The sequence below is a fragment of the Muscardinus avellanarius genome (genome assembly GCF_963383645.1).
Source record: "Muscardinus avellanarius genome assembly, chromosome: 3".
Classification (NCBI taxonomy): domain Eukaryota; kingdom Metazoa; phylum Chordata; class Mammalia; order Rodentia; family Gliridae; genus Muscardinus; species Muscardinus avellanarius.
Window position 1 is genome coordinate 7,214,574 of NC_137788.1, and position 140,699 is coordinate 7,355,272.

The window sequence follows — 140,699 nt, forward strand, 5'->3', positions numbered from 1 at the left end:
CTGGCTTCGAACCTGCGTGATCCTCCTGTCTCAGCCTCCCAAGGCGCTGGGATTACAAGCGTGCGCCACCACGCCTGGCTAGACACAGCCACTTTTGAAATGGGGGATACTAAACAAGAACAAACGGAACTTGGTAGCTGAGCGTGGAGATGCATGCTTGTAATCCTAGTCGTTTTTTATTTGGAAACAGAGTCTCACTAAGTTGTGGAGGGCCTCACTAAGTAGCTGAGGCTGGCCACGAACCTACAATCCTCTTATCTCAATTTCCCAAGTACTATTGAACCTTCTTAATGTATGTATTTTTTTTTGGTACTGGGGGTTGAACCAAAGGCTTTCTACTTTCAGCCTATACCCCCAGCCCCTCTTTTATTTTTCTTGTTTTGAAATGGTTGCCGAGGGCCTCACTAGGGTGCTGAGGCTGGCCTTGAACCTGTGTTCCCCCATCTCAGCCCCTTAAGCCTCTCAAGGATTGCAGGTATGTAGCACCATGCCTGGCTACACATTTAAAACTCAATTAGAAGCAGGGCATGGTGGCACACACTTGTAATCCCAGTACTGGGGAGACTGAGACTGGAGGATCCATGTTCGAAGCCAGCCTCAGCAACCTAGTGAGATCCCATTTCAAAATAAAAAATAAGCCGGGTGTGGTGGCGCACACTTGTAATCCCAGCATCCCCAAGGCTGAGACCGGAGGATCACGGTTCTCGGACAGCCTCAGCTACTTAGTGAGGCCCTCTGCAACTCAGTGAGACCCGGTTTCAAAATAAAGAATAAAAATAAGCCGGGCGTGGTGGCGCACGCTTGTCATCCCCGCGCTTGGGAGGCGGAGACAGGAGGATCGCGCAGGTTCGAAGCCAGACGCGCGCGCTGGCTTAGGAGACCCTGTTTCCAAATTTTAAAAAGTATAAAATAGGTCTGGTAGTGTAGCCCGGAGGTAGAATGGCTTCCAGGAACCCCAGTACCACCAAAAATAAATAAATAAAAGAATAAAAAATAGGGCAGGAGGTGTAGCTCGGAGGTCAAATGTCCCTGGGTTCCATCCCCAGACCTGCAAAAATAAATAGGACTTGGCATGTGGATTGGAGGTAGAATGTCTCTAGGTTCAATTCCCAGTACCAAAAAAAAAAGGGAGAGTTTCTTTTCCTTCTCTCTCTCTCTCTCTCTCTCTCTCTCTCTCTCTGCGTGTTACTGGGGCTTTGACTCAAGGGCATTCTACCTCTGCACTACACACCCAGCCCTATTGTATGTATGTATGTATGTATGTTGCATGTATGTATGTATGTTGCATGTATGTGTGTATGTATGTATGTAGCAGTACTAGGGATTGAACCCAGGCACATTCTATCTACTTTGATCCTCCCGTCTCAGCCTCCCGAGCACTGGGATTCCAAGCGTGCGCCACCACAGCTGGCTTTTATTTTTATTTTGAAACAGGGTCTACCTGGGTTGACGAGAGTCTCACTGCTTGCCGAGGCTCTCCCGGAACCTGTGATCTCCTGGTCTCAACTTCCCAAGAATCAGGATTACAGTCGTGGGCCACCACGCCCAGCTATATGAAGTTTTAAGTATAGCCCACGTGAGGCTCTGAGTTTAGTCCCAGCAACACCAGGGAGTTACACATAAACAGAGTTGCCTGAAGAGCCTTAGAAATGAGCGGAAACTTGAAACGGAAGCCAAGAGTGGCTGCACTCCGGCTGCTGATGTCCTTTCTCCTGGGCCTCGGGTTACAGTTCAGAGGCGCCGCAGGTGAAACAGCAGGTGCGGGCGGTGAGGTGGAGGTTCCCGGGAGCCGGGGAAGCTGGGCGGAGCCAGGGACAGAGCCGGATGGGTGGTTCTGGGTTAAAGTTGAGCTCGCTTCCTATAAACACAGGTGGATAAATAGAGAAGTCATAGACCTGAACACAAACATATTTAGATACACAGCTATGCTACGTGTATTCTTTATATACATTTCCAGTTTTGTCCCCCATTAGGTTTAAGAGAAACAAACAGCAAGAAGCAACAAGGTCTCCCCACTAAAAGAAGGGGGTAGGGGCCGGCCGTAATCCCTGCGCTTGGGAGGCGGAGACAGGAGGATCGCGCAGGTTCGAAGCCAGACTCGCTGGCTTAAGAGACCCTGTATCCAAATAAAAATATCAAACAGGTCTGGGAGTGTAGCCCGGAGGTAGAAGGCCCCTGGGTTTCATCCCCAGTACCACAAAAAATAAAATAAAATAAAAATAAAAATAAGCTGGGCTGGGGGCGTAGCTCTAAGGTAGAATGCCCCAGAGTTCAATCCCCTATCTGGTACAGTCAGGAAATTAGAAAGTGCTCAAATAACAAAACAAGCCTGGTGCGGTGGTACACTCCTGTAACCCCAGTACTTGGGAGGCTGAAACAGGAGGCCCACAAGTTTGAGGCCAACACACAGTAACTTAGCAAGACCCTGTTTCAAAATAAAAAGAGAGACAGATAGACTTCCAGCCAAGATGGCCGTGGCCGCAGCAGCGAGGGTTGGCAGCAGCCGAATAGGACACGTCTTCCTCCGAGAAACCCTGGACGACAGATTTTGGTTTAATATCTGATTGGGACAACATACGGAGACATTTCCAGTCATGACTTCCTATCTAAAATATAAGAGAGAGTGGAAAATGGCGGAATTAGAGGCAAGATGGCAGCCTGGCGCCCGCCACCGCAAGAAACGTGATTCTTGTAAGAACATCCCAGAAGAGATCAGAAAAGAGACTCTCCTGCCGCACGTGCTCAGGAATTCGTAACAACGTACTCTGTAAGAAAAAGGTTCCGGTCCTGTTGGAGGGAGCCCAGCATGGCCAGGCCCAGATGCCCAGCTGTGTCCCAGGGGCCTCGGCGCTCCTGGCCGCTGCGCTGCGGGCCGTGGTGACTCGGAGCAGCAGATCCTTAGCTCTACCCCGGGTAAAGCTACGGGCCTCTGATCTTGGTGGGGAGATAAAACCCATTACAGCTAAGTACTCGGGCTCCCAGCTTCTGCAAAAGACATGTACTGTTTTCTTTTATCAAAACATAAAGTACTTGGGAGGCCGAGACAGGGTGATCATACTCTCGAGGACTGCCTTAGCAACTTAGCGAGACCTTGTTTCAAAATAAAAAATAAAGCCGGGCGTGGTGGCGCACGCTTGTGATCCCAGCATTCAGAAGGCTGAGTCCGGAGGATCGAGGTTCGCGGACAGCCTCAGCTACTCAGTGAGACCCTGTTTCAAAATAAAGAATAAAAAATAGGGCAGGGGGTGTAGCTCAGAGGTCGAATGCTCCTGGGTTCCAGCCCCAGATCCAAAACAATTAAATTAAATTAAATTTTAAAATAAGGCTGAGGTTTATCACCTAGAAGTAGAAGGCTTAAAAAGCCCCAGTAGCATAAAAAAGGAAAGAAAAAAGTATAGTTTAGTAAATACATAAATGGTAACGCAGTTGCTTATGATTTTTTTTTTTTTACAGTACTGGAGGTGGAACCCAGGGGCATTCTCCCTCTGAGCTACACCCCCAGCCCTATTTTTTATTCTTTATTTTGAAACCGGGTCTTGCTGAGTTGCGGAGGGCCTCACTTAGCAGCTGAGGCTGGCCGCGAACCGCCATCCTGTGGTCTCAGCCTTGGGGATGCTGGGATGACGAGCGTGCCCCCGCGCCCCGCTCCCTGAGACTCTTGATTGCATCAGGAGCTGACGCGACCCATCTAGGTTTGTGTAAACGCACTCTGGGGCGTTTGAACAACAGTGGAAATCGGCCGCGGACGCCTCTCTCAGAATGTGTTTCTGTGCTCAGCGATGACCATTTGGAGATTGGGCAGGTTAAAGGAGGTGATTTAGGTTAAGTGAGGTCATTCGGGTGGAGTTCGAATCTCAGCCCACGGAGACTTTTCTGCGCAGAGGAAGAGATACCGGGGGTTCCGCACAAACAGAGGAAAGGCATTTTAGGACACGGAGAGCCAGAGGGGGAGGGGGAGCCCGCAGACAGGAAGACAGTCCTCACCAGGCATCAGCCCTCCAGCCTCCACCACTCGGAGGCAGAAATGTCTAGGAAGGTCCGTTGTGCAAGCCTGCAGTCCGTGGGGCTTTGTTACCGCAGCCCCAGCCGACAAATACCTTGGGTATCCTGGCATTCCTGAGGATGGAGTTTGCTTCGGCCGGGCATGGTGATGCACGCCCGCGACCCGAGTATTTGGGAGACTGAGACGGGAGGATCGCGGGTTCAAGGCCAGCCTCGGCAACCTAGCAAGACCCTCACCCACTTGGCAAGACCTTGTTGCAAAATAAAAACTAAAGCCGGGTGTGGTGGTGCTTGCTTGTAATCCCAGTACTTGGGAGGCTGAGGCGGAAGGACCGCAGGTTTGAGGACAGCCTCGGCAAGTAGCGAGACTGTCATTAGCCTCGTGAGACTGTGTTTCAAAATAGAAATAAAATAGGGCTGACGGTGTAGACTGGAGGTAAAATGACCCTGCGTTCAACCCCCGCATGCGCAAAGATAAATCGATCAATAAATATAAATAATAAGTGTATTATAATAAATGAATGAATAACAAAAAGGGCTGAAGGTGTAGCTCCGAGTGAGAATGTCCCCGTGCTCAACCCCCAGGACCACCAAAAAGAAGTAAAAATAATATAAGGCCGAGGGTGTAGCATAAAGGTAGAATGCCCCTGGCTTCAATCCCCAACATCAAAAGGAAAAAAAAAAAAAATAGACCGGGCTTTTACATGGGGACCAGCGTGTTCCTCCGCTGAGCAAGCCCCGGGCTGTCCAGGAGGCTGTCACTCCACTCACTGAGTCCCATCACAGGGACACAACCGCCCCAGCTCTACCACGTCCCAGGGACTCACTACTTCTTTTTTGGGGGGGAGGATCTGGGGATGGAACCCAGGGGCACCCTACCTCTGAGCTATACCCCCAGCCCGATTTTCTATTCTTTATTTCTTTATTTTGAAACAGGGTCTCACTAAGTTTCGGAGGGCCTCACTAAGTAGCTGAGGCTGGCCACGACCCTGCGATCCTCCGGTCTCAGCCTCCCAAGTATTGGGATTGCAGGCGTGCGCCACCGCGCCCGGCTGGGACTAGCGATCTGAACGGAGACACCTGCTCCAGGCACTTTCCCAGCGACTCCTCATTCAGAACTTGGGACCTGATCCGTGGTCCAAGAACAAGATGCTCTTGAAGGGCTTTGGATAGAAATATGACCCATAATTGTTGGGGTGTCTGAAAGGACACAGATGGGGGGGCCAGGTCTCCTCTGTATCCCTGACAGCCAGAGTGGAAAGCGCCAGCTTGGATTCTCCGTTGAAGACGGGCTTGTCCCCGCGGTGCCTAAGAAGTGCGGGCTCCTCTGAGGGGGATTTGCTGAGCCCCATCCCCACGCCCCAGAGGGAAGCCGGGAGCAAGAGGCGACGGCTGCAAAAGGAGCCGTTTCCAGCCCTGTGCTAGTACAGCGAGTTCCCAAGGATGCTGGGCCCCTGCCAGGATGCGCCAGTCTCCCAGGGACCAACAAACAGGCAAGGAAAGGAAATAGAAAACAGTGGGTGCCCCAAACAGGGAGGCACACGTAAACACACACCAGCAGAGGCATCGTACACTATGCTGTACCCAGGCTGTGGCGCCTGGTCACCCCACCCCCGCCGTGCCGCCACACCGGGGTACGCAGGGCAATAAACGACTCCACCCCCTGGAGGTTTCTTCGTGGTTTTATTAAAAAAAAAAACAGTAGGGGAAGCCAAGTGTGGTAGTACGAACCTGTGATCCCATTACTGGGAAGACTGAGACAGGAGGATCGCAGGATTGAGGCCAGCCTCAGGAATTTAGACCCTCCGCAACTTAGTGATACTCTGTTTCAAATTAAAAAATAAAATAGGGCTGGGGGTATAGCTTGGCGTTGAGAATGCTCCTGGGTTCGATACCAAGAAAGGAAGAGAGAAAGGGAGGAAAGAAAGAGGGAAGGAAGGAAGGAAGGAAGGAGTGTAAGGACTCCCCAAAGAGTTAAACAGAATGAGCCCGTGATCCAGTAATTTCACTTTTGGTATAGACCCAAAAGGATTGAAAGCAGAGACCCAAACAGATAGTTGTACACCCGTACTCGCAGGAGAATTACTTTCAGTAGTTAGAACACGGAAGCCAGTCAAGCACCCATCAGCGGGTGGATGGATAAAGAGAAGAGGGTCTGCCTGCGATGGCCACCGTTCAGCCTCACAGAAGAAGACAGTCCTGGGGCTCCAGGCGCAGCTCAGAGAGAGAGCAAGTGCTTCAGCAGGTGAGAAGCCGTGGCTTCAGCACCTTGTTTTTTTTTTTGGGGGGGGGGAATGAGGATGGAACCCAGGGCCATTCTACCTCCCAGCCACACCCCCAGCCCTATTTTTTATTCTTTATCTTGAAAAGGGTCTCACTGAGCTGCAAAGGGCCTCACTAAGTAGCTGAGGCTGGCCTCGAACCGTAACCCTCCTGCCTCAGCCTCCCAAGTGCTGGGATCACGAGCACGCGCCACCCACCACCCCGGCCCCCTCGGCCGTCATTTGATGCCTCTGTCACTGATGCAATGGCCGTAGCTGGGGCAGGCAGAGCCCGGCCCCTCCTCCACGACCACTGCTGACAGGCTTATAGATCAGCACACAGGGAAGGGTTTCTGCAAAAGGCCCTGGCTCACAGGTGGCAGAGGCCGGGCGTCGGGGTGCACCTGCTGAGAGCCCCCCCCCCCCCGGTACAGCCCCAGAGGGGCACAGCCTGGAGCCAAGACACCCTGGCTCAAATCCTGCCTCCGTCTCCTCCTCCGTCGGCAGAGACGATAATAAAACAGCCTGCGCTTCCTGGTACTGCTGCGAGGACAGCATCAGGACGGCACATCCCAGAGCCAGCCCCGGACGGACGTCACCACATCACGCCGCTGCCTCTGCGGAGCTGCCCCTCGCCCTGCGGACGCCAGGTCTGCGCTGCAGCCAGCCCGCCTGGAAAGGACTGTGGATCCTTTCCAGGAGCTAATGAATTCTTCAAACCCCGGGCTCATGGGCCTTCTGAATGGTGTCCTGATTTTGCCTCACCCGGGCGACAGAGCCCCGAAAAAAATGTGCATCAAGTGACCGTCCCGCCCCGCCTCGGCTGTGACTTCTGGTAGCACAAGCGGGACCTCACCCTGCGGCGGCATTTGTCCCGAGCCGCTCCTTGGGTCCTCTGCTCTGTGGTCTTGCAGGAAACCAGACAGCACCCCCGTTTCTCAAAATGCTGTCTGGTTCAACTGGGAGCGCTGCCCAGAGAAAGAGCCCTCCCCACTGGGCATCCTCAGCCGTCCCCCTCTCTTTTGCCTGCGGGGAGAAGGCCAGGGCCAGGGCGGAGCAAAGGGGAGGACTGCGGCGCCGGTGGGCTCTGCAATTCAGAGATCCTCCTCGGTGCTGGCCCTAGGACGAGCACCTCGGCTCTAGGTCGGCTGGGTCAGCTCCAGGCTTTGAGACTGCCATCAGTCAGGCTCAGCCCAGAGAGCACAAGGTGAGGGCCAGCGTGTCCAGGGCCAGCGAGGAGCAGGCCTGGGCTCTACCCAGGTCACCAGCACAGGGAAGGCCCAAGTCAGAGGAGTCTGCGCCCCGACTCCTGACTGCCGGGCTCCACCCCACTCCCTGAGAAGTACCCTTTTTTTTTGGTACTGATTGAATTTATTTATTTATTTATTTATTTGTTTTTGTGGTACTGGGGATGGAACCCAGAGGCTTTCTACCTCCAGACTATACTCCCAGATCTATTTTATATTTTATTTGGAAACAGGGTCTCACTAAGTTGCTGTGAGCCTCACTAAGTAGCTGAGGCTGGCTTCGAACCTGCGCGATCCTCCTGTCTCAGCCTCCCAAGCGCTGGGATTACAAGCGTCACCACCAAGCCCAGCTGAGGATTGAATTTAGGGGGTTCTTTATGGGATTCTACCTTTGAGCTAAACCCCATCCCTATTTTATTTTCGTTTGGAAACAGAACTAGATTGCTGAAAGTGTCGCTATATTGCGGAGGCTGGCCCCGAACCTGCAATCCTTCTGTCTCAGCTTCTCAAGTACTGAGATTACAGTCACGAATAAATACCCCTACCTGGCTCTCTTTTTATTTGTTATTATTATTATTGTTGTTGTCGTTATTGCTTTTTTTGGTGGTACTGGGGTTCCTGGAAACCCTTCTACCTCCGGGCTACACTCCCAGACCTATTTTATTTTTTTATTTGGAAACAGGGTCTCTTAAACCAGCACGGCTGGCTTCGAACCTGCGCGATCCTCCTGTCTCCACGTCCCAAGCGCGGGGATTACAAATCGTGCGCCACCACGCCCGCCTATTTGTTATTGTTTTTATTAGTAGTATTGGGGTTGAACCCAGAGGCATTCTACCTCTGAGCTATACTCCCAGCCCACTCTTCTTTTTTCTTTTCTTTTTGTGGAACTGGGGTTGGACCCAGGGGCATTCTACCTCCAAGTTACACCCCCATCCTTATTTATTTATTTTTTTGTTGTTGTTGGTACTGGTGGTGGAACTCAGAGGCTTTCTACCTCCAGGCTATACTCCCAGACCTTTTTTATACTTTATTTGGAAACAGGGTCTCACTAAGTTGCTGAGAGCCTCACTAAGTAGCTGAGGCTGGCTTCGAACCTGCGCGATCCTCCTGTCTCAGCCTCCCAAGTACGGGGATTACAAGCGTGCGCCACCACGCCCAGCTCCCATCCTTATTTTTTATTCTTTATTTTGAAACAGGGTCTCACTAAGTTGCAGGGGGTCTCACTAAGTAGCTGAAGCTGGCCAAGAACCACATTTTTTTTAAAATTTTGACACAGTCTTGTTAGTTACTGAGGATCTCATGAAGTTGCTGAGGCTGGCCTTGAACCTGTGATCCTCCTGTTTCAGCCTCCCAGGTACTGGAATTACAAGCATGAGCCACCAGGCCTGGCTATCTGCACTCCCCACTCCCACCCCCGAACTGGGGCTTATGTCCAGGGGCATTCTACCTCGGAACTACACCTCCAGCTCTATTTTTATTCATTATTTTGAAACAGGGTCTCTCTCATTAAGTCACAGAGAGCCTCACTAAGTAGCTGAGACTGGCCTTGGACCTGCAATCCACCTGTCTCAGCCTCCCAAGTACTGGGATTACAAGCATGTGCCACCACGCCTGGCTGGCACACACTTATAACTTGGGAGGCTGAACAGGAGAGTTGCAGGTATGTGGCCAGCCTCAGCAATTTGTGAGGCCCTCCACAATTAGTAAGACCCTGTTTCAAAATAAAGAATTAAAACCAAAAATGGGCTGGCAGTGGAGCTTAGAGACAGAATGCCCCTGGCTTCAAGCCTCAGCACCATAAAAACAAACACATAAACAAACAAAACAAAACCAACAACCCCTAGTACAGAAACAAAGAAAAAATTCACCCACAATGGAAACCCAGTGCCAAGTGAGGATGGCAACAAAATCAGGGGCAAATCGGAATCCCTTCCTTGCACGCATGCGTGAGTGAGCGACGTCTGTCTTTTTTCTCCCCAGCTCTGCCCACCCCTCTAGGAATGGGAGCCGCTGAGTCCAGACACATTGTATCTGCCTGTCGGATGCCCATGATGATGCCCCTGGCCAGCACCCCTCCGGGCAGTCAGCACAGGTACCAAGTCCAGGAGAGCAGTACCCTGTGGAGGAGAACCCAGCACCCCAGCCCCTGTGTGAGGGTACTCAAGGTCTCTTGCCTTTCTACCAGCCAGTGTGGCACCAACCCACACTGAGGGCAGGAAGCCCAAACCAGAGCGATAATGGGGTTGATGTTAATTGGGTACTTTCTCTGGCCTAAGTGCAATCATCTTGCATAATCCTCTTCTCCATCCTGGGACTGAGTGCTGTTATTATCTGTCTTCTTTTAGAGCTGGGGAAACAGCCTCTCGGAGAGGCTCAGGGCACCCAGGGGCCTGGGATTTGAACACGCCTGGCCTGACCCGCCAGTGAGCTGCCAAACTTGCCACGCAAGCTCAGGGTCAAGCGCCCCAGTTCTGCAGGCTGGGTTCAAAACTGTGACTCCGGGCAGTTATTTAAACACTTTTTTTTTTTTTTTTTTTTTGCAGTACTGGGAATGAAACCCAGGGGCATTCTTACCTCCGAGCTACACTCCCTGCCCTATTTTTTAGTCTTTATTTTTGAAACAGGGTCTCACTGAGTTGCAGAGGGCCTCGCTAAGTGGCTGAGGCTGTCTGCGAACCGCGATCCTCCTGTCTCGGCCTCCCAAGTACTGGGATGACAAGCGTGCACCACCACGCCCAGCTTATTTAACCTCTCTCAAACTCACTTTGCCTGTCTGTGAAATGGGAATCATAAGAGGACACGGCTGGCCGGGAGGCTCAAGTGGGCCAAGGTACAGGAAGTGCTGGTTCAGTAGTCAAGGCTCAAGGACCAGCAGCTCTGGCGGGTGTCCCTGTCATCAGCTCTATGACCCCAGGCCAAGCACTGGATCTAACCCTTGTCCTTGAGAAAACTCAGGCCTCGAAGATTGTTGGAAGGAGGAAATAAAATACTGGTAGCACCCCTCAGCCACACCATAAAATCTAGAAGGCCGCGCCCCTGGCAGCAGAACCTGACCTGGTTCGACCCCATCCCGTGGCAACCCTGGCCTCACCTGACCCGGAGCCTGTTTCCGGGTGGTTTAAAATCCCTGCAGTGCGACCACTGGAAACTATTCTGTGCTTGGTGACGTATTTCTGTAAGAGCTCTGAGTCCTGAAACACACCCAGGGGTTTAGGTTAGAAGATTGTATTTAATGCACCCTTTACCCACGAGTAGCACACAACAGGTGCCCAGTAAATGGCAGTTCTCTCTTCTTTTAGGAGTGTGTGTGTGTGTGTGTGTGTGTGTGTGTGTGGCAGAACTGGGGATTGAACCCAGAGACATTCTACCTCTGAGCTATACCCCAAGTCCTATTTTTTATTCTTTATTTTGAAACAAGGTCTCAAGAAGTTGCAGAGGGCCTCACCAAGTAGCTGAAGCTGTCTACAAACTAAAGGCTTTGAACCTGCAATCCTCCTGCCTCAGCCTCCCAAGTACTGGATTTTAAGCATGCACCCCCACACCCGGCTCCCAGCGACATTCTACCTCCGAGCTACACTGTAGTCCCATTTTGTATTCTTTATTTTGAAACAGGGTTTCACTGAGTTGCAGAGAGCCTCATTAAGTAGGTGAGGCTGTCCGCGAACAGCGATCCTCCTGTCTCAGTCTCCCAAGTACTGAGATCGCAAGCGTGTGCCACTGCGCCGCGCCTTCTTTTAGGATTATGCATGTCCTTATCATCTTTTTCTCTAACTAAGTCCACTCTTTTGTGTTTGAAACAAGAGTCCTTATGATTTCACTGGAAACAAATACTAGTGAGAATCCTGGTACAACTGCTGCGTGTTTAGTGCTGATGACAGCCCTCGCAGCCCTTAATCGCCCTCAAAACCTGGCCTATGCCACCACGCTCAGCTAGAAGAATTATTAGAGCCCAAGCATGGTGGTGCAAGCTTGTAATCCTAGTACTTGGGAGACTGAGACGAGAGGATTGCAGGTTCAAAGCCAGCCTTGGCGACTTAGAGAAGCTCTCAGCACTTCCTGTTTCCAAATAAGAAATAAAATCGGAAGTCGGGCGTGGTGGCGCACGCTTGTAATCCCAGCATTCGGGAGGCTGAGACAGGGGGATCGCGGTTCGCGGACAGCCTCAGCTACTTAGTGAGGCCCTCTGCAACTCAGTGAGACCCTGTTTTAAAATAAAGAATAAAAAATAGGGCTGGGGATGTAGCTTGGAAATAGAATGTCCTTGGGCTCTATCCCCAGTACTGCAGAAAAAAAAAAAAAAAGAAAGAAAAAAGAAAAAAAGATGGCTGGGAAGCCCAAGTCCAGGCCTCGGTCTTGGACTTGACATGAGTCCAAAGGTGACATCCTTCTAAGAAATGATGGGGACACTCAAAGGCTGGAACAAAGAGCTCACAGAGAATCTGGTGAAACAGGTTCCAGCCTGGCGGGCTCAGAGATAGATTCGCAGGCTCCGGCTTTTCCTTGCAGGAGCCAGAACCATAGAGCCTTTTATTAAAGAGAAGGCATGGCTTGCAAAGTCTCTTTAGGGCTGTGGCTTAAAACCCGGCTCAGGCTGGATCTATCCTGGAGAAAGGAAATGAGAGAGCACAGAGGCCTACTGGGGGGCTGCCTCCAGACCACCCCAGCTGCCCCTGGGCAGAGGCAGCCTCCCCGCTTCCTCCCATTCCAAGCCCAAGAGAAGCCGGCTCCAACCCAGCCTTGGACTCTCTGCAACACCCAACCGCTCCTTACTATTCTCTGCAAAGAAATGAAAGGCCAGCCCGGCAAGGTGGCGCGTGGCGCGCGCGTGTCATCCCCGCGCTTGGGAGGCTGAGACTGGAGAACCACAGAGGTTCGAAGCCAGCCTCAGCTACTTAGGCTCTCTGCAACTTAGTGAGACCTTGTTTCAAAATAAAGAATAAAAAGTAGGGCTGGGGGTATAGCCTAGAGGTAGAAGGCCCCTGGATTCCATTTCCAATACTACAAAAATTAATTAATTAATAATTGACATGGTTACAAAAAACATAAACACTCTTCCCTGTTCCCACCCCACCAACTCGGGGACCTAGGGACCTAACTGGATCTAGTGTATGACTACCTAAGCATTTCACCTCTAAACTTGATATATGGTACACTTATTTAGATTTTTTTTTCGCGGTACTGAGGATGAAACCCAGGGGCATTCTACCTCTGAGCTATACCCCCAGCCCTATATTTTATTCTTTATTTTGAAACAGGGTCTCACTGAATTGCAACGGGCCTAAGTAGCTGAGGCTGGCCGTGAACCGCGATCCTCCTGTCTCAACCTCCCGAATGCTGGGATAACAAGCGTGCGCCATCACACCTGGCTTATTTAGATCTTTTTATGTGTGTATTCTAGGGATCAAACCAGGGCCTCTACCACTGAGCTACGCTCGCAGCCATATTTGTATATGTAGTCTGCCTTGCTTTTATTCTACCTTATAAGTATTTTTATATTTATGTATTTATTTATTTATTTGGATACTGGGGATTGAACTCAGGGGTGTTCTATATCCGAATTATAACCCCTCAGCCCTATTTTTATTCTTATTTATTTATTTATTTATTTATTGCAGTATTACGGATTGAACCCAGGGGCATTCTACCTCTGAGTTACGCCCCCAGCCTGATTTTTTATTCTTTTTTTTTTTTTTTACATTTTTTTTTTTTTTATTATTTGGAAACAGGGTCTCCTAAGCCAGCGCGCGCAGCTGGCTTCGAACCTGCACAATCCTCCTGTCTCTGCCTCCCAAGCGTGGGGATTACAAGCGTGCGCCACCACGCCCGGCTTATTCTTTATTTTGAAACAGAGTCCCACTGAATTGCAGAGGGCTCACTAAATAACTGAGGCTGGTCGCAAACCTGCGATCGTCCTGTCTCAGCCTCCCAAGTACTGGGATTATAAGCGTGCACCACCACACCCGGCCCTTATCAGCTTTTTTGAGGTATTATTAATTAATTTATTTATTTATTTGTTTATTTTTGTGGGTCTGGGGGTGAAACCTAGGGGCATTAGACCTCCGAGCTACACTCCCCGTCCTATTTTTTATTCTTTATTTTGAAACAGGGCCTCACTAAGTTGCAGAGGGCCTCACTAAGTAGCTGAGGCTGTCCAAGAACTGCGATCCCTCCCGAAGGCTGGGATCACAAGCATGCACCACCACGCCCGGCTTGAGGTATAATTTATGTACAATTAAATGCACCCATTTTCCTTATTGTAACGTTGAAATTGAGTTGTGGGTCATAAAGGAGGCAAACGCCAGCCAAGCTATTAAAGGCCTCTTTAATCAACCCTCGGGCGAGGTCTTCTGACCGTGGGAGATGGGACCGAGGACCAAGCGGCAGAGCCATGGTAGATCCGCAGAGTCACACAGCAGAGAGGAAGTGAGGGGAACTATGTAGCTGGGGTCTTGAGGTGGAGCTAGTGGTGCGACCTCTGGAGTCTGCCCCAGGACATCTGGAGTCTGTCTCGCGATGTCTGGAGTTTTGTGACATCAACACTTCCGGTTTCCAGGGTTCTGCCTGCCGTCCCCACTGCGGGGTCTCGTAGGGGAAGGGAGGGACCTGACCTATCATTCATCTTATGCATACACCCTGGTCAGGATACAGAACATTTTCATCACCCTAAGAAGTTTCCTTTAGCCTCTTTGCAGCCAGTTTCCTTCCCATCGCCTGCCCCAGGTGACCACTGATCTGTTCTCAGCTACTGTTTTTTTTTTTTTTTTTTTTGGTGGTCCTGGGAATGGAACCCTTCTACCTCCGGGCTACACTCCCAGAATATTTTATATTTTTTTTATTTGGAAACAGGGTCTCTTAAGCCAGCGAGTCTGGCTTTGAACCTGCTCCTGTCTCCAACTCCCAAGCACAGGGATTACAAGTGTGTGCCACCATGCCCGGCCGTTCTCAACTACTGTGATACTATGGTTATGTTTCTTTTCTGTGTGTGTGTGTGTGTGTGTGTGTGTGTGTGTGTGTGTGTTACTGAGGATAGAACTCAGGGGCATTCTACCTCCAAGCTACACCCCCAGCCCTATTTTATTGTTTGTTTGTTTTTATTTTGAAACAGGGTCTCACTAGGTTGATGAGAGTCTCACTACTTGCTGTGGCTGTCCTCGAACCTACGATCCTCCTGTCTCAGCCTCCCAAGTACTGGGATTACAGGCATACACCACTATGCCTGGCTATTTTCTTATTTTAACACTACCATAAATAGTGTTTTAAATTTTTCATATTTAAAGTGTTGTAGCTGCGGGGCGTGGTGCCACACGCTTGTAATCCCAGCATTTAGGAGACTGAAACCAGAGGACCGCAGTTCGTGGACGGCCTCAGCTACTTAGGGAGGCCCTCTGCAACTCAGTGAGACCCTGTCTCAAAACAAAGAATAAAAAATAGAGTGGGGGGTGTAGCTCGGAGGTCGAATGCCCCTGGGTTCCATCCTCAGACCCACAAAAAAAATTAAAAAAATTGTAGCTAGCAAAATAATTATTTCTTTTCGCATATTCAGTTTATTTCTTGTGACCTAAATTCACTAATTAGATCTAGCAGTTGTTTTACAACGTCCTTAGGATTTTCTAGTAAACAACGATATCATCTGTGCCTGAAGATGATTTTATTCTTTTCTGACTGTTACCAAACTCGGGCTCTGAAAAGTCAATATCCAAGAAATGAACATAGGGGAAAAGAAAGCAGGCTTTCCTGAAGATGCTGCGACCTCAGAGGAGGTAGCTTAACATCTCCAGACCTGCCTTCCACATCTTGGAGGAAGTAAGGGATATTTATACAAGGACCAAATTAGGGGCTACATGCAGAAATCAGTATTTTCCAGGAGCTTGAATCAGGCAGTCTGGTGTTTTGACGCCAACCACAGGTGATAATTTTCTAGCGACGGCCTGTTCTTAACTGGAGGGCAACATGACCCAGAATGCAGAGTGAAGATTATATCCTGGGAATGAAAAAGGGGACGGGAAGAAGGCAAGATGGAGTCACAGAGGGTAACAGCTGCCTGACTTCGTGCCTTTTATTTCTTTTTCTTGTTTGATTGCACTGACTGGGGCCTCTAATACAACAATTCAAAAGTGGTAAGAGGAAATATCTTTGTTTTTGATCGCTGTTAATCTTAGGGGACAGGCTAGTTGGGTGTGGTGGAGCGTGCCTGTAATCCTGGTACTTGGAAGGCTGAGTTGAGGTAGGAGCATTGCAGGTTCAAGGCCAGCCTCAGACACTTAGCTAAGCCCTCCACAATGTAGTGAGACCTTGCTTCAAAAATAAAAACCAAAATAGGGCTGGGGTGTAACTCATAGGTAGAATAGTCCTGGGTTTAATCCTCAGCACCACACACACACATAAAAAATAGGTTTAGGGGACAGGCTGTTTGCCATCAAGTATGACGTTACATATGGCACCGTGGCACATGCCTATAATACCAGTACTTGGGAGGCTGAGACAGGAAGGTCACAAGTTTTATAGAGGCCAGCCTCAGCAACTTAGAAAAATTCTGTTTAAAGATAAAAAATAAAAAGGGCAAGCCAGGCCAACTGGTGACACACACTTGTAATCCCAGAACTTGGTAGGCTGAGACAGGAGGATCACAGTTTCAAAACCAGTCTGGACAACTTAGCAAGGCCCTCTGTAACTTAGTGAGACCCTATTTCTTTCTCTTTTTTTTTTTTTTTTTTTGGTGGTACTAGGGATGGAACCCAGGGGCCTTCTACCTCCAAACTACACTCTCAGACCTATATTATATTTTATTTGGAAACAGGGTCTCTTAAGCCAGCTGAGGCTGGCTTCGAACCTGCGCAATCCTGCTGTCTCAGCCTCCCAAGCGCGGGGATTACAAGCGTGCGCCACCACACCCAGCAGAGACCCTGTTTCTAAGTAAGAAATAAAAGTGAGCTGGGGGTTTAGCTCAAAGGCAGAATGTCTCTGGGTTCAATACTCAGTGCCAAAAAAATAAATAAATAAAAATAAAAAATAAAAAGGGCTGGGGGTATACCTCAGAGGCAAAATATCCCCAAGGGTTCAATCCCTACTACTAAAGAAAAATGTGATATTAGCTGTAGGTTTGTTGTAGACCTGTTTTATCAGGTAGAAGAATAGAATGCCCTGTTCCCAGTTTACTGAGCGCCTTCATCACGAACGGCATGTAATTCTGTCAAATGCTTTTCTGCAATGATCATCTGCATTTTCTCCTTTGTTCTGCCAATATTTTATTTCTTTCCCCTTCTCTCCCTCCCTCCCTCCCTCCCTCCCTTTCTTTCTTTCTTTCTTTCTTTCTTTCTTTCTTTCTTTCTTTCTCTCTCTCTCTCTCCCATTTTTTCTTTCACTGGGTATCGAACCCAGGAGCATTCTACCTTTGTGCTACACCCCCAGCCCTACTTTATTTTTTATTTGGAAACAGAGTCTTGCTGCGTTGCTGGGAGCCTTGCTACGTTGCTAAAGCTATCCACGAACCTGCGATCTTCCTGTCTCAGCCTCCCAAGTACTAGCATTACGGGCATTGCCCCCATGCCCGGCTCTGATTTCCAAGTGTTAAGCCAGCCTTGTTCCTGAGTCTCGCCTCCTTTAGTCCCGATGTGCCACCCCCTTTCTGTGTCGCTGGATTTGGTTGTTCACAGTTTGTGTTGTGCCATACATCCTCTGTTCTAGAAAACGAGAAAAGGATTCGCAACATGAGATGGCAGGACCCAGCTCCCTGATGGACATCAGGATGGAGGCCCATCCTAACTTTTTAGGACCCAGAGTACGATGCTTCTCATCTGGGCTCTAATGGGGGCACTGACCACCCCATCAGTGAGTCAGGACCAACAGGTTCTCTCCAAGAAGCCAGTGTGGTGTCACACGCCTGTGATCTCGGGTTCAAGGCCAGCCTCAGCAATGTAGTGAATCCCTGTTTCAAAATAAATAATAAATAATAAAGCCGGGCGTGGTGGCACACACTTGTAATCCCAGCATTCGGGAGGCTGAGACAGGAGGATCGCAGTTTGCGGACAGCCTCAGCTACTTAATTAGGCCCTTTGCAACCCAGTGAGACCCTGTTTCAAAATAAAAATACAAAATAGTGTGACGGGGGGTAACTTGGAGGTCAAATGCCCCTGGGTTCCATCCCCAAACCAGCAAAAAAAAAAAAAAAAAAGAATATAAAATAGGGCTGGGGGTGTAACTCGAAGGTAGAATGCCCCTGGGTTCCATCCCCAGTACCTCAATAAAAACATAAATAGTAAATAAATAATAAAGCCCCTTGTGGTGGGTCATATAATCCTAGTATTCAGGAGGCTGAGACAGGAGGATTGCAAGTTCGAGGGCAGCCCCAGCAAGTAGGGAGACTCTCATCAACCTAGCAAGACCTTGTTTCAAAATAAAAATTAAAGCTGGGCATGATGGCCCTAACCTGTAATCCTAGCTCTTGGGAGGCCACGATAGGAGGATCACAGGTTCAAAGCTAGCTGCAGCAACTTAGCAAGGTCCTCAGCAAACTAGTGAGACCCTGTTTCCAAATAAGAAATAAAATATGACTAGGTGTGTAGCTCGAAGGTAGGATGCCTCTGGGTTCAATCCCCAGTACCACAAAAGTAATTAATTAATTGATTAAAATAGGGCCAAGGGGCCGGGCGTGGTGGCGCACGCTTGTAATCCCCGCGCTTGGGAGGCAGAGACAGGAGGATTGCGCTGGTTCGGAGCCAGCCGCACTGTCTTAAGAGACCCTGTTTCCAAATTTTAAAAAATATATAAAATAGGTCTTGGAGTGTAGCCCGGAGGTAGAAGGGCTTCCAGGAACCCCAGTACCACCAAAAAAAAAAAAAAAAAAATAGGGCCAAGGGTATAACTTGGTGGTAGATCCCCCTGGGTGTTCAGTCCCTACAACCTCAGCCTCAGCAACTTAGTGAGACCCTGTTTCAAAATAAAATATAAAATAGGGCTGAGGATGTAGCTTGGAAAAAAATAATAGCAACAATAATACAATAGGCTGGGGATATAGCTCAGAAGTTGAATGCCCCTGAGTTCAATCTGCAGTAACACACACACACGCACACACACACACAGTCTCTTCAAGAAGTTTAACTTAGCAGGACGCGCTGTGTCAGGGTGTGACTCTTGTCTCCATTGGTTGCTCATGTTTTGCTAAGGGTTTTTCTGCATCTGAATCTCTGCCTTTGTCCGGAGTCTCTAACGCCCCCATGAACAGAGTAAATGCTCAACGTGCAGAAAGAAAGAATAAATCCGATAGCTTCCTTGGTGTGGGACTGCTGGGTGAATGGATGTATGCATTTCCATATATATAATTTGTGTGTGTGTGTGTGTGTGGTACTGGGGATGGAACCCAGGGGCGTTCTACCTCTGAGCTACACCCCCAGTCCTATTTTTATTCTTTTTTCTTTTTTTTTTTTTGGTGGTACTGGGATTCCTGGAAGCCCTTCTACCTCCGGGCTACACTCCCAGACCTATTTTTTATATTTCTATTTGGAAACAGGGTCTCTTAAGCCAGCGCGGCTGACTTCGAACCTGCGCGATCCTCCTGTCTCCGCCTCCCAAGCGCGGGGATTACAAGCGTGCGCCACCATGCCCCGGCTTTATTCTTTATTTTGAAACAAGGTCTCACTGAGTTGCAAAGGGCCTCACTAGTAGTAGCTGAGGCTGGCCACGAACCTGGATCCTCCTGTCTCAGCCTCTCGAATGCTGAGATTACAAGCGTGCGCCATCAAGCCCAGCTTCATTTCTATATATATATATATATTTTTTTTTGGTGGTACTGGGGTTCCTGGAAGCCCTTCTACCTCCGGGCTACACTCCCAGACCTCTTTTTACATTTTATATTTGGAAACAGGGTCTCCTAAGCCAGCGAGCGCGGCTGGCTTCGAACCTGCGCGATCCTCCTGTCTCTGCCTCCCAAGCGCGGGGATTACAAGCGTGCGCCACCACGCCCGGCCATTTCTATATTTTGACAGAGGTTCCCAGACTTCTCTTTGAACATGTTGTCCCAGTCCTCGCTCCCATCAACATTCTACCAGGAAACGAGTCTGGTGCAGCCACCTGCCCCGCGGTCACCGTGACCATCCTTCCGTCTCTCGGGGAACCCAAGAGAGCAGCAGTGGATTTCCCAGAGGGAGCACAGGCAGGTTTTGCAGAAAAGCCAGCCCTGGAGCTGACTTGGCAGAACTGCAGTAAGGAGGGGCGGGGCTCCCCAGGGTCCAGCAGGAGTGTGGCCAGCAGAGGCAGGGTGCATCCCAGGCAACAGAAACAGCACTGTCAGAGGCACCGAGGATGCTCAGCCACCGACTAGGTGTGCGACCTCGGGCAAACCTATCCTGCTCGTGCACACAAGGGCTGCCGACATCGTGAGCATCCAAGGAGCTGATACTCATGGAGGACCTTGGAAAAACTAATGCGAGCCAGGTGTGATGGCGCACGCTTGCCATCCCAGTGCCAGGGAGGCTGAGACAGGCGGATCGCAGGTTCGCGGCCAGCCTCAGCTACTTAGTGAGGCCCTCTGCAAATTAATGAGACCCTGTTTCAAAATCAAGAATAAAAAAGTAGGGCTGGGGGTGTAGCGCAGAGGTAGAATGCTCCTGGGTTCCATCCCCAGTACCGCAAAACAAAACAAAACAAAAACCAAACAAAACCACTCTAACAATGGAAGCAGTGTTACTACTGAGAAGGAGGGAGAGCGGAGAGGGTGTGCGGAAGGCCGGTGCTACTTAGGAGTTAGGAGCCTGGGTCCCAGCCTCAAGCACCAGCCAAGCTCAAAGCTGTGCACCGAGGAGGGCATCTCCTCTGGTCAGGATTTGCCCAGAAGGGAGCCGTTTCCTCCCGGTTCACAGTCTGGCAGTAGTCCCTGGCTCCCCTGCTATCTCATAACAACAAAGACAAATGCTGGTGGCCCCAGAAACTTAAGCAAGGGCTTTAGTCGATCTAGGAAGCCTGAAAAAAATTCGTCTTTTCTTTTCTTTCCTCCCTTTCTCCTTTTTCTCTTCTCTTCAAGTACGCGGGGCACTAACATGGCTTCCCCTCTTTCTGGGCCTGGGAGGAATGGCTTTAATATAGAGCAATCACAGTGTTTGCATTTCGGATGACTGCGCCTAGGAGTTGTTTCTAGAGAGCCACCATAATCAAATACAGATAGGCTCCCCAGCTCCAGCTGCGTGCGGTCCCCCTTCTTCAGCGCTCTGTCCACACACAGCACATCTGGCGGCTTGTTCTGGGCAAGGTGCTGCTTTTAGCAGCTCTGGAGAGCGCGCACAAAGGATGACTGTGCCTATCTGGTGCCTCTGTGGAGTGGCGGTAGCTGACTACAGCGTAAAGGTGTGACCCGTGAAAGCAGGTGGAGACGCACACCTAAAATGCTTAGCAGCAGTGGAAGGGACGCAGAGAAAGGGAGGGATTCCGAGAATTGGGGGAGCTCGAATTTTTCCAGGTAAGGGATAAGGAAAGCTTCTGACATTGGTGTCCTATGCAGGCTCAGGAGTCACTGCCAGAGCAGGAAATAGGAGAGGCTGAATAGGGCTGGGGGAGGGGAAGACTGACCATTTCAATTTGGAACAATTATTCATTAATTCCTGGGGCATTGCAAGGCGCAGGTACTATGATTCAAATACAGAGAACAAAATGCAAGGTCCCTGCTGTCCCAAAGCTCACAGGGCTGGGGTGGGAAGGACACTTTTTCTCTCTCTCTTTTTTTTTGTGTGTGTTACTGGGGTGGAACCCAGGGGCTTTTCTACCTCTGTGCTATACTCCCAGACCTATTCTATACTTTATTTGGAAACAGGGTCTACTAAGTTGCTGAGAGCCTTGCTAAGTAGCTGAGGCTGGCTTTGAACCTGTGCGATGCTTCTGTCTTAGCCTCCCAGGCGCTGGGATTACAAGCGTGTGTCACCCCGCCCGGCTGGGAAGGACGCTTTCAATGATAATCAACCGAGTAACTGCCGAAGCCCACCGGAGGAGTCAAGCGCGGACTATGCGGCTAGGGTAACCAGGGAAGGCCCAGCCCAAGCCAGCACCTGACAATAAGATACCAGCTGAGCTTGACAGTGACCTAGAACAGACAAGTAGAGAAGCAGTTTGGATATCTCAGTTTGGGCTGGAGACGATCAGAAAAGACAGGTGAAGAAGCGCACTGCAAATACACACAGCATAGGCTATTATTTATAGAAAGATCAAAACTGCAGAAACGATGGGACATAGCACACTGGTAAAGCTCTCGGCTAGCATGCATAAGGCCCTGGGTCCCATCCCTAGCACCGCAACACACACACACACACACACACACACACACACACACTGCTCAATGACATGGGTTTTTGCCCTGTTTTTTTTGGCTCAGATCAGGTGGTTTTTTTTATTATTATTATTATTAAACTGGCTGGTTAAACAGAGCTATGAGTATACCATGTTATTTGTATATTCTTTGCATATTTAAATATCACAAGGTGAATTTTTTTTTTTTTAAAGGGCAAGGCCTAGGGCCTGGCTACGCTTTGCCACGGGCGAGTGGGGGCTAGGCAGCCCCGGCCAGTCCCCCCTCCATCCACGCCGCGGCCTAGGCCGGCGCAGCGCGGCAGCCGGCTGGCGGCTGACCCCGCCCCGGCGGCGCTCTCGCCCCGCCCACATCCACCCGCCGCCCAATGGGAGCGCGGGATCCGGCCCACACCCCCCGCCGCGCCCCGCCCGCCCCGGGCGCGCGCCGTGACGTCACGGCCCCGCCCCGCCACGTGACGGCCGCGCGCCGGCTCGGGCCGCCCGGCCCCGCGCGGAGGCGGTGAGGCGCCGGCGCGACGCCGCGGACGGAGCGGGCGCGGGCCGCGCGGATGGCGGCGCCGGCGGCCTGAGCGGGGCGAGCCCACCGCAGCGCGTGCGGGCGTCGAGGCGCGGCCATGGCGACCGGCGCTCAGCAGAAGGAGAACACGCTGCTTCACCTCTTCGCCGGCGGGTGAGCCTCCGCCGAGCCGGCCGCCGCCGCCGCCCCTCCGGCCACCCGCGGCCGCGCTCCCCCGCCGGGCCTGGCCGGGCCGGAGGGGCCGCCGCCCGCCGCCCGTCCCCGCCCGCGGCGGTTTCCCCTCTGGAACACACGAGCGCGTCCGTGGAGTCCCCGGCCTGCCCCGCCGCGCCCCGGCTCCTGCCCACCGCCCGGCCCCGGACGCGGCCATCGGGCCGGGCAGCCGCGCCGGGTCGGCCTCGGGGCTCCGGGCAGCGCGGGCGGGGACGCGTTGCGCCTGGGCAGTGCGGGGGAAGGACGAGGCCGGCCAGCGACGTGCGGGAGGGCGCGGTGCGGACCAGGACAGCGAGGCCGGGAGGACGTGCTGGGTGCCCAGCGCCCGGCACCTCACGGCCTTAAAAGGGGAGCGACGCGTGTCGGAGGTGATTGAATGGCAGGGGGTCAGGAAGGGGCACCCCCCCCAGGACGTGGGAGTCACGATGTCATTGCGGCCGGGCGGCGACACACGCCTGTACTCCCAGCAGTCGAGGGCGGATTAGATCGCAGGTCCGAGGATGGCCTCAGCAAATTTGGCGAGACCGGTTCAAAATTAAAAAAAAAAAAGGGGGGGGGCTGGGTGTCTTTGGCACGCACTTGTGATCCCCGTACTCGGGAGGCTGAGGAGGATTGCAGATTTGAGATCAGCTTCAGCAATTTAGCAAGCCTCTCGGCAACCTAGTGAAAGTGTTTCAAAAGCGAAAAATAAAGCCTGGCATCAACGCGCACGCCTGTAATCGCGGTCCTTGGGAGACGGAGGCAGGAGGATCACAGGTCAGAGAACGGCCTCAGCAAGTAGCGAAAGTCTCAGGAACCTAATGAGATCCTATTTCAAAACAATGAAATTGGGCTAGAGAGTATAGCTCAGAGGTAGAATGCCCCCGGGTCCAATCCCCAGTACCGAAAAATAAATAACAAATAAACAAATAAATATAAAAATAAAATAACGGGGTGTGGAGCTCATTAATAGAATGCCCCTGGGCTCAGTATACACACACACACACAGGCCCTGGCACAACAGCCTTTAAATGTAGGGTATTTTGCACAAAACAGAATTATCCTGGGCTATTATCTTGGTCTGAATATTTTGTTTGCAGCCAGGACTGCTACGTAGGTATATTCCTTATTATGCACAAATAACCGTTGAGAAACTTACCTGCAGGGATGGCCATGATGAATGTGTTTCTGAGTGTCTCTGAGCTTTTCTTTAATTGTAGACAGCAGCCTACCTTCTCCAGCCACAAAACTGCGAGGGTCTTCATAAGAACAATCTGTCGTTTGTTTCTTTTCTGATACTCCCTCTCAACCTTCCATCCCTGTCTCCATTGGTATTTCCCTTGAGAGTAACACTCAGACGAAGCATTCTTAAATTAAGATGCTTTATATAAATTTGTCATTCTTGGAAGTTTAAGCAGGCTGGGCATATTTTTAAAGTTTCACACATTTCTAAAGCCGAAGAGAATTTGCTTAATGAGTTTTGACTTACTGTGTTTAGTATGGTGGTCTTTTAGGCTTTTGTTTGTGTTCCAAACTGGAAGTTATTCGCCAGAGCAGGCTCACTGTAATTAATTGATGGTCCTGTCCTGATGGATCTCCTGGTGCGTCCTTCTCTCCGCCCTCTGGCTGCCCATTCTCCAGGAGCACCAGCCTTTTATCTTGTGATGGAAGAAAACTCAAGTGGGCAGCAGGGCTCGCCTGGACTGATTAGGTAGTTTATTAGGATAGTGCCTGAAGCCTTGGTATTTAACAAGCTTCAGTTCCTGCAGATGGATTCAAGAAAGAAAATAAACATTCTTTTTTTTTTTTTTTTTTTTTTTTAGTGGTACTGGGGTTCCTGGAAAACCCTTCTACCTCCGGGCTACACTCCCAGACCTATTTTTATTTATCTTAATTTGGAAACAGGGTCTTTTAAGCCAGCAAGGCTGGCTTCGAACCTGCGCAATCCTCCTGTCTCTGCCTCCCAAGCGCTGGGATTACAAGCCACCACGCCCGGCCTAAACATTCTTTAGGAAGGTTTATTTTCTTTCTTGAAAACCTTCCTAAAGAATGTTTTCAGTGTTACTAATTGGATTTTTGATTCATCTAGTAGCCAAAACTGTTTCACTTAGTTTGATTTAGGGTAGAATATGAAAGAAGCTAAGTATAGAATGGGTACAGTATGTAGTTAAAAATAGTCAACCCAAGCCAGACATGGTGGCACAGGCCTGTAATCCCAGTATTTGGGAGGCTGAGACAGGAAGATCTCAGGTTGGGGACAGCCTCCTCAAGTAGTGAGAGACTCATTCATCTAGTGAGACCTTGTTTCAAAAAAAAATAAATAGGGCTTTTTTTTTTGCCGGTCTGGGGATGGAACCCAGGAGTATTTGACTTCCAAGCCACGCCCCTGCCCTATTATTTATTCTTTATTTTGAAACCGGGTCTTACTGAGTTGCAGAGGACCTCACTAAGTAGCTCAGGCTGTCCTCGAACCGGGATCCTCCTGTCTGAATGCTGGGATTACAAGTGTGCGCCACCACGCCTGGCTTTCGTATTCATTTTTAAAACAGTTTTATGTTCTTTAAATTGCCTTTTTTTTTTTTTAGCATTTCAGTGGCAGTGTGGTCCTGTGTCTCTGAGTACAATTTGTGGACAGTTGGTCCTTATGTACCCACCATTCAGAGCCTGGTCTCAGAGCAGTAAAGAAGGCACGCTCAGTGTCTAAGCCCAGCGACTGGAGTTAGGTGAGGATGTCAGGGTAATCGATAGCAGGACTGCCCAACATATTCTCAGTGTGTTTCTTTCTAGTCTCCTATCATTGCTAATTTCTGTCATCTTAACTAAGCAGACATCCTAACATGCATATGGGTTGTTTGCTTGGGATAAAAGCAGAGGCACTCAGAGCGGCCTTGGCCCAGGAGCCCGTAGACTGGTGTCAGTGCAGGCTGCGTTCTTCCCTTGTCTGCATGGTATTGATGTCAAATGAAGGCTGCGTTCTTCCGTGTCTGCATGGTATTGATGTCAAATGAATTACTCAAACGCGTTTTATTATAACTATATAACAAAACCTGTCTTTTCTGCTGTTTAAAACCATTCATTAAACCGGTTCATAGCCGGGCGTGGTGGTGCACGCTTGTAATCCCCGCGCTTGGAAGGTGGAGACAGGATCGCGCAGGTTCGAAGCCAGCCGCGCTAGCTTAAGAGACCCTGTTTCCAAATAAAAAAATATAAAATAGGTCTGGGCATGTAGCCCGGAGGTAGAAGGGCTTCCAGGAACCCCAGTGCCACCAAAAAAACAAAAACTCATGCTGGGCGTGGTGGCACATGCTCGTAATCCCAGCATTCAGGAGGTTGAGACAGGAGGATCATGGTTTGTGGACAGCCTCAGTTACTGAGTGAGGCCCTTTGCAACTCAGTAAGACCCGGTTTCAAAATAAAGGAAAAAATACAGGGCTAGGGTGTAGCTTGGAGGTAGAATGTCCCTGGGTTCCATCCCCAGCACCACACACAAAAAAATTTTTTTCCTTAAGAAAAACACTGAAGCCAGGCGTGTTGGGCTACACTTGTAATCCTAGTACTTGGGAGGCTGAGAAAGGAATATCACAGGTTCGCGGCCAGCCTCAGCAACCTGTGAGGCCCTCTGCAACTTAGTGAGACCCTGTTTCATAATAAAGAATAAAAAATAGGCTGGGAGCATAGCTCAGAAGAGGAATGCCCCTGAGTTCAATCCCCAGGGCCACAGAAAAAAAGAAAAACACTGAAGCCGGGCATGATGGTGCATGTGTTGTAATCCCAGTACTTGGGAGGCTGAGACAGGAGGATCAGACAGTCTCAGCTACTCAGTGAAGCCTCGCACAACTTAGACCCTGTTTCAAAATAAAGAATAAACCATGCCAGGTGTGGTGACGCATGCTTGTAATCCCAGCATTCGGGAGACTGAGACCGGAGGATCGCGGTTCGCAGACAGCCTCAGCTACTTAGTGAGGCCCTCCGCAACTCAGTGAGACCCTGTTTCAAAATAAAGAATAAAAAATTGGGCAGGGGGTGTAGCTCAGAGGTCAAATGCCTCTGGGTTCCATCCTCAGACCCGCACAAAAAAAAAAAAAAAAAAAAAGAATAAACTAGGCATCAGGAGGATCATAGGTTCAAGACCAGCCTCAGCTACTTAGTGAGGCTCTCTTCCAGCATAAAAGAGAAAAAATAGAGCTGGGGGTATAGCTCGGAAGTAGAGGCCCCGAGTTCAATCTTCATTTTTGCAAAAGCAAAACACTGAGAAGCCAGGTGTGATGGCATGTGCCTGTAATCCCAGGAGGCTGGGATAGTAGGATCCCAGGCCCTGCTTCAACATAAAAAATAAAAGGGCTAGGAGAGCAGCCTGTTGGTAGACACCCCCGGGTTCAGTCCCCAGAATAAGAGAGAGAAGTGCACTGAAGGCCTGAGGGCCGGAGTCGCCGTCAGAGCTGGCAGGGGCTGGGGCTCTGGGTGCACTGGCCTCATGTGCCCGCCGAGCACCTGCCTTGCCCGTACCTGGCACCGGAAGACCTGGGGTCCTCCGCCCGCGGCGCCTGAGCTCTTGCCCTGCAGCGCGGTAGCAGGGTGGTGATTAGGAGGTCTGCTCAGCACCTGAAATAGCTGGACTAAGCTGTCCTGGACTTAGAGGTCCACGGCCTGGACTAGATGCTTTGGGTCTTATTTTTATAGCAAGATTTTTTCTGTCATCAAATACATAGCCTTTGAGCCGGGCGTGGTGGCGCACGCTTGTAATCCCTGCGCTTGGGAGGCTGAGACAGGAGGATCGCGCAGGTTCAGAGCCAGCCTCAGCTACTGAGTGAGGCTCTCAGCAACTTAGGGAGACCCTGTTTCCAAATGAAATGTAAAATAGGTCTGGGAGTATAGCCCAGAGGTAGAAAGCCTCAGGGTTCCACTCTCAGTACCACTAAAAAAAAAAAAAAAATACATAGCCTTTGAAACATTATTTTATTTTTTGGTAGTACTGGGGATTGGACCCAGGGGCATTTGACCTCTGAGCTACACCCCCAGCCCTATTTTATATTCTTGATTTGGAAACAGGGTGTCACTGAGTTGCTGAGGCCTCCATAGCGGAGGCTGGCTGAGAACCTGTGCTTCTCTTGTCTCAGCCTCCCAGGTACTGAAGTTACAAGTGTGAGCCGCCTCACCTGGCTTAAAACATGCTGTGATGGGATAGGACTGTCTTTAAGGTCTTAAAATGTATAATCTACAGATATTTTCAGAATTCAAGCTTACCCCCCATTAAGGGCCGCTGTGGCTAGGTAGACTTACTGGCACATTGCTTGACCTTAGAGATTCAGTGTTTATCAGCCAGTGGTTGCTTCTGAAGCCTTGGGAATACAGACGTGGTGTGAGTTGATCTATTTTCTAAGGGAACAAGGTAGAGAAGGTGCATGATTTACTTGAAACACTTAAAGAAATTTTGATAAAATGCATAATATATGCTGGGTGTGGTGGTGCACGCTTGCAATCCCAGCACTTGGGAAGCTGGGACAGGAGGATCGCAGGCTCAGAGCAGCCTTGGCAATATAACAAGGCTCTCAGGAACCTAGTGAGACCCCTTTTCCAAATAAATAAAATTGGGCAGGGGGTAAGGGGGCATGGCTTGTTGGTAGACTGCCTCTAGGTTTAAGTGTCGGTACAAAAAATACATAGTATATGTATAATAACGTATATACTGCTTGTCTAAAAGTTTATATGTACTGTGACTATAAATTGACTGATTTCATCCGGTGGTGGTGGTGTGGTGTGTGTGTGGTGTGTGTGTGTGTGTGTGTGTGTGTGTGTGTGTGTGTGTGTGTTTTACTAGGGATTTTACTCAGGGGCATTCTGTCTCTGAGCTACACCCTACCCCCCTATTTTTAGCTCTTTTTTGGAAACAGGGTTTCACTAAGTTGTAGAGGGCCTCACTAAGTAGTTGAGGCTGACTGTGAACCCACAATCCTCCTGTCTCAGCCTCCCAAGTATTGGGATTACAAGTGTGTGTTACCACCCAGCTACACGCACCTTTTTTTTTTTCTTTTTCTTTTGAGGGTGGAACCCAGGGGCATTCTACCTCTGAACTATACCCCCAGCCCTATATTTTATTCTTTTTTTTTTTTTTTTTTTTTTTTTTTGCTGGTCTGGGGATGGAACCCAGAGGCATTTGACCTCCGAGCTACACCACCTGCCCAATTTTTTATTCTTTATTTTGAAACAGGGTCTCACTGAGTTGCAGAGGACCCCACTAAGTAGCTGAGGCTGTCCTCGAACCATGAGCCTCAGGTCTCAGCCTCCCGAATGCTGGGATTACAAGCGTGCGCCACCACGCCCGGCTTTATTCTTTTTTTTTTTTTTTTTTTTTTTTTTTTTTGGTGGTACTGGGGTTCCTGGAAGCCCTTCTACCTCCGGGCTACACTCCCAGACCTATTTTTACATTTTTATTTGGAAACAGGGTCTCCTAAGCCAGCGCACGCGGCTGGCTTCGAACCTGCGCGATCCTCCTGTCTCTGCCTCCCAAGCGCGGGGATTACAAGCGTGCGCCACCATGCCCGGCCTATTCTTTATTTTGAAACAGGGTTTCACTGAGTTGCAAAGGGCCTCACTAAGTAGTAGCTGAGGCTGTCCATGAACCGTGATCCTACTGTCTCAGCCTCCCAAAAGGCTGGGATTACAAGTGTGTGCCACCATGCCCAGCTATACACACACCTTTTTAAAGTTTTGAAGTAATGTTCCAAAGTTTCTGAGGCTGGCCTCAAACATGTGATCCTCCTGCTTCAGCCTCCCAAGTACTAGGATTGCAGGCATGTGTCACTGCGCCCAGCTGGGGTGCTATTTTAAATTTTCTCTCTGAATGAATTGGAATACAGGAAGTAGCATCTGAAGGGTAATTAGCTACATCAAAAACTATTTTGCTTTAATTGAATGAATACAGAATTTTTGTAATCAAAATCTTGTAAGCCTTATCCCAGTTACTCAAACAAAATTTCCCAGAAAATCATAGTGTATACAGAAAAGTAACTGTCTTTCAAGTAGTGGCTGCAGAAGTAGCAAATGAAAAGGAGAAAGCACTGGAAGCAGTGAAGATTAGGAGGATGGGGGGGGTCCATATCATTGTTGACTGTGTGTGTGTGTGTGTGTGTGTGCGCGCGCGTGTGTGTGCGTGTGTGTGTGTGTGAGCTGTGAGTATAAAATCAGTGCATCTCCAGTTGGTATTGATTCTCAAAGGGCACACGGCCCTTGCCTTTGGTGCCAGATGTGAGCAAGTGTACGCACAAGAAGCAGGTTCTTGTTGAAAACATCTGGTTTCTAAAAAATTGTCCCAATAACTTAAAACTCAGAGGTAAAAGGTAAAAATCTGTGAGCATAATATAAAAATATTATGTAGCTCCATGTGCTCCTAAAGATAATAGTAAAGTCCAGTGTGTACACTGTCGTGGTAATACTTGGCTGTAACCTGGAGGAGAGATGCCTGACCCACAGGGGGAGGAATGAAAGAAATACTGTGTGTGTAAAAAGATAAAAGGTTAGCTGGGCGTGGTGGCGCACACTTGTAATCTCAGTACTTGGGAGGCTGAGACAGGAGGATTGTAGATTTGCAGCCAGCCTCAGCTACTTAGGTCCCGTGCAATACCAAAAAAATAAAGAATAAAAAATAGGGCTGGGGGTGTAGCTCGGAGGTAGAATGTCCCTGAGTTCCATCCCCAATACCAAAAAAATAAAGAATTAAAAAATAGGGCTGAGGATGTAGCTCAGAGGTAGAATATCCCCAGTACCCCCCCCCCACACACACGATTCCAAGAAAAAGAAAAGAAAAACAGTACAGAAAAAAATCTAGTTCATAGATTTTAAGCAAATTAGCCTTCAGATGAGGTGAACAGACTTTCCCGTGACTGCTCCAAGCCACGCCGCCCAGCCGTCTTCGCAGCCTGCCTGCGGCTCTGTTCATCCTTTGGTGTTTGCGCTGCGTGGACAGTCCCAGAGGCTTCGCTGGACTTTGGCATCAGTAACTAGAGTGGTATTACCTTGGAGCAAAATTAAATATATATCTTGAAAGTTTCCTCGTAGCTCTTAGAAACAGCTTACTACAAACAGGAGTCCTGGCAGCTCTTTGGGAGAGGATAACAGTAAGACTCCCAAGTGCTTTCTTGAGAAGTACAGGGACCCATTTTTCGACTCGGCTGGCTTGGGAGTTCAGTTGGAAGTCCATCCACGTCACACCGGCTTCATGATCGCTACATGCACTTGAATTCTGGAGGGAGAACAGGCTTTAGGAGAGGGCTCGTCCCGCTGGCCTGCATGGGCCTGACCTCTGCTGGCTGAGGTGAGGGGTCTGCACCACACGGAACGCCTCAGGCAGTTTCCCTCTCCCTGGGCCCCCTTGAACCCCCCCCCCACCCAGTGTCTAGGGCCGAATCACCTGCTCTTCTGTGAACTGTGGCCAAGTGGACGGTGTTATGTTGAAGGGCTTTTGTGAGTCAGAGCAAAAACCAGAAGTGAGCTGAGTGCCATTTACCCTGAAGGCAAGGGGAGGGCGGTGCTGGAGGCGGCAGCAGCAGTGCTCAGTCCCTCTGCCTTCGGGTGCAGCGTCCCATTGGTCTATTGGTCTGGGACAGTTTCTCGGTCTGGGTGGAGGAGCTGCTGGTACATTCCGGGTACTTAGCAGCCTCCCTGATCTGCCTGTACCCACCAGATAGCAGTCACAGCCCTCGCCCCCATTTCTGCCACTGACACGTCTTCCGCCATTGCCAATAGCATCCGGGACGGGGAAATTCCCAGGCTTGGAACCTGGTCTAGATTAGGGTCTTCAAATTCTAATCCCACAGCTCTATGATTAAAGTGTGCATAGCCCCATGGATAATATATTACCCCATTAACTTATACATATAAAGTATATGCTGGGTGTAGTGGTGCACACGTGCAATCGCAGTACTTGGGAGGGTAACGGGGAGCTCGGGTTTGTGGCCAGGCTCAGTAACTTGGAGAGCCGCCTGCAGCTCAGTGAGACCAGCTTCAAAGTAAAAGATAAGATAGGGCTGGGGAGGTAGTGCAGATGGAGACCACTCCTGGGCTCAGTCCCCATTATCACTAACTTAACTAACTAATTAAAATATACACACAAAATATAAATTAGTCAGGTGCAGTGGCACACACCTGTAATCCTAGTTCTTGGGAAGCTGAGTCAGGATTGCATATTTGAGACAACCTGTTTCAAAATTAAAAACAAAACAAGCTGGGCGTGGTGGCCGCTGCCTGTAATCTCAGTACTTGAGAGGCTGAGACAGGAGGATCACAGGTTCAAGGACAGCCTCACCAAGTAGTAAGACTCATCAACCTAGTGAGACCTTGTTTTAAAAATAAAAAATAACAGGGCTAGTGTGTAGCTCTGAGGTAGAACCACCCCTGGGTATAATTCCCGGTACCAAAAAAGAAAATGGTAGAGATAATTTTATTTCTTTTGTAATGTTGTTGTTGGTTTTTTTTTTTTTTTTTTTTTTTTTTTGGCGGGTCTGGGGATTGAACTCAGGGGCATTCGACTTCTGAGCTACACCCCCTGCCCTATTTTTTATTCTTTATTTTGAAACAGGGTCTCACTAAGTAGCTGAGGCTGTCTGCGAACTGCAATCCACCGGTCTCAGCCTCCCAAGTGCTGGGATTACAAGTGTGCGCCACCACGCCCAGCTATAACATTTTCTTTGTATACAGCACTGGGACTTTATGCACATCTCTTGGGTATGTACCTCACTCTGGAGATTAATGATCTAAAATATCGCCAACCAGTCGCATTAGTGAATCCCCAGCTGTGATGCTCACCGTGTGTCACTGTGTAAGTGGGTGTTGAATGTGACTTTTCCTATTGGCTGCTGGGACACTTGGTTGCGCCCAGGGGAGCTTCGTGTAAGACTTGGATGAGGGAGAATCTGTCCTCCTGCCTGCCCGCTCCACCCAAGACTGTGCAGCAGAGAGACTGTCACTGTCAGTGTTGGCTCCTGGGGCGTGCCACCAGGGTCAGACTGTCACTGTCCCCACTCGGTCCCCAGCCCCTGGTGGGCCTGGGCCGCAGATCGAGGGAGCTCGGAAAGCTGTGCGGCTGGAAGCTTCCCTGGGGCCAGCTGGCTGAGAAGGGCAGGGTGGTGACTTCTGCCCTCAAGCCAGTCCTATTTGTCCCAGGAGGGTGTGGGAAGAGACTGGTGGGCCCTGCAGGCTTTAGTGTCCAGGAGCTTGTGGACCAGAGAAAGGGAGGGTACCTGGTGCTGCAGGGTCCCGGGGCCACTAGGCAGAAATAAGGTGAGGGGCTGACAGGAGGGGGCCCAGTGTCTGCGGCTCAGGTTGAACACCGGCTACACCGAAGCTGGGGACAGTCACTGCAGCCACCGGTACAGGCGGCCACGGGGACCCACGATGATGCCACTGCTGTCCTCGGTCCTCCCGCCCTCAGAGCCCTGGCTGGACCAAGAAGCACGCAGCCAGGCCCCTCCAGCCACAGCCGCGGCCGGGAGGGGGGTTGCAGCGGGCTGCATTTGAAAGTGAAAGCGACCAGAAAGTTCTGGACTCTCTCTGCCCACGATGCCGCTGAAAGGGTAGAGATCCAGGGAGCGCCGCGGCCGCGCCTTCCCACCGAGGGCCGCCGCCTAGCGGAGCGCCCGAGCGGCTGGAGCAGATGTTGTTTGAATCAAAGAAATGACAAGTGTCAGGAAGGTTTCTTCCTACAGAGCGTAATGCGCTGTAATCCTCAGTGCTTTGCATGTAAATATTTTTAGAGAGGTACTTTGGATTCATTTTGTGTGTGCGCGCACCAACTCCCCACGTGCGAGGTGCTGCTGGGGAAGGAACCCGGGGCCTCGAGCACGCGCTCCGCCTTTGAGCTACAGCCGCAGCCTGTGGCGCTGTCCTGGAGACACCGGGAGCCAGTCTAGATAAGTCAGCGCTTCACGCTCTCACTCTTCTCAAGCTCCTGACCTTGCATGTGTTGGTTCATGAAGGATAAGAAGTTCAGCTGAAAAGTGCTTGAAAAATTCTACCAGGAAATGTTTTTTTATTTTATTTTATTTTTTTGTATGTGTGGTACTGGGAGTGGAACCCCGGGGCTTCCTACCTCCAGGCTCTACTTCCAGACCTATTTTGTGTTTTATTTGGAAACAGGGTCTCACTAAGTTGCTGAGAGCCTCACTAAGGAGCTGGGGCTGGCTTCGAACCTGTGCGATCCTCCTGTCTCAGCCTCCCAAGCGCGGGGATCACAAGCGTGCGCCACCACGCCCGGCTCAGGAAATGTTTTAAATTTGGAATTTAAATTCTTCTTTGGAAATTTTTGTTTAATATCAGAATGTGTTTTCTTCTAATTAAGAGTATTTTAGAGTTGCACGTGGTGGCGCACGCTGTAAGCCCATTGGGAGACTGAGACAGGAGGATCTCAGGTTCGCAGCGAGTCCCAGCTACTTAGTGAGGCCCTCTGCAACTCAGTGAGACCCTGTTTCAAAGTAAAGATTAATAATAATAAAAAAAAACTAGGCTCTCAGGCTGAGGGTGGAGCTCGGAGGTTGAACACTCCCATGTTCAGTCTCCAAGACTACCAAGAGGAGCGAGTCTGTACTTGGCACTTGGTGAGCGAGGCGTCCTGGGCAGCGCGTTGACGGGCGCTCCTTCCTGCTGGTCGCCTCGCATCAGTGGCGTAGATTTGTTTGAGAGTTGGCTAAAGTAATGAGTGCAGCTGACTCGGAGCCAGGTGAAGGCGGTTGACCTGTCTCCTTTGAGCTTGTTGACTTTCTGATGAAAGGATTCACCCAGTAACGGTTTTGGTGACGTGGAGTTATATTGTTGACCATAAATAGATTTTAAATTTTTTTTTTTGGGGTCTGGGAAAAAAAGGTCAGGGGCATCCTGCCTCCAAGCTATACCCCCAGCCCTATTTTTTATTTTTTTATTTATTTTATTCATTTATTTATTTTTTGGTGGTACTGGGGTTCCTGGAAGCCCTTCTACCTCCAGGCTACACTCCCAGACCTATTTTATATTTTTGAAACAGGGTCTCTTACGCCAGTGCGGCTGGCTTCGAACCTGCGTGATCCTCCTGTCTCCGCCTCCCAAGCGCGGGGATTACAAGCATGCGCCACCACACCCGGCTTATTCTTTATTTTGAAACAGGGTCTCACTAAGTAGCTGAGGCTATCCGTGATCCGCGATCCTCCTGTCTCAGCCTCCCTAATGCTGGGATTACAAGTGTGTGCCAACATGCACGACTTTAACCTGTTTTTTTAAAACATTCCCCATATATCCTATTTTCTTTCTTTCTTTCTTTCTTTCTTTCTTTTTTTTTTTTTTTTTTTTTTTTTTTTGGTAGGTCTGGAGATGGAACCCAGGGGCATTTGACCTCCGAGCTACACCCTCAGCCCTATTTTTTATTCTTTATTTTGAAACAGGGTCTCACTAAGTTGTAGAAGGCCTCACCTAGTAGCTGAGGCTGTCCGCGAACTGCGATCCTCCTGTCTCAGCCTCCAGAATGCTGGGATGACAAGCGTGCCAGGATTACAGGCAGGCACCACCATACCTGGCTGATCATGGTTTTTAAAGCAGATTTGCCTAAATGGCCAAAAATGGTTGTTTCCTGCCCTCCCCCATTCGCACATTTCTGTCTCCGTCTGAATTCAGAGTCCTTGTGGGCTAGCGGTTCCTGCCTCACAGTGTGGAGGGTTGATGCTCGTATGTGAGCACTTGGCTTCCGGCACTTGGCTAGGAGGATCTGCTTTCTCTGGAGCGGCGGCTCCTGATACGAATCCTGCAGGACCTCGTGGCTCTGTTCATCGCCGCAAGCGCCGCGCCGTGGCGCCGTGACAGGCGTGGGTTTGCTGCCAGATTCCCGGTACCAGCACCCGGTGGCATAGGGACCCGACGTACATACTGAGCATATGCTGGCGCCTGGATCTGAGTGCACCCCACCGTGTGCCAGGTGCCGCTCCGCAGCGGTGTGCAGGAACGCGGAGTGTCCTCACAGCCCCTGCCCAAGGAAGGCAAAGAGTACACGCCTTTGCCCAGCCGTGTGGTACACGACCTTCTCCATGGAACCTCACCAGGACCCCTCCGCTCTGAAGTGCTGTCTGTGAACTTGTGGGGCGTGTCGGGGGTGCAGAGATGAGCGAGACCCAGGCCCAGGGTCTGACCTTGAGGACCGTCCTGCCGCACAGTCAAGTGTCCGTGGAGGAGCCGTGTCCAGGGTGGTGAGGGCGACGGCTTCCCATGGTGCGCGACATTGTTCGTGCCAGCCACCCCATCGCCGTGATTCGTGGCCACTGCGGGGTAAGGGAAGATGGAAGTAGGTATTTTAGGATCAATAGGATTTCTTGAAGGAAAACATTTAAATAGTAATTCAGAGCCAGACAATGTGCTGCACACTCATAACCCCACACGGGGGCTGAGACAGGAGGACCACAGGTTCGAGGCCAGCCTCAGCCAGTAGTGAGACCCTGCTTCCAAATAAAAATAAAACAGGGCTGAGGGTGTAGCTTGGAGGTTGAATGCCCCTGGGTTCAATTCCCAGCACCGCACACGCACGCACGCACGCACGCACACACACACACACGCAACTAATTAACGGGTCCTTGCCAGCTACGAACACATTTGAAGGGTGATGCTGAGCCGAGTGACTTGGGGGCTGGCCCAGAGCGCAGCTGCGGGAGACCGGCGCTCGGACGCCGCGGGCTGAAGACGCAGGACTCATGGCTGGAAGTGCGGCCCAAAGTTTTCAGTGGAGAACAGATTAGTTGGAGTTTAAGAAAGGTCTGTGTTGGAGTAAACAGGGAGTTTTGAAACTGTGGCCTGACCTCAGTATTTGTTCGGGTGTGCAAAGCTGGAGTTTCCTAGAACATCCGCTGCACAAGCCTGACAGTGCAATTGAAAGGGCGCGAGTGTCAGCAGGAGACCGGGGAAGCGCTCTGCATTGGTGCAGAGGCACGGGACGGGACCGCCACGCGTGGTGACATGGCGCCGACACCAGAGGGAACCGGAGGGCTGGGACACGGCTTCCCGTAGCTCCAGGCTTTCAACTAAGTGGGTTTTTTTTTAACCTCCCTTGCATTCTAGTATGTATGTATGTATGTATGTATGTATGTATTTTGTTCAACTGTATTTTGTTGAACCCAGGAGCATTCTAATGCTGAGCTACACCCCAGCCCTATTTTTTATTGTTTATTTTGAAACGGCCTCACTAAAGTTGTGGAGGGCCTCGGATGTGTCTGAGGCTGGCTTTGAACCTGTGATCCTCCTGTCTCAGCCTCCCAAGTATTGAGATTACGAGCATGTGCCACCACGCCTGGCTTCTAGTTTTTACTGCAGTGTGCACACTGCCCTTTTGCTCAGAGAGAACCCTCCGTGTGGAGACCGTGCGGCGCTGAGACCGTGCGGCGCTGCTGACCCGGCCCTCTCTTCCAGGTGCGGGGGCACAGTGGGCGCTATTTTCACTTGTCCGCTCGAAGTCATCAAGACCAGGCTGCAGTCGTCGAGGCTCGCCCTCCGGACGGTCTATTATCCTCAGGTTCATCTGGGGACCATCAGTGGAGCTGGAGTGGTGAGACCAACGTCCTTGACGCCTGGACTCTTACAGGTTCTGAAGTAAGTCTGCCCAGCCATCTGCTCCGCCAGCACAGAATGGCCATCAGGCCCTGGGTTCTTGGTGACTCCGTTGAGCCCCGACCTGGGGACTGTCATCTAGGGACAGCTAAGTAAACCAGATGGCAGAGCAAACTTGAAATCCATCTTAATGTTGCTCAAGCCGGTTCGAAGCCAGCCTCAGCTACTTAGTGAGGCCCTGTTTCTGGTAAAATATAAAGTAGGTCTGGGAGTGTAGTCCAGAGGTAGAAAGCCCCTGGGTTCCACCCGGTACCACCAAGAGAAAAATTGTTGCTCGAATCTTTTGAGAGCCAACAGAGATAAGGAGTAATAGAGGAAAATTTTAAATTACAAAGCAAGGGCTGTGTTTGAAGAGAAAGTAACATGGAATGAGATGCTCTTTTCTTGTTTTATACCTAAGCCACCTGCAGGTTTTATTTTACTGCTGGAAAAATGCCTCATTCACTTACAAAGTAGCTAAATATTCATAAGTCGAATTTGGCTTATCATTCTCTAAGCTTAAGGCAAAATAAATTCACAAGCACACTTGACAGTACATGACTTTTTTCCTTTTTTTTGTGTGGTACTGAGGATGGAACCCAGGGGCATTCTACCTCTGAGCTATACCCTCAGCCCTATTTTTTATTATTCACATTTATTTATTTATTTATTTATTTATTTATTTTTGCGGGTCTGGGGATGGAACCAAGGGGCATTTGACCTCCGAGCTACACCCCCTGCCCATTTTTTATTCTTTATTTTGAAACAGGGTCTCACTTAAGTTGCAGAGGGTCTCAGTAGCTGAGGCTGTCCGCGAACCACGATCCTCCAGGTCTCAGCCTCCCGAATGCTGGGATGACAAGCGTGCGCCACCACGCCCGGCATGACTAGGAGTTTAGACTGAATGCATGTAACTGGGAAGCTCTTACCCCAAAGCTGTGGGTGTCAGCAGGGCGACACCTGTAAGATAAATGGGAACGCTTCTCTTTCAAGTTTTATAGGATGCATATTCCACATTGCCTGCATCTTTTGTCTGTTTTATCTCTAGGAAATGCCCCTCCCCCTGAAGTGTGCGTCTCCCCACTTAGGGCACTTTTAACATGTAGACCAAAGAGCAAGGACTACTTCATCTTTTAGAATACAGAACAACTCCCGCAGCCCCCCCCAATTTTCACTCTGGACCTGTAGCATCATGGGTTGAAGGAGCTACGAAGTAATGAGGCCTCACTGCCATACGAATACTTTCTTTCTTTTTCTCTTTTTTTTTGGTGGGTCTGAGGATGGAACCCAGGGGCATTTGACCTCTGAGCTACACCCCCTGCCTTATTTTTTATTCTTTATTTTGAAACCGGGTCTCACTGAGTTGCAGAGGGCCTCAAATGCTGGGATTACGCGTGCGCCACCACGCCCGGCTATTCGAATACTTTTTAATCACATAAATTACATACGCAGGCCCGGGTTGCAGGCCCGGGGTGCGTGGCTGTCATCCCAGTACTGGGGAAGCTGACACAGGAGAATCGCAGGTTTGCAGCCAACCTCAGCGACCTAGTGAGGCCCTGTGCCAAAGTGAAAAAAGGGCTGAGGTTGTAGCCCAGAGGTAGAAATGTCCCAAAGAATAAAAAAATTCACATCAAAACGCAAATTGTATAATCGATTTCTATAAAATTTTAATTATGCTGATGCCATATTAGAAAAGCAGCTACAAACTAATGACAGCTTCCCCTTGAGAGCCTTGTTCACGTCAGCCTGACCCCCACCCCGCCCCAGCAGGCTGCTTCCACGTAGCGCCTCACGCCTTGTGCCCTGTTCAGGGCCAGCCCTCAGGCCAGCTGTGTGCCCTCTCTCCTCGGCAAGGATGCGCAGCGGAGTCCGGCAGCGTGGGCGGGCCGTGCTGGGTGCATAGCCTTATAGCCTTCTCCTTCTTCTTCTTTTTTTTTTTTCCCTGTGGTGCTGGGGATTGAGCCCAAGGGCTTTCTACCTCCGAGCTACATCCCCAGCCCTTTTTATTTTATTATTTGGAAACAGGGTCTCACTAAGTTTCTGAGGCTGGCTTCAAACCTGTGATCCTTCCATCTCAGCCTCCCAAGGACTGGGATTATAAGCGTGCACCACCACACCTGGCCAGCCGTCTTACTTCTAAGGATTTGGAGCAGCTAAGAGTGAGGTTAAAACAACGTCAAAGCCTGCACCGGAGGCTGGGCTGCTGCTCCTGCAGGTCCTCCCACAGGCCCAGGCGCAGCGCTCTTGGCTCGGGCTCAGGACTGCAGCCTTGGCGGGCCTCCCTGGCTGCGGCTGTTCCCTGGCTGTTCCCTCGGCTGTGTCTGTCACCGTTCTGCCTCCTGCTGTGGGAGGGTGGGGCCCAGGGCCTGGCCAACTCCTGGTGCCAGCCCCTTCCCTGGTGATCACAGTTCATCTGGTGACTACCTGCCATCTGTGAGCGATGATGTTGCTCTCACACTTGCCATCCTGGCGCTAGTTCAGATGTTTACTGGCCACCCAGAGTGTAAAAGTGCAACCCCATCCACAGCCTCCTGTCCTGGGCAGGCAGCCCCTGCCCGCAGCCGTGCACACCTGGGGCTGCTCCGCAGCAAAGCCTGCCCACCTGCCTCCATGTGTGCATGCAGCGTCTGCCCGGTTTCCGTGTGTCCTGGCGCTGTCCTGCTGCAGGCCACCACTTTGTGCCTGGGTTGCTGCAGCCATTTCCATGCTGTGGCCCGTCCTTAGCTGCCCGCTGCCCTTGGTGTGTTCTCAGCCCGGCTGCAGAGCCCTCCACTCAGGCCTCCGGAGGGGGCCCTCTTACCGGCTGAGCCGTGGCTGGCCCAAGGCCTGCCGGGCCCTGCACAGGTGGCCCTCCCATGACTCCCCTCATAACACGCCTCTTTCCTTTCCTGGCTCCTCCAATCTCCTTGCTCCTTTAATTTTTAATTTTTTTTTTTAAGTTTTGGTACTGGGGATTGAAACCGGGGGCATTTAACCTCCGAACGACACCCCCAAGCCCCCACCGTCATCGTCGTCGTCGTCATCATTGTTTTGAAACAGGGTCTCCCTCCCTCAGTTGCTGAGGCTGGCTTCAAACCTTCCATCCTCCTGGCTCAGCCTCCCAATGCTGGCATTACAGGCAGGTGCCTCACGCCCGGCTCTCCTTGTTCCTTTAAGAGGCCAGGGACATTTTCTTCCACAGGATGCTGTGCTGGACATGCTCTCTGTGGCTTGGTCAGCTTTGCAGGAGGGCCTTAAGGTGACCGTGCTATTTAGAACTGACCCCCACACGCCCTTCTCTCCTTCCTGCTTCCCACCCACAGCACTTACCTCCTTCCAGCCTGTAGTTGGCTTATTTATATGCTCCTGCTCTCTCCTTACCGCACTTGGAACTTTCTTGGAGGTAGGGAGCCCTGTGGCTGCTGACTCTGCTTGAGTACTGAGAACCTGCCCCTGAAGGGCCGCGCCCGCACCGCAGGAGTGAAGGGAGCAGGTGCTCGGTGGGTCCTGTGCGTAAAGCCGCCAGCACCCTAGCCGTGGAACAGATGCTAGCCGCCATCCTGGGCAGCGGAACGAGCCCCAGAGAGCCTTCAGGAGGAGGCTGCGGCCAGCGAGGCTCTCCCACACCGCTGGGCCCAGCCCGGGCCTCTCACATGTCTAGAGGACACTGTTATTCCCAGGCCCAAACAAAGAGCATGGCCATTCACCTCGGCCTCAACCGATACACGGCACCGCATCGCACACTTGTAACCCCAGGTCTTGGGAGGCTGAGATAGGAGGATGGCAGGTCCATGGCCAGCCTCAGCCACTTGTGAGACCTGATTTCAAAGTGAAAGAAAAGCTGGGTGTGGTGGCACAGGCTTGTAATCTCAGTACTTGGGAGGCTAAGACCGAGGATTGCAGGTTCAAGGCCAGCCTCCACTACTTAGTGAGGCCCTCTGCAACTTAGGCCCTTTCAAAATAAAGAATAAGATAGAGCTCAGAGATAGAATGGAGTTCAGTCCTCAGTATCACAAAAAAGAAACCTCAGCTGTTTAGTACTGGTCTTCTGCTTTGGGCAGCACTGTTTTATAAGATTTTTCAGGCTGTACATGGTGGCTCCCACCTGCAATCCCAGTACTTGGAAGGCTGAGACAGGAGGATTACAGGTTTGAGGTCAGCCTCAGCAATTTAGTGAGACCCTGTCTCAATTTTTTAAAAACTTCTTTAAAAAAGGAGTGGTTGTGTAGCTTGGAGGTAGTACTAAATAATAAGTAAATAAATGACTTATCAGCGTTTGTTTATAGGAAGGTATTTTGCTAATTTATTCATTTATGGTACTGGGAGTAGAACTTAGGGGCATTCTGCTTCCAGGCTACCACCCCAGTCCCCTCCTTTTTTTTAACTTGGCCTCACTAAGTTGCTAAGGCTGACCTTGAACCTGCAATCCTCCTATCTCAGCCTCCCAAGTACTGAGATTACAAACTTGTACCTCCAAGCTTGGTTTAGGGACATTTACTTTTTAAACTATAAATAATTGTTTGATGGTGTCTCATGTTAAGCTGTTAAGAAAAAAAGCTTCTTTGGAGAATAGATAACTTTTATCCTTTGACTACAGTTCTAGAGTTATGTAAAGAGAAAAAAAAAGGCACGGTACTGGCAAAATTAGGCTCACACACCTAGATCTATCAGAGTAGTATTCATTTTAGGTATCTGCTTTTTTTTTTTTTTTTTTGGTGGTACTGGGGTTCCTGGAAACCCTTCTACCTCCGGGCTACACTCCCAGACCTATTTTTATATTTTTATTTTGAAACAGGGTCTCTGAAGCCAGCTAGGTTGGCTTTGAACCTTCTGCCTTTTTTAATGTTTGTGATACTGGGAATTGAACCCGGGGCATTCTCCCTCTGAGCTCCACCTCCAGCCCTATTTTATTTTTATTTTGAAACAGGGTCTTGCTAGGTTGATGAGGCTCACTGCTTTCTGAGGCCGTCCTCAAATCTGTGATCCTCCTGTATCGGTCTCCCAAGTCCTGGGATTACAGGCATTTTTAAAATTACCTTTTAAATCTGAAAAAACAATGTGTATATCAGTGAGCTCGACTGTATCTTCTGAGGGAATTCAGAGAAGATATTTGGCTTGGATTAGTCTCTGGTAGGCAGAGAGTGACCTAAAACTAGCGGAGGGTTGAAATGTTCCAAGCGAGACCCTGACTCTTCTGAGACTTGATCTTTCTCAAGTGAAAATCAGTGTGACTGTGGGAAGGGGTCTGGATCCTGTATGCCCTCTTTTAAAAGGGGAGTGGACCATTTATAGTAGGAACTTGATTGTTCCAGAGAAGTGCTGTAAACATTGAGACAGATTAGGCGTCTGGATTATATAACCGCTTTGACTCCGGGCCAGCTGTCGGTGCGAGTGGCTATGGAGACGCCGCCCGCCCTCCTCTGAAGCCCGAGTCACTTGAGGACGCGGCCTCTGCTGCCCTGGGATGAGAGGCTCGGCTTCCTGCAGCCAGAGACCTGGGTTGTGCTCCTGGAGTGGCGCGCGCATTGCTGGGGACCACAAATGGAACCCAAGCCTTGAAGAACTTCAGAGGAACTTGGCATTTTGGGAATCTTCGTGACTTACGACGTTGGAGGTGCATGTCGCTTCAAGGTGTTACTTGGGAAGTTTTGTTCAGAGAGCTCACCTTTTAAAAACAATCCTGCCTTGAGAAAGAGAATTGAATATTAATTCACTTCTCTTGTCTCCACTGAGTCAGGTGGGTCTATTTTTTTAGCCAGTGTGACTAATCACTGAAACCCTGTGAATTTCAGTGTATTGTTTTTATAGAACCCCAAGACTTGTGCTTGTCCTAACCCTTGCTTTTCATAAACTTGATGGCCTGTAATCAGGATCTCAGTATCTTTATAGCCTCGATTAAGCTATTTTAAAAATTTGGAGCTGGGTTGGGCGTGGTGGCGCACACTTGTAATCCCAGCATTCAGGAGTCTTAGGCCGGAGGATCGCAGGTTCACGACAGCCTCAGCTACTTAGGCCCTTTGCAACTCAGTGAGACCCTGTTTCAAAAACTGAAAAGACAAGGCCAGACGTGGTGGTGCACACTTGTAATCCCCGCTCTTGGGAGGCGGAGACAGGAGGATCGCACTGGTTCGAAGCCAGCATCTCTGGCTTAAGAGACCCTGGTTCCAGATTTTAAAATATATTTTAAAAATAGGTATGGGAGTGTAACCCGGAGGTAGAAAGGTTTCCAGGAACCCCCAGTACCACCCCCCCCCCAAAAAAAAAAAAGAGAAAAGAAAAGACAAAAAAAAAATAGGGCTGGGGGTGCGGCTCGGAGGTAGAATGCCCCTGGGTTCCAACCCCAGTACATTAAAAAAAAAAAATGGTGCTAGGAATCAAACCTAGGGCCTTGTGCATGCCAGGCAGTGTTCTACCACTGAGCTATATGCCCAGCCCAAGAAGTTTTATTTTGAAGTAATTTCAAACTTACAGTAAAGTTATATGAATGATACCAATAATTTGTTGAAGCCTTTTATAGATTCACCCAGTTTTCAGCATTTTGGCATGTTTACCTTTCATTTTGGCTCTATATCTGTGCATACATATTCTGAACATTCTAAAAAGGGGCACTCTTTATCCTTAATTCTGTAGTATTTATTTTCCAAGAACAGAAGAATTCTCTTAAAACCACAGTACAGTTTTTTTTGGTGGTACTGGGGTTCCTGGAAGCCCTTCTACCTCCGGGCGGCACTCCCAGACCTATTTTATACTTTTTATTTGGAAATAAAATGCTTGCAATCCAGCATTCGGGAGGCTGAGACTGGAGGATCGCGGTTCGCGGACAGCCTCAGCTACTTAGTGAGGCCTTACGCAACTCAGCGAGACCCTGTTTCAAAATAAAGAATAAAAAATAGGGCAGGGGGTGCAGCTCAGAGGTCGAATGCCCCGGGGTTCCGTCCCCAGACCCACAAAAAAAATTTAAAAAAATAAAAATACCTACCTATTTAAACATGGATAATTGGAGCCAGGTGTAGAAGGCCCCTGGGTTCCACCTCCAATACCCCCCACACTAAATAAATTAATTAATTAATTAATTAATGAACAGTAGCTGGGCACAGGCATGCACACTCCTAGTCCCAGTGCTGGGAGTGTGAGGCTGAGGCGGGAGGATCACTTGAGGCCTAGAGTTAAGGCCAGCCTAGAAAATAGCGAGAGCCTCTGTCTATTAGGAAGCGTGTAGGAGCAGTCGGTTCAACTGGTGCTGGTGTGCTGTTTGAGGGACCATTACAATTTAATTGAGAACATTTTCGTTCTCGCCTACGGAGGCCCCTTTTTCTATTTGCCTGTTTGCAGTCGCTCCCCTTCTCTTGTCCCCCGAACCCAGAGGCTTCCTCCCTCCGGGCTACACTCCCAGACCTATTTTATAATTTATTAGGAAACAGGGTCTCACTGAGGTGCTGAGAGCCTCACTCAGTAGCTGAGGCTGGCTTCCAACCTGCGCGATCCTCCTGTCTCAGCCTCCCGAGCGCGGGGATTCCAAGCGTGCGCCACCGCGCCCGGCCTGGTCTGTGCATTTTGCATGTGGGCCTTTCTGTGCCTAGCTTCTTTCACTTAGCCTGATATTTTCTTTTCTTTTTTTTTTTTTTTTTTTTTTTTTTTTTGCGGGTCTGGGGATGGAACCCAGGGGCATTCGACCTCCGAGCTACACCCCCTGCCCTATTTTTTATTCTTTATTTTGAAACAGGGTCACACTGAGTTGCAGAGGGCCTCACTAAGTAGCTGAGGCTGGCCGCGAACCGTGATCCTCCAGGTCTCAGCCTCCCGAGTGCTGGGATGACAAGTGTGCGCCACCGCGCCCGGCTTTGCTGTTTTCTTAAGGCTCATCCTGTTGTAGCACACTGTCAGGACTTGACTTCCTATTTATTGTTGAATAATATTTCATTGTACGGTCTTGTTTTTGGTACTGGGGATTGAGTCCAGGAGCATTCTACCTCTGAGCTCCACTCCCAACCCAGTTTGGGTTTTTATGTTGAAATGGAACCTGCTAGGTTGCCGAGGCTGAACCTGCCATCCCCGTCTTGGCCTCCCAAGGACTGGGCTGGTTAGCTCTTATTTTAAACTCACTGCTTTTGACGCTCTTCCCAGACCACGGGAAAAAGTTAAATATCCACTACACTTAGAGGGAGACGTGTTCCCTGGTTGTCTGGGTGTGACGGAGCTGAGTCCCTTTTTGTACCCAGGGTCAGTCTGGGCCACACAAACAAGTGTTGGGATCACTGAAAACTACCTGAGTTCCCACCTGCCAGTAAGGAACAGATTTTGTATTAGAAAATAATCCCAGCCGGCCTGGTGGCCACGCTTGTGATCCCCGCGCTTGGGAGGCGGAGACAGGAGGATCGCGCTGGTTCGAAGCCAGCCGCGCTGGCTTAGGAGACCCTGTTTCCAAAAATAAAAAAGTATAAAATAGGTCTGGGAGTGTAGCCGGAGGTAGAAGGGGTTCCAGGAATGCCAGTACCATAAAAAAAGAAAGAAAGAAAGAAAGAAAGAAAGAAAGAAAGAAAGAAAGAAAGAAAGAAAGAAAATAATCCCTAATTTCTTTCTTTTCTTTTCTTTTTTTTTTTTTTTTTTTTTTTTTTTTGGTGGTACTAGGGGTGGAACCCAGGGGCTTTTCTACCTCTAGGCTATACTCCCAGACCTATTTTATACTTTATTTGGAAACAGGGTCTCACTACGTTGCTGAGAGCCTCACTCAGTAGCTGAGGCTGGCTTCGAACCTGTGCGATCCTCCTGTCTCAGCCTCCCAAGCACGGGAATTACAAATGTGCGCCACCACTCCAGACAATCTTTAATTTCTTAAAGTAATATATGTAAATGAAACAAGGTCTTTCTTGTTTAGTACCTTTTAAAGTAATAGCTTTATTGAAATATTACTTATATGCCTTGAATTTAGCCTTTTTCTTTCTTTCTTTCTTTTTTTTGCGGGGTCTGTGGATGGAACCCAGGGGCATTTGATCTCCGAGCTACACCCCCTGCCCTATTTTTTATTCTTTTTTGAAACCGGGTCTCATTGAGTTGCAAAGGGCCTCACTAAGTAGCTGAGGCTGTCCGCGAACCGCGATCCTCTGGTCTCAGCCTCCAAAATGCTGGGATTATAAGTGTGCGCCACTATGCCCAGCTTGAATTTAGCCTTTTAAAGTATACCCTGGCTGGATGTGGTGGTGCACACTTAATAATTCCAGTACTTGGAAGGTTGAGACAGGAGGATTATAGGTTCATGGCCAGCCTCAGCAAATAGTGAGATTCATTAACTTAGTGAGAGCCTGTTTGAATATAAAAATAAAATTGGACTGGGAGTGTACCCCAAAGGTAGAATGCCCTGGCTTCCATCCCCAGTGCCACAATAAATAAGTAAATTTTTTTTTTTTTTTTTTTTTGGTGCTACTGGGGATGGAACCCTTCTACCTCCAGGCTACACCCCCAGACCTATTTTATCTTTTATTTGGAAACAGGGTCTCTTAAGCCAGCGCGGCTGGCTTTGAACCTGCCTGATCCTCTGTCTCCGCCTCCCAAGTGCGGGGATTACAAGCATGCGCCACCACGCCTGGCAATAAATATTTTTAAAAATAAAAGTATAGCTGGGCGTGGTGGCGCACGCTTGTAATCCCTGCACCTGGGAGGCTGAGACAGGAGGATTGCACAGGTTCGAAGCCAGCCTCAGCTACTTAGTAAGGCTCTCAGCAACTTAGTGGGACCCTGTTTCCAAATAAAGTATAAAATAGGTCTGGGAGTGTAGCCCGGAGGTAGAAAGCCACTGGGTTCCACCCCTAGTACCACCAAAAATAAATAAATAAAAATAAAAATAAAAGTATATCCCTCAGTATACACACCTATAATCCTAATACTTGGAAGGCTGGGACAGGAGGATTGCAAGTTTGAGGCCAGCCTCAACAATTTAGCAAGACTTTCAGCAACCTAGAGAGATTCTGTTTCAAAATAACAAGAAAAAATAAGTGCTGGGGGTGTAGCTTAGAGATAAAATGCCTCTGAGTTCCATCCCCCGTACCACAAAAAAATAAAGTACACACTCCAGTGGATTTTAGTGTGTTCAGATTTACCTGACCATCACCGTCTAACTCCAGAACATTTTCTAACTTGAGAATGTCTTCAGCACTGCAGAAGGAACGCGACTCCCTTACACCTTAGCTCTCCTCCCCCTCCTCCTCCCTCCGGCCCTGCAGCCGCTCATCTATTTCATGTCTGGGATAAGTCTCTTTTTCCTTTTGATGCTGTGGTAAGCGGGGTTGTGTTTTTGTTTTGAGACGGGACGTCACCCCGCTGCCCGCCGGGTGCAGGCGCCGCCGCGCGGGCTGGCCTTGCCCTGCGAGCAGACGGACACCTGATGCTTGTGTATTGAGTTTACGGGGCTCGTTCATTAACTACAGGGACGGTTTAGTGAAACTTGAATCCTGCTCTCTGTAAGTAGAGATAACTTTCCTTTTTCCTTTAAAATCTAGATAACTTTTCTTTCGTTTTCTTGACTTTTCGTAGCCTCTCCTACATTTTAGGAAAGCTCTTTAGGTATTTGTTTCACGCAGTTGGAATAGTTAATGAATATGCATGAATATAAAATATGCTCAGTAATAGAACCCCCCTGGGTTCAGTACTCAGTATTGGAAAGAGTTAAACTTGAGAAAACCATAATAAAAATAATATAAATTCTATTGGATGCTAATAGAAAATTGAGCCATTTTAAAAGAATAAATTTAATCAACTTAAAAAAATCACCATATTAGAATGAGGAACTATCTATCCCTGGAGAATGTTGAGAGCTGGGTGCGGGACACGCCTCTAATCCCAGGACTTGGGAGGGTGAGACAAGAGGATTGCCATTGGAGCAGCCGCAGCAATTTAGTAAGGCCCTCAGAAACTTAGCAAGACTGTTTCAGAATAAAAAGGGTAGGAGGTCTAGTTCAGGGGTAGAATGTCCCTGGGTTCAATCCTCAGTATCCCCCCAAAAAACAAATATTCTATACTCTCAGGTTAACATTTACTGGGTCACATTTTTTTTTTTTTGCAGTACTGGGTGGGGATGGAACCCAGGGCTATTCTACTTCTGAGCTACACCCCCAGCTCTACTTTTTATTCTTTATTTGGAAACAGGTTCTCACTAAGTTGCGGAGGCCTCGCTAGGTAGCTGAGGCTGGCCGCGAACCTCGGGTCTCAGCCTCTCGAGTACTGGAGTGACAAGCGTGCGCCACCACACCCGACTTCTGGATCACTTTTAACAGAAATCGTACTTAACATTTTTTTAGCTTGTTGGTAAGATTCTGGGAGAATTGGAATGTGTACCGGTGGCTGGAATGTGCAGTTGCAGCCCCAGGGGAAAGAGTATGGCAGTTCCTGAAAGGAGAGAAGAAATCAGAAGTGATCTGCCGTGTCTACCTTTCAGTGTCTGCCCAGAAGAAATAGAAGCGGAGACCTGGACAGACACTGCGCTCACACACTCGTGCTCATAACAGCGGAATGCGGGAGGGACTCAGATGTCTACTGACAGATGAGTGAGCAGATAAAATGTGGTTTGTACAGCCTTTAAAAAAGGCCGGGCATGGTGGCACACGCTTGTAATCCCAGCATTCAGGAGGCAGAGACCAGAGGATCGCGGTTCGCGGACAGCCTCGGCTACTTAGTGAGGCCTCCGCAACTCAGTGAGACCTGGTTTCAAAATAAAGAATAAATAGGTCTGAGGATGTAGCTCAGAGGTAGAATGCCCCTGGGTTCACTCCCTAGAGTGCTACAAGAAACAAAAAACAAAAAAGCTCAAGAGTTGGGCATGATGGCACACGCCTGTAATCCCAGAAACCCAGACGCAGAAAGTGCTGAAGTTTAAGGCCAGCGTGACCCTGGCTCAAAAAATAAAAAGAACTGTAAGTTGTGCGTATACTGTAAACCCGCTACTTGGGGAGCTGAGGCAGAGGACTGAAGATTTTGAGTCCAGCCTCAGCAACTTAGCAAGACCCTGTTTCAAAACAAAAAATAAAAAGAGCTGGGTTGTAGCTCAGTGATAGAGTGCCCCTATGTTCAAGCCCCAGTACCACACACACAAAAACCTCTACGAATGTAATAGTAATTTTTATTCCTAATGTCCAGTTTTAGGGCTCTAGAAGGTAGTATTGTTATACATAAGGACTAAATCCATAGCAAGGCCTCCAGACCTCCTCGAGCCCGTGTCGCGGTGACTCCTGTGGAGGCCGGAGTCTCCGTCCCTTCGCCAGAGGCTCGTCCCACCAAGAAGGCCGTGGGTGCGGCGCAGCTGAGCTCCGCGCACCTGCCGGGGCAGCTCCCTGCCGCGGCATCTCATGCTTCCCAGCCTTCCCGTGCGCTGCAGTGGGGCGGGCCAGAGTCCGGCCCCCTGACGTGTTACTCTCCTGGGAACCGTGTCAAGGTCGGCTTCTCAAGGTTGGCTTCTGGTTGGCATAGGCCTTGCCTCAGGACTTGTAAAGAAATGACTTTTCTTGCTTTTCAGGTCGATCTTGGAGAAGGAGGGACCAAAGTCGCTCTTCAGAGGCTTGGGTCCAAATTTGGTTGGAGTCGCACCGTCGAGGTAGGCATGGGCCTGTTACTAGGACGCAGTGCGCCGCCCCGGCCTTTCCTGCCAAGGGGACGCTGCTGATGGCTACTCGCCTTTGCTGTATTGGGTTTGCCTAAATAAATCTGACGTGGGGAAGTGGTGGTAATTCTATTAAGCAGGAAAGTTAATCCACTGATACCATCTGCCGTCTCTGAGTAAATCTTGCCACCCTAAGTATGTATGTGGTCACCCCGTGGCACTGTCCAGGAGCTGGCAAGAAATGTGTGATCACACACTCTCAGGGCACACCCCAGGCCGGTGTGGACACAGTCCCAGGGTGACTCCTGCAGGCGCTCACAAACCCCATCCGACATTGCCTTCCTCGGTCGCAGCCCCCCCAGCCACCTTTTGAGTACTCAGTACTCACATGGAGCTGATGGCTCTTACTGGGGAGCACAGACAGGACTTTATGTTTGCAGGAAATTCTATTAGACATCTTTGATAAGAGGGTAGCAGAACTGGGCATGGTGGTATATGCCTATAACCCCAGGATTTGGAATGCCGAGACAGAAGGATTGCAGATTTTTTTTTTTTTTTTTTTTTTTTTTTTTTTTTTTTGGTGGTACTGGGGTTCCTGGAAGCCCTTCTACCTCCGGGCTACGCTCCCATACCTATTTTTATACTTTTTTAAAATTTGGAAACAGGGTCTCTTAAGCCAGCATGGCTGGCTTTGAACCTGCGCCATCCTCCTGTCTCTGCCTCCCAAGCGCGGGGATTACAAGCGTGCGCCACCACGCCCAGCCTAGGATTGCAAATTTAAAACTAGCCTCAGCAATTTAGTGTAACTCTCAGCAAAAAAAAAAAAAAAAAAAAAAATTGAATGAATGAATGAATGAATGAATGAAGCTGTACATGGATATAAAAGTGAGTGTGTGTATTTGCAGATAACACGTTTTTAACAATTTAGTGTAAGGCTTTGACTTCATTTTTCAACTCTAGAATTGGACCGTTTTTATTCTATAAAATAAGTATCCAAGAAGAAGTTGGTTGTTATAGGCAGAGAGGCGCTGCAGAGAGCATAAACAGGGATCAGAAGGCTGAGCGGACATTTCAGAGGTTTTTTGTTTGTTTTTATTATTTATTTATTTATTTATTTATTTTTGCGGTACTGGGGATGGAACCCAGGGCCATTCTACCTCTGACCTACACCCCCAGCCCTGTTTTTTATCCTTTATTTTGATACAGGGTCTCACTGAGTTGCAAAGGCCTCACTAAGTAGGAGCTGAGGCTGTCTTTGAACCACAGTCCTCCTGCTTCAGCCTCCCAAATGCTGGGATTACAAGCGTGCGCCACCATGCCTGGTTCAGAGTTATGTAATAAATATGAAATAGCAAAAACAGGGAGTCAGAAACAATGAGAAATAATGGTTAGTATCAGCTTACTTTTTTATATACTTGAAGTAGAGGAAACTTGTGGTCATGCCAACAGAAATTGGCCATTTTGGAAGTTTGACTGTTCTGATTTCTTTTTCCTCCTTTTTTTTTTTTTTTTTTTTTTTTTTTTTTTTTTTGGTGAATCTGGGGATGGAACCCAGGGGCATTCTACCTCTGAGCTATACCCCCTGCCCTATTTTTTATTCTTTATTTTGAAACAGAGTCTCACTGAGTTGCAAAGGGCCTCACTAAGCAGTTGAGGCTGTCCGCGAACTGCAATCCTCCAGTCTCAGCCTCCCAAATGCTGGGATTACAAGTGTGCGCCACCACGCCTGGCTAGTTTTTATTTTGAAACAGGGTCTTGGAAAGTTACTGAGATTGGTCTCAAACCTTTTATCCTCCTGTCTCAGCCTCATAAATACTGGGATTACAGGTAGGCACCACCATACCCGGGTAAATATTACAAATTTTAAAAGGTTCAGTAAATCGGGTTTGGTGATGCGTGCTTGTAATCCCAGCATTTGGGAGGCTGAGACAGGAGGATTGCGGTCCACAGCCAGCCTCAGCTACTTAGTGAGGCCCTTTGCAACTCAGTGGGACTCTGTTTCAAAATAAAGAATAAAAAATATGCCTGGGGGTGGAGCTCAGCGGTAGAATGCTCCCCTCCCCCGTTCCATCCCCAGTATTAAAAAAAAAAAAATTAAAAGGTATAGTATATATAGGTACTTAAAGAATTAACATGTATCCAGAAGGAAAGGGACTTAGCAAGAAGGAAAAGGGTTTATTCAGAACCTATAAGGACTCTGTGTATATATTGCCAAAATCTCATTTTCTCCAGTTATTTCAGACATGTCTTAATTTGGAGGGCAAGCAAGGACTGCATACGGCAAGTTTTGGTCTTAGCACAAGGGAGGTCAAGCTTTCAGCTCCGTGTCAGCTTCTTTCCCATGTGCATTATCTCCTGCATGACTGTGTCCCCGGTACACGTACCGGTGCCGTCACGTGTGCTCACGGCGCTCTCTGTCCCACCAGGGCCGTGTACTTTGCGTGTTACTCCAAAGCCAAAGAGCAGCTGAGTGGCATCTTCGTTCCTAACAGCAATGCTGTGCACGTCTTCTCGGCTGGCTCCGCAGGTATGTGACCTTGTGAGCCGAGATGCCGGCGGCCCGCTGCCTACAGCACACATTGGTTTCCCCAGGAATTAGAGACGAGCTCCCGGCTCCGTTTTGCACCCAAAGTCTTTTTCCAAAAGCTTTCCATGATTGTAGGTGTTGGGGAGCAATTTGGAACCTGATTTCATCTTCTCTGATCACGCCCACTTTGTGTTGACTCTCAAGATGTGCACGTCCTGCTGTCACTGACCAGTGCTGAGGTTTCCTCTGAAGCATCCTTGGCACGTTTGCCCCGCTCAGCTCCTTTCTCAAATGCTTTCTTTGTGACTTCCCTGGTGTCTGAGAACGTCTGCCCCCAGACCCGGGGGTGGCGAGGCCAGGGCGGGTGGGGAGGCGCCTGGGAGGGCCAGGCAGAGAGCCCTGCTTTCCTTTGAGGAGGTATCCCACTCACCGTAGAACTCACACCGGACTGTTCCCAGGAGGTACACGGCAAGAAGCACGGACTCCAAGATTGCTAAAAGAAGACCCTGTCTCTTTATACACAGGTTGCAAAGTATTTTAGACTATTTAAAGGGAGAGCTTTAGAAACATTTCCAGCTTCTGCCGACCTGTATGGTGTACACTGGTTTCATCTGCCTCTGTTACTGCCAATAAACTTACTAGCAACCCATCTGAATTTCTAGACCCTAAATAGAAAGTAACGTTAAGCAAAGCTTTGAGGAGACCGTATCATTCCAGAGCTGGTCGCTGTCCCCTTCGTGTGGGCCAGTCGTGAGCGGCCATAAGCTAGACACTAGTAGTCAGTTTGAAACTTTTGCAAACTTGACTTAGGAGAACCCTGGCTGCCACAGCAGAGCTCAGGGGAGCTTTTTAAGTGGTGTCTTCCACTGCGGGGCCGTCTGCTCACCCGACCTCCGGGGCCTGCGGTACCAGAGGCTCGCCGCCGTGCCAATGCCCTGGCCCGACGTCAGCACCCTTCAGATGCAGGAGGCCCGCGGAAAGGCGAGGCCAGCCCGCACGTCGCCCTCGCAGCTTCGTTTCCTGAAGTGATTCGTTGGGTTTTTTAAATCCCCGAGTTTGCATTCAGGTGAATGGAGATTTAATTCTTTTACTCCATGTTAAATGTAGGCTAACCTTGGTAGCAACTTGTAAGCACAAATCACTTTGGGGTCTGAATTCTCATAGTGTGAGGCACACACGGGAGGCCCACAGCGCCGCCTAAGGGCTGGCTGTAGAATGCAACTCCTGCCGCGGGCTCCCTGGGCCGGGAGCTGGTTCAGAAGTCACCGAGTGGCGGGGACGGTTTCCTAAACACCGCGGGGATGACTTTTCTGGTGTTTTTCTTCCAGCTTTTGTCACAAATACCTTGATGAATCCTATATGGATGGTTAAAACCCGGATGCAGCTAGAGCGGAAGTGAGTTGTTAATTTCCCTCCTCATGTAAGCGCTTCCCCCACTTGGCCTTTGGAGTTAGAGTCCCTAGCCGACCCCTTCTGGTTCTCCCATAATCCAAGCATATTTCAACATTCCTTCTGTGCTGGGGTTTGTACTGTAAGCTTTGGGGGGAGGAGGGCCACGGAGATGACAGACAAGAGAAGATGCAGCCCTCTCATGGGGCTCACTCCCTTCCCAGACCGTCTCTCGGTGGCTGTTTGCAGACCCCAGCCCAGGTGAAGTGCCCTGGACCCTCCGGAGGCCACGCTGGGAGGGCGCCAGGGAGGGCGGCGCAGGCCCCAGGCCCTCGGGTACACTCCATCTCTGTCCTGGAGCTCGAGCCAGGAGTTCTGAGCACGGGCTGCAGTGTGGGCTCCTCTGGCATTCAGGGAAGCAATGGAAGCCAGTGACTCAAAGGCAGTTAGCACTGTTAAAGACTTCACGGTAGCCGGGCATGGCGGCGCACGCTTGTGCACGCTTGTGATCCCCGCGCTTGGGAGGCTGAGACAGGAGGATCGCACGGGTTCGAAGCCAGCCTCAGCTACTTAGTGAGGCTCTCAGCAACTTAGTGAGACCCTGTTTCCAAATAAAATATTAAAAAGGTCTGGGAGTGTAGCCCGGAGGTAGAAAGCCTCTGGGTTCCACCCCCAGTATCACCAAAAAAAAAAAGAAAAAAAAGACTTCACAGTATCCTTCTTAAATAACAAGGCTGAGCACAGTCCAGCATCTGTAATTTTAAACAAGTGCTGGTGCTGAACGTGGTTTTGGTTTTTGTTTTTGCCAAAGCTTAATTTTATTTTTATACTTTTTTTTTTTTTTTTTTTTTTTTTTTTGCTGTACTGGGGAATGGAGTCCGAGTACACCCCCAGCCCTGTTTTTTATTTATTTTGAAACAGGGTCTCATTGAGTTGCAGAGGGTCTCACTAAGTAGCTGAGGCTGGCTGCGAACCGGATCCTCTTGTCTCAGCCTCCCACATGCTGGGATTGCAAGCGTGCGCCACCACGCCCAGCTGAAAAATTAAGAGTTTTTAATCCTAATCTCTAACAGAAATGGGCATTCCTCAATTATCAGTGCAGAGAATGGGCACAGAGATTAATAGACCTGTGCACAGAAACATGTCCCTGTCACGCTGCTTTTTCACAGATGTAGAAAGCACGCTTAGCCAAGTGTAGTGGCACACACCTTTCACACCTTTGTAATCCCAGTACTTGGGAGGCTGAGATGGGAGGGTCGCGGGTTTGAGGCCAGCCTCAGCAACTTAGTTTTCAAAGTAAAATATAAAAAATAGAGTTGGGAGCTGGGCGTGGTGGTGCACACCTATAATCCCTATCCTTGGGGAGGCTGTAACAGGAGGATGCCAGGTTCAAGGACAGCTTTAGCAAGTAGTGACACTCATCAAACTAGCGAGACCCTGTTTCCAAAACAGGGTTTGTAATCCCAGCATTCGGGAGGCTGAAACCAGAGGATCGTGGTGAGACCGGAGAAGAGACAGGAGGTGAGACAGGAGGATCGTGGTTCAGACAGCCTCAGCTACTTAGTGAGGCCCTCTGCAACTCAGTGAGAGCCTTTTTCAAAATAGAAACTAAAAATATAGGGCTGGGGTATAGCTTGAAGGTAAAATGCCCCTGGGTTCCATCCCCAGTACTGCAAAAAAATTTTTTTTAATTTTCAGCCAGGCATGATGGCACACACTTTTTTTTTTTTTTTTTTTTTTTTTTTTTTTGTGTGTGTGGTACTGGGGTTGGAACCCAGGGGCTTTCTACCTCCGGGCTGTACTCCCAGACCTTTTTTATATTTTATTTGGAAACAGGGTCTCACTAAGTTGCGGAGGGCTCACTGAGTAGCTGAGGCTGGCTTCGAACCTGCGCGATCCTCCTGTCTCAGCCTCCCAAGCGCAGGGATTACAAGCATGCGCCACCACGCCCGGCCGGTGGCACACACTTGTAATCCCAGTACTTGGGAGGCCGAGACAGGAGGATCGCGCAGGTTCATGGCCAACCTCAGCTACTTAGTGAGGCCCTCCGCAACTTAGTGAGACCCTGTTTCAAATTAAAGAATAAACCGGGCGTGGTGGTGCAGGCTTATAATCCCCACACTTGGATTACCTAAAAATAGGTCTGGGAGTGTAGCCCAGAGGTAGAAGGGCTTCCAAGGAACCCCAGTACCACCAAAAAAAAAAAAATTAAAGAATAAAAAATAAGGCTGAGGGGGTGTAGCTTGGAGGGAGAATGCCCCTAAGTTCCATCCCTAGTTCTGAAAAAAAAATTTTTTTTTTAATTTTTCTCTCAGTCTAAGGTCAAGGAACTGCTTGGATTATAAGACCCTCTGTGCGACTGTTGCCTAGAAATGTGTCCTGGAAACTCAGCTGGCCTGGTCTCCCTTCCCACTACCTCGTAGGAAAGGAGGCGAGAGGGCAGGCACCCTAGAAGGGCTGGGAGAGGCCTGGTTCCTTGTCCTCTCAGCCACAGCTTCTGAACTGGCGGGGACTCCTGGTGCCCAGGCAGCTTGCCTGCAAGAGCCTTCCAGATGCTCCAGGCAGACCACAGTTGGAGAGCATCCCTCCATGGGAGTCGTTGCTCCAGGGTAAAAATCCCAACTCCTGACTGAGCATTTGGCAGTCCTTTGACGTTTTCCAAAGATGTCATGTGCCCTCTGCATCCATCCCCCTGAGCGCTGCCCCACCGGGAACGCGCCCTGCCCTCCCCTCCCCTCCCGGTGTGCTTCTGCCTCTGACCGGCCTCTGCTGCCAGCCTTGATGCCACTCCCGCTGCCAGGAGTTCACACTGTCCCAGAGCCACCTCTGTTCAGCAGCCGGTCACCGCACCCGTCGGCGAGAGCGCCGCTGCACTTTCTTTTAATCTGCCTAGCGGCGTGCTCGGCACCCGGTGCAGCTCTGGCTGGGTGGGCTCTGAACACCTGTTCCTCTGCAGTGAACATTTGGTGCTTGCACGAGTCACCAGGGAAGCGGCAGGGAAGACTCGCTGCTGCCTTCTGCCAACAGCGTTGTAGCAGTAGACAGAGACAGGGCTGAGGGCGTGGCTCAGAAACTGTACCCTGGATGCAACACCCAGCGAGCCACACAAAGCCGGAGTAGTGGACCGCCCTTGTGATCCCAGCCCTGGGAGGCTGAGACAGGAAGAGCACAGGTTTGAGGACAGCCTTAGAAAGTGGTGAGACTGTCACCAACCTAATGAGACCCTGTTTCAAAATAAAAATAAAGCCAGGCGTGGTGGCTCACGCTTGTAATCCCAGCATTTGGGAGGCTGAAGCAGGAGGGTCACGGTTTGCGGACAGCCACCACGCCCAGCTGGCTTTGCAATTCTAGAATCAGCAACACTTCATTCCATAAAATAGAATAAGTGTTCCAATGAGTCAGGCAGATGTAGTTTTGTAGTCAGAAGAGGGCTTTCTAAACTTCAAAAAATAGTTTGGGAAGCCGGGCGTGGTGGCGCACGCTTGTCATCCCCGCGCTTGGGAGGCTGAGACAGGAGGATCGCGCAGGTTGAAGCCAGCCTCAGCTACTGAGTGAGGCTCTCAGCAACTTAGTGAGACCCTGTTTCCAAATAAAGTATAAAATAGTATATAAATGTATAAAATAGCCTGGAGGAAGAAAAGCCCCAGGGTTCCACCCCCAGTACCAGACACACACAAGGTAGTTTGGGAATTTCAGAGTTAGCTTTCCTAATGAGGTGGGGCGGAAAGACAGAACAGGGGACAGACAACTGAGCGGTGGCTTACTCTGGCTTAGGGTATTTTTGTTTTTTGTTTGTTTTTTTGCGGTACCCAAGGGCATTTTACCTCCGAGCTACGCCTCCAGCCCTATTTTTTATCCTTTATTTTGAAACAGGGTCTCACTGAGTTGCAAAGGGCCTCCCTCGAATCGCGATTCTCCTGTTTCAGCCTCTCAAATGCTGGGGTTAGAAGCGTGCGCCACCACGCCTGGCTCTAAATGACTATTTTAACCTATGTGTACCAGAGTTTGCCTAACTGCTCCATCTCCAGGTGTTTGGATTATTTTGATGCAGTCATCTTCCTTCTGTGGTGAACCTCATCCTCCCTTGGCTCTTTCTAGAATTCGGTCAGAGGCTCTGCACACGCCTCTGGGCCACTCTGGGGCCCGCCAGGCGCCCCGGCCTACCGAGCTGTCCTCAGTGGCCAGGGGTCACTGGCCACAGGACGGGGAGCACAGGCGAAGCCTGTTTGGCAGACGCCTGTGAGACCTGGAGCGCGCGTTTCAGGGCCTGTCGCTGGTCTCCTTTGTGCAGGGTGAGGGGCTCCAAGCAGAGGAACACACTGCAGTGTGCGCGGTATGTCTACCAGACGGAAGGCGTCCGCGGCTTCTACAGAGGGCTGACCGCCTCCTACGCCGGCATCTCAGAAACCATCATCTGCTTCGCCATTTATGAGAGCTTAAAGAAGTATCTCAAAGAAGCGCCACTAGCCTCTCCTGCAAACGGAGCTGAGAAAGGCCCCGCGAGCTTCTTTGGACTCATGGCGGCCGCTGCTGTGTCTAAGGGGTGCGCCTCCTGCATCGCTTATCCGCATGGTGGGTAAACAGTGTCAGGTTTGTCATTTGTCCCTGTGGTGAAATCCCCACAGCACAACTGAAGAGCAAAGGCTTTGAGGATCTTGTGACCAGAAGTGTTTCAGATTTGAGAGATTTCCGGGTTTTGAAATACGGGCCCGGACTTTACCAGTGGAGCGTGCCTAACGCGGCCAGCCTGGTCCGCGGAGTCTGGGGATGAAGGACGCTCATCCGGACTGTGCTCGGGGCTGTGCGCGCCCTGGCCTTCACCGCATAGCGCAGGGATGTGAGCAGGCGGGCTCCGCCTCACTCAGCCTCAGCCGACTCAGCCAAAGCTGGCTGTGCAGAAACACAGGGCCATGGTACCGAGCTCTTCAAAGCCCAAATCGGGATTTTATTTAAAATTTCTTGATTCAGAAAAATTATAGAGCTGGGTGTGGTGGCACATGCTCATAATCCCAGTACGTGGGAAGCCGAGATGAGGATTTCAGGTTCGAGGACAGCCTCAGCAGCAGTGAGACTTTGATCAACCTAGCGAGACGCTATTTCAAAATAAAAAAGAAATAGGGCAGCCAGGGGCGGTGGGCACGCTGGTCATCCCAGCACTCGGGGGGCTGAGACCGGAGGATTGCGGTTCGCGGCCAGCCTCAGCTACTTAGTGAGGCCCTCTGCAACTCAGTGAGACCCGGGTTCAAAATAAAGAATAAAACATAGGGCAGGGGGTGTAGCTCGGAGGTCAAATGCCCCTGGGTTCCATCCCCAGACCTGCAAAAAAAAAAAAAAAAAACGGGCTGGGGGTTTAGCTCAGATGTAGAATGTCCCTGGGGTCACTCCCCAGTGCCACAAAAATTAAAAAATAAATAAATGAAGGCGCCAGGCGCAGTGGATGCACCTGTAATTCCAGCAACTCAGGAACCTGAGGCAAGAGGATCCCAAGTTCGAGGCCAGCCTGGGCACTTTAGCAAGACCTTCTCTCAAAACGCAAAACAGGGAGGGGCTGAAGTTGCAGCTGAGCAGTGGAGGACTCAGTCTCCAGGACCCAGAGGAAATCGTGTGAGTGTCAGACTTAAGTCACTCAGGCCAGGAGTGTGGCGCACACTTGTAACCCTCGTACTTGGGAGGCTGAGACGAGAGGATCGCAGGTTCACAGCCAGATTCTGTGCCTTAGCAAGGCCCTCTGCAGCTTAGTGAGACCTTGTTTCCAAAATAAAAATAAAAATAGGCCTGGAGGCATAGAATGTCCCTGGATTTAATCTTCAGGACTATACACACACAAAAATCAGCCTCTACTTCAAATAAAGTACTGAGTAAGTCTACTTCGGGTAAGTTTATTTTTTAGCAATTTTATTTGGGGCTGGGTATTGAACCTGGGTCTCTTGTACATGCTAAGCTCGTGTTCTACCACTGAGCTACATCCACAACAAAGTTTATTTATTTTATTTTATTTTTGTGGTACTGGGGATGGAACCCAGGGGCATTCTACCTCTGAGCTACACCCCCAACCCTATTTTTTATTCTTGATTTTGAAACAGGGTCTCACTCAGTTGCGGAGGGCCTCGCTAAGTAGCTGAGGCTGGCTGCAACCTATGATCCTACTGTCTCAGCCTCCAAGTACTGAGATTACAAGCGTGCGCCACCATGCCAGGTAAAAGTTTTTTTTTTTTTAAAGAATTACAGAAAGTCGGGCGTGGCGGTGCACGCCTGTAACCCCCACACTTGGGAGCCTGAGACAGGATCGCACGGGTTCGAAGCCAGCCTCAGCTATTTAGTGAGGCTCTCAGCAACTTAGTGAGACCCTGTTTCCAAATAAAATATAAAAAAGGTCTGGGAGTGTAGCCCGGAGGTAGAAAGTCTCTGGGTTCCACCCCCAGTACCACCAAAAAAATAAAAAATAAATAAAAAAAATAAAGAGTTACAGAATTACCGGGTGTGGTAGTGTACACCTAGAATTCCAGTACTTGGGAAGGCGATACAGGAGGATTGAAGGTTTGAGAACAGCTTCAGCAATTTTCTGTTTCAAAATAAAAAATAAAATAGGCGTGGGGTGTCACTTAGAGATAGACCGCTCTGGGTTCGATCCCTGGCACCACACACAAAGACAGAATTACTGAGTCACCGCGCTCCCGCGGGGTGGGGGTGGAGGTCGGCGGGGCACAGCTGAAGTCCCCGAGGCAGGGCATCACAGTATGAAGCCATCTTGGACAGCCTGGCAAGACCCTGTTTCAAAGGGCATAGCTCAGTGTAGTGAGCAAGGCCCCAGGTCAGTGCCCAGTACCTCAAAACAAAAGCTTAGTTTATTGTGCCATGAAAAACAGGCTGCACTTTTTGTTTTTGTCTTTTGGGGGGCTTTTCTACCTCCGGGCTATACACCAGACCTATTTTATACTTTATTTAGAAACAGGGACTCACTAAGTTGCCGAGAGCCTCACTAAGTAGCTGAGGCTGGCTTCGAACCTGCGCGATCCTCCTGTCTCAGCCTCCCAAGCACGGGATTACAAGCGTGCACCACTGAGCCCGGCGCGGGCTGCGTGTTCTTGCAAATGCACGTGGGCACCTCAGCCATGGCGCTGAGTCTGCTGTCTGCAGGGTGCCGCTTCGCTAAGCCTGAGGGGCGGAAGGAGAAGAGGTCGCCATGCCCCAGGGTCTGAGGCCAGCATGACAGGCCAGCGTCGGGCTGTGGCGCCTGTCCTAGAAAAGGACAAGAGATGGCCTCTCAGCCGGACAGAGCGGAGAAGGGGAAAGTTGGGGACCTAAAAAGGGCTCCCCTGACAGGTGAGTGGGGATGGCTGAACCTCCTCTCTGCCCATTTTGAGGTGCATAAAGAGGCGTTCTGTCTCCACAGAGGTCATCAGGACGCGGCTCCGGGAGGAGGGCAGCAAGTACCAGTCCTTCATCCAGACGGCTCGCCTGGTGTTCCGGGAGGAAGGCTACTTCGCTTTCTACAGGGGCCTGTCTGCCCAGCTCATCCGGCAGATCCCGAACACCGCCATTGTGCTGTCCACCTACGAGTTAATCGTGTACCTCCTGGAAGACCGTGCCCCGTAGCAGCCACACTGTGTGCTAGAAGAATAAAAGCGAGAAACCCGAGATCTCTTTTCCATTGGTGTTTAGAGTGCCCGAGACTGAAGCGGAGGGCCGTAGCGCCTCTGGCTCGTGTCGCCTGTTGGACATTTCCTTTTGGATTCGTGCGTTCTGGAAGGTTTAAATCATTAACGTTAATAGTTAATTATAACTTTTTTTTTTAACTTAAGAGGATTCAGGATTAAGCAGCAGCTAAATTAAATCATGCTATTTAACTTGAGCGTATGTTTGGCTTGCGTCCTCTTTCTGCTCATTGGACTGTCAACCGCAGTCAGGAGCTGGGTGTGGCAGTGGGACACCCTAGAAACGCGGGGCGAGGGGAGACGCGGCTCCTCCCTGATGGCCCCGCGCCCCGCTCCTGCAGACCGGTCGTTCAGGCTCGCAGGACTGAGGGGATGAGAACGGCAGCGCTCTCGGGGTTCTCCTGAGGTCCCCCCTCTCTGCCTGAAGCCAGGGCAGGAACTTAGAGAAGGAGCCTCGGCTGCCTGGCGTCCGGGGCTCTGCAGGAGCGCAGCCCAGCGAGCCGGGCAGCCTCCAGGCTGGCTGAGACGGGGCAGCGAGCGGCGCTGCCCTCCGGCCTCTGTCTGCCCGTGGGAGGCGCCCGCCCCGGCGAGGTCGCTCGGCTGGGGCAGGAGGTGCAGGCAGAAGCGGTTGGGGTGAGCGGGCTTCCCCTCCGCGCTCCCTGAGAGGCGTGTATTTACAGGAACGATATTTTCCATCCGAACGTCTAGAAAGCACTTGACCCTCATACCTGACACGCTGTGCCTCAGCCTGAAGTGTAGAAGCGGAAGGCATTTAGGGCCACTTCCAAGTCAAGGCTGCTCTCATCTTCATGGTTTTCTGGAGCTCCCTAATCTGCTTAACAACCATCGAGGTGTCAAAATGAGCAACTGTGAAGCTGAGCGTGGCACGCCCGCGATCCCAGGACCTGGGAGGCTGAGACTGGAGGATCGCAGGTTCAAGGCCAGCCTCAGCTACTTAGCGAGGCCCTCTGCAACTTCATGAGACCCGCTTTCAAAATAAAAGAATAAAAAGACGGGTCAGGAGGCTGAGCTTGGAGGCAGAGTGCCCCTGGGTTCCATCAGCACCAGTCCTGCGGAAAGGAAAGTGAGCGACCATGGCCGAGTTGGAGGCTTGTGAGGTATGTGACGGGGAAGTGACTTCCGCTCCAGAAGCTCCGCGTAGCTACTGGGTAGTGAGTGGCACTTAGCCACAGACTCCTATTTGCATGTTCATAGTAAAACCTGAATTTTTCCTTGAGATTTTATCTACGAAGAGGCTAAAAGTTAGATTGCCTACTTTTATGTATTCTTGAATGGATGCTGTTGGTACTAAGCTGGTCTAACAGTTCTCTGCTCCTCCTGCAGCGGGGCAGCCGCGTGGGAAGGGCGCGAGCGGGAGCCGGGCGCCCCCTCCACAAAGCAGCTGCCGGGCTGAGGGAGGGCGGCGCCGCAGCTGGAGCCGCAGGAGAGCCCCGCGCTTACTCCTCTCCTCTCCGCAAGCTCGGCCACTCACTGAGCTTTCAGCACTTTTAAATGGTCTCACATACGTACATGTAATAGGCGCACACACACATGCACACATACAGATACGTTTTTTATTTTGTGTGTGTGTGTGTGTGTGTGTGTGTGTGTGTGTGTGTGTGTGTGGTACTGGGGTTCCTGGAAGCCCTTCTGCCTCCGGGCTACACTCCCAGACCTATTTTATATTTTTATTTGGAAACAGGGTCTCTTAAGCCAGCGCAGCTGGCCTTGAACCTGCGCGATCCTCCTGTCTCCGCCTCCCAGGCGCGGGGATGACAAGGTGCGCCACCGCGCCCGGCCCTACATTTTTTACTTTAAAAGCCCTCACTGCGTACCCAGCATGCCAAGCGCCGTGTGAGATGTTAGCTCTTTCTCATTTAAGTGGGTCCTGGCAGCCTTGTCAGGCCCGTGGTAGCATCCTCGGCGGGCAGATGAGCAGCTCGGAGAGTGTCACGTGACTTCAGGCGAGGTTGGCATGGGTGGTGAGCTGACCCACAGTGGCTTCTTGTCCTGTTTGTTGGATAAATGAATAAAAGCAGCCCCTGGGGCCTTGAGGCCTAATGCTTAAGATAATTGTCTTAAAAAGAGAAAAGGAAGCTGGGCACTTAGAACATTACCTGTCATCCCAGTACTTGGGAGGCTGAGACCAGGAGGATTGCAGGTTTGAGGCCAGCCTCAGCAATTTAGTGAGACCCTCCGCAACTTAATACCCTATTTCAAAATAAAGCCAGAGCCAGGTGTGGTGGCGCACGCTTGTAATCCCCGCGCTTGGGAGGCTGAGACAGGAGGATCACATAGGTTCAAAGCTAGCTTCAGCTACTTAGTGAGGCTCTCAGCAACTTAGTGAGACCCTGTTTCCAAATAAAATATAAAATAGGTCTGGGAGTATAGCCCGGAGGTAGAAAGCCCCTGGGTTCTGCCCCCAGTACCACCAAAAAATAAAAATAAAACAATAAAGGCAGGCACAGTGGCACAGACTTGTAATCCCAGCACTTGGGAGGCTGAGACAAGGATCACAGGTTCAAAGCCAGCTTCAGCAGTTTAGTGAGGCTCTCAGCAACTTAGAACCTGTTTCCAAATAAAATATAAAAATGGGTCTGGGGGTATAGCCCAGAGGTAGAAAGCCCCTGGGTTCCACCCCCAGTACCAATAAATAAATAAATAGGGCTAGGAATGCAGCTCAGAAGTAGAACGCCTTAGATTCAATTCCCCCAAATAAGCAGATAAATAAAAGGCTGGGGGTAGAGCTCAGAGGTAGCGTGCCCCTGGATTCAATCCCTAATCCCACCAAAAAAGAGAATGGAGTCCGGGCGCGGTGGCGCACATTTATAATCCCCGCATTTGGGGGTCTGACAGGAAGAGCATGGCTCCTGGGCAGCCTCCGCTGCTGAGTGAGGCCCGTTTCAAATTGAAGAATGGAAACAGGGCTGATGGTGTCGCTGGAGGCGGGATACCCCTGCTTCCATCCCCAGGACCAAAAAAACAAACAAAAAATGCAGGGCCCGGAAGAGGAGGAGGAGGAGGAGGAGGAGGAGGAGGAGGAGGAGGGGAAGAGGAGGAGGAAGAGGAGGAGGAGGAGGAAGAGGAGGAGGAGGAAGAGGAGGAGGAAGAGGAGGAGGAGGAGGAGGAGGAGGAGGAGGAGGAAGAGTGGAAGAGGAGGAAGAGGGGAAGAGGAGGGAGAGGAGGAAGAGGAGGAAGAGGGGAAGAGGAGGAGGAAGAGGAGGAGGAGGAGGAAGAGTGGAAGAGGAGGAAGAGGGGAAGAGGAGGGAGAGGAGGAAGAGGAAGAGGAAGAGGAGGAAGAGGGGAAGATGAGGAGGAAGAGGAGGAAGAGGAGGAGGAGGAGGAAGAGGAGGAGGAGGAGGAAGAGGAGGAGGAGGAAGAGGGGAAGAGGAAGAGGAGGAGGCGGGGAAGAGGAGGAAGAGAGGAAGAGGAGGAAGAGGGGAAGAGGAGGAAGAGGGGAAGAGGAGGGAGAGGAGGAAGAGGAGGAAGAGGGGAAGAGGAAGAGGAAGAGGAGGAAGAGGGGAAGATGAGGAGGAAGAGGAGGAAGAGGAGGAGGAGGAAGAGGAGGAAGAGGAGGAGGAGGAGGAGGAGGAGGAAGAGGAGGAGGAGGAAGAGGGGAAGAGGAAGAGGAGGAGGCGGGGAAGAGGAGGAAGAGGAGGAAGAGAGGAAGAGGAGGAAGAGGGGAAGAGGAGGAAGAGGAGGAAGGGGGAAGAGGAGGAAGAGGGGAAGAGGAGGAAGAGGAGGAAGAGGAGGAGGGGAAGAGGAGGAAGAGGAGGAAGAGGGGAAGAGGAGGAAGAGGGGAAGAGAAGGAGGAGGGGAAAAGGAGGAAGAGGAGGAGGAAGAGGAGGAAGAGGGGAAGAGGAGGAAGAGGAAGAAGAGGAGGAGGGGAAGAAGAGGAGGAGGGGAAGAGGAAGAAGAGGAGGAAGAGGGGAAGAGGAGGAAGGGAAGAGGAGGAAGAGGGGAAGAGGAGGAATTGGAAGAGAAGGAGGAGGGGAAGAGGAGGAAGAGGAGGAAGGGAGGAAGAGGAAGAAGAAGGGAATAGGAGGAAGAGGGGAAGAGGAGGAAGAGGAGGACGAGGGGAAGAGGAGGAAGAGGAGGAAGAGGAGAAAGAGGGGAAGAGGAGGAGGAGGAGGAAGAGGAGGAAGAGGGGAAGAGGAGGAAGAGGGGAAGAGGAGGAAGAGGGGAAGAGGAGGAGGAGGAGGAAGAGGAGGAAGAGGGGAAGAGGAGGAGGAGGAGGAAGAGGGGAAGAGGAAGAAGAGGAGGAGGAGGAAGAGGAGGAAGAGGGGAAGAGGAGGAGGAGGAGGAAGAGGAGGAAGAGGGGAAGAGGAAGAAGAGGAGGAGGAGGAAGAGGAGGAAGAGGGGAAGAGGAGGGAGAGGAGGAGGAAGAGGAGGGAGAGGAGGGAGAGGCCAGGCGGAGCCCCCTCCCCTCCGAGCCCGCGGGTCCTGGGCCTGATGTAAGCCATGGCGGGACGTCGGGGTCCCCCACCTGGCGGGTCACTGGCCGAGGTTGCTGGCGGGCACGGCGGCCGGCGCAGGCCTGCCGATGGACACGGCAGGCGGAGGGCGCGGGGGCCTTTGTGACACCCACGTGGAGGGCAGCGCGGCCGCCCCGGGCTCACACTGGCCGCCCTGCTCGCCTGCCTCCTGTCCTCCCGGGGGCGCTCAGGCCGCGTGTGGACAGATGCCCGGCCGGCAAAGCCTCGTGACCCTCGGGTACAACGCGCGCTGACCGCGGACGCCGCCGGCGGGCTCACCACTGCTCGGATAGGACTTCCCACCAGCTTTCCTTTGCTTTTTGTTTGATGGCCTCCAATTTGCCATCCTCCTGCCTCAGCCTCCACAGGGATTACAGGCCGGTGCCACCATCCCAGGCTAGTATTAAATTTGACCAGTAACTTAGCACACATCAAGAGCGAAGCACGTGAGACGCCCTCTGCCCTCCCCCGCCTGCCAGCTGGTAACCAGCGCCTATTTCCCACGAACACACGGGGCTTTATCCAGACTCGGAGCCACCCGCCCGTGGCTCTGCAGGGCCGCCGGCTCGCCCTCCGTGCCGCGCTCTAGTCCGCAGCTCAGCCTCCCCCTCGCCGCACGGCTGGGTTTGTACAAGCTAATTTTGTTTTCTTTTTGCGGGTCTGGGGATGGAACCCAGGGGCATTCGACCTCCGACCTACACCCCCTACCCTATTTTTTATTCTTTATTTTGAAACCGGGTCTCACTGAGTTGCAGAGGGCCTAAGTAGCTGAGGCTGGCCTCGAACCGAGATCCTCCGGTCTCAGCCTCCCGAGGGCTGGGATGACGAGCGTGCGCCACCGCGCCCGGCTGTACAAGCTCATTTTTAATCTTGGCTTCAGAGGCTTCCCCGAGCGCGCAGGCGGGGCTTGGCCAGACGCGGGGAGACGCGGCGAGCGGGAGCGGGGGTGCTCCGCTCGCGGCCGGCGCCGCCTCCGCCTCCCGCCGCCGGGGGGCGCGCCCGAGCCCGCGCGCGCCGCCGCCGAGCCCCGCCCCCGAGCCCGCGCGCGCCGCCGCCGAGCCCCGCCCCCGAGCCCGCGCGCGCCGCCGCCGAGCCCCGCCCCCGAGCCCGCGCGCGCCGCCGCCGGAGCCCCGCCCCCCGAGCCCGCGCGCGCTGCCGCCGAGCCCCGCCCCCGAGCGCGCCGCCGCCGGAGCCCCGCCCCCCGGCCGCCGCGCGCCGCCGAGCCCCGCCCCCCGGCCGCCGCGCGCCGCCATTGGCTGTGCGGCGGGAGCGCGCCGAGTCAGGGGGCGGGCCCGCGCCGGCTACAAAGCGCCGAAGGTCACGGCGAGCAGGCGCGCCGCCGCCGCGCCCCGGCCCCGGCCCCGGCCCGCGCCATGGAGGGAGTGAGCGTGCTGCTGGCCCGCTGCCCCACGGCCGGCCTGGCCGGCGGCCTGGGGGTCACGGCGTGCGCCGCGGCCGGCGTGCTGCTCTACCGGATCGCGCGCAGGTGAGTGCGCCGCCCCACGCGGCCCGCCGGCCCGCGGGCTCCTCCGCCGAGCCCCGCCCCCTGGCGGCCTCCGGGCCGGCGCGGCGGGGAGGGGAGCGGCGCCCGCCCCGAGCACGCGGGCTCGGCCTTCAGGGGCACCCTGCGCCCCGAGACGCGGGAGCGACGGAGGCTCCGCGTTGGAGCCGGCATGCCGGCCCCAGCCCGCGCGGCTGGGGTCAGAGGTCACGCGGACCCCCACATTCGCGCCTGGCCCGGCCTGTCCACGTCCGTGGTTGGGCGTAGGATTGAGCAGGGCCTAAGGGGCGTCCACTGGTTGCCCACCTGCTCTGCCTTCGCCTGGCACAGGGTGTGAGATCTTCCAAGGGGTGCTGGAAGCTCAGATCCCGGGTGAAGGGGCAGGGGGACTGGCCAGTCCCTGCCCAGCAAGTGGCAGCGCCCCCTTCCACCCCTGCTTCTCTGAGGGGAGAGGGGTGAAAAGGAGCGGGGCTGGGTGAGTCACAGAGGCTCCTGGTGGAGGAGGAGGGTGCCCATGACTCAAGGGGCCCTCACCCCAAGTCCACATGGCCATTATTCCTGTCCAATTTCTGGAACATAGCGGGGGCTGCAGGCCCAGCTGGTCCTCGCCAGTGTTTTATACTCGGGGAGCTGAAGCGGTTTGCTCAGATTCCCAGAGCCTACTGGCCTCAGAGCGGGTCAGAGCCAGGTGCCCCTGGCTGGTAGTCTCCATGGCCCAGGATGGGGGTGTGGCAGAGCTAGCTCGGGCCCGCTGGGCTTTAGTGGCTGCGTGTGCCTGGGACTTACTCCCTGTGCTGTGCGCTCGTGGGTCTCCTGCCGACTGATCTCAGGTGTCCTGTCTCCCCTTCCTGGCCTGCCGGCCACAGCTTCACTGTGCTAGAGACAAGAGTCCAGCGTTTTGGTGACCAGCGGGCCGACTGCAGGGGGAGCCAGGAGGGAGGGTGCCCAGAAATCCGTTCATGGGGTTGCATTGTACTGTTGGGACCGTTGGCGTTAACTGGGCAGAGACGGACCGGACCTCAGGACGCTCCCTTTGGGCACTGGGTTTTACCTGGAGGTCAGAAGTTGGCCACTGTCACACTTTGGGAGCAAGACAAGTCCAGCAAGCAGCTGTGCCCTCCACGGAGGACGCCATGACAGTGAGGAAGTTTTGGCTCTGGCCACAGGAGTGGAGGCTGGAATGGTCCTGGGGAGGACAGGCCAGGAGAGTTGTTTTTGGAAGGCAACTTGGCGGGGTGGGTGTCTGCAGGCTCAGCACAGGGATGGCAGAGGCAGGAAGGTGGCCCGAGGAGAGCACCCTCCTGCCACTCTCCAGGCCAGCCTTCCCCAGGGCTTGAAGGCAGGCCACAGTGCCCAGGAGGCGGCCGCTTCCCTGACGTCCCCCTAGAGCCCAGTTGGGTCTGCCACGGCTGCCCCCACTGGGAGTCTTCTGGCTCTGAGTATTGGTAATGGTGTGAACCAGTGCCGCTCCCGTGGGGGGCGTCCTGCCTTTTTCTCTGTTTTAAGGAAGAGGATGCTCAGTCCTGGAGAGGCCCATTCTCCTGCCCTGCACCACCCAGCTGTAAGTGGCAGAGCCCTGCCTCACGCCCACATCGCAGCTGCCACCCTCCCCACGCGCCGGGAGCTCGCCGCGCACTCCGGCTGCTCCTCTGCCGAGTTACGCCTCCCCGGGCTTGCTCACCCTCTGTGCAGGCAGCCTCTATGGCCCGCGGCTCCCCAGCCCTGGCTCTGCTCTCTGGGGAGCCTCGTTGCTCTTCCCGTGCACCTGGGGCTTGGCCTCTGTAAGCACGTCTGCCCCCATCACGTTCCACTCGGGTCCCCAGCAGCATCCGTTGGTACGTATTTGGCCCATGTTTGGTGATGAAGAGGATGCAGGCCCCTCTCTTCCCACCACTGCCTGCCTGAGCCGAGCGGGTGCCGCGCCGAGTGCCCGCCCTCGTGTGTCCCCGTCCTCTGCCGTCGCCCTGCTCTGAACGCACCCACCCTTCGGGCAGCAGCAGATGCTCTGCATGTCGGCTGCTCTTGCGGCACGTGCTGCCAGCTGCCGGCGGAGTTGTGCCGGGGCCCAGGTGGAGCGTGGCGCTCCTCCGTGCATCTCTGCGTGCCTCGCGCGTTGCTTGGTGAACCGGGGAGCGGGGTGAGCCCGCCCCAGGCCAGGTCTCTCCAGCGTGTAGATGTGAGGTCTCTGTCCTGGTGCTGCCGATGTGGACTTCAGTGCGCTTTGCTTTGAGGCGGGAGCTGGATGCCTGGAGGCCTCTGGGGTCCTGGTAGTGCTGGGTTGCATTTGGTGCCAGGGTGGTTGAAGCCCAGGAGGCGCCGCCTGGGAAGCCATCCTCTTCCTGGGCCCCTGAAGGAAGTGAGTTTGGCCCTCTCAGACAGTCCTTGGGAAGTCCTTCCCCTTGGGAAGGCCGTGCTCTTCCCGGGGCTCGGAGCCCCCCAGGTCAGTGACTGGAGTCGCATTTGGTGTCTGCATGGTACGGCGCAGGGCGCACCCTCTCCTGATTCCGGATTCGAGTTTTGGACCCACTCGAGAGCAAGCCCCCATCTGCAGAGTGTCTGGGGAGCGCTCGGTTCTCAGCGCGCCGAGATCGGGGCTCACATAGCGATGCACGCCAGGGGCCCGTGTTCGGCTTTCTCCTGGGCAGAGGAGTGTGCTGAGCAAGTAGCTGCCCTTGCCTCCTCCAAGGGGCCGCCCACCCCAGCTTTCTCAGGCCCCCTGTTGTCCCCAGAGCTGGGCATCGAGGTGACAGGAGCTGGGAGAGTGGGGTCCAGACCCTCTCTCCATCCACTGTGAGGCCCCGAGTGACCTCCTGAAGCAGCCCGGCCCAAGACAGGCCACAGGCTGAGCTGTCCTCCCCCGGCGCCTTCCTCTCCTACCTGTTACAGAGCGTTCTTCACCTGAGACCTTGTCCACCCAGTGTGCTTGGTCCTGGAGCCAAGGCCAGAGGTTGATGCCTAGGGGAGGGATGTGAGCCAAGGGGCTTATGAGGGAAACTTGGGGAGAACTTCCCTGAGCAGCAGCCACGTGGGGCTGGTGTGGCCGCTGCCACCTTAGGCTGGGCAGTGGTAGACCGAGCCTGGGGCCTGGCGCACAGTAGGCGCTGTACGTTCAGCCTGTGCCTGACGCTTAAGCACTGTGGGAGGGACCTGAGGGTCCAGCCTGCTGCCCCGTGCCCCGCCCACACACCTGTCAGAGCTGGCCCGCAGATCCCACCTGGCCGGGGCAGGCACAGCTGCTCTGCCCCCAGCACACACGCACGTCCCTCCCTTGGAGATGAGCAGCTGCCTAGGAGGAGCAGCCCCCTGTCCTCTCTTCTGGAAGTGAGGAGCCACTTCCCTAGCCATGGAGCTGGAGACGCAGTGGAAACGCGGCTTCCTGGGGCGGGAGGGGCTTCCTCACAGGCACCCTGGCCGCAGCCACACCCATGTCATCGCTCCCCAGGGCAGGCGCAGGGGTTCACACAGGCCTGGGGGCCAGATGAGAGGTCATTCTGCCGGCCAGCAGCCCCCAGGACCTGCCCCCATACACAGAGGCCTAGGGCAGGTTAACAAATTACCAGAGTCAGGGCTTAAGTCCCCGGAGTACCAGGCCGACTGGGCTTCCACACCCCAGTGCTGGTGGCCTCTGGGCTGTCGTTCCCACCGCTGTGCCGGGTGCAGATCACCTTCCGGGATCAGGCTCCCCCGCATCCTCTCCTCCTGTCCCTGACAGCTCTCTGGGGCAGGGACTCAGCATCCTGTTTGACCAGTGCGGAGATGTAGTGGTGGTTCTGGAGGGAGGCCAACCCCCTCTGGAGGCTGTGGCCAGTGTCCAGGCCAGGCCACCCTGCCCAGTGTGCTGTCTCCTGGCTGTGCCTGCCGCCCTGTGCTGGTGACAAGACGTGGTTGTCCCTGTGGTCAGTGTGAGGGCTTTGCCCTGCACTGGGGCATGCTGGCCACCCTCTGTGTCAGTGGCCCTCGGCCAAGTGTGTCCTGAGAACAGGCCCGTGACAGAGAGGTTCAGGCCCCGGTGATAAGAGGACTCCCTTCATTTGCCCTTGGTTGACAGAGGCGGACCAGGCGGGGACAGAACTGGCCCCTAGTGTCACAGCGCTTGGTATCTTACAGCACTGCACCCTGGCCGCCTGGGGGAGCCCTGGGCACGCCCGGGCATCTCCACCCACCTCCTTTCCCAGGGTGATAAGGCCAGAGGGCTGTGCTGTCTGGACTGCAGGGCTGCTCTTTGTGGGGACCAGGCTAGGACCCCAGGGCTCAGCAGCCACCTCCCTGGATTCTGGGCCTGGGGGTTATTGTTTCAGTTGCTGTCCCCCCACCACATGGTTCCCCACAGCCAGCAAGGCAGATGGGGCCCAGAGCACAGATCCCCAGTGTCTGGACCTGGATTATCCTGCAGCCCCCACCTGTCGCCACATGTGTGGCCAGCGAGGCCACTGGGCCTGCCCTTGTCCCCTCACGAGGAGGCTGGCCTGGCCCAGCAGCTGTCACTCTCCCCGCCCCTTGGCCTCTGCTCTCACGCTCCGGGGACTTTTCTGGAAGTGCGGAGTCTCCCTTCGCTCTGGAACACCATTTCCGTAGCCTGGGAAGGAGAGTTCGTGGAGGAGGGCCATCCTGAGCAGGGTCCTTGGCCTGGCTGGCCTTGGGCCTACTGCTGCCATGTCTGAGCCTCAAGACTTTGGGGGCTGGGGGCCCTGGACCCCCGCATGGCTGCACTGGATCCTGCGGATCTGGTGAGTTCCTCCTGCCTCCTCCAGCTGCTGTCAGCTGGGCTCCTGGGCGGACCGCAGCACGGCCAGTGGCGCTCCTCCCGGGCCCCGGCTTCCTCCTCCAGGGCCTGGAATCCCGCTTTCTTCACCCTTGCCCAGAGGCCATGGTGGGGTTTGGTGGTCAGAGATCTCGCATCTTGAGATCTTCCCGGCTGACTCCACTGTCCTTGGTCCGCAGGGTGAAGCCGTCGCACACGATAGTCAACTGCTGGTTCTGCAACCAGGACACGCTGGTGCCCTACGGGAACCGCAACTGCTGGGACTGTCCCCACTGCGAGCAGTACAACGGCTTCCAGGAGGTGCGGGCCAGGGGCCGGTGGGCACGTCAGTGCTCCTCAGACGATGCCTACGTGTCTCGTCTGCTAACGCCTCCCTGTCGTCCTGGATTGAGGAGGAGCCAGGCTCGGGAGCCGGGGTGATATATATCTGACGTCTCCCACTACAGGTGGCGGCGTGGGGTGCGCGCTCAGCTCTGCAGCTCTGTGTCCGTGGCTCGCGTTGACGTGGCAGGCAGCATATAGACTGCTCAGCTGCCGGGCCGGCACAGTGTGTGAGCCTCGGTGGAGCTTCACAGGGCAGGCAGCCTGGGTTCTGAGAGCCACGGGCCCTGCCCTGCGGGAGGCAGCCCGGACCCTGCCCAGCCTGCGGGCTGTGGGGTTTGGCCCTCGGCACCTGCCCCCTCGGGCTTCTGTGTGTGACCAGGAGGCCCACCCTCTTCCCCCAGAATGGCGACTACAACAAGCCAATCCCTGCCCAGTACCTGGAGCACCTGAACCACGTGGTGAGCAGCGTGCCCAGCCCACGAGACCCCACGCAGCAGCAGCAGCAGCAGTGGGTGAGCAGCCAGGTCCTGCTGTGCCGGCGGTGCAACCACCACCAGACCACCAAGATCAAGCAGCTGGCCGCCTTCTCGCCGCGGGAGGAGGTGAGCCCCGCGGCGGACAGGGCGCCCTGCCGCGTGCTCCGGCCGCACGGCGTCTCCTAACCGGAGCTGGCTTTGTCCTCTCCCGTGTCCCGTGCTCACTGCTGTGTGTGCGCCAAGCCTAGGGGCACCGTGGAGACCCCGGGGACTGCTCTCGCAGGAGGACTAGGGCCTTGGACTCTAGCTCGGGCCCGGGCCCTGTGGGACTCATCCGTCTAGGTCCATCCTGCCCTGGGGGTGGGGGTGGAACCCAGAGCGGATTTCTCTATTCTAGCCTGGGTAGTTCTGAGAGCTGGCGGAGCAAGCTTCCGGCTCTGGGAAAGGAAGGAACTAGGTGTTGCTGAGAATCTTGGCATTAGGAGTCGGGCCGCACGGGGGCTTTGCTTCCCTGGTCCTCTGGGACCCAGGAGTCCTATTACCCAGCTCCCTGCCTGTCCGTCCACCCCAGACCACAGCTGGGGCTTCTGTGGCTTCAGGTGCAGATGCTCGCTGAGGCCCAGAGCACTGGCTCTCCTGGGCCAGCCCTGGGGGAGGGGGAGGAGAGCAGGGGCGGCGGCCAGGCAGGGGGCGGCGGCCAGGCAGGGGGCGGCGGCGGTCTGCAGACCAAGACAGGGGGGCCTGGCGCCAGCTGTTCTTTCTGTTTTACCCGGTCCCTGCTAGAAACCGGACTGCTAACCGCTCTGGCCAGGAGAGACTGACTCATTGGTGTACAGAGGTGTCTCTGGGGGTGCTAGGGCCGGGACTTGACCTGGATGGGTATCCCAGGAACTCAGAAAACCCTTTGGTTTCCACTAAGGCCCAGTACAGAGATGTCTCTGGGGGTGCTAGGACCGGGACTTGACCTGGATACCCAGAAACTCAGAAAACCCTTTGGTTTCCACTAAGGCCCAGTACAGAGATGTCTCTGAGGGTGCTAGGGCCGGGACTTGACCTGGACGGGTATCCCAGAAACTCAGAAAACCCTTTGGTTTCCACTAAGGCCCGGGCCAGGGAGCAACTTTCTGGTATCTTTGAGACCATCACGCTCGAGGGGAAGGAAGGCCCTGATCCTGGTTTCTCTCTGCCCAGGGCAGCAACAGCAGCAGCTCAGAGCTGAACTCTGCAGCGCCTCACCTTCGAGGGGCTCAAGCCAGGAAGCGGGTGGGAGGCAGGAAGCCTGTCCGAGCTCCTGGCCTGCGCTCACGCTCCTAGAGCCACAGAGCAGTCAGCACCGCCCCTCCTGGCCAGCCCCACGCGCCCTGTGCTGTCCCTCACTCATGGGAGCTGGCATCGCCACTCACAGTGGCAGAGGGCAGAGCCGTCCAGAATGTGGGACGTGCCCATAGTCGACCTTGTGAGAGGCAGGACCTGGACCTGAGCCCTGGTCCCACCCGGAAAGCCGACAGGGCGCTCGGGCACCCCCAGACTCCAGGCCTCTGCCCCCTGCAGGGCAGGTACGACGAGGAGATCGAGGCATACCGACACCACCTGGAGCAGATGTACAAGCTGTGCCGGCCGTGCCAGGCTGCCGTCGAGTGCTACATCAGGCTCCAGAACCGCCAGCTGCGCGCCCTGCTGCTGAGCCACCAGCTCAGGCGCCGGGAAGCCGAGCAGGCCCACGTGCAGGTCTGAGCCGAGCGTCCACGGGCTTCCGAGGTCGTGGCTTTGGGCGAGAAACTCCTTCCAGTGGGCTGGACCTCAGTTCTGGGCAAACTGTCCCGTGGGGCTGCGCTCCCACCCTGCCCCCAAGCCTCTCTCACCAGCTGGGTGGGCGTTCCTAAGATGAATAAGCAGGATGCGTTGTCTGTCTCCATGCCCAAGCATGGGTTCTGGGCTGCCCTGCTGCCCCTGAGCACCTTCCCAGCACCGTTGCATGTGGTCCTCCTGGCAGCCTGCCTTCTGTAGTCTTGGGCCGTGACTCAGGTTGGCTGAGAAACGAACCCAGGAATATTGCAAAAATGACTAATTTTTTCGGAGAGGGACTTTTATTTTCTAGCTAAACCCCCAGACCTATGTGACATTTTATTTGGAAACAGTCCAAGTTATAAAGGGTCTCAGTAAGTAGCTGAGGCCGGCCGTGAACCTGCGATCCTCCTGTCTCAGCCTCCCAATTATGTGCCTCCAAGCCCAACTAAAAACTACTCATTTTGAGCACCGTACTTAGTTAATAGGGTATCTTGGTTATTTAAGCAATCAGAGACTCGAGGTATAGCTCAGTGGTAGAGGCTTTTTTTTTTTTTTTTTGCCTAGCATGCAGAAGGTTTTCTGTTACATCCCCTGAATGGCAAAAAATAATAATAATAACAATTTAAAATCCTGTGTAGCAGCAAGCAGATCAAGTGTCTCGGTCAGCATTCTAACTGCAGTGGTCCAAAACAACTGACCACACGACTTTGAGGAAGGAAGATTTATTTGCTCACAAATTTTGGAGATTTTAGAGGTTCCAGCCAGGTGTGCAGAACTCAGGAGATGGCGGTTGGAAGAGAGAGAGGGAGAGCGGGAGGGGGGCCAGTAGTGATCCCAAGACCGCCCCGGGGCCTCCTTGGCAGTCCAGCCCGCCTCCAGCATGGCTGCCCCGTTTCCATGAGTGCCAGGGACATTCTAGATCCAAACTATTGCAGGAAGTGAACGCCGCTCACCCCCTGCTGTCCCGAGATGTGCCCGGTCCACGTGGCCGTGCCAGCGCTGTCCTGCGGGACCGCAGGTGCACTCTGTCCTCGGACCTTTGCTTCTTCTCGTCCCCTTGCTCCCACACTGAGCGGCTCCTGGCTGTCTTTAGTGTAGCTCTGTCAGGTATCTGCACATTCATCGCAGCCAGTTAAACGCACAGTAGGGATTCTTGGTGCGGATTTGACAACATGATTGGAAACTTGCTTGGAGGAGTAAGGCCACCTCGGTGTGGAAAAGGGTTCTTTAAAAGGAGAGTGAGGCTGGGTGCGGTGGCGCACGCTTGTCATCCCAGCACTCAGGAGGCTGAGACAGGAGGATTGAGGTTCGAGGCCAGCCTCAGCTACTTAGTGAGGCCCTTTGCAACTCAGTGAGACCCTGTTTCAAATAAAGAATAAAAAATAGGGCTGGGGGTGTAGCTCAGAGTTGACTGCCTCTGGGTTCCATCCCCAGCACCGCAAAAAAAAAAAAAAAAAGTGAGTGGCCCGGTGTGGTGGCACGCCTGTAATCCCAGTACTTGGGAGGCGGAGACAGGAGAGTTGCAGGTTCACAGTGAGCCTCAGCAACTTAGTGAAGCTCTTGGAAATTTAGCAAGACCCTGTTTCCAGATAAAAGATAAAATAGGGCTGAGAGTATAGTGGGAGGCAGGAGACCCCTGGGTCCTTTTCCCAGTGTCACACACACACGAAAGGTGAGTGTACCTCCCGGCACAGACCTTTGGGGCGAGGAGGCCGGAACCCAGGGGGTGGAGCAGGGCGCCTGTGCGATGCATCCAGCGGCGGGCTCTTCAGTGGGTCCCGTGGGCACGGGTGGCTGCGGCATCTTGCTGACCTCTCCTCCTCCCTCTCAGAGTTTCTCCTCCTCGGCGAAGGCCCCGGTCCAGGTCATCCTGCTCCGCACTCTGGCCTTCCTGGCCTGCGCCTTCCTGCTGACCACCGCGCTGTATGGCCCCAGCGAGCCCTTCACCCCCGGGGCCGCCCTGCCGCCAGCTCTGCCACCCGATGGCAATGGCTCGGCCCCACCAGACAGTGGTGCCGCCCCTGGGGCCGAGGGCTGGCGACAGCTGCTGGGGCCGCTGCCTGAGCACATAGCGGAGAAGCTGCTGGAGGCCTGGGCATTTGGGCAGAGCCACCAGATGGGCGTCGTGGCGCTGGGCCTGCTCACCTGCCTGCTGGCCATGCTGCTGGCCGGCCGCATCAGGTGTGTGTGGGATGGGGACGCGGGTGGGCGGGCGGGGGTCTGCACGTGGCATTGCTGCCTGGGGAGAGGAACCCAGAGGCCCTGTTGGCCCACAGCCCTGGGTGGACGGGTGGAGCTCCACCTGTGGCTGGACGGGACTCAGCCCCTGCTCTCCAGGGACCAAGGGGGCAGCCCCACCGTGCACCCACGGAGCTGGGCGCAGCCCCTTCTCCGCCTCACACCCGTCCGCAGAGTCGGCCGATTATCGCCACCTGTGTGCTGTGAGGCTCAGGTGAGGTGCCGTGGCCTCTCCCGTCCCTGAGCAGTGCAGGCTCGAGGGAGCGCTGTGCCTGCACACACACCCCAGGGCGGCTGAAGGAAGCCCCGGGGGCCGCTGCACAGGCCTGCTCAGCCGGCGAGGGCGGAGGTGGCCGGTCCTGCCCCAAGCTCATGGCTCCGCTGTTCCCGCAGGCTCCGAAGGATCGACGCCTTTTCCGCCTGCCTGTGGGCCCTGCTGCTGGGGCTGCACCTGGCCGAGCAGTACCTGCAGGCCGCCTCGCCCGGCTGGCTGGACACCCTCAAGTTCAGCACCACGTCCCTGTGCTGCCTGGTCGGCTTCACGGCAGCCGTGGCCACGAGGAAAGCAACCGGCCCGCGGAGGTTCCGGCCCCGAAGGTCAGAGAAGCAGCCGTGACTGCGGGGGGAGGACAGACAGGCCTGGGGCTCGGCCCGCCTGGAGCAGGCCCCGCTTGGTCTTGTCTATCTCACTGCCGCACTTGCACCCCCAGCCTGGAGCCCCCAGTGCTGGTCCAGCACCCCGCTGACACGCTCTTCCCCCCGGCCCCAGCACAGCTAAGGCCCTGTCACAGCCCGGCAACCCGCGCATCTTCCTGCTGGCTGCAGGCCCCGCTTAGCCACAGCCTTTGCCCACCGGCTCCACGGGGCGCGGGTGTGGATTGAGGCCCTGGCACAGGCCCGAGACCGAGGCTGTGTGCTGAGCCTGCTCAGCAGGGTGAGTGGGGCCAGAGGCGCCACCACCTTGTCCCTACAGACCCCTCGCTTGGGCTGCCCCGTCCTGCTGAGCTGGGCTGCCTCTCAGGCGGGCCACCCACCCAAGGCCACAGAATCCCACTGCCTCCTTCCCCAGGAGAGGCCGGTGCGGTTGTTTGGGCCTAATCTGGCCTTGACCGTGATTTGTGAGGCAAGTGCCTTCCCAGGACAGGCGGGAGGAAATCCATGGCTCTGGTGCTTAATCAGCTCCCTTCTGACAGACGGTGGGGCTGCCGGTGTGGCGGCGCTAGGCAGCCTGCTTTCCTCGCAGCTGGTCACAGGGCATTCTTGTGGGCCCAGTAGAAGGGCTCCCCTGCGCCCCTGGGCCTCTCTTTCCCCCACCCATGCAGCTGGCCTGGAGCTTGCTGGCCAGAGAGGGCAGGACCCGAGTGCGCCATGGCCCGGCTTCCGTGTGCCCTGGAAAGCTCAGATAGGCATACACAGTCAGGCCCGGCATACACAGGCTGCAGTGACAGCTCATGCAGGGCTGAGCCTCCGCCGGCTGCTCGGGTGAGAGGTGCGCGGGACCTCCGCCTTCTCCCTCTGTGATGCAGGGCTACTGCCCAAAGAGCCCCCCCCCCCCGCCCCCCAAGGGGCTGCTCGTTCTTAACATGCTGGGTCCTGACTGGGCCTTGCCAGCCTTGGTGCCTGAGGACTGCTGTCCAGGTTTACAGGAAGATCTCAGCCTCAGGTCTAGGTCCAAGGCTGTGCCCCACCCGGCAGTGGCCTCTGGGGACCCCCAGTAGGCCACACACACCCTCCAGGCCAGGATAAGACCCTCTGATGTGGCCTTTGTCCCTCCTCTGTGTCAGCCCCGAGGGAGAAGTGGATTGCACGTGCCTGGGGTCACAGCCCGCCCAGGGCCACCTCCCGCCCAGCCCGAGGGGGCAGATAGCAGGATGCCAGGCAGAGGTGGCTGGTCCGCTGCTCCGCGGCACTCCGTGGGCAGCTCAGGAGAGGTGCCAGGCCTCACCGTTGTGCCTGCTGTGTTTGAGGTCCCGAGGGGCCACCCATTCGCCCATTCTCTAGCCTCCATGATAGGTGTCAGCCTGCTCAGCCCAGGTGGCGCGGGAGGCCTTGTGGCCTGGCGAGCCCTGTGGCTTCAGCGGGGCCCGTGCTCAGCGTCCTCCTCCGTGTGCTGGGTGACATGAAAAGCCCCTCTGAAAAGACGTGGGGGGCGGTAACCCCCCCGCCCAGCGGCCCATCCGCCCCTCACCCTGAAGAGCAGCCCAGGAAGGAAGCGGCGGCGGCAGGGGGCTGGGTCGGCCGCGGGCGCTCGTGTGCCGCTGAGCCGCTGCTTTGAGGAAGCTGACAGTGTGGTGCTCACTTCTGCATTCTTGGCATAGGGTAGGAGCAGGACATCTGTGTGTGTGTGTATTTAAATTAAATTATTTATAATAACCCAAGCCAGCTCTGGGGCCAGGATTCTGCTTGCAGACGTCTTCCTGCCCTCTGGTGGTATGGAAAGACAGTCAGGGTAAGGATTTCTGACCTTTCTAGAGCTTTGTGTGATTTTTTTAATTTAACTGTCCTTAATCTTTGTTACCTGGGGAAGGTGCCAGCACCTTGTGGTGTTCTTGGCAACAGCTGAGGAAGCGCAGGCGCCCAGGATTGTGGGTGGTTGCCTGGGGTCCACCGTCAGACCATCCCAAGTCGGAGTGACCTTCCCTGAGACGCAGGGGAGGTAGACGCGGCCAGCTCCACTCTCATCTGCAGCCCCCAGCTGGGGCCGAGCAGACTCCCGGTCACACTTGCCCTGCACCGCCAGGACCACCCTCCATGATCCCTCAGCCGGCCCTGCCTGCCCCGCCCTTCCCTGCCCAGCAGGGGCCGTTTCCTCTCAGTCTGCGCTGGTGCCGGGTCTTGCCTGTCTTGTGTAGTAGAACCGTGGATGACTGTCTAGCGACCCCCGATCACTGTAACTCACTCTGGCCATGGATGTGACGCTTCGATTGCTATGTTTCCAATAAATGCCTCCCGGGCCCTGCTATTTCCGGCTGGCGCCAGGTGCCATGTCTTTTTTCTTTTTTCTTTCACGCTCCTTCAGAAGGGCCTGTGTGCAGGGCTGGGGCGGCGGGGCGGGCCGTGTTTGGGGCGCAGACCTATCACCAGAAGTCTGGGCGGGAGCCGTGCTGGAAACTTGGCGATGGCACCAGGTGGCTCCTCGCTCACAGCATCGGACTTTCCCCATCCCAATAAACCACTTAAACCAGTCTCCTGCGCCTGCTGGGCTGGCCAGAGAAGACCAGGCGGCGCCCTCGGTGTCAGACGTGAGCGCAGCCTTGGGCCCTCCCCAGCAACCAGCTGCGGGGACGCACGGACTGGATCCCGGGCTCTGTCTGGGGGGCGTGAGCCTTGGAGCCCTTGCAGCTCTGACAGCGCCGGGGCTCAGACGGGAGGGTGCTCCTCGGGGACCCTGGTCCAGAGCCAGGCCCAACTGGGGCCTCACCTGGTGCTCTCCTGGCTCCACTTGTCCAGTGGCGTTACCTCTTATCCCAGCAGAGGAGAGCAGACCTCACGGCACCTACCTCTTCAAAACGCTGCACCAAAATCAGCAGCAGACCAGGGCTGAAGTGGGGATTCTCCGCCTTAACCAGGGGGTGGCCCCAAGTCAAGGAAGGCCAGGGAGTGGGTATGTACCGGCCCTTGAGCCAGGAACCTGATCCCGACTGGCCACCCCAGAGCCCTCTGCCGCATCCCCACTCCACGCCGCGCCCAAGGGCTGCTAACTCTAGTTGCCCTGGGCTCCTGGTGCCACCTGCTGGAGGATCCTGGGCCACACCCTGCCGCTGCCTGGCCGCCCCAGGACTCCCCGCAGGGCCCATAACCTGCTCTTCCCACCCGCTCGCATGACAGAGCAAGTGCCCGTGGGCTGCACACCCTGCCCCCGCGCTGCCTGTCAAATGGTGTTATGATCCTAAGCTGAGAACACAAAACCTTTTTCTTTTCTATTTTTTCCCTCCTTTTTGATACCAGGACTCCCGCATGCTGAGCCCTGAGCTACACCCCCAGCCCGTGAATCTTGTCTGTTAAGCGACAGAGCCCTCCCTGGAGTGGCGGGGCAAGGAGGTGGGCATCAGTCGGCCCGCAGCGGAGCCAGGGCGCCTCCCACCCCCCGCAGGGCCCTCCTGGGGCCCAGTCGATTTCCCTGTCGCCCAAACCTGGGCCCCACCGGTGGCTGTGAAGGTGCAGGTGGCCTCCTGAGTCTTTGCTAGAGATCAGGAGGTCACATGATTCTCTAGGACGCTGAGAGCTGGCTCTGTGCTTAAAAACTTCTCAAAGGGCCAGAGGGGGTGGAAACATTTCTGGGCAGAGGGGTGGTGCAGAGTGGGGCTAGCAAGGCCCCCAAGCGCTCGGTTGCGACGGCACGGTGCGTTAGCCAGCCCCAGCTCGCCACGGGCCCACGCTGGCCTGTCCATCCACATGGTCCACTGGGCCCTTTTGTCCCTTGGCACTGAGGTAAGGCTGGATGCTCAGAGCTCCGTCCAGATGGCAGACTAATGTATTAATTGCCTCTGTCCCTCTCTCTTTGTAATCGGGGGCCTTAATTGGAAGCATGGTTGACCTTCTGGCCTGGGGCCACGGGTCTTGTGTGATTTGTACCGTTCTCAGGTTAAAGAGACACTGTCCCCTGTCATTCAGGCAGTCTTGCAGCCACGTATGGGTCTTGGCTAAGCTCGGGTTTGGTGTGCACCCCAGAAGGGCCTCGTTTGGGGATACAAGGTCTGGCTGCCTTCCCCTCTGCCACCAGGGGCCTGAGAGCAGTCCAGTGTCTGCAGAGCCGGAGAGCAGGGGCAGGACCCGAGACAGGGCACAGGGGGACTTGCAGGTCCGTGCCCACCAAGACAGCCACCCAGGGCATCTCTGCTTGGCTGCCGCATTAGGAGTCTTTGGACACAGAACAGGGAGGCCCGGGCCACGAGCCCCATCCCGCAGCACAGGGCCGGCCCGGCATCTCTGTTTCGGGGCGAGGGCCCGGCATGAAGCGGGCGAGGGCGACAGTGTCACTTTAAGGCCGAGACTCGTAGTAGAGTTAGTTTGCTGTGAGCCGAGGGGTCGGAGGGAGCATGTGGGGCGGGTGGGTCGAGCCGGCACCTCCCAGCCACCAGCTCCTAACAGCGCGGATGGACGACTCCTCTGCTTCCACTAACGCACGCTTCCTCAAGGACCCCCACTCGGGCCCACCTCGCACCTGGGGAAGGGCACGGCCCCGCTGTGCAGAGGCTGCCGAACCTCCCGGGCTCACTCTCTCCCTCTCTCTGTGCCCAACGGGCCCTTGCAGGTCCTTCCCAGGAGACTCGGCTGGCCTTTTCCCCTCCAGCCCCAGCCTGACCATGCCCTGCCCCGGCGTCACGGGCTCCTCGCCGGCCCTGTTCATTCCCACCCCGCCTGGCTTCCTGCCGCTCACCAGCCAGCAGCTGTTCCGGTCGCCCCGCCAGGCCTCGCCCTCCTCGCTGCCTGGCCGTCTCAGCCGGGCCCTCTCACTGGGAACCATCCCGTCTCTGACCCGGGCAGGTAAGCCGCATGGGCAGGAGCGGGCCGGGACAGCAGGGATGGGGTCTGGCCAGGACGAGGCGAGGCCGTGCTGCAGAGTGGTTAGAGCTGGGCTCAGGCCCGGTGAGCCAAGGGACAGGGCCACGCTCAGCCTCTCTTTCGGCCCCGACACTGGGCTGGGAGTGGTATGCACCTGTGAGGGTTAGATGACGTCCTTAAGGTGCTCAGGAGGGCGGCAGACACCCGATCTCAGGAAATGCGAGTGCCCGCTGGGTGTCCTTCTGCTCTTACCACCGCTGTTCTGAGTCCTTGGGGATGGGACCACGAGCCCCAAGGGGATCCACCGAGGTCCACCCATGGAGCCAAGGCCTGTCCCTGTGTCGAGGGACGCTCCCAGCCATATCGTGTAGGAGTCGGCCGTCCGCTGATCAGGTTGACACGCTCAGGAGCCCCGGTGTCTGATGACCCTGCTCGCCTTGGGAAGCCATCTGGGTTGGCCTGGCTCTCTGAGTGCTGGGGGAGCCTTGCGGCGGAACGCGGGTCCGTTGTGGCTAACCCGGGTGCTCGTTAATGAGTTTTATCGCCAGGCTGGGTAATGTGCAGTCAGGGTGTCACTTAAGTCCCTCGACAACTCCGCCAGGCAGGGACTGCCCCGCCTCTGCGCCCCAGTTTCCTCGGGTGATACGATGTTTTTTTTTTTCTTGCGGTACTGGGGATGGAACCCAGGCACATTCTATCTTTGCGCTACACCCCCAGCCCTATTTTTTTTTATTTATTTATTATTTTGAAACAGGGTCTCCCTGAGTTGCAAAGGGCCTCACTAAGTAGCTGAGGCTGGCTACGAACCGGATTGTCCTGTCTCAGCCTCCCAAATGCTAGGATTATAAGTGTGCGCCACCACGCCCGGCTCTTAATCTTTATTTTGAAACAGGGTCTCACTGAGTTGCAAGGGGCCTCACTAAGTAGCTGAGGCTCCTGTCTCAGCCTCCCAAATGCTAAGATTACAAGCTTGTGCCACTACACCTGGCTGATAGATGTTTTAGATACAGGGTATCCCCCTAGAAAAGCGCGTTCTTTGACAGTGCAGAAACATTGGGGGTCAGAGCCACTTGTAATCCAGCACTCGGGAAGCTGAGACCGGAGAATCACGGTTCTCAGACAGCCTCAGCTACTTAGCGAGGCCTACTGCAACTCAGTGAGACCCTGTTTCAAAATAAAGAATAAAAAAAAAACAGAGAGCTGGGGGTGTAGCATGGAAGTAGAATGCCCCTGGGTTCCATCCCCAGTACTGCAAAAAGAGGAAAAAGAAAAAAAATACCCAAGGTGAGATCCTTGAATCATGGTTCCAAAGTCACCCGGGGCTGACCCACGCATGGGCTGATGATCTGGGTGGTAACTGGAGGCAGGCCGCTGAGGTCGTGACCGGGGGGCTCCCTGTCCCTGGTCTCCTCCTCACTCGCTCTCTCTGCTCCCTGGTTGCTGCGAGCCGAGTAGCTTTTCCCCACCACACCTTGGAGGCGGCCGGCTGTGGGCTGAGCCTCTGGAACCGAGGCCCGCTCAGCCTTTCCTCCCCTAAGGCCTTGTTGGGTACTTTGGTCACAGCAACCAAAAAGCTGCTTAACAAGGCGACTTGCCCAAGGCCCACCGCTGCTAGAGCCGCATTTGGGGCCGCCCTGCCGCGGGGACAGGCCCTTGGTGGGGACAGCCTTTGAGCCGAGTGGGAAACTTGGTTCAAGACCTTCAGGGAAGCAGTGTGGTTGCTGTTAGCGCAGATACCTGGGCCCCAGATACTCCCATGGAACTAAATGTGGGCCAGACACCTGGGGGGGAGAGCCTGCCCACCGCGGCTGTTCCTGGGCTGTGCTGGGTGTCAGGCTTGCACAAGGCTGGGGACGTAGAGGCAGGCAGTGCTCACGCAGCAAGGGTGCGGCACAGCCCTGGGTCCTGGCGGGCCCTCTGCGGGCTCTTGGTGAAGAATGTCCCAGCATGGGGACCTGGGCCCAGTAGCTGGGACTGTTTTCTGGAGCTCCCTGAGGAGCTGGGACCTGGTGAGGGGCTCACTGTGGGGGTGGGCCAAAGGTCAGGAGAGAGGCCGTGGGCTCCCAGGCCAGACCTTGTCAGAGCCTTTGATGGCCATCTTGTAGGAGAGGGGTGCCGACTGTAGGAAAAGCCGCCTCTTGATTGGTTCTTCAAAAAATAAAAGATGAAGCCGGGCGTGGTGATGCACGCTTGTCATCCCAGCATTCGGGAGGCTGAGACAGGAGGACCACAGGTTCACGTCCAGCCTCAGCTACTTAGCGAGGCCCTCTGCAACTCAGTGAGACCCTGATTCAAAATAAAGAATAAGATATAGGGCAGGGAGTTTAGCTCAGAGGTAGAATGCTCCTGGTTCCATCCCCAGTACTGAAAAAAAAAAAAAAATGTGCCAGGTGTGGTGGCTCACACCTGTAACCTCAGTACCTGGGACAATGAGACTGGAGGATTGCGGGTTTAGGACCAACATTAACAACTAAGGTAGATCCTCAGTGACTTAAATAAGTCTGGGGGTGTAGCTCAGAGATAGAATGCCCATGGGTTCAATCCCTAGTACATAAATTAATGAATTAATTAACTAAGTAAAATGTGCCGGACTCGTGGTGCACACCCGCAATCCCAGTACTTAGGAGGCTGACACAGGAGGATTGCAGGCTCGAGGCCAGCCTCAACAACTTAACAAGATCCTCACAACTTAGCAAGAACTTGTTGCAAAAGAAAAAATAAAAAGGGCTGGAGGTGTAGCCTGTAGGTAGAACGTGCTAGTGTTCAACCCTCGGTACCAAAAACAAAGGAAAGGAATGTCAAATAAAATGGGGTATTGTGCCTCTGGGCCGTGGTTGGATGAAGGGAGAACGGCCAGCCCGCCAGGCACCTAAACCAGGCTGCTCAGCAGAAGTGGCTGCTGGTGTTTTGGGGGACGGGGGCCCCCCATAACAGCAGAGGCCTCTCCTGCTGCGCGGTTAGCGCACAGCCCTTCCCTGGTGCCTGAAGCCCACAGGAAGGCCTGTTCTTCCCTGCCCAGCAGTGTCTCTCTGTCCCCGGGCAGTCTCTAGGGTCAGAGAGCGGACTGTGCCGGGGGTGCTGGAGCGAGGGGCTTCCGCCTCGAGCCCTGGGGAGGCTCCCACCCGCGAGCACAGCCAGCGTCCCCCGGCGAGGGCTCAGCGCCGTCCCGCCGTGTCAGCGGAGTTCTGGCCCAAGTGTGTGGTGCTGGGTGGGATTCCAGGGTCTCCGGCGCCAGGGGTCTTTGGCCCCAGCACCTGGAGCCTGCAGGCCCAGAGCTCAGGCGCCTGGCCTCCATCACCCGCTCTCGGCTCCTCTGCGCTCTGCTGCACCTCTCAACCCTGTGTCCTTGTTCAGCACCCCAACCCGGTTCTGGGGGACGCTGATTGGCACGCTTGAGACCTGTGCCCACCCCTCCCCAGGCACACGGGCTGATCTGGAGGGGGCCTGCGGTGCACTGTGACCTCTGCACTCTGACCCTGCAGAGTTCCGAGGCATTTTCTGGGTCTTTCCACATTCAGTTCTCCCATGGGTCCTCGGGAGAAGACGAGGCACCGGCCGTGGGCCCCACCCCAGGTGCGCCTGCTTTAGGAAGAGGCAGGGCTCAGCGCCCCGGGGCAGGCCGGGACAGGAGAGTGGGGCCGTGGGGTTCACGGGGGTCCCGGGGGCTTGACAGCAGCCTCATCTGGACAGAAGGAGACGAGGTGGATGTGCCCGGGGCCCGGGCCTAGTGGGGGTCGTGAGCGTGTGTGGTGAATGGAAGGCCGCGTTCCGGCCGAACACGGGCCGGGAGAAGCCGTGGCCCGCAGGCCGGCGCTCTCAGCGCTGCTCTCTCTCTCCAGACTCGGGGTACCTGTTCAGTGGGAGCCGCCCGCCATCCCGCGGGTCTCGACCTGGGGAGGGTCCTCTCTCAGGTAAGGAGAAAGAGACCCAAGAACGGGGCCAGACGCTGCTCCTGGCAGGTGGGGCCGGGGCCCAAGAGCAGCGTGGTCGAGCCCTGGGGCCCGGCTGTCCTGAGCGAGACTGAACACCGCGCCTCGGTTTCCTTCGGGGGAAGCGGGGGCGATGACTGTCGGGATGGGAGCCAGTCAGGCCCGCGTTTGTTCTTCCTAGACTGCACTCAGCTGAGCGAGGGCAGGGGCATGGCCGAGGCTCCCCGCCCTCCCCGGCTCTGCCGTCTCCTGGGTTAAGAAGGAGAAGCACCAGGACCAAGTGGTGCGTGGCGGCCGGGGCGGCGCCTGGAGGCTCCCTGTCACCCTCCCTCCGCAGGTTACTTCTCTCTGCTGGCCCGGAGCTGCCCCTCGTCACCAGCGCCCTCCGTGGCCGGCTCGGTGGCCTCGGGCTGCAGCTCCCTGCGCCACCGCAGGCCCCTCATCAGCCCCGCCCGGCTCAACCTGAAGGGGCAGAAGCTGCTGCTGTTCCCGTCGCCCCCCGGGGGCACCCCCAGCACCCCCAGCGGCTCGGAAGAGCACTCCCCGCACAACGGCAGCCTCTTCAACATGGAGGCTCCCCAGCCTCCCCAGAGGCAGCCCGTGGGGGACGCGAAGCACACTGCAGGTACGCAGCGCTCTGGGCGGAGACCGGGACCACCTGCGCCCAGCGGCCCAGAGGCCATCTCCGGCCATCGGTGCTGCGGCTTCGGGCACGGCCTCGGCCCCAGACCCCTCCAGGCTCTGGTGACCTTGAGCCCCGCAGCAGTGCCCTGTACTGCTTGGTTTGACTTTTGTTTTGTGGTTGACTCCAGGGTCTGCCGTTCTCTGGGACCCATCAGGCCTGACCCACTGTCAGGCTGTCTCTGGACACCGATGTTTTTGTTTTGCTTAAATGGTCTCGTGTAGCTCAGTGGTACAACACTCGCTTAGCACGCAAAAGCCCTAGGTTCCATCGCCAGCACCACTGAAAAAGAATAATAATAAGCCGGGCGTGGTGGCGCATGCTTATAATCCCAGCACTTGGGAGGCTGAGACAGGAGGATCGCAGGTTTGAGGACAGCCTCAGCAGGTAGTGAAACTCTCAGCAACCTAGCGAGACTCTGTTTCAAAATAAAAATAAAATAGGGTTGGGGGAGCCGCGTATGGTGGCGCACGCTTGTAATCCCAGCATTCAGGAGGCGGAGACCAGAGGATCACGGTTGGCGGACAGCTGTTTAGTGAGATCCTTCACAACCCAGTGAGGCCCTGTTTCAAAAAATAAACTAGGGCTGGGCGTGGTGGCGCACGCTTGCAATCCCAGCGTTTTGGAGGCTGAGACAGGAGGATCGCACAGGTTCGAAGCCAGCCTCAGCTACTTAGGCTCTCAGCAACTTAATGAAACCATGTTTCCAAATAAAGTATAAAATATGTCTGGGAATATAGCCCGGAGATAGATAACCCCTGGGTTCCACCCCCAGTACCATAGACAGACAGACAGACTAAAAAGAAAAATAGGGCTGGGGGTGTAGCTCGGAAGTAGAATGCCCCTGGGTTCTATCTCCAGTACCACACACACAAAATGTATATATATAAGCCGGCGTGGTGGCGCACACTTGTAATCCCTGCACTTGGGAGGCAGGGACAGGAGGATCGCGCAGGTTCGAAGCCAGCCGCGCTGGTTTAAGAGACCCTGTTTCCAAATAAAAATATAAAATAGGTCTGGGAGTATATAGCCCGGAGGTAGAAGGGTTTCATCCCCAGTACCACACACACACACCAAAAAAAAAAAAAAAAAATATATATATATATATATATATATACACACACACACATATATATATATGTATATATTTATACACACACACACACACACACACACACACACACACACGGTTGGGGTGTAGCTCAGAGGTAGAATGCCCCTGGGTTCAATCTCTAGTACCAAAAAATATATATAATTATATGTATAATAATATCCATATAATTATGTTTACATAATTATATGTAATTGTATTTATATAATTATATTAAAGAATAAAAATAGGGCTGGGTGTAGCTATATATATATAATTATATATAGCATAACATAGAATTATGTAATATATTAATAATAAAAATAAAAGCTACCACATGCTTTCACACGGGCCTGTAATCCCGTACTTGGGAGGCTGAGACAGTCGTGACCGGCCCTGAAAACTTTGATAAAAGTTAAAGGGGCTCGGGGTCCCGTGCGGGAGTAGAATACTTCTTAGTGTGTACAAGCCCCTGGATTTGATCCCCAGCACCACAAAAAGAAAAAAATTTTTTTTAATTTGGGATCCTTTTAAATCTAAAACTTTGGTAGGCGTGACAGTGCATACCTGTAGTACCAGCACTAGTGAGGCTGAGACAGGAGGGTCTCAGGTTTAAGGCCAGTCTCAGCAACCTAGCAAGACCCTGTTTCAGAGCTGGGAGAAGAGCTAGGCATGGTGGGCACGCTTGTAATGCCAGCCTTTGGGAGGCTGAGACAGGAGGATTGCAGTTTGCAGACAGCCTCAGCTACTTCATGAGGCCCTCTGCAACTCGGTGAGACCCTGTTTCCAAATAAAGAATAAAGCCGGGCGTGGTGGCGCACGCTTGTCTTCCAGCGCTTGGGAGGCTGAGACAGGAGGCTTGCACAGGTTCGAAGCCAGCCTCAGCTACTTAGTGAGGCTCTCAGCAACTTAGTGAGACCCTGTTTCCAAATAAAAATACAAAATAGGTTTGGGAGTATACCCCAGAGGTGGAAAGCCCCTGGGTTCCACCCCCAGTACCACACACACACACAAAAAAAAAAAATAATAATAATGAATAAAACTAGGGCAGGGGGTGGAGCTGGGAGGTAGAATGCCCCTGGGTTAACAATGGCATATCTGACTGAAGCTGACTAGGCCGAGGTCCCCGGCGCTGGGCTGCGCTGGGGCCTGTCGGCATGTATTCACTGCTCTCGCTCAAAGCCAGCGACCTCCACCTCAGCTGCACAGCCAGGGGCTCAGCAGGCTGCAGCCGAGGACCCCTCGCACTGGCCGGAGAGGAGCAGGGTCGCTCCCGAGGACCACGCCACCTCTGGGGCGGGCTGCGCGCCCACTGAGACGCATGCCCTTCTCTCTGCAGAGATGCCGGACAGAGGCAGTGCCTGCAGCAGCCGCTCCATCAAGAGAGAGGATGACTCATCACAGTCGTCCACCTGCGTGGTGGACACCACCACCAGAGGCTACTCGGAGGAGGCCGCCGCCTGGAAAGGTCTGCACCCCGGGAGGGAGGGGGACGGCCAGGCACAGAGGTGCGCTGATGGGTAGGGAGAGCAGGCCTGGCACAGGTGTGGAGGCGCACGCCTGTGACCCAGCACTCACGAGACAGTGGCAGGGTCCCGGGTTCGAGGCCAGCCATACCTGGGCCTCAGCCCCAGCCCTGTTTCCTTGTCTGTGAAATGGCTAGCCAGGCATGGTGGCACATGCCTGTAATCCCAGTACTTGGGAGGCTGAGGTAGGAGGATCACAGGTTCAAAACCAGCCTCAGCTATTTAGTGAGCCTCTCAGCAACCTAGTGAGACCTTGTTTTAAAAACATAAAAAGGGCCAGGGGTACAGCTCAGAGGTAGAATGCCCTGGGTTCATTTCCCAGTAATACACACACACACACGTGGCCTGGTTACCCCCACAGGCTGAGAGGTCTCTCATGCTGGGGCAGCCTTTGGTGAAGGGAGACTATGTGGGCCCAGCCAACCCTCGGGGATTCCCTGGAGGCCCCATAAACTGCCCCCTCTGGAGAGTTGGGGTGCTGTTCCCTACAGGATGACCCACCCACACCATTATTATTATTATTATTTTTTTTTGCAGTACTAGGGGTTGAACCCAGGGATATTCTACCTCCAAGCTACACCCCAGACCTATTTTTTTTATCCTTTATTTATATTTCTTTATTTTGTGGGTCTGGGGATGGAACTCAAGCATTCTTCCTCTGAGCTACACCCCAGCCTTTTTTTTTTTTTTTTTTTTTTTTTTTTTGTGGTACTGGGGTTCCTGGAAGCCCTTCTACCTCCGGGCTACACTCCCAGACCTATTTTTACTTTTTTTTTGGAAACAGGGTCTCCTAAGCCAGCGCGCGCGGCTGGCTTCGAACCTGCGCGATCCTCCTGTCTCTGCCTCCCAAGCGCGGGCATTACAAGCACACGCCACCACACCCGGCTTATCTTTTATTTTGAAACCTGGTCTCACTAAGTTGCAGAGGGCCTCACTAAGTAGTTGAGGCTGTCCACAAACCGCAATCTTCCTGTCTCAGCCTCTCCCAAGTACTGGAATTATGTGCCACCATGGCTGGTTTATACGTGTGTGTGTGTGTGTGTGTGTGTGTGTGTGTGTGTGTGTGTGTGTGTGTGCGTGCGCGCGTTGCGTTGCTAGGAATTTATTCCAGGGGCCTTCTACTTTTGAGCTACACCCCAGGCCAGTTTTACTTTTTATTTGGAAACGAGGTCTCACTAATTGTGACAACCTAAGTTGCTGGGACTGGTTTTGAGCCTCCGATCCTCCTGTCTCAGCCTCCCAAGTACTGGGACTCTAAGCGTGCACCACCACGCCCGGCTTCACCCACACCGCTGTGTCTGGTGTGCTCCCGCAGGGCGCTTCAGCCCCTCCCTGGTACGGGGCCTTCTAGCTGTGAGCTTGGCCGCCAACGCCCTCTTCACCTCGGCCTACCTGTACCAGAGCCTGCGCTGACTGCCGGGCCTCCACCACCACTGGCCTCAGCCTCCCGACCTCCAGATTGTGAGTTCCTGTCCAGGGGACACTGCTTGCCTCACCTGCCACCACCCTGGCTAACGTCGGTGGTGTTTGGTGCTGACGCTCTGACCACGAAGCCACAGGTTCCTGGCCGGTGCCCGAGCCTCAGATCCGCTCCCTGCCCGGCGGGAGCACCAGGACTACTGTAACTGCAGCGGGAGCCGGCGCCTGCCCACCGCCAGCTAGTCACGTCGCCTACTGTAGTCCTGAGGCAGGCCCCTGGAGTGGGGGGGTCTGGGATCCCCTGGAGAGACGGCCCTGGGCTGCCCCAAGGGAGGGCGGGTGGCTCCGGGGCTCTCAGCGGCCCCTCCCCTCAGCCTCTCCTCCCCTGCGCAGCCCTGTTCTGGGGCCTCTGGCGACCTCCAGGAGCAGCCCCGTCAGGCTGAGAGCACCAGGGCCCTTCACCCACTTTCCCAGGCCCGCCCTGCGGGGCCCCACTGTCCCCACCCGGATTCCACGCGGCCTCTTGTCTCTCAGGCCACCTCCGCCGGCCTTCTGGCCCCACTGCCGTTGGTCCCCACCTCCGCTGTCTGCCAGGCCCATGCCATGGCTGCACCACCCCTCTGGGGAGATGAGGACCTCGCCCTGCGGGGCCGCGCGAGTTGGGGTTGGGGTTGAGGCCCCCCACCCCTGGCCTCGCGTTTGTCGCGTGGGGAGGCCTCTGAATTCAGGGCTCGCGGGGGGTGGGCATGGGGGAGGAGGAGGGTCTTTGCTCTCATTCAGGGATAAAGTTTAGTTTTATTTTGTACCTGTTTTGCAGGCGCCTTGGGGCTCCCACCAGGCGTGTTTTCTTAAACTCTGGGTGCTTCATGGGACTTTTTTTAACATGTGGTAAGGAGGCCTGCTCCGGCCTCAGCCGCCCTCCTGTCTCCTGGTCCTGGGAGCTCCTGGTGCTGCGACCCGGACTGCCCCCACGCAGGGCCAGGACGGTGTCAGGACTGCATCCAGCTGCCAGAGGGGGCTCGAACCCGGGTGGTGGCAGCCCTTGGTCCCCCTTTGTATAGTGGGTATGTCGAGTTTTTACATTGGTTTCTTGCCTAACAAAACCAAACTCCGTTCCCCGAGGCCTCGGTCTCTGGCCCTGAGGAAGCTCCACACGGGACTCGCAGCCCGGGGCCGGGGACAGGCTTTTACTTATGTTTTGTTTCAAACAGAAAACACAACCTTATTTTTCTTTACAAAAGCAAAAAAAAAAAAAAAAAACCACCAACCTCTGAACTGTGCCTCCCTGTCTCGTCTTTCTTTTTGCTGGCGTGAAAAGGCCCCTCCCTCCCGCACTGCAGAGCTGTGGGCCCATGTGCAGCCCACAGGGGCGCGTGGCGTCCCTGACGGGCACCAGGCAGGAGACCAGAGCCGGGCTGGGGCTTGTGGAGCAGAGGGAGGAGGGAGGGCCCCGCAGACAGCAGCCGGAGCCGGGGCTCAGGTGAGAGCCCGCGGGTCCTCCACGAAGCCTGGGGCTGGTTAAGTACGCATGGCGCGTAGCCACTGGGCACAGCAGCAAGTAGCTGCTCCGAGAAAGGAGAGGGAGCCGGAACCGGCCGCATTCACATTCTGTGGGCCGGCCAAACCTTGCTCCTAATCCCGCTGCCCCCACTGGGGCCTTGGGCAACACCGCTCAGCTTCACACTCCTGTCAGAGTCAGGAGGCTGAGCGGGAGGATCACAAGTTCCAGGCCAGCCTGGACGACTTAGCAAGACCGGCCTCATAAAGTAAAAGGGGCCAGGGAGGGGCACTGGGCACGGTGACACATGCCTATAATCCCAGGAATCGGGAGGCTGAGCCCGGAGGATCACAAGTTTGAGGGCAGCCTCAGCAAGTAGAGAGGCTCATCACCCTGCAGCGAGGCCCTGTTTCAAAACAAAAGCCTGGGGGTGTGGCTGGGAGGAAGAGTGGCCCTGGGCTCCGCCCTCAGCACAACACACTGTTCACACCCTGAACGCTCACTCCTTACTCCTCCAGAGGATGGCTGGTGATGGCGCACCTCCACAGTGTTGAGGTGCTTAGGCTTAGTTAAAGTGGGCAGAGTCCTCGCTGTGGGCTTAGCTGGCGGAAGAGGAGCTGCAGGAAGTCCTAGGCTGGGAACGAGGCCCCGACACCCCACCAGACACCTCCATGTATGCGCGTGTGGGTGGCGCTGGGGTGGAGCCCGGGGCAGGCTACCTCCAAGACACCCCCGCCCTGCTTTTTATTCTTTATTTGAAACAGGGCCTCACTGAGTTGCAGAGACCTCACTAAGTAGCTGAGGCTGGCCGCCAACCTCCATCCTCCAGTCTCAGCCTCCCGAGAGCGGGGATTACAAGCGTGCGCCACCACGCCCGGCTCCCCAAACCTGTTACTTATTTTGCAGGATCTCACTAAACTGTTGAGTCGCAGAAGCTGCTGAGGCAGGCTGTGAACCTGTGGTCCTCCTGTCTCTGCCTCGTGAGGACTGAGATTACAAGCATGGTCCACCATGGCTTAGTTTTGAATTGGTCTTGCTACATTGCAGACGTTCTCCCCAGATTGCTGAGGCTGGCCTCAAACCTGTGAACCTCCTGCCTCAGCCTCTCAAGGTGGAGAGTGGGTCACAGTGGTGGATGGGGGCCTCTCAAGTACTTGGAGGGGCTCAGCACCAGGCAGGGGGCCTGGGAAGCCGCAGGGCAGCGGCAGGGAGAGCTGAGCCGGGAGCAGGGGTGCGGGGAGGCGGGGAGGGCGCAGAGGCCGCTCGGATTATCTGTGGGGGGGCATCAGTCAGCAAACCGAGCCTCTGTCCAACACCTGCAGCGGCCACCTGCAGCCATGCCCAGCCGCACCGGTTTCGCTCTGGCGCCATCCCTGTTGAAAATCCAAGAGGAGGAGAAAGTCAATCTCCGTTCGTGTGTCTCCTTAGCCCACCGGCTGAGTGGCGGCTTGGCGGCAGCTCCCCGCGTCACCACCAGGGGGCGCCCGCGCTCCGGCCGCGGCAGTGCAGGCGTCCCCTTGGGCCGGGCCATCTCGGCCTGCCCGCCCCAGCCCAGTGCCCCAGCCCAGTGCCCCAGCCCAGTGCCCCAGCCCAGTGCCCCAGCCCAGTGCCCCAGCCCAGTGCCCACTGTGCGAGCTACGCAGATGCCCTGCGATGGGGCGGTGCAGTGTGCGGACATCTCCTCTGGACCCCCAGGCCAGAGGAGACCAGATCTTTGCAGCCCATGACCGGAGGCTGAATCCCCAAGAAGACCGGCCCTCCCTTATTTAACTTTTTAACTTTGGTACCAGGATGGAACCCAGGGGCATTCTACCTCTGAGCTACACCCCCGGCACTTTTTTATTTTTTATTTTGAAGCGGTCTCACTGAAATGCGGAAGGCCTCATTAAGTAGCTGAGGCTGGCAGAACCCACGATCCTCCAGTCTCAGCCTCTCAGGTACTGGGATCGCAGGGGTGTCCCGCCGCACCCGGCTTACTTTTTAATTTGAAACAGGCTTGGTTAAGTTGTCGAGGTTCCCACTGAGTGGCTGAGGCTAGCTGAGAACCTCACCCTGTCTCAGCCTCCCAAGTACCAGGGTTACAGGAGTGCGCCGCCATGTCCAGCCTCCTTTGACTGGACTGTGTGCGTGTGTGCGCGTGAGAGAGGGAGAGAGAGAGTGAGTTGAGAGACAGACTTGGGATGGAACCAAATTCAGTCTACCACTGATCTACACTCCCAGCCCTATTTTTATTTATTTATTTATTTATTTATTTATTTATTTATTTATTTATTTATTGGTGCTGGGGTTCCTGGAAACCCTTCTACCTCCGGGCTACACTCCCGGAGTGTATACTATATTACATTTTATTTGGAAACAGGGTCTCTTAGGCCAGCGCGGCTGGCTTCAAACCTGCGCCATCCTCCTGTCTCCGCCTCCCGAGCGCGGGGATTACAAGCGGGCGCCACCACGCCCGGTGTTTATTCTTTTATTTTGAAACAGGGTCTCGCTAAATTGCCGAGGCTCTCACTAAGTTGCTGAGACTGACCTCAAACCTGTGGTCTACCGTCTGAGCCTCCCAAGTACCGGGATTAGAGGTGTGTACCAACTGTCGCTCCCGGCCTCCCGTGTGTGTGTGTGTGTGTGTGTGTGTGTGTGTGTGTGTGTGTGAGAGTGTGATACTGGGAATGGAACCCAGGGGCATTCTACCTCCATGCTACACCCCCAGCCCTATTTTTTTATTCTTTTTTTTTTTTTTTTTACAGGTCTGGAGATGGAACCCAGAGGCATTTGACCTCTGAGCTACCCCTGCCCTATTTTTTGTTTTTTTGAAACAGGGTCTCACTAAGTTGCAGAGAGCCTAAGTAGCTGAGGCTGTCCGCGAACCCCGATCCTCTGGTTTCAGCCTCCTGAATGCTGGGATTACAAGCGTGCGCCACCACGCCCAGCTTTTTTTTTTTTTTTTTTTTTTTTTCAGTACTGAGGATGAGACCCAGGGCATTGTACCTCTGAGCTACACCCTCAGCCATACTTTTTATTTAGCTTTTAATTTTTAAAACAGGGTGTCAGCCAGGCGTGGTGGCACGCCTGTAATCCCAGCGCTTGGGAGGCTGAGACAGGAGGATCGCACAGGTTCGAAGCCAGCCTCCGCTACTTAGTGAGGCTCTCAGCAACTTAGACCCTGTTTCCAAATAAAATATATATATTAAAAAAAAGGTCTGGGAGTATAGCCCAGAGGTTGAAAGCCTCTGAGTTCCACCCCCAATACTGCCAAAATAAATAAATAAGTAAATAAAACAGGGTCTCACTGGGCTACAAAGGGTCTTGCTAAGTAGCTGAGGCTGTCTGAGAACCACGATCCTCCAGTGTCGACCTGCCAAATGCTGGGATTACCAGCGTGCACCACCACGCCCAACCTATTCTTTATTTTGAAACAGGGTCGCTCTTAGTTGCAAAGGGCCTTGCTAAGTAGCTGAAGCTGTCCAAGAACCACCATCCTCCTGTCTCCGCTTCCCGAATGCTGAGATTACAAGCGTGCGCCACCACGCCCAGCTCCAGGCCTCGGGTATAACGTCCACCATGGGAACAGAGGGAGACTGCTACCCGAAGAAGCAGAGGGAGGGGCGCCTGTGACAGGGCGCCAGCTGCTCTGTTACAGCTTGGGCCGCAGCCCCGGGGAGGAAGCGAGTTGCCGCGGTGGGTCAGGGCTGCCAGGAACCGGGGTGGGGGGTGGGGGTGGCTCTCCCACCCCAGAGGCTTCTGGGAAGGCACCCGCCCTGGATGGAGATGGGACCAGTGGTGTGTGGGAAGAGGGATGTTCTCCGATGGGGACAGAGGGGCAGTGGCACCTTCCCAGAAACAGGCAGCGATGGAGGCGGCCAGGAACCGGCCGGGGAGTCCAGGATTGAGTTTGAGGGCTCTGAGGAGTGTTGGGGGGACGCCTGGAGGTGACAGTATGCAGCAGCAGGTCAAGGCCTGGGTTTGCCAACCTGCCCAGGCCACAGGTCTCCAGCACCTAGCAGCGCCCGTGGGAGGGTCCCCAGAAGCCCAGCTGTGTCTGGAACAGGGAAAGGGGTGAGCAGGCTTCATGGTCCGAGGGCCTGGGCCTGGGCCTGGGCGGGGAGCAGCGGCCCCAAACTCTGCAGTCGGGCCATCTGAGTCCCTTAGGGTCATTAGGGTCATTAGGGTCTCATTCAGGGCCATGAAGGAGGGGCTGAGCTCTCTAGAAGCCCTGGCTCTTCGGTCTCTCAGCCGCTGGGTCCTAAATGGCTGAGTTGTTTGTGGACTCGCCCAGTGGTGTCCCCTCTTTCCCACAGCGACCAGGACACCTGGCTCTCCGGGGCGCCCAGGCCGGCCCTCCAGGCCTCAATGCCACTTCTGACTCTCAAGGAGCCAGGAACAGCCCCCTGCCCTGCCCCCACCCGCTGCGCTGCGCACTCAGGCCCAGAACAAAAACAGACCACAAATAGAAATCAAAGTCTGAGAAAGAAGCCAGGAGCCGTGACCCAGCCGTGGGAAAGGCTGTGTGGCCGTGGCCCAATCGCTCAGCGTCTCTGCTCATCTGGAGAGCAGAGCGATTCCTTCAGCCCAGGAGTCCTGAGACGCTGAGATAAGCCATAAGAGGGGCGCAGGTGTGATGCTTGGGCCCTAAGAAAAGCCCCTCCTGGCAGGGGTCCTCGGGCCACCACACCCCGCAGTCGGCTGGGGCCGCCCCAGCGCTTTCCCATAAGGCGGGGGCGCAGGCCGCAGCCTGGGAAGCTTCTGCAACCTGCTCGGCCCCACTTCCTGTTTTTCTCCCCAACGAGTTTGCCGACTCTTTGAGCAGGCAGGGCTGGGGGTGGGAGGCCAAGACGGCCCTGGAGGAAGACAGCAGGCTCTGCTGAGCGGCCGCCGCACGGCTGGCCAGAGGGTACGCTTCAACCTCTGGTCTCCAGTGTGGCCCGCGGGACAGGGGGGCTGGGAGGGGCAGAGGGCCCTCCTCTCCCATCCTGACTCAAAGCAGCACTTTCCCTAGACCTCAAAGGTCCAGAGGCCAGGGAGGTGGCGCGTACTTGGAAGAGCGCAGGTTCGCAGCCAGCCTCAGCAACTTAGTGAGACTCTCTGCGACTTAGACCCTGCTGCAAAATACAACAATAGCCGGGCGTGGTGGCGCACGCTTGTCATCCCCGCGCTTGGGAGGCTGAGACGGGAGGATCGCGCGGGTTCGAAGCCAGCCTCAGCTACTTAGTGAGGCTCTCAGCAACTTAGACTATTTCCAAATAAATTATATTTAAAAAACAGGGCTAAGGATATAGCCTGGATGGAGGTAGAAAGCCCCTGGGTTCCACCCCCCAGTACCACACAAACAAAAAAATAGTTGCTGTGGTGGCGCACGCTTGTCATCCCCGCGCTTGGGAGGCTGAGACAGGAGAATCGCACGGGTTCGAAGCCAGCCTCAGCTACTTAGTGAGGCTCTCAGCAACTTAGTGAGACCCTGTTTCCAAATAAAATATAAAAAAGGTCTGGAGTATAGCCCGGAGGTAGAAAGCCTCTGGGTTCCACCCCCAGTACCACCAAAAAAAAAAAATAGTTGCAAAATATAACAATAAAAATGTGGGGGTAGCACAGAGGTCGGACGCTCTGGGTTCAATCTGAATACCAAGAAAAAGCCAATCACAAATCCATCTCCCACTGTCGACTGAGGGCTTACCCTGGGGGTGTCAACTGCATGTAGGGCTCCGTCCCGACATTGTCGCCTGTTATTTATCCACCTCGAAATCTGCCGGGTCTTCTAAGATGGCTCCCCAGGACCCCCTCAACTGATGAACCCAACAAGTAGTTTTACCTCCTTCCTTCCTTCCTTTTTCTTTTTTTTTCTTTCTTTTTTTATTTTTTATTTTTCTATACTGAGGATGGAACCCAGGGGCATTCTACCTCCGAGCTATATCCCCAGCCCTGTTTTTTATTCTTTATTTTGAAACAGGGTCTCACTAAGTCGCTGAGAGCCTCACAAGTAGCTGAGGCTGGCCTCGAACCCTCATCCTCCTATCTCAGCCTCCCGAATGCTGGGATTACAAGCGTGCGCCACTATGCCTGGCTTCTTTCCATATTGATCTCTGGCACAAAAGTGTCCAAGCAGGCCAGGCGTGGTGACACACACCTGCAATCTTAGTACTTGGCCAGCTGAGACAGGAGGATTACAGGTTCACAGCCAGCCCCAACAACTTAGTGACACCCTCAGCAACTTCATAAGACCCTGTTTCCAAAAAAAGGGGGGGCCCAGGTGAGCCAGGTGTGGCAGGTGTGGTGCTGCACACCCGGAATCCTAGTACTTGGATGGCTGAGACAGGAGGATCACAGACTCAAGGCCAGCCTCAACAATGTAACGAGACCCTCAACAACCTAGCAAGACCTGATTCAAAGTAACAATCAGAACAGGGCTGTCTGCGGCTGTAGCTCAGAGGGAGAATGCCCCTGGGTCAATCCACGATACTACAGAAATAAATAAATAAAAATGGTTGGGTTGTAACTCAGAAGAGTCCCCCTGGATTCAATCCCCCAGTAAGAAGAAAGAAGAAAAGAAAGAAAGAAAGAAAGAAAGAAAGAAAGAAAGAAAGAAAGAAAGAAAGAAAGAAAGAGAAAAGGAAGGAAAGAAGGGAGGGGCTACATACAAAGCACCCACCATGGCCGTGTGTGTGTGTGTATGTATGTGTGTATGTGTGTGTATGTGTGTGTATGTGTGTGTATGTGTGTATGTGTGCGTGTGTGTGTATGTGTGAGTGTGTGTGTATGTGTGTATGTGTGTATGTGTATATGTGTGTGTATGTGTGAATGTGTGTATGTGTGTATGTATGTGTGTATGTGTGTGTATGTGTGTGTATGTATATGTGTGTGTATGTGTGAGTGAGTGTGTGTGTGTGTGTGTGTATGTGTGTGTATGTGTGTATGTGTATATGTGTGAGTGTGTGTGTATGTGTGAGTGTGTGTATGTGTGTATGTGTGTGTGTGTATATGTGTGTGTATGTGTGTGTGTGTGTGTGTGTGTGTGTGTGTGTGTGTGTGTGTGTGTTGGGGGGCACTGGAATTAAACCCAGGGCATTTTGCTCCTGAGCTCCATCCCCAGCCCATGTTTTAAATTTTGAACCGGCCGCCCAGATCAGTGTCCCCACATGGCTGAGGGCCGCGCCGCGGGTCCTGTCGGGCGCCGTCGGCTCGGGAGCTCAGGGTGTGCGGGCTCCTCGGCTAACGTGACGGGGAAGGATTTCAGCGCCAGTCAGAGACACGGATAGAGGTTTGTTTGGGGGAAAGGGGAGGAAATACACATCGGGAGAGAATCGGGCCACCTCGATGAGGAGGGCATTTGGGGCGTCGAGGGCTGTCTTCTCACGGGGTCTCCCGTGAGGGAGGGCAGAGAGGCCCGGGGACGCGCTCAGTCCAGTCGGCCCAGGCGCCTCCTGGGGGTCGGCGGCCTTAGGGCCCTCAGGCCGATTGGGGTCCTCATTAGCTGATTGACGATAAGCTGGAATATCCTAAATTATAGGTTTCTCCGAAACGCTGTGTCTGTCTTGTTGTCAATGCACGGGGCAATTATAGTTTCTTCTGGTTAACTCTACGATCTACAAGTTTTCCAGGATTTGGGGAGAGAACTGCTTTGTGGACTAGAGGCTGAAGCTCTTCGGCTCAGGTTCTTATATTAAAGTTACATACATAGACACATGTATCTCCTCCTCCTCCTCCTCCTCCTCCTCCTCCTCCTCCTCCTCCTCTTGCTCCTTCTCTTCCTCCTCCTCCTTCTCTTCCTTCTCCTCTTCTTCCTCTTCCTCCTCCTCCTATTTCTACCCCCTCTCCTCCTCCTTCTCCTCCTCCTCCTCCTTCTCTTCTTCCTCCTCCTCCTCCTCCTCGTTTTTCTTTTGTACTGGGGTTGGAACCCAGGAGTGTTCTACCTCTAAGCCACACCCCTGTTCCTTTATATTTTTTATTTTGAAACAAGGCCTTGCCAAATTGCTGAGAGGCTCATTACGTTGCTGAGGCTGGCCTCAAAGCTGCAGTCCTCCTTTCTTAGCCTCCCATCTGTAGCACCAGGCATACGATGTGTGCCGCCGTGCCCGCTTTCTAGTGTCTTAGTATTTCAGCCGTGAAGTCCCAGAAGACCCCGAAAGCCGCTGAACTGACCCCTTACCTTGGTAACACGAACGGCCCATTTCACATTTTCTTTGAAAAACTATTTCTGCAAAACCCACTTCTGATGCCGATATCTATAATAATCGGGATTTTTGTGTGTGTGAGCGGGTCTGGGGATGGAACCCAGGGGCATTCCACCTCCCAGCTACACCCCTGTCCTATTTTTTACTCTTTATTTTGAAACAGGGTCTCACTGAGTTGCAGAGGGCCTCACTGAGTAGCTGAGGCTGGCTGCGAACCGCGATCCTCCTGTCTCAGCCTCCCGAATGCTGGGATGACGAGGGTACGCCACCGCGCCCAGTGTAATCGGGATTTTTTTTATTCAAATAATTGTATGCAATGCGAGAGACTTTGTATTGGTTTGAATATTATTCTACCACCCCCCAAAAAATTAGTGCTCACTCAGAGCCTCAGAGGGACCTTAATTGGAAATAAGGTCATTGTGGATGTAATTAGTTGAGATCGGACTAGAAGCCAGGTTTGTAATCCCAGTACTTGGGAGTCTAAGGCAGGAGGGTCGCACAGGTTCACAGCCAGCCTCGGATGCTTAGTGAGCCCCCCGCAACTCAGGGAGACCCTGTCCAAATAGTGAGCCCTCCGCAACTCAGGGAGGCCCCGTCCAAAGTAAAGACTCAGAGCTGGGCTCACGGTTGGAGCCCCAGCACTCAGGAGGCTGAGACCAGAGAATCGCGGTTCACCGGCAGCCTCAGCTACTGAGGCCTTCCTAACTCAGTGAGGCCCTGTTTAAAATAAAGAATAAAAAATAGGGCAGGGGGTGTAGTTTGGAGGTTGAATGCCCCTGGGTTCCATCTCCAGACCCGCAAATAAATAAATAAAAGAACGAAAGGAAAGAAAGAGAAATAGGAAGGAAGGAAGAAAGAAAGAAAGAAAGAAAGAAAGAAAGAAAGAAAGAAAGAAAGAAAGAAAGAAAGAGAAAGAAGAAAGAAAGGAAAGGGCTGGAGGCGGAGCGCGGAGGTAGGATGCCCCTGGGCTCTATCCCCGGTATGTGAAAGGAAGAAGAAAGGGGAGGGAGCTGGGCTCATCAGAACGACCCGGGTTCAATTCCTAGTACAGCCCTCAAAAGTTACTTGGAATTCTCTCGTATAGGAGACTTTTCTATTGTCCCCCATTTATTGATTTTTCTTTTTTTTTTTTTTTTTTTTTTTTTTTTTTGCAGGTCTGGGGATGGAACCCAGGGACATTTGACCTCCGAGCTATGCTCCTATTTTTTATTCTTTATTTTGAAACAGGGTCTCACTAAGTTGCAGAGCCTCACTAAGTAGCTGAGGCTGGCCTTGAACCTGTGATCCTCCTGTCTCGGCCTCCCAAGCACAACACCTACCTGGTTTTGTTTTTGTTTGGTTGTTGTTTCTTCTTTTTCATATATATACTTGGGGATTGAGCCAAGGAGCTTTCTAACTGCGGGCTCACCCCCAGCCCTCTTTTATTGTTTACTTGGAAACAGCATCTCACTAAGTTGCGGAGGGCCTCACTACTCACTGGAAATTGCTGAGGACGGCCTCAAACCTGCCGTCCTCCTGTCTCAGCCTCCCCAGTACTGGGATGACAGGCTGGTACCACCACGCCTGGCTCACTGCCCACCATGCATCAGTACCATGTTATAGTTATTTGTCTTGTTTGCATAACTGGGGATTGAACCCAGGGCGTTCCACTGAGCTACACCCTGTTTTTTAGTTTTATTTTGAAACAGGGTCTCTCTAGGTTGATGAGAGTCTCACTGCTTGCTGAGGCTGTCCTTGAACCTGCGATCCTCCTGTCTCAGTCTCCCGCATACTGGTATTACAGGCTTGCACCACCACGTCTGTCTGTGCTATAGTTCTAACACCTGTCAGAGCAGTAGGTGTACAAACACCAGGAACATGTCACACGGAGACGTCACTAGGCAACAGGACTTTCCCAGCCCCACTGTAGTGCCCTTTGTAGCCATGGTCTATCTCCATCAGTATGTCCTCATGTACGGGCGCAGCGACGCACACCTGTCATCCCAGCAACTCGGGAGGCTGCGGCAGGAGGATTGCAAGTTCAAGGCTAACCTCGGCAATTTAGTGAAACCCTGCCTCAAAATTAATTAAATAAAATAAATAAATAAATAATAAATAGGCTAGGGTGCAGCTTGGAGGCAGAATGCCCCCAGGTTCAACCCCAGAGCCACAAGTCTGCTGACCTCAGAGAGGCCTCCGGACTCTCCCCCGCCTCTCCTGTGTTTCTTTGCAGCCCTGGCTACTTCAGGACACTGTATCTTATTTTTTTCTTCAGAGTTTCTCTTCCCCCCTGGAGTATAAACTCCCTGGAGGGTGGCGGCTGACAGCACAGCCCTGGGGCCCAGCTGTAACAAGCGGGGCTGGAAACAACACGGCCGAATCAGTGTTGCCAAGTCCAGCCAAGCCCAGGTCACGGTGGAGTGGGGCGGCGGCAGGGGAGCCCAGCCTCCCACCCAGCTCTGTGCTCGTCCTCCGAGAGTCCCCCAAACCCTACACTAGGAAGATGACTACAGGATTTTATTTTTGTTTTTTTTGGGGGGGCTGTACTAGGGATGGAACCCAGGGGTATTCTACCTCTGAGCTACACAACCAGCCCTATGTTATTTTTTAATTGGAAACAGGGCCTCACTAGTTGCTGAGGCTGATCTTGAACCTGTGATCCTCCTGTCTCGGCCTCCCAAGAACCGGGATTGCTGGCACGCACCACCATGCCCAGCTTGCTTGCTTGCGTTTTGTTTTTGAAACAAGGTCTCCCTATGTTGCTGAATCTGTCCTGAAACCTGTGATCCTCCTGTCTCGGCCTCCCAAGTACTGAGATTACAGGCATGCACCACCGAGCCCAGTTCATTAGAGGATTATTATTATTATTATTATTATTATTATTTATTATTATTATTTTGGTGGTACTCGGGTTCCTGGTAGCCCTTCTACCTCCGGGCCACTCTCCCAGACCTATTTTTTATACTTTTTTATTTGGAAACAGGGTCTCCTAAGCCAGCCCGAGTGCTAGCTTTGAACCTGCGCGATCCTCCTGTCTCCGCCTCCCAAGCGCGGGGATTACAAGCGTGCCCACCACACCCGGCTAGAGGATTATTTTTAAAAAGCCAACTACCATTGTATTGTTTGGACCTGGTGCCAGGAGCAAAGCCAGCTATTTATCTAATTCCCATCCAGCCGGGCGTGGTGGCGCACGCTTGTAATCCCTGCGCTTGGGAGGCAGAGACAGGAGGATCGCGCAGGTTCAAAGCCAGCCGTGCTGGCGTAAGAGACCCTGTTTCAAAAATATAAAATAGGTCTGGGAGTGTAGCCCGGAGGAAGGAAGGCTTCCAGAAACCCCAGTACCACCAAAAAGATAAATAAATAAATAAAAATAATTCCCATCCAGCTCAGGAGCAGGAAGAATATTTCCTCCTGTGTCAGATGGGGAAACTGAGGCTGGACTGACTCCCCCAGGGTAGCACAGGTTATAAGAGGAGGGAATGTTGTACTAGGGATTGAACCCAGGGCCTCACACATGCTAAACACGATGTACTCTACCGCTGGGCCACAGTCCCAGCCCTTTTTATTTTGAGACAGGGTCTCACTAAGTTGACCAGGCTGAATTTGTGAATTTGTGGTCCTCCTGCCTCAGCTTTCTGGGATCTGTGTGTGTGTGTGTGTGTGTGTGTGTGTGTGTGTGTACTTCTGGTACTTGGGATCAAATCCAGAGGCATTCTACCTCCAAGCTACACCCTCATCCATATATATATATATATATATATATATTTTTTTTTTTTTTTTTTTTTTTTAAACAGGGTCTCGCTAGGTTGATGAGAGTCTCACTACTTGATGAGGCTGGCCACGAACCTGTGATCCTGCTGTCTCAGCCTCCCAAGTCCTGGGATTATGGGATTACAAGCGTGTACCACCACGCCCGGCTTTCAGTGTGTGTTTTATAGACTGTATAACTCAGTTTCTCTCTGGAACCCCATTCAGCTGGACCCAGAACACAAGCCTGTCAGTCAGCCCTGGCCCCAGAGCCCTGCTTCACCTGGGCCTCCAGCAGCCTGGGTCATTCTGAACCCTCTGTGCAGTCCTGGCCTGGGGTCCCCTCCAGCATGGAACCCCACAGGCCGTTCTCCCGAGTCCGTCACAGTTCAGCAGGCAGAGCCTGGCATCGAGCCCTCCAGCACCCTGGTCCCTTTTCTCAGGTGACCCTCTGAGCCTGAGTTCTTCCAAACCATACTTTGCTGGAATCAAATCTTTTTTTTTTTTTTTTTTTTTTTACTGGAGACTGAATTCAGGGGCATTCGACCTCTTTTATTTTGTTTTGTTTTGTTTTTTGGTGGTACTGGGGTTCTTGGAAGCCCTTCTACCTCCGGGCTACACTCCCAGACCTATTTTTTATATTTTTATTTGGAAACAGGGTCTCCTAAAGCCAGCGAGGCTGGCTTCGAACCTGTGCGATCCTCCTGTCTCCGCCTCCCAAGCGCAAGGATTACAAGTGTGCGCCACCACGCCCAGCTCTTTTTTATTTTATTTTATTTTATTTATTTATTTATTTTTTGGTGGTGGTACTGGGGTTCCTGGAAGCCCTTCTACCTCCGGGTTACACTCCCAGACCTATTTTATGTTTTTGAAACAGGGTCTCTTAAACCAGTGTAGCTGGCTACGAACCGGCGCGATCCTCCTGTCTCCGCCTCCCAAGCGCGGGGATTACAAACCTGCGCCACCACGCCCGGCTCTTTTTTATTTTAATTTAAATTATCCCAGTACTTGGGAAGCTTCTCCCTGCCCTTGTTCAATGTAGATGTGTGTGCGTGTGTGTAAAACTGGGGACAGAACCCAGAAGCATTCTACCTCCGAGACACACCCCCAGTCCTATTATTTATTCTTTATTTCGAAACAGGGTCTCACTGAGTTGCAAGGGCCTCACTAAGTAGCCGAGGCTGGCCAGAACCGCGATCCTCCTGTCTCGGCCTCTGGAATGACAAGCGTGCGCCACCACGCCCGGCTGCATCATCCTTTCTGATGGGTATAGATTGAACGTTGTATTTCTGTCTCAGCTATTTGGAGAGAGGGGAAGATAGAATCTCCCTGGGAATGTGGGGAGGTGCTTTGAAATGCCTTTTACGGCTCTTGCTTCCGTCAGAAGTCATAGAGACTGCCCTTCAGTGACGGCCCCAAAGGGGAAGAGGTCCACCAGCTGCTTCCGCCTCTGTGAGTTGATGAGCTCTTGCCTGCAGACCTGGGTTTTCTTTCTTTCCTTTTTTTTTTTTTTTTTAGGACTGGGGATGGAACCACCCAAGGGCATTTTACTTCCAAGCTATACCCCCAGGCCTATTTTTTATTCTTAGGTCTCACTAGGTTGCAGAGGACCTCACTAAGTAGCTGAGGCTGACCACGAGCCTGTGATCCTCCTGTCTCGGCCTCCCGAATGCTGGGATGACAAGCGTGTGCCACCACGCCCGGCTTTGGAGACCCTGTTTCTAAATAACACGGAGCCAGGCATGGTGGTGCACACCTGTGATCCTTTCCACTGGAAAGCGGGACCAGGAGGATCACAGGTTCAAGACAGCCTCAGAACTTTAGTGAGACCCTCAACAACTTAGCAAGACCGGGTTTCAAAAATAAATAAATTAAATAAAATAGCCGGGCGTGGTGGCACCTTACGGAAGCACTCCGTAACTTAGTGAGACCCTGTTTCAAAATAAATAATAAAAAAAAAATAGGGCAGGGGGTGTAGCTCAGAGGTCGAATACCCCTGGGTTCCATCCCCAGGCTCACAAAATAAATAAATAAATAAATAAATAAATAAATAAATAATAAAATGGGCTGGAGTTGTAGCTCAGACCAGGTGAACCAGGCACGGTGGTGCATGTTGGTCGCAGTGACGACTCTTACACGATCTTCCTCAAGCAGTTTTATTACCCCAGTTTCTTGTACAGTTCCCGTAGATCTTCTTCTTCTTCTCCCCCTCTTTGTCCCCTTCTTCGTTCCCGGGTTTCGGCACCACTTGTCGCGTCCCTAGGGCTCTGACCAGCAGAGCCCAGGGAAGAAACACACGAACGCCGACTCTGTTGATGAAGCTCCTTCCTCTTTAATGCTCTCTCAACGCCCTCTCAGGTAAAAACAACATCAGTCTTCTATCTCCTCCCTCATCACTCCACCAACCCTCCTCCGTAACACTCTACGTCTCTGCTGCAGCACACACCGGTCACAGTGGTGGCTTTGTGAACATGTCCGTCCCAGCTCGGAGCCCGGAGCAGTCCGCCAAGGAACTGCTCTTCCTGTCCACCAACCCTCTTAGCTCTCCCGCTAGGGCATGCGCGCTTTTTAACCTTCTCCTGGGCGGGCAGGTGGTAGCACGAGGCGCTGCGTCACTAATCATCCGTAAGGCGCCTGATAGGGCTCACTGCGCAGGCTCAGGGCACCGCCAGCCTCGTGAGCCTCGTGACTTGGCTGCAAGCCCAGGCGCCATCTTGAGTCCACGCTGGCAACAAGCCTGGGTGCCACCTCGGTCCTGCCGAGTGGGCCCCAACAGGTGCACACTTGCAATCCCAGTACTTAAAGAGGCTGAGACAGGAGGATCACAGGTTCTCGGCCAGCCTCAGCTGCTTAGAGGCCCTCTGCAGTTTAGCAAGACTCTGTTACAAAATAAAAAATAAAATCGGGCTGGGAATGTAGCTCAGAGGTAGAATGTGCCCAAGTTCAATCCTTAGTACTGTAAATTTTTTCTAAAAATTAAAAAACAAAAGAATTCCGCCAGGTGTGGTGGCTTGTGCCTGGGATTCCAGTATATGGGAGGCTGAGACAGGAAGAGGGAGAGAGGGAGACTGTCCTAGAGCAGAAACACTCAATCACATAAAGCCCAAAGACGGTCCTGGAATAGCTAAAATAATAACCCCAGAAACTCATATTCCCCGGAGGTCTCACTCTGCACCCGGCACGGTCATAAGCACTGTATTAAGTCATTCGATCACAGCAAGAGGTCTGTAAAGTTGGGCGCCGTTATTCGGCTCGCCACGGAGCACAGAGGGTTAGTGCACTTGTCTGCAGTCACACAGCTCCTCAGTGGCTGTGCCGGGCGGCCCTGTTCCAGGGAAGACGCTGGCTCTTCACGCTACACTTGGCCGCACTTTTTTGGCCAAAGCAAAAGGGTAAGAACTCGTCGGGCGTGGTGGCGCACGCTTGTGATCCCCGCGCTTGGGAGGCTGAGACAGGAGGATCGCACGGGTTCAAAGCCAGCCTCAGCTACTTAGTGAGGCTCTCAGCAACTTAGTGAGACCCTGTTTCCAAATAAAATATAAAAAAGGTCTGGGAGTATAGCCTGAAGGTAGATAGCCTCTGGGATCCACCCCCAGTACCACAAAAAAAAAAAAGGTAAGAACTCGAACTGGGTTGCTTGTGCGCTGCTGAAAGGAAAGGACCCACAGCAAAGTGGGCTTCCTACAGAGCCCGGGTGGAGGGGCCGAGGAAGGGGGCTTTGCACCCTCGTTCCCTCTGAGCCCGCGCTCAGCGTAGTTGCCCTGAGATAGCCCCACCTGCGGGCGCACGTGGGCGTCCATGGCAAAGCCGCTTAAAGTCGGTCAGAGCAGAGATGTCGCATCCGGCGGCTGGGGAGGGGAGGCTCCGAGGGGGCTGGGGGCCCAGGCCGGCTAGAGGCCTACCAGAGAGCGGCTCTCCTCCACTGACGGCCCTGCAGCAACCAAGGCCTCCTTTCTCTTCCACGAGATGGGCCCAGTTTCTCCCAATCAGGACCAAGTTCTAAAGAAAGGGGTTCATGTGCGTGTGCGGCGCCGACTTTCCTCCCCGTTCACTTTATTTACAGTTCAAAGGGAACTTGGGGTGGCTTCCTCCAAAACACACATGACGGCTAAAAATAGAGAGATCAGAAACCAGAGAGAGGAAGGCGACAGCCGCTCTCGGCGGAGCCTGCGCTCCTTGAGTATTGACTCTGTCCGAGTTTCCTAGCAGCCCACGCAAAAAGGGAAGGGCACAAGTCCCTCCAGCCGGGGTCTCAGCAAGGAAGCGCGACAGGTTTGCAGGAAAGCGAAACTTCTTAGGAGACGGCAAACAGCCAGAGGAAGCTGGACAGTTACTGACTACCGCCTCAAAGGATCCAGCCCTCTGAGCCTCGGCCTCCTTATCCATAAACTGGGATAATGAGATTTAATAAGCTCTATTGCTGGGCGTGATGGTGTATGCTTGTAATCTTAGAACTCGGGAGGCTGAGATAGGAGGATTGAAAGTTCGAGGCCAGCCCCAGGGGCTTAGCAAGGCTCTCAGCAACTTTGTGAGACCCTGTTTCAAAATAAAAGGGGCTGGGGTATAGTTCAGAGGTAGAATGCCTCTGGGTTTAATCCCCAGTACAAGAAAAAGGAAGAGGAGGAGGTGATGGAGGAGGAAGAAGAGGAGGGGGAGGAGAAAAGAGAAGAAAGCTCAAGGCCAGCCGGTCAACTTAGTGAGACACTGTCTCCAAACAAAAATATAAAAAGGGCTGAGGATGTAGCTTAGTGGTAAAGCGCCCCTAAATCCAGCCCCAGTACTGGATAAAAGTAAAGATTTGGTGGATCTAAGCACAGGCTTGTAATCCCAGTACTTGGGAAGCTGAGACAGGAGAATTCCAGGTTCAAGGACAGCCTCAGCAAGTAATGAGACGCTCCTCAACCTAGTGAGTCTAGAAACACACACACACACACACACACACACACACACACACACACACACACACACACGGTGGGCTGCTGTGGGACCCAGGGGGACTCTGGGAAGCGCATCTGTGCCCAGCACACTTCTGCCCCCTGCCCCGCCCCGGACCTCTCCCACAGCGAAAATCACATGCTTGGACTTGTCAGCAAATATAGCTTGGATGAAGAGTTCTTTCGGAAGTTACACAAGTTTTCCTCATCTGGCTGTTTCTTACCAGGAACTCTGAAAACCAGGGAGCTGTGTTTAAACCGCAGTTAGCCAAAGCAGGGCTGGGGACAGGTGCGGGACGTCTCGGGGCCGCTGTTGGCGCAGCTATCATCTGCTCTCCCCCACCCGTCCTTTTCTCTTCTGGCCTTGGCTGGGGTCTCCTTGGCATGGGCTGGAGACCCCTGCTGGGACCCAGTCACCCCATCCTGGGGTAGGAGTGAGGCTGCAATCCGTGGGAGGCCCAGCAGGGAGGCAGGTGCATCTTAGGTCAGACCTAACTCCCTCCAGCGAAACCTGTGGCTCCTCTGCAAGCCTCGGCGGAGGGTCTGCAGCCTGTCTGAGAAAGTCAGGACCACGGAGCACCTGCTCAGATTTGCCCGACCCCCTCCCCTCCCGCCAGGAGGCCCAGCCTCTGAAGCAGGCGCCCCCAGCAGGAGCTAGCCCTGGATCTGGCCCCGGTCCAGGCTTCTCTGGAGGAAGGGAGTCCCTCTCCATCCCTGGGATCCCCCACCTGTCTCCTGGAACCAGGTGGCTGCAACCTCACTTGCCCGGAGGGATTGAAGAGGGCGGTGGGGATGCACGCTTGTAATCCCCGCGCTTGGGAGGCTGAGACAGGAGGATCGCACAGGTTCGAAGCCAGCCTCAGCTACTTAGTGAGGCTCTCAGCAACTTAGTGAGACCCTGTTTCCAAATAAAATAGAAAACAGGTCTGGGAGTATAGCCCGGAGGTAGAAGGCCCCTGGGTTCCACCCCCAGTAACACACACACACCTAGAAGGATATGAAGCTACTGAGGGAATTTGGGGGTGCGCTGGCCCTGAGCCCACCCCTAAGGGCCTTCGAGCCCAGGCGTCCCCCTCCCGCGTTGGTACCCAGTGTGCTTGCAGCGCGGCGGGTACCTAGGCTGCAGTTTGGCCCCCACCGCCCTCTCCAGAGGTCTCCACCGCCACTGAACCTCCAGCCTGCGAACGTGCAGGTGCCACGGCCTCGCCGGGCCTTTATTTGGTGGTTTTGCTTGGTGTAAAACGAAAACTTGTTTGCAGCAGGGGCGCCCGCGATGCCGCCCCGGGGCGCGGGCGGGAGGCGGGGCGCGGAGCGGGGGCCTGCTGCTTTTCCTGTTCCCCGCGAAGGGAAGCCGAGTGGGAGGTGGGCGCTGGCCTGTCCGCGCGGGCTCCCGGCCGCCGCCTGCCCGACGGTAAGCGCCTCGGCTGCCTGGGAGGCGGGAGAGGGCCGGGCTCGGGCGGCGGCGCAGCACCCCTGGGCCAAGGCCGGGCGCCTCCCGTCCAGCCCGCCGGGCAGTGGGAGCCCGGCCAGCGCGGGGGCCAAGGGCCGGGGCTGCACCGGCGCCGGCGTGCCCGGGGCAGAGGGGCGCGCGGCTCCCGAGCCGCCCGTGCCATGGGGACACGGTGGGGGCCAGGCTGAGCTCCAGGCGCGGGGCAGGGCCGCCTCCTCCCCGCCCGTGCGCCCTGCCAGGGCCGCGCTGGAGAGGGGCCGCCTTCCCGGGTCCTCCCGGGCCCAGGGCGTGCGCCTCGGTCCCGGCCGTGCGCCTCGGTCCCGGCCGTGCGCCCCTCGGTCCCTGGCCTGTTGTGTGTCCCTCGGTCCCTGGCCGTGCACCCTCGGTTCCTGGCCTGTTGTGTGTCCCTTGGTCCCTGGCCGTGCACCCCTCCGTCCCAGCCATGCGCCCCTCGGTCCCTGGCCTGTTGTGTGTCCCTTGGTCCCTGGCCGTGCACCCCGCGGTCCCTGGCCGTGCACCCCTCCGTCCCTGGCCGTGCACCCCGCGGTCCCTGGCCGTGCACCCCTCGGTCCCTGGCCTGTCGTGTGTCCCTTGGTCCCTGGCCGTGCGCCCCTCAGTCCCTGGCCTGTCGTGTGTCCCTTGGTCCCTGGCCGTGCACCCCTCCGTCCCTGGCCGTGCGCCCCTCGGTCCCTGGCCTGTTGTGTGTCCCTCGGTCCCTGGCCGTGCACCCCTCCGTCCCTGGCCGTGCGCCCCTCGGTCCCTGGCCTGTTGTGTGTCCCTTGGTCCCTGGCCGTGCGCCCCTCGGTCCCTGGCCTGTCGTGTGTCCCTTGGTCCCTGGCCGTGCGCCCCTCCATCCCTGGCCCCGCGTCACGTCCCCAGCCACAGCGAGGCGATCAGATCTGCGGCTGAGCCTGGGTCGAGGCGGCAAAACCGCCCCAGCTTGCATTTCCGGGCTCTTTTTCTTTTAATACTCTTACCCGTAATTCGGGCTGAATGAGGCTTTTTTTCTTAATGTAGTTTCCTGTTTTTATTTAGGGTTCCTCCTCTGCATCTCGTGTCTGAGACCGAGGAGAGGCCACTGGGCGGCCTTTCCTGGGCTGGGGGATGGGGTCGCTGCAGCGGTGCGCTCTGCCCAGGCCTGGAGAGGGGTCCAGAGGGCCAGAGAAGGGCTGGGGGTGGGGGTCACCTGGGACCGCGCCCACGGGAGGCTGGGCTTGCTGGGGTCGGGTGGGGAGCCCTGGGGTCCACTCACCGGGTGGTCATCGTGCGGTCCCCTGGGGATCTGCCCAGTTTGCTAATGGAGCCCTGGTGGATTGGGCGCTCACCTGGTGCAGGTGCCCCAGGAGGAAGGAATCCGGGCTTTGAGCCTTACCAAGATCTACCAGGCAGGGCCGTCGACAGGCAGAGAGCCCCAGAGGCGGCGCCCTTGCACTTGGGCACCTGCACGTGTGCGCCGCGGTGGCCTACGTATGCAGAGGGGAGTTTTCCTCCCTCAGGCTTCTCCCAGGGGAAGGTTCGTAGCCTCAAAGGGACTTGGAGCCCCAGGACTGGGCCCTGTCCTCTGCCAGGACAGCTGGGTGCCCGACTGTGCCCGGGTGCCCTTGTTCATCGACTGTCACCACGGGGACTTTCTGTCCCCAAAGGCTCGGCGTTAGGCGTGCGCAGTTAGCCAGTGTTGTCTTCATTCCGCAGCTGAGAGCACTGAGGGTCAAGGAGGCGAAGCAAATGGCAGAGTGGGGACAGCTGGAGCTGTAGCCGGGAGGGGCGGCTGCTGCCGGCAGACAGCCTTCCTGTAGTCCTCGAGGTGTGGGGCTGGGGTTCCCGGGGGTCCCTCCACAGGCCTCTACGGGCCTCCTGAGGCCCCTGTGAACCCCACCTGCTTTGGTCAATGCTTAATCCAGGAGCAAGATCCTTCTGATTTATCTATTTATTTATTCTTTTTTTGTTTTTTTGCGGGTCTGGGGATGGAGCCCAGGGGCATTCGACCTCCGAGCTATACCCCCTGCCCTATTTTTTATTCTTTATTTTGAAACAGGGTCTCACTGAGTTGCAGAGGGCCTCACTAAGTAGCTGAGGCTGTCCGTGAACCGCGATCCTCCAGTCTCAGCCTCCCAAACGCTGGGATTACAAGCGTGCGCCACCATGCCCGGCTTGGTCCTTCTTATTTATAAGGCTGATTTTATAAGCCCAGAGGCAGGAGGATAGAAAAAAAGCCCTTTAGTCTCCTTCGAAAGCCCAGCATCAATGTCTCATTTTCAAGGCACTCCACTACATCCTTCTGATGTAGTGCTAATAATTCTGTCCCTTCTTTCTACCTTTACAATAATAAAAATTGCTAAAAATAATTAAATACGGCCCAGTGTCAACCCCTTCGCATTTTCATTGGCCTGGGGTTGGAGCTCTCAAATCAGGGTTGTGTGGGCCTTGTCTGGGGCGAGGACTGCTTCTGATGTGTCCTGGGCCACTTCTCTGGGGCCGCTTTCACAAGCTCCTCCAAATAAGAGAAGACACCGGAGTGCAGAAGGGACCGCTCGTAAAAGCCCTTCGCCAGCCAGCATGGTGGCACACGCTTATTGTAATTCCAGTAGTTGGAAGGCTGAGACCGGAAGATCACAATTTGCGGGCAGCCTCAGCTATTTAGTGAGGCCTTCTGCACCCTAGTGAGACCCTGTTTCAAAAATAAAGAATAAAAAATAGGGCTGGGCCAGACGTGGTGGTGCATGCTTGTAATCCCAGCATTCGAGAGGCTGAAACGGGAGGATCGCCATTTGTGGCCATCCTCAGCTACATAGACCCTTTGCAACTCAGTGAGACCCTGTTTCAAAATAAAGAGTAAAAAAAAAATAGGGTTGGGGTGTAGCTTGGAAGTAGAATGCCCCTGGGTTCCATCCTTAGTACCACAAAAAGGGGGGGGGGGGTGGCTAGAGGTATAGGTTGAAGGTAGAATGTCCCTGGGTTCCAGCCCTAGTACTTAAAAAAAAAAAAAAAAAAAAAAAAAAAGCCCATTGCCTGCCCTACTGCCCTGGGGACCACCAAGCCTCGTTCCTTCTGAGCGCCACTTGCCCCATCTCTACTGCCTGTGTCCAGAGGCAGAGTGCTGGCCACACTGCAAACGTGGCTGTCTCCAGAACTCAGGGGTGAGCCCCAGAGGCGCTCCTGTCCACGCTGATCTCCCCCTTCTGCAGCCTGGTCCTAAGCCACAGAAGGGACCAGAGCTGTCTGGAGCCCGATGGGTTGGTGCACGCCTCTAATCCCAGTACTTGGGAGGCTGAGACTAGAGCGTCCCAAATTCGCGGCAGCCTCAGCTACTCAGCGAGCCCCTCCACAACTTAATGAGACCCCGATTCAAAATGAAAAATGTTTAAAAAATAAATAAAAGGACTAGGGGTGTGGCTGGGAGGTAGGATGCCCCTGGCTTCAATCCCCGGCTCCACAACAAGGCATGTCTGGGTGCCGCGCTGTGGGCTTTGCTTTTCCTACTCTTTCGCTCCACAGCGCTTAGGAACTGTTCACTGCGACCCCCCTGGGCCCAGGCCCTGTGCTCAGAATGAGGTGGGCCCAGGGAGGGTACTGCCCCTGGGGGCTCGCGGGACACACCGACGCACAGCTGGAGATGGGGCTTGGCGCCCTGCACCTGCGCAGAGGGGGTGGGGGCAGTTCCTTCTTCCCCTTGTTTTCCTTCAATTGCAGTTACAGGGAGAAGTAAACGCGCAACTCGTGAAGCAATTCCCCTCTGGCTGCCCGGTTGTTTCAAACCCATTTTTTTTAGGGAGCGGTTCGCTCCCTCCCCGAGGCCAGCTGCCTCTGCGTTCCTGGCAGTGAGGCTCTGGGCCCCAGCAAATGGTGGCGCAGCTTGTAATCCCAGGACTTGGGAGGCTGAGACAGGAGGATCCGCAGGTTCGGAGCCAGCCTCAGCAGCTTAGTGAGGCTCTCGGCAATTTAGTGAGACCCTGTTTCCAAATAAAATAGAAAATAGGTCTGGGAGTACAGCCCAGAGGAAGAAAACCCCTGGGTTCCACCCCCCAGTACCACGAAAGAAAGAAAGAAAGAAAGAAAGAAAGAAAGAGAGAAAGAAAGTAAGAAAGGTTTCTTTACTGAGGGGCCTTAGGAAAGCTCTGTCAGAGCTGGCCAGACTGGTGGCGCACACTGTAATCCCAGTACTTGGGAGGCTGAGACAGGAGGGTCTCAGGTTTTCGGCCAGCTTCAGCTACTTAGTGAGACCCTCCGCAACTTAGTGAGACCCTATTTCAAAAAATAAATAAATAATAGGGCTGGGGGATGTAGATCAGAGGTAGATGCCCCAGGGCTAATCCCCAGTACCACAGAAAGAAAGAAAGAAAGAAAGAAAGAAAGAAAGAAAGAAAGAAAGAAAGAAAGAAAGAGGAAGAAAGGGAAAAGCTCGGTCAGCCAGGAGGGACTCTTGAGCAGGTGACAAACATCTCCGGCAGGGCTGGTGGAGGGGTGGCCCCGATGGCAAGCGCTCCCAGAGGACGGTGCGGTGCGGAGAGCCCTGGCGCGGTGCGTGCTGGGTGACTGACCTGACCACCAGCCTTTAGGATGGCTGCAGCCCCCGGGCTGGCCGAGCAGAGAGAAAAACACAGCCTCTGTGTCCGTAATAGCGACTCACAAATAGCGCAGGCTGCAAGCCCCCAGCTTTCCCCGGCAGCTGACACCAAAACCGAATGATCATTGATGCGGCCGGTGGAGATCCCAGCGCTCATTACCAGAAATGCTGCAAGTTTCAAGGTAGAAAAAAAAAACCCAAGCCCGGGAACCTCCCTCCTCTTTCTTTGCAGCCAAAACACTGTGCTTTCGGGTGTATTCATTTCGAGTCACCTCCCCCATGCCATTTTGGCATGGGGCTATATTTCTGTTTTCTGTATTTCTATCTTTTTAATAAACTTCTTTAAATCTTCAAAAAAAACCTACACACAACACTGTGCTTTCTGCAGGGGCACGCCAACGTCAGGTCTCCTCTGCCCTCCCCTAGGCCGGCCAAAGGCCCCCTCCCGCAGGCACTGGCTGTGTGCTCTGGAGAACCGCCCTTCCTCCTGCGCAGTGCCAGTCTCGCCCTCAGCGAGGGGCAGGCTGCTGGGAAGTGGGTGCTTTCCGGGGCTGCCTGCTTTTTGAGGGCGACCAGAGCCATAGTGGCGTTTCAATTGGATTGAGCCACCCGCCTGGGTCGGAGGTCCTTGAACCATGCTGTATGGGTTTTCTGTGGCTGCTGTAACAAAATGCCCACACATTTGTGGCTTAAAACAACAGAGAGGAAGCCGGGAGCGGCGGCACACACTTGTAATCTCAGGACTTGGGAGGCTGAGACAGGAAGGTGGCAGGTTCAAAGCCAGCCTCAGCAGTTTAGTGAGGCTCTCCACAATTTAGTGAGACCCTGTTTCAAAATAAAAGAATAAAATAGGGCTGGGGGTGTAGGTCAGAGAGAGAATGTCCTTGGGTTCAATCCCCTGTACACAAAAAGGGGGACATATCTTTTCCAGCCCGCCCACTGCAGATGGGAGGGATTGTTTCTGTATTTTCTGGGTTCAGAGCTGAGCACCCTCTCCTCCTCTGTCCCGTCCTGCTGCTCCCCCTGGGTGACCATAGGCTGGAATTTCAAGCCCCACTGGTCTCTGCTGAACTTTTTTTTTTCTTTCCAGTCCTGGGGATGGAACCCAGGGGCATTCTACCTCTGAGCAATATCCCCAGCCCTAGTTTTTAATTCTTTATTTTGAAACAGGGTCTCACTGAGGTGCAAAGGGCCTCACTAAGTAGCTGAGCCTGTCTCGGCCTCCCAAATGCTGGGATTACAAGCCTGCACCACCACGCCCAGCTTTGGGATTTGGATTTTTGTAGGGGGATGATGATTTCTGCGTGGCGGTGGAGGACCCAGGGGGGAGTGGGCAGGCTCTCTGTGCAGGCGCACTGTGACCCGACTGCTGGCTGGATTCGGGTGGGAATGTCCCCGAGGCGAGCAGATGAGCCCGTGTTGGGGTGATGTGTCTCTGAGATATACCAGTGAAGAGGGGCTGCCAGGAGTGGTGGCGCATACTTGTGATCCCGGTACATGGGAGGCTGAGACAGGAGGATCGCAGGTTCAAAGCCAGCCTCAGCAACATAGAGAGGTTTTCAGCAGGTTAGTGAGACTCTGTTTCTAAATAAAAACAAGTCTGGAGTATAGCCTAGAGGTAGGAGACGTATGGGTTCCATCCCAAATACTACAAAATAAATAAATAATAAATGAATAAATAATAGAGCTGGACGTGGTGGCGCACACTTGTAATCCCAGCATTTGGGAGGCTAAGACAGGAGGATAACAGTTTGAGGCTAGCCTCAGCTACTTAGTGAGGCTCTCTGCAACTCAGCGAGACCTTGTTTCAAAATAGAGAATAAAAAATAGGGCAGGGGGTGTAGCTCAGAGGTCGAATGCCCCTGGGTTACATTCCCAATACAGCAATAAATAAATATAAAAATAAAGAAAGAGTGGGTGCCACAGGCCCTGATAGGGACACCTCTCCCTGGTTGTCCATCCCGCAGTCTTTCGGGATGGACACGGGCATAGTTTACTAAAGCTGCTTTCCAAATCGAGAGTTTATCTGAGGGAAGAGTCTCCCGTCTATATACAACTACATCCTTCCTGCAGTTTGGGAAACTGAGGCAGGCTGTGGATGCCCCCAGGTGTTTCAAGGGCCCTGACCAGGGCTTTGGCCCCAGTTTAGGTGCAGCCGGTCTTCTGTGCCCCGGACGTCCTTGAGAGTTAAGTGGCCTCTGCTTTCACCTCAAGTGGCCCTGGAGTGGGGGTGAGTGGCCTGTGTGTGGAGCACAGGCCTTTCCCTTCTCACCGCCGGCCCGGGTGAGAAGGAAGTTCATAATCTTTTTTTTTTTGGCCAGAATCCTGGTGCACACCTATAATCTCAGTAGTTGGGAGGCTGAGACAGGAGGATCGCAGGTTTGAGGCCAGCCTCAGTAACTTAGTGAGTCCCTGTTTGAAAATAAAAAATAATAAGTGAGACATGGTGGCACACGCTTGTAATCCCAGTACTTGGGAGATTGGGACAGGAGGATCGCAGGTTCGAAGCCAGCCTCAGCTACTTAGCGAGGCCCTCTGCAACGCAGTGAGACCCTGTTTCCAAATAAAAGAGTTAAATCGGGCTGGTGGTATATCTCAGAGGCAGAATGCCCCCTGGGTTTAATTCCCAGTACCAAAAATTTTAAAAATAGCCAAATAAATTAGGGTCGTATTCACAGGTAGACTACTCTGTGGGAAATTTCTTTTAGGGGGAAAAACACCAAAATCCGCAGGTTTTCTGCTTACCTGTTGATCTCAGGAAAGTCCATCAGAGACGTTTCTCGTGTTCAGAGCCAAAGGAGGAGCGCGCTCTGGGGCTGCGCGTCCTCTTTCTGACGGCGGCGCGCCAGGAGCCGAGTCCTTTTTCCCTATTGCGCGACACGACGACCGAGCGGATAATACGACTCGTCTGCTGTCGTTTAGAAGCCAGTGATGAAGCGTGGCTGAGTTTTCAGGTGCAGCAAGCGGGCATGCTGGCACACGCCTGTGATCCCAGTACTCGGGAGGCTGAGACAGGAGGATCGCAGGTTTGTAGCCAGCCTCCGCAATTTATTATTTTTATTTTTATTTTTTGTAGTACTTGGAATGGAACCCCGAGGCTTTTCTACCTCCAGGATATACTCTGGACCTATTTTATATTTTATTTGGAAACAGGGTCTCACTGAGTTGCTGAGAGGCTCACTAAGTAGCTGAGGCTGGCTTCGAACCTGCGCGATCCTCCTGTCTCAGCCTCCCAAGCGCGGGGATGACAAGCGTGTGCGCCACCACGCCCGGCTCCAACTTCAGCAATTTAGTGAGGCCCTCTGATATACAGTGAGACCCTGTTTTAAAATAAAAAATAAAATAGGGCTGGGGGTGTAGCACAGAGGTAGAATGCTCCTGGGTTCCATCCCCAGTAACATGCACACGCGCACATGCACGCACACACTGGATGCAGCAGATCTGGCATGTGGCGGTTGCCTAAGATGTGCATGTTTTCAGACTCCCAGCGGTGCTGTTTGGAGAAAATGAGTGGAAAGGTGGATTAATGTTAATATCAAAAGCAAGAAGCCGGGCGTGGTGGCGCACGCTTGTAATCCCAGCATTCGGGAGGCTGAGACTGAAGGATCATAGTTCGAGGCCAGCCTCAGCTACTTAGTGAGGCCCTCCACAACTTAGTGAGATCCTATCTCAAAATAAAAGTATAAAAAATAGGGCAGGGGGTGTAGCTCGGAGATCGAATGCCCCTGGGTTCCATCCCCAGTCCCGCAAAAAACAAACAAACAAAAACCAAAAAACAGCAAGAGCTTTGGAGCTAGGCCGGTACATGCCTATAATCCCGGTACCTGGGAGTCTAAGACAGAAGGATCGCAGGTCGGATGGAGGCCAGAGCAGGGAAACTTAGTGAAAGCCTGTTATCGAAATAAAAATGAGTCAAGAAATAAGAGTGGTGGTGCACGCTTGTAATCCCAGTACTTGGGAGGCTGGGACAGGAGGATCGCAGGTTCGAGGACAGCCTCAGTAAGTTAGCAAGACTCTCAGAAATCCAACAAGACCCTGTTACAAAATGAAAAAATGAAATTTTAAAAAAGGGTTAGGGGTATAAGCTCAGAAAGAGAATGCCACAACGCCGGGCGTGGCGGCGCACGCTTGTCATCCCCGCGCTTGGGAGGCGGAGACAGGAGGATCGCGCGGGTTCGAAGCCAGCCTCAGCTACTTAGTGAGGCTCTCGGCAACTTAGTGAGACCCTGTTTCCAAATAAATATAAAATAAATTGGTCTGGGAGTGTAGCCTGGAGGTAGAAAACCCCTGGGTTCCATCCCTAGTACAAGAAAGAAAGAAAGAAAGAAGGAAGAAAGGAGAAAGAGCCACTGTGTTCAGCCCTCAATACTACTAAATAAATAAATAATAAATAAATAAGGCTAGGGGTGCAGCTCAGAGGGAGAGTGCCCCTGAGTTCAATCCCCAATGTTGAAGAAAAAAAAAAGAAAGAGCTTTCGGATGAGACAGACGGTTTCTATCTTGCTTTTGACACAGCACCTGTGACCTTGATGAGTTGCTTAAACCAACGGGTTCTCATCTGAGATTAGGATCGTGTATCTCTTTTACTAGATTGTCATGACGATTTGAAATAATAAAAAATCTGGAGCAGGTTAGGCCACTGGAAAAGCTACAGTGTTGCCATTGGATGATGAATCTTCCAGGCCCACACCGTGGGAGAGAATGGGATTTTAAATGACAGATACTTGTATCATGAATTGTTGAAGGGTGCATGGCATATGGTATGTTAGTCAACTTTCCATTGCTGTAGCAAAATACCCGAGATAAGTAACGTAAAGAGAGGAAAGGTTCTGTCGGCTCACAGTTTGGGAGGCTTCAGTGATGGTGGGATGGCCCCTTGTTTCGGGGGCCGGGTGTGCAGCACGGGGTGGACCAGCTGCTCACCCAGCGTGGTGGGGATTCCCTCTGTCCCCTTGCAGGGCACGCCCCTAGTCTCCTAAGACCTCCCGCCTCGTGAAGGCTCCGCCATCTCGCCATCACGCCACACCGAGGACCGAGCTTCACCCGTGAACTTTCGGGGTACATTCCAGATGCAGCCCGGAGCAGGCGGGAGGGCTTTTTCAGTCGTCGTTTTATTTGATCCTTCCCTGAGTGACTCGTACAGAGGCCCAGCGTAAGTCAATGAAGACTAAGTTAGTTGTTTGCTTTTGTGTTTTCCTAGCCCTTCCACGTCTGAAGGGCCGCTTTGGTCAGAGCAGATGGCGTCCAGGCTGTCCTCGAACTTGCACTCCTCCCGTCTCAGCCTCCCGAGTGCTGGGATTACAGATGTGCCGACCACGCCCAGCTAGCTGGCAGCTGGCTGGGTGGACCCTTCTTCTCCGATTTTCCCGCCCCTTCCTCTGGCCGGAGGGGATGGATGTGTGACCCCGTCTGCAGCATCCTGCCCCCCATGACCTTGCTTTGAAGCTTCAGGGTCTGTTTTGAATCCCAACGTTAATTTGACATTCTAGTCCGTGTTACATGCCTGTTTGTTATATGGAATACTTTCCTTTAGCTCTTGAGTCCCGGGGCTGGGATGCTCCGGGAAGATGTTCACGTCTGTTTCCTGTGGCTTCCGCTACTTCCACCGCAGTCACTTCGGCGTCCCTTTGGAGATTATGGAGTAGGGAAAAGAGTCTAATGAATGCGTACACGGAATTGTGACAAGAAATGCTCAATGTTAGCCGGGCGCGGTGGGCGCGCTCGTCATCCCAGCATCCGGGAGGCTGAGACGGGAGGTCCGGGGTTCGAGGGCAGCCTCAGCTACTTAGCGAGGCCCTCTGCAACTGTTTCAAAGTAAAGAATAAAAAATAGGGCAGGGGGTGTAGCTCGGAGGTAGAATGCCCCTGGGTTCCATCCCTAGTACCACAAAAAAAAAAAAAAGGAAGAAAGAAAGAAAGAAAAAGAAAAGAAAGAAATGTATAGTACAATAATAACTGAAACTTTGGTTTAGGTAGAGAATCATTAAAAGGCTAAATCTAAAGTCGGGTGTGATGGTGCACACCTGTAAACCCAGTCCTTAGGAGGCTGAGACAGGAAGTTTCACAGCTTAGAGGCTGGCTAGTGTGTGTGTGGTACTGACGATAGAACCCAGGGGCTTTTCTACCTCTAGGCTACACTCCCAGACCTATTTTATACTTTATTTGGAAACAGGGTCTCACTAAGTTGCTGAGAGCCTCACTAAGTAGCTGAGGCTGTATTCGCACCTGCGCGATCCTCCTGTCTCAGCCTCCCAAGCGTGGGGATTACAAGTGTGCGCCACCACGCCCGGCTTATATGCCATAAGTTTGATAAATACCTTTATCTGTATATGCTATATATATATTTTTTTTTTATTAAACAGAATCAATACAAGTTGGTCATGGAAAAATTTTGGAAAATACAAATAAAAAAATAGAAAATAAAAATTGATATAGATTGTCTAGCATGTCTAGAAGTCCTAGGTGTGAGGCCCTGGCTTTGATTCTCTGCATCACAAAAAATAAACAAATAAAGAAATATAAAAAGAAAAATAGAAGTAAGCTGGGCACAGAGGTGTGAGCGTGTAGTTGAGTTACTCAGGAGGCAGAGGCAGGAAGATCAAGAGTTTGAGGCCCGTTCAGGCAACGTATGTAGTGAGTCCTGTCTCAATAATTAACTAATTCCTGGTGTTCTCTTGCACAACAGGGTAACTTTAGATAACAATAAGGTACCGTGGTCTCTCTTTTCTCATTCTTTATTTTTTTGTTTCTCTCCTTCATTTTCCTGGTACTAGGCCTTGAACCCAGGGGTGTTCCACCTCCGAGCTGCACCCCTACCTCTATTTTATTTTTTATTTCAAATTTGCAATCTTTCTTTCTCAGTCTCCCAAGTACTGGGATTATCATGCCCAGCTTTCCCTTTTCTTTTATTTTGAAATAGAGTCTCACTAAGTGGTGGAGGGCTTCGCTAAATTGCTAAAGCTGACCTCAAAACTGTGATCCTCCTGTCTCAGCCTCATCAAATACTGGGATTACAAGTTTTGTACCACACACTTGGCTCACCCCAGCCTTTTGAGTGTGTGTGTGTGTGTGTGTGTGTGTGTGTGTGTGTGTGTTACTGGGAATTGAACCCAGGGGCATTTTACCTCCGAGCTACACCCCCAGTCCTATTTTTTATTCCTTATTTTGAAACAGGATCTCACTAAGTTGCAGAGGGCCTCACTAAATAGCTGAGGTTGGCTGTGAACATGTGATCCTCCTGTCTCAGCCTCCCAAGTACTGGGATTACAAGTGTGCGCCACCGTACCCGGCTTCCTTCTTTCTTTCTTTCTTTCTTTCTTTCTTTCTTTCTTTCTTTCTTTCTTTCTTTCTTTCTTCTTTCTTTTGTGTTTCGGTTTGAACTTAGGGCCTCACCCATGCTAAGTACATGCTGTACCACTAAGCTACACACTCAACTCCTGTATGTTTCAAAACAACTATAAGAAAGAATGTTGAAAAAAATTTTTTTTTGCGGTCCTGTGGATGGAACCCAGAGACATTCCACCTCCAAGCTACACCACCACCCCTAATTTTTTTATTCTTTATTTTGAAACCGGGTCTCACTGAGTTGCAAAGGGCCTCGCTAAGTAGCTGAGGCTGTCTGCAAACCGCGATCCTCTGGTCTCAGCCTCCCGAATGCTGGGATTGCAAGCGTGCGCCACCATAGCTCATGTTGAAAGTTTTTTTTTGTTTGTTTGTTTTTGTTTTTTGTGGTACTAGGGTTCCTGGAAACCCTTCTACCTCCGGGTTACACTCCCAGACCTATTTTTATATTTTTTTTGTTTGGAAACAGGGTCTCTTAAGCCAGCGCGACTGGCTTCAAACCTGCGCGATCCTCCTGTCTCCGCCTCCCAAGCGCGGGGATGACAAGCGTGCGCCACCACGCTCGCAGGTTGAAAGTTTTAACCACAAAAAATGATATATAGATAAGCCGGGCGTGGTGGCGCACGCTTGCAATCCCGGCATTTGGGAGACGGAGACAGGAGGATTGCACAGGTTTGAAGCCAGCCTCAGCTACTTAGTGAGGCCTTTTGCAACTCAGTGAGACCCTGTTTCAAAATAAAGAATAAAAAATAGGGCTGGGGTGTAGCTCAGAGGTCAAATGCCCCTGGGCTCCATCCCCAGACCCGCAAAACAAAACAATCACAAGTACTCATAGAACCACGCAGCCGGGGCAGGTGCCGCCACCCAGCAAGAACACAGCTGGCAGGCTGTGTAGCAGATGGCCGGGGAGGCGGCCGCCTGAGCAGCCGGCGCCCCTGACCTCTCAGACCTCTGGGTTCCCGCAATCGGGAGTTCCAGGGCCCCTTGGCTGCTCAGGGCCTGGCCCAGGCCTCCCGGGAGCTTGGAGCCGCGGGTGTCTGGGGCTGGAGAGGCCGGCCGAGGGGCTGCTGCGAGCGTCTCCCAACGTGGCTGTCGGCTTGTCCAGAGCAAGCGCTGAGCAGAGCGTGGGAGCCGCCCAGCCGAAGCCCCCTGGTCCTTCCCAATCTCCCTTGAGGCTGACACTTCATGGCTCTGCCATGTTCTTTGGGCCACACAAACCAACCATGCTACCGTGTGAGCGGGTGACACACGGGTGTGAGCCCCAGGGAGCCGGGTGCAGCTTCCACAGAGGGGGCCTCAGGGCAGCCGGGGCCTCCTTGCGGCTCTGAGCTCTGTCTTCCTTCCCTCAGTGGAGCCTCCGGGCCTTCCCCTTCTGTATTCACACTCAGGAGGCTTAGTAGGGCGACATTACCGCCTCGCACCTGGCTGCGCAGTGCGCCCTTTCTTCAGGGTGGTTTCCGCAGGCGACTTCTCCCAGTGTCTGTGGATTTCATATGCACTTCTAAAGAACGGTAGAGCCAGTTTGGGGATTTTCTTTCTTTTATCGAGAACAACGTTGTGCCAGGCGTGATGGGGCAGGCCTGCGATTCTAGAACTTGGGAGGTAGAGACAGGAGGATCACAGATTCGAGGCCAGCCTCAGCTACTTAGCAAGATCCCGTTTTCCAAGTAGAAAAAAATTAAATTGAAATAGGGCTAAGAGTGTCGCTTAGAGATAGAGCGCTCCTAGGTTCAGGTACAGGAGCCGCCGGGCCTCCTTTCATACCTTGTGACGTCCAGGTCTGCTTTGCTTTTTTCTGTTGTCTCTTTTTGCAGTATTGAGATTTAAAACCAGGAGTGCTCTTTAAGCTACACTCCCAGTCCTTTTTTTTTTTTTTTGGTGGTACTGGGGTTCCTGGAAACCCTTCTACCTCTGGGCTACACTCCCAGACCTATTTTTATTTTTTTTATTTGGAAACAGGGTTTCCTAAGCCAGCAAAGCTGGCTTAGAACCTGCGCGATCCTCCTGTCTCTGCCTCCCAAGCACGGGGATTACAAGCATGCGCCACCATGCCCGGCCCAGTCCTTTTTTATTATTTTAGTTTTAGTTTTAGTTTGGGGACTGGGGATAGAACCCAGGGGCCTCTACCTCTGGAATACACTCCCAGATATATCATTTATTTATTTATTTATTTTGCAGTAATATAGATGGAGCCCAGGGGCATTCTACTCCGAGCTACACCCCATCCCTATTTCTTATTCTTTATTTTGAAACAGGGTCTCACTGAGTTGCAGAGAGCCTCACTAAGTAGCTGAGGCCGCCCGCGAACCGCGATCCTCCCGTCTCAGCCTCCCGAATGCTGGGAGGACAAGTGTGCGCCACCACGCCCGGCCCTATTTTTTATTCTTCATTTTGAAACACAGTCTCACTGAGTTCAAAGGGCCTCACCAAGTAGCTGAGGCTGGCCATTAACCTGAGATCCTCCTGTCTCGGCCTCCCAAGTACTGGGATTACAAGTGTGTGGCACCACGCCCGGCTCAATTTTTAAATTTCAAAATGGGCTCTCACTGAGGCTAGCCTTGAACTTGCCGTCCGCCTGGCTCTTCTCTACCCATCATTTTATCTGGCGTTCATCAGAATGCACTGTGATGGCCTTAATAATAAATCAGTAAACAGAAGTGAGCGCTTCAGAGAGCTGACCTAGCAAATTAGTGGAATTCGAGGAGGGGGTCCTGGGAACCCAATCTATAGCACAGGTGGAACAAGGCGGCTTTGCGCCGGCCCGAGAAGCAGGACGCTCTTGCGCTACTGGCCCTTCACCTGCGGGCTCTGGCGCCATTTCCAGATAGATGGTGTCCCGACTGAGTCCGAGGCCCCCAGCTGGTGTCCCCCGCAGAACTGGTGGGTGGCTTAGTGCGCGGAGGAAAAGACGCTGAGCATGCGGTGGGTGTCAGAGGTGTGTTGGTGACAGTGGGACAGACCGAGTCGCCCCATGACGGTCACACTGTCAAACAGAGGTCACCAGAGCGTCCCCTCTCCTGGGCAGTCGAAGAGGCCGTCTTGGGGGCAGAATCGGGCCTCAGCACCATGGTCCCGCGCCCTGCACTGACACCCCCGCCTGGGCGGCGGGCAAGGAGGGCGCTGCGCCCTGCTCTGCCCCCGGCTGGGTGGCGTTGGCTGAGTTGACAGCCTCAGTTTCCTGTCTGTCTTGAAGATGGAAAGCAATGTCCCCTCTACTGTGCTTGTGAGTCCGTGGCCCAGGACCCCACGGCGCAGCTCAGTGGTGTCTGGTAGTCCTTGGGCGGACCCTCAAGCTTGATGGTAATTTGAACACCAGGAGCTAGAATCCTGGGAGTTTCTTTACTCTTGTGTGGGACCTCGGTGGGGGGATGAAAGGTTGGGCTCTGGTGAGACCATTGTCATGCGTGCGTCCCCTCATGACCTAGGTGTTAGGACAGACAGGCCTCTCTCTCTCTCTCTCTCTCTCTCTCTCTCTCTCTCTCTCTCTCTGGTACTGGGGATGGAACCCAGGGGCATTCTACCTCTGAGCTACACCCCCAGCCCTATTTATTATTATTATTATTATTTTTTTTTTTTTTTGCGGGTTTGGGGATGGAACCCAGAGGCATTTGACCTCCGAGCTACACCCCCTGCCCGATTTTTTATTCTTTATTTTGAAACAGGGTCTCAGAGTTACAGAGGGCCTCACTAAGGGTCCTCACCGGAGGACCGCGATCCTCCGGTCTCAGCCTCCCGAATGCTGGGATTACAGGCGTGCGCCACCACGCCCGGCTTTATTTAGTTTGAAACAAGGTCTCACTGAGTTGAGGAGGGCCTCACTAAGTAGCTGAGGCTGGCGGGGAAGCAGATCCTCCCTGTCTCTGCCTCCCGAATGCTGGGATTACAGCGCAGGCCCCCACGGCCGGCAGCCAGGGTCCCTTTCTACCCACAGGAAACAGTGTGGCCGCCTGGGCGGCTCCTCCAAAGCCAGGTCTGACTCCGGGGTTGCGCGCCCGCAGCCACGAGTGCTTTTTATTGACAGGAGGAAGAACCAGTCACTTCTGTGTTTACAGCGTGAAGACAACCTGCATTTTTTTTTAATTTTTACTAATACCTCCCCATTCGGAAGAAAGGAAGGATTTGACTTTAATTAACTTTGCTTTTTAATTACAGTTGAGCCACTTCTTGAGATCATTTTCAGAGTAATGAAAATGTGGGTGGATGGCAGGAGGGCCTCCTGTAAGTAGGCTCTTGGTCCTCTGGCCTTGGGAATAAAAATACCAAGGGAACAGCTGAGCACCGAGGCACACACTTCCAGTCCCCACGGCTGGGGAGGCCAAGGCAGGAGGAACACCTGGGCCCAGAAGTAGAGGCCAGGCGGGGCACGATAGCAGGACTGTCTGTCTCCAATCCTCCCACCAATAACAACCTAGGCACAGTCAAAACATATCATGGCCTCGGCTACTTAGCGAAGCCCTCTGCAACTCAGTGAGACCTGGTTCAAAGTAAAGACTAAAAATAGGGCAGGGAGTGTAGCTCAGAGGTAGAATGCCCCTGGGTTCCATCCCAGTACTGCAAAAAAAAAAAAAGAATATATATATATATACATATATGTGTGTGTGTGTGTGTGTGTGTGTGTGTGTGTATCTGGCATTATGGGATGGTAGATTATGTAAATAAATATGAATGCCTCTTCTTTTTTTCTTTTTGCAGTATTGGGGATTGAACCTGGGGCATTCTACCTCCAAGCTACACTCCTAGGAGTCATATAAACAGGGTCTTGCTAAGTTGCTGAAGGTCTCACTAGTAGTGAACCTTCGATCCCCCTGTCTCAGCCTCCCAAGTACTGAGATCACAAACGTGCACCACCATGCCTGGCTTATTTTTATTTTATTTTATTTTTTCAGTACTGGGGATGGAACCCAGAGGCATTCTACCTCCAAGCTACACCCCCAGCCCTATTTCTTAGTCTTTATTTTGAAACAGGGTCCCATTGAGTTGCAAAGGGCCTCACTAAGTAGTAGCTGAGGCTGTCCATCAACCACAATCCTTCTGTCTCAGCCTCCCAAATACTAGGATTACAAGCGTGTGCCACCACACCCGGCTTATTTTTACTTTAAAAAAGGGTCGCACTAGCTTGCTGAGAGCTCACTACTTGCTGAGGCTGTCCTTGAACCTGTTATCCTCCTGTGTCAGCCTCCCAAGTACTGGGATTACAAGTGTGCGTTACCATGCCCAGCTTTTTTTTTTTTTTAATAGGGTCTTTCTTAATTGCTGAGGCTGGCTTCTAACTTGTGATCCTCTGGCCTCAGCCTCCCAAATACTGGAATTACATGTATGGACCACTGTGCCCATTTTTTTTCTCTTTCTTTCTTTCTTTCTTTCTTTTTCTTTCTTTCTTTCTTCCTTTCTTTCTTTCTCTCTTTCTTTCTGTACTAGGGATGGAACTCAGGGGCATTCTACCTCTGAGCTACACCCCAGCCCTATTTTTTATTCTTTATTTTAAAACAGGGTCTTAATAAATCGCAAAGGGCCTCGCTAAGTAGCTGAGGGTGGCCAAGAACCTGTGATCTTTCTGTCCCAGGCTCCCAAATGCTGAGATGACAAGAGCCATGCCTGGCTAACCCTAAACTTTCACTTGGACCCAGGCAGACAAAAAAGGGAAGTCTCTCAGAGACTCGCCGTTGAGAGCCTGGGCCCCTGGGGAGGAGGCTCCTTGCAAAGGGCCTCAGTAAGTCACTGAGGCTGTTCCGAACCGTGATCCCCCTGTCTCGGCCTCCCAAATGCTGGGATTTCAAGCGTGCGCCACCAGCCTGGCTGGGTTGGGGGCTTTTAAGGGCACCACCCCTCTGCACCCAGGTAGCTGTCGGAGAACTCCGCCTGTCGTGGGGAGGGAAGTCCCAGGCTTATTTCTCCTATTAGGAAACCCTTGCCTTTGAGGGTCCGGGGAGACCTGCAGGGGACCCACACTCTGGCTAAGTTAGGGGGTCTGAGCTGCCATCGGCGCCTCTAGCCGCTGGGCCAGGCTGGGAGCGGAGGCCTGGATGGTCCCCCCACCAGCCCCGGCTCGCCTCCCCCGACGGCGCCCAGGAGTTGGTGAGGCGGGGCCTGCAGCGCGGTGGGGTCTGGGGTCTGTTTATGCTGTCGTGCCTGTGGGGATCTTTTGGGGTGTCTGTGTGTGACCTCTAGAGACAGCACGGGGATGTTCCTCTCCTCTCTGTCGCCTAGCCTTCTGGCACCCTGACGCTTGGCAAGGCTGGGTGCTGGGGGGACGCATGGTTGCCGAGGACCGCAGGGAGCGTCTGACGTGGGTTGTGCCCCCGGGGCTGGAGTCTCTCCGTATCTTCCTGCCTTGGAGAGGGGGTGTTGGGGATTGAACTCTGGGACATTCTATCTCAAAGCTCTACCTCCAGCTCTACTTTCTTTATTTTTTTTATTTTGGAACACAGTCTCACTAGGTTGCTGAGAGCCTACAGCTGGCCTCAAACCTGTGGTCCTCCTGTCTCAGCCTCCAGGTTAGTGCCACCATGCCTGGCCTTTGATCTCAGTCTTTGAAACTCTCGGAGCTTCAGGCTGACCTGTCTCTTAGTCTTTTTTACTTCTTCTCTCTGGCACTGGAGGGGTCAGGGCGGCCAGGGAGCATTTCTCAAACCCTGGCCCTCCAAACAGGGCTTGCAATCCAAATACCTGGGAGTCTGAGACAGGAGGATCGGGGTTCGCGGCCAGCCTCCGCTGCAACTTAGTGAGACCCTGTTTCAAAATAAAAGGGGCTGAAGCTGGGCGTGGTGGCGCACGCTTGTAATCCCTGTGCTTGGGAGGCTGAGACAGGAGGATCGCGCAGGTTCGAAGCCAGCCTCAGCTACAGAGTGAGGCTCTCAGCAACTTAGTGAGACCCTGTTTCCAAATAAAATATTAAAAAAAAAGGTCTGGGAGTATAGCTCGGAGGTAGAAAGCCTCTGGGTTCTATCCCCAGTACCACCAAAAAAATAAAAAAATAAAAATAAAAAAAATGGGGCTGGGGGTGGAGCTTGGAGGTAGACTGCCCCTGGGTTCCATCCCCAGTACCACAAAAAAAAAAAAGAAGAAGAAGAAAATACATCCTCTGGAGTGCTTGTGCCCCTCAAACCCCTTCCTCCTCTGAGCTCCTCTGCACAAAGGCTTAAATCTAGTGCTGAGGGCCCGAAAAAACTTTCTAAGGCGACTTGCAGTGCATGGGTCTGGTATCAAACCGAGCTGGTTTCCATCCTAGGTCTGTGGCCAGGGGCCGTGCGAGCGCCCAGGGGCTGGGTGTGAACACGGGCCCAGGAGGCCTCTTGGGCCTGGGCTTCCTCCTTCACCGCAGGAGGGAGAAGCGTGCCCAACTGCGGGTCACACGCAGATCTGCACGCACACACTCGGCGCGCTGTCAGGAATAGACTGCGAGCGGAAGTCTTGGTTAAACCCACTTGTGTTCAAAATCCGACAGTGTAGAGGAACCCCGACGAACAGGCCCCGGGCTGCAGGCACCCTGCATTTGAGCCTTGGACCGGGCTGGGGTCGCGGCGGTGACCCTGCTCACTGGCTGTAATATGGGGACCAGTCCCGCCCTCCCCGGGGATGCCCAGGGAGCAGAAAAGGGCTTGGCAGACTAACTTTGCAAATGGCCTCTTCTTGTTTATTTGTTTTGGTAATGAGCATTGAACCCAGTGGCGGTCTACCTCTAAGCCACACACACCCCCAGCCCTTTTTATTTTTTGCGGTACTGGGAATGGAACCCAGGGGCATTCTACCTCCGAGCTACACCCCCAGCCCTATTTTTTTATTCTTTATTTTGAAACAGGGTCTCACTGAGTCGCAGAGGGCCTCGCTAAGTAGCTGAGGCTGGCCGCGAACCGTGGTCTTCCGTCTCAGCCTCCCACGCCCGGCTCCCTCTTTATTTTGAAACAGGGTCTCAGTAGGTGCCGAGAGTCTCTCTAGGTGGCTGAGGCCGGCCTGGAACCTGCGACCCTCCTGTCTCGGCCAGCCATGCCCGATGCCTGGCGTGGCCGGCACGCCCGGGGCTGGAGGAGAGCCCGAGCACGGGTCCGGCCCGCGGCTGCTCGTAGGCTGGGGGAGGACCCGAGGGTCCCGGGCCCGGCGTGGGCTCCCGGGTGGAGGGGGATCCGCAGGGCCCCTCCCTCGGGCGCTCGCTGGGCGCTCCGCCTGGCCGGGCCGAGCCTTTGCGCACTGCGCGGCCCCAGCACCAGGCCCCGCCCCCTGGAGTCAGGCCCCGCCCCTCCCAGACGCCCCGCCCCGCTCGCCCGGCCGCGCTCCTCTCGCTCGCCCCGCCCCCGCTCGCCGGACGCCCCGCCCCGGCCACGCCCCCTGCGGCTCGCCCCGCCCCCGGGCGCCCGGCCGCGCCCCCGGCCGCCCCGCCCCGGCCGCGCCCCTCCGCCGCCGGCCCGCACCTCGCCGGCCTGCCCTCCGGCCACAGGCCGCCGCCGCCGAGCCCGGCGCCCTCTGGTACCCCGGGACCCTCCCGCCGCGTCCCCCGGGCAACCGTCTCCAGGGAGACCGAGCCCGCACCCCTGGCACCAGCACCCGGTACGAAGCCCACCTGTGGGGGCGACTGCGGGGTCCCAGGGCGCCCGCTGCCCGCGCCAAAGGTCCCGCCCCGCCCAGCGCCCGCTCTGGCCGGGGAGGGGTGGGGGCCGCAGCCTGGGGCTGGGGGCGGGCGCGGCCCCGGCCCGACCCCCATGGGTGGTGCCCAGGCAGGGCGCGCGCCCGCGGGGTGGTCCTCGGAGCCTGCGATGCGCTCTCCGCGCCCACCGCATCCTTTTGTGCCGGCCTCGGCTGCGCCCTGGATGGGCGCCCTGCTTACCGGGCGGGGACGGAGCAGCCCCCATTCGGACGAGTCCCGGGGGTCCCTGCCCAGCCTCCCGGGCTTTGCCCTTGACCCCCAGGGGCCTGCTCCCGGGCCTTTTAATGCCCTGAATTCCTGAGGACCAATTCCGTCCCGACCTTCGCTCCTGCGCCCAGCTTTGTCTGGCCTGTTTTGAAAGCGCTTTCTCCGGGATACCCCTGGCTTCCCTGGGAGTTGTTCTACTTCGCCTTGGACGCCGGCCTCCATTTCTCCACTGGGAAAGTCCTGGCCGGCCGTCCTCCCTGGATGCTGAGGGAACGGACGGTCCACACCCACCTCCTGCGGCAGGGTCCCCAGAGCATCCTTCCAGGAACTGGGCTGGCGGCCCGGAGGACTCCAGCTCACGCCTGGGAAGTGTTTTCCCATAATACATACCTTTCCCAACGGGTTCCTAGGGGTCTGCCTTTTTGTCTCAGTGAGAAGCCAGTGGCCTTTTCTTTTTCTTTTCTTATTTATCTTTTCTTCATACTTGGAATCAGGAACATTCTACCTCCAAGCTATGCCCCTGGCCCTTTTTTAAAAATTGTTTTTTGTTTAGAAACAGGGTCTTAGATTGCTGAGAGTTTTGGTATGTTGCTGATGCTTGCTGATGCTGGCCTTGAACCTGAGTTCTTCCTGTCTCAGCCTCCCCGAGCACTGGGGAGTACAAGTGTGCGCCACCATAGCCGCTAGGTCCCCCCTCAGCTAAACTAGGTTCCAGTCAGAGTCCTCCTCCGCACAGACAGACAGACAGACAGACAGACACACACACACACACACACACACACACACACACACACACAGTGGAGGTAGCGTTTCCGGGCCAGGATTAGGAAAATCAACAGATATACTTTTGGAATTCACCCAGCTGGGCTGGAGCTGTGGCGTCTCTTTCCCCTCTTTGGGGCAATCGATGATTGCTAGGAGTGGCCAAGGTGGAGGAAGAAGCAGGGCAGATGCGGTGGGCAGGCCCTCCTGCCATTTCAAGTCCAGCCCCACAGGGATGGATTGGCCTTTCGACTTGGCCTTTGAAAACAGATCCACCCGGGGAATCAGGGCTCAAGTTCATGAACCTACTTTTTGTAGCCATGGAATGGAATCCGAACCCAGGCCTGGCTCAGATCAATTGCTTTGCCTTCAAAAAACCCAAACTGACAAACAGCTCTTAAAATCCGATCTGCGTCATGGCACGCGCATCCCTGCTCGGCCCTGGAATGCTCCTGTGGTTTGCTTCCGCGCCACCAAAGGCAGCCTGGGTGGCAGCCGCCCAGAGGGTGAGAGAGGCCAGCAGGCAGCCGGATCGGTTTGCGAGGAGGTGAAGCGGTCGCTCTGGAGCAGAAGTCCCGTGAGAGAGAGCACAGAAGGCTTCCGAGACCCTGTTTCACCAGGACTTTTGTTTCTGTTTTTGTTTCCAGACAGATAAGGAGCCCGAGTCAGGGAGGGCTGGGATGACGCTCCATCCCCAAGCACATTTAATCTCCCAGGTGGAAGAGCCCATGCCGGTGGTCTTTCTTGGCCCATCCCAGAGAGGTAGGTTTGGGGGGAAAGGAACAGTATTTGGAGCAATGAAGAAGATATATTATTTTGCAGATAAAAGTGTGTGTGTGTGTGTGTGTGTGTGTGTGTGTGTGTGTTTTACTGGTGATTAAACTCAGAGGCGTTCGACCTCCAACTATACCCCCAATTCTGGTTTGGAAACAGGCTCTTACTGGGTTGCTGAGTGTGTCGCTCGGTTGCTGAGGCTGATCTTGAACCTGCACCGTCCTCCTCTCTCGGCCCCCCACGTCCTGGGATTACAGGTGTGCACCACCATGCCCAGTGCAGACCGGAATCCGAACAAGCCCACCCTCCCTGATTCTCTGTAGGCTCATGGACCCGAATATGCATTAGGAGTGGTTGGGGTGGGGGTGTGAACAGGCCTCTGCCAGCCTCCCAAGAGGGGGCGCTGCACCTGGGTTCTGAGAGGGGGGTGGCTCTGTACCCAGGAGCCCACCCCCCCAGGCCATCAGTAAGCTGTAGCCTTGGGTTTTTGACTCGCACAGGGCATGGGATTTGGGGTCTATTTAGGCAGAGAGAAATCAGAACATTTTTCAAAGGAAGTGAATTAAATTTTTATGGCCCAGTATTGCTTCTCAAAAAGTCCTTGGGTGGGGATGTTCTGTCTCCAGGAGATAGCAGTGAGTCACTGGGTCAGTAGCAGTGGCACGCTGCTCTTTGGAGTGTCTGGGACATTAGCTTGGAAGATGAACGCAGTCTTTTGTTAATATGTATATATATATATATATATATATATATATATATATATATATATATATATATATACTGGGGATTCAACCTGGGGTGGTCCAAGCTACACACAAGCCATTTTTACTATTTATTTATTTATTTATTTATTTATTTATTTATTTATTTATTGCGGTACTGGGAATGGAACCCAGGGGGATTCTACTCCTGAACTATACGCCCAGCCCTACCTGTTTTCTTTCTTTCGTTCTTCCTTTTTTTTTTTTTTTCAGTACTGGGGATGGAACGCAGGAGCATTCTACCTCCAAACCACACCCCTAGCCCTATTTTTTATTCTTTATTTTGAAACAAGGTTTCGCTGAGTTGCAAAGGGCCTCACTAAGTAGCTGAGGCTGTCTGGGAAGAACCAGAACTGGGATCCTCCTGTTTTAGCCTCCCAAATGCTGGGATTATAAGTGTGTGCCATCACGCCCCGGCTATTTTATTTTTGAAACAAGGTCTCACAGAGTTGCAAAGGGCCTCAGTAAGTAGCTGAGGCTGTCTGGGAACCTTAATCCTCCTGTCTCAGACTCCGAAATGCTAGGATTACAAGCATGTGCCTCCACGCCCCCAGCACTATTTTTTATTCTTTATTTTGAAACAGAGTCTCAGTAAGTTGAGGAAGGCCTCACTAAGTAGCTGAGGCTGTCTAAGGAGATCCTCCTGTCTCAGTCTCACTAGTATTAGGATTATAGGTGTGTGCTACCATGCCCGGCTCCCAGGACTCCTTTGAACAAAGGCATAAACTGTGGGTTGTGTAGGTTGGTGTTAGAATGTGAGTTTCTTTTATATACTTGTTTACACTGTCTTGATGTTTGTTTTAGAAAATGTCTTTTAGTAATTTTTTTTGGGGGGGGGCTGGGGATGGCACCCAGGGGCATTCTACCTCCATATTTTGCTCTATATTTTATTCTTTATTTTGAAACGGGATCTCATGAAGTTACAGAGGGCCTCAAAATAAAGAATAAATCAGGCGTGGTGGCGCACCCTTGTAATCCCTGTGCTTGGGAGGCGGAGACAGGAGGATCGCGCAGGTTTAATGAGGCCTTTCACAACTTAGACCATGTTTCAAAATTAAAGAATAAAATAGGACTGGGGGTGTAGCTCAGAGATAGAATGTTCCTGGGTTCAATCCCCAATACCAAAAAAAAACCCCACAAAGATTCAACCAGGTGTAGTAACACACACCTGTAATCCCAGTACTTGGGAGACTGAGACAGAAGGCTCGATCACAGGTTTTAGGCTACTAGTCTCAGCAATTTAGCAAGACCCTTAGCAACCTAGTGAGACCCTGTTTCAAATAAAAATAAAATAGAGATGGGGTGTAGCTTGATCCCTGAGTTCAATCCCCAGCACTACAGAAAATATAAATAAAAGCCAGGCTTGGTGATGCATGCCTGTGATCCCAGTATTTGGGAGACTGAGACAGGAAACTAACACCCTCAAGACCAGCCTCAGCAGTTTAGAAATAACTGACACCAATTTAGTGAGACTGGAGATGTAGCTTGGAGGTAGAATGTCCCTGGTCTAAAAGTACCTTAAAAGACAAAAACAATAGGCCGGGTGTGGAGGTGCATGCTTGTAATCCTAGTGCTTGGGAGGCTGAGACAGGAGGATCACAGGTTCGAAGCCAGCCTCAGCCACTTAGGCTCTCAGCAACTTAGTGAGACCCTGTTTCCAAATAAAAATATAAAATAGGGCTGGGAGTATAGCCTGGAGGTAGAAGGCCCCTGGGTTCCATCCCTAGTACTGCAAAACAAACAAACAAACAAAACCCCAATAAAAGAACAGGTTATTGTGTGGGGCTGGGGATGTAATCAGCAGTAGAGCACTGTTTAGCATTGCTCAAGGTGAAAGTTTAGTCCTCAGCACCAAAAAAAGTAGGTACGTATTTATTCATATATGCATGCATTATATTAGTATATGATATATCAACTATAATATATTATTATATGTTATTACTTAATAATTATATAATAACATAATTGTGCCTGTTATATATGATTATATAATTACTAACTATACTATAATGTGCTTTATATAATATATACATGTATATACTATTATATATAATATGGGCATATTATATATAATTCATATTATTTTAATATTATCACCTCAAATGTGATATATTAAAAATTCAAAGCTGGAGCCGGGCGTGGTGACGTGTGCCTGTAATCTCAGTACCTGGGAGGCTGAAACAGGAGGATCGCAGGTTCGCGGCCACCCTCAGCTACTTAGTGAGGCCCTCAGCAACTTAGTGAGACCCTATTTCAAAATAATAAAACATAGAGCTGGGGGTATAGCTCGAAGGTAGAATGCTCCTGGATTCCATCCCCAATACTGCGAAAAAATAGGAAATTCAAAGCCAGGCTTGGTGGCCCATGTCTGTAATCCCAGTATTTGAGAGCCAGCTTCCCGAACTTAGCGAGACCCTATTTTAAAACAAAAAATAAAAAAAGGGCTGGGGGTGCAGCTAGGAGGTAGAATGCCCCTATGTCCTATTCCCAGCAACACACCACACACACACACACACACACACACACACACTCACTCACTCACTCACAATCGAGAGCTGGGTGCACCGTCCTCCGCCTGTGGCCCCGGCCACTCCAGAAGCTGAGAGCGAAGACGGCGTGAGCCCTGGAGTTCAAGATCAGCCCAGGCAACATTTCCCATCCCTGGTCTTCTCCACTCCCAGCCTCCCCCAGCCGGGTGTGGTGTCTCAGTCCTTGGGAGGCTGAGATAGGAGGATCTCAGGTTTGAAGCCAGCCTCAGCAATTTAGTGAGGCCCTTTGCAACTTAGTGAGACTGTTTTCAAACAATAAAAAGGGCTGGGGATGTAGCTCAGAAGTAGAATGCCCCTGGGTTTAATCCCCAGTACCAAAAAGAAAAAGAAAAAAGAAACTGTGATCCTCCTATCTCAGACTCCCAAGTACTGGGATTACAGACAGTGCACCACCACACCTGGCCTGTGTCTTTTTTTTTTCTTTTTTTCTGCCTTTTGTTACACTAAACATTCCGTGTAAGAGCAGGGGCGGCGCCTGCCTGCTCCGCGATGGGCACTCGGAAGGCGCTAAATAAACACTTGCTGACCAAATGAGCCTGGGCGAGGCGGCTCCTTCCGGCTCCTTTTCCTACGGGTCTCCGGGGCCTTGAAGGGTGTGCGGGGTTTTCTTGGCAGCGACAGCATCGTGCAGTTTCTGGAAAGCTCCTTCCAGGCGGGTGTCCACTGGCCACGGTGATCAGGCAGCTGGAGAGGGCTGGCATCCCTGCCGAGGCGGGCGTGCTGAGGCTGAGGCTGAGCCAGTCCCCGCTCAGCTCTGGTCAGCATGGCCCCGGGCGGCCCTCTGCTGGCGCCCTCTCCGCCCCGCGTTGAGTCCATGCTGGTCTTGCGTCCTCCTGGCCTGGGCTGGTGGTGGGCACTCGGCCTAACCACCTTCTAGAAGTTTCTGTGGCAGAGGCTCCTTCTCTTGGGCTTAATCGAGTTCTCCCTTTTGGCTCTGAGATGCAGAATCTGGGCAGCTGGTTAGTTGTGGGGTTCAGAGATGAACATTCTACCTTTAAATGGTTGCTGGGGCCGGGCGTGGTGGTGCACGCTTGTAATCCCCGTGCTCCTCGCTGGCTTAAGAGACCCTGTTTCCAATAAATATAAAAAATAGGTCTGGGAGTGTAGCCTGGAGGTAGAAGGGTTCCATCCCCAGTACCCCCCCAAAAAAGTTGCTGGAGATTGAACCCAGGGCCTTTCTACCTTCAAACTACACTCCCAGGCCTATTTATTTATTTATTTATTTATTTATTGTGATACTGGAGATTGAACCCAGGGGCAGTCTACCTCCAAGCTATATCCCCAGCCCTTTTTATTTTATTTTTGTTTTGAAACACTAAGTTGCTATGGCTGGCCTCCAACCTGTGATTTTTCTGTCTCGGCCTCCCAAGTACTGGGATTACAAACGTGCATCACTACTCCCAGTTTATTTATTATTATTATTATTATTATTATTATTATTATTTTGTGGTACTAGGGCTGGAACCCAGGTGCATTCTACCTCTGAGCGACACCCTCTGAGCGACACCCCCAGCCCAAATTTTTATTCTTTTTTTTTTTTGTGTGGGTCTGGGGATGGAACCCAGGGGCATTCGACCTCCGAGCTACACCCCCTGCTTTATTTTTTTATTCTTTATTCTGAAACAGGGTCTCACTAAGTTGCGGAGGGCCTCACTAAGTAGCTGAGTCTGGCCGTGAGCCGCGATCCTCCTGTCTTGGCCTCCCAAATTCTGGGATTACAAACCTGCGCCACCATGCTCGGCTTATTCTTTATTTTGAAACAGGGTCTCACTGAGTTGCAAGGGGCCTCACTGAGTAGTAGCTGAGGCTGGCCAAGAATTTCAATCCACCTGTGTCAGTCTCCCAAATGCTAGGATTAGAAGTATTTGCCACTATACCCTGCTAACCAATTTATTTTTTATTTTTTTATTTTTGCGAAACTGAACCCAGGGGCCTATTACCTCTGAGCTACACCCCCAGCCCAATTTTATTCTTTATTTTGAAACAGGGTCTCACTAAACTGCGGAGGGCCTCACTAAGTAGCTGAGGCTGGTCGCAAACCCAGATCCTCCTGTCTCAGCCTTCCAAGTCCTGGAATCATAAGCGCGTGCCACCATGCCCAGCTATTTTTTATTTTGAAATAGGGTCTCGCTAGGTTGCTGAGAATCTCACTATTTGACGTTGTCCTCAAACCCGCAATCCTCCTGTTTCAGCCTCCCAGGGATTGGGAGGTGTGCCACTACAGCTGAGGGCGCCTGGCAGACATTGCCCGGGGCTCCCTGGGGGGAGATGTCATCACTCAGAGCAGCAGGCGCCCCTTGGCTTCTCCGCTCCCTGCCTGACCCCGTGCAGAGCCATCCTGCAGTCAGTCGCCCCTGAGTGCGGGTCACAGCCCGAGCTGTGACAGCCCGAGACAGAGACTGGACAGCGCTGCCTGGTCCTCACCAGCCACATCTACGAAGGATGTAGAGAAGGAAGGGAAGGAATCCTTAGGAAGCCCAAGCCCCAGGGCCAAGTCGCCAGCCGCGGGCCATCAGCCCAGGGGGCTCTTCAGCGGGCTGCAGCTTTAGCCCCGAGGATGAGGGGCAGCCTGGGTGTCCCTGTGTCCCTCTTGTCCCCCTTGGAGGCATTCCTGGTCGCTGGCACAAGGATTTTGTGTGTGTGTGTGTGTGTGTGTGTGGTACTGGGGATGGAACCCAGGGGCCTTCTACCTCCGGGCTACACTCCCAGACCAATTTTTAAAAATATTTTATTTGGAAACAGGGTCTTAAACCAGTTGAGGCTGGCTTTGAACCTGCGCGATCCTCCTGTCTCAGCCTCCCAAGCACGGGGATTACAAGCGTGCACCATCACGCCCGGCTTTATTTTTTATTTTGAAGGCGGGTCCCACTGAGTTGCAAAGGACCTCCTCACTAAGGATCTGAGGCTGCAAACCGCGATCTTCCGGTCTCAGCCTCCCAAATGCTGGGATTACAAGCATGCACCACCATTCCTGGCTCTATTCTTTATTTTGAAACGGTCTCACTGAGCTACTAAGTAGTAGCTGATGAGGCTGTCCAAACCACGATTCTCGTATCTCGGCCTCCCAAATGCTGGGGTTACAAGCCTGGGCCACCAAGACTGGCTAGGATGTTTGTTAACAACTTTGTGAAACTCCTCTGCCAGCTGCTTAGGACTCGGAAGTCGGACCCCTGGCTCCCCAGCTGGACGGCTGTTCTTCAGCCCTGGGCTTGGGAAAGCCGCCCACTGGGAGCCTCCCGGGACACCGTGTGAAGGACAGCGCGGCCTCCTACCGTGGGGACACATGAGCCAGGCGCAACACTGCCCAGCGGCTGCTCAGGGACCACGTGGCTGGGAGGTGGGGAGGGAGGAGCTGACCTCTGTCCTGTGCCGCTTCCCGGACACTTTCTGGATGGCTGAGGCGGGGACGAGAAGTCGGGGCTCTGGATCCAGCTGCCTGGGAGGGGGCGGAGGAGGGTTGCTCGGCTCTGACCCTCCGTCCAGGCCTCGCCTGTCCCGGGCTCCACAGCTGTCGGCCACTGCTCACACCAGATTATAGCTCCATGACCCCACAGACCTCTCCCCTGTGGGCCTGATGGGGGAGCCTGCTCTGTGACTGTCTTCAGTGGGGTCCGGTAAGCAGCTCCGACTCCATTTGTCTGAGAGGGAGCACCTGTTCTCCCCCAGGAAGTCCCTCCCTTCCTTCCTTCCTTCCTTCCTTCCTTCCTTCCTTCCTTCCGTTCTCTCCTTCTCTCCTCTCTTTTTTCCTTCCTTCCTTTGTTCTTTTGTACTGGGGGTTAAACCCAGGAGCATTCTACTTCCAAGTTACACCCCCTAGCCCTATTTTTTATTTTTTGAAACAGAGTCTCACTAAGCTGCAGAGGGTCTAACTAAGTAGCTGAGGCTGGCTGCGAACCATAATCCTCCTTTCTCAGCCTCCCAAGTACTAAGATTACAAACATACGCCACCATGCCTGGCTTTTTTTTTTTTTTTTCTTTTCTTTTTTCTTTTGAAACAGGGTCCCACTAAATCGCAGAGGGTCAGCTGGGCATGGTAGCACACGCTTGTAATCCCAGCGCTTGGGAGGCTGAGACAGGAGGATCATACAGGTTCAAAGCCAGCCTCAGCTACTTAGTGAGACCTTGTTTCCAAATAAAGTATAAAATAGGTCTGGGAGTATAACCCAGAGGTAGAAAAGCCCCTGGGTTCCACCCCAAGTACCACCAATAAATAAATAATCGCAGAGGGTCACTAAGTAGCTGAGGCTGGTCTTGAACCTACGATCTTGTCTCAGCCTCCCAGCTACCGGGATGCCAGGTGTGCACCGCCGTGCCCAACTCGCTGTTTTCCTTCTATCCTTCCCTGGTGCAGCGTCTCCACACCAGCCCTTCAGTGTCTCAGGGACAAAC

General features: G+C 53.5%; 2 protein-coding genes across 4 annotated transcripts; both read left to right on the top strand.

Annotated features, from left to right (window-relative positions):
• Nucleotides 1-22,413: 22,413 nt before the first annotated feature.
• On the top strand, nucleotides 22,414-61,171 carry SLC25A33 (solute carrier family 25 member 33; the record flags this gene model as incomplete). The annotated part of the gene is made up of 7 exons (XM_080691274.1): nucleotides 22,414-22,469; nucleotides 36,918-37,097; nucleotides 49,576-49,653; nucleotides 52,086-52,186; nucleotides 53,515-53,581; nucleotides 57,867-58,147; nucleotides 60,969-61,171. The coding sequence occupies 7 exons, from the start codon at nucleotides 22,414-22,416 to the stop codon at nucleotides 61,169-61,171; spliced, it is 966 nt and encodes a 321-aa protein (XP_080547400.1).
• Nucleotides 61,172-67,078: 5,907 nt separating this feature from the next.
• Nucleotides 67,079-90,939, top strand: TMEM201 (transmembrane protein 201; the record flags this gene model as incomplete). 3 transcript variants are annotated; one of them, XM_080691811.1, is made up of 11 exons in its annotated part: nucleotides 67,079-67,191; nucleotides 72,112-72,268; nucleotides 72,694-72,894; nucleotides 74,320-74,496; nucleotides 76,388-76,737; nucleotides 77,188-77,391; nucleotides 82,049-82,281; nucleotides 86,139-86,210; nucleotides 86,566-86,853; nucleotides 89,340-89,468; nucleotides 90,842-90,939. In XM_080691811.1, 11 exons carry the CDS (start codon nucleotides 67,079-67,081, stop codon nucleotides 90,937-90,939), a joined length of 2,022 nt encoding a protein of 673 aa, XP_080547937.1. The 3 variants fall into 3 exon arrangements, with proteins under 3 accessions (XP_080547937.1, XP_080547938.1, XP_080547939.1); XM_080691812.1 differs by having other exon boundaries at nucleotides 72,148-72,268; XM_080691813.1 differs by having other exon boundaries at nucleotides 72,148-72,268; nucleotides 86,608-86,853.
• Nucleotides 90,940-140,699: the final 49,760 nt, after the last annotated feature.